The following is a 127,028-nucleotide window of genomic DNA, read 5'->3' on the forward strand; positions in this document are numbered from 1 at the left end:
TGAAATAAGGCTTTAAATTAAAATTTATACTAATACTACTAATAATTTGACCATTATATTTTAAAGTATACTCTAAATTGGTTAATCAAATGATGCAGAATGTTCAAATTCTGCTTATTCTGACAAAAAATAGACAATGTTAATGTGAAGCTGCTAGTTTTGAGCTCCAAGGCACCTGAACAGAACCCAAAAAATACTCAAAAAGAACCCAATAATCTGCTGTTTGAATAAGAGCTAAAAAAAAAAAAAAAAAAAAGTGCTGCAGCAAATGTCACAAGCGGACAGTCAAGGTGAACTTTGTATTATTTACTTCTACAAAATCCACTGTGTCCTCATTGCCTAAACAGTAGTTGGAACAATCAATGATTCACATCACTGATTGTTCCAACTATTTGGTAGCTCAGGTTCATCTTCAGGGAGACAAAACAATCATACACTGTTCAAAGAAAGTTTGCAGAAATAACACTGTTCTGTTCAACTGATTTAGGCAGGGTGAGTCTGGCATAACCAAGCCTGTAACTCAAGTCTGGGTCAGTCCACAGCGAGTCCTTGTGACTTTCTTCCTGCACTTTCTCCCTCTTTAAGATTTATTCTAACTTTGTTTGTTCCAACTAGATGGTAAAGTAGTGAAAGTGGAAAGTGGCTTTTTAGCTGAAGCTACCAGACCATGTGATCAGTGGACTGCTCTTCCTGCTGTGTTGTTGGCAGATAGGAGAGCGGGGGCTGAATCTGTCAGGGGGGCAGAAGCAGAGGATCAGCCTGGCCAGAGCTGTCTACTCCAATAAAGACATCTTTCTCCTTGATGATCCGCTGTCCGCTGTTGACGCCCATGTGGGGAAACACATCTTTGAAGAATGTATTAAGAAGGAGCTCCAGGGAAAATCCGTCATACTGGTTACACACCAGCTCCAGGTAGGTAGTAAAATTCATTGATAGTAATTATTTGAAAATCATTTTAGAATACATACATCCTATTGTGGTAAACCCCAAAGTAAAAGTATATCATACACCAGAAAGTTGTGACTGATTGTTATCATAGAGTCACTCTAGATGAGAGCATCTGCCGAATGCCATAAAAGTGTATGTACTGTACATGTGTCCTGTATTTAGACTGAGTTGTGTAGAGCTTCGGTTACAGTGCAGGCATGGTTTGGTTGACATAGCTGTCCTCGCTTGTGTCTGTCAGTATCTGGAGTTCTGTGATGACATTTTGGTTCTGGAGGATGGGGAGGTCCAGGAGGCAGGAAACCACCAGACCCTGATGACAGCCAACAGACGCTACGCTCAGCTCATCAGCAACTACCAGATAGAGCAGTCCAAAGTAAGATTGTCACCACGTAACTCTGATGTACTGAAGCCCTGTTTTACTATCTGTGAAACCTTTTCAGCAATTCTTTTTTTTTATTAACTCAAAAGCTATAAAGAAAATGGATGGCTGTAAAACACTCGTAATTTTTGTTTGATAAAAATGTGCAAGTACAGTCATTTTACAGGACTGTGCATTACATAATTTCAGTTATAATAAAGACAGTAACATACATAAACCATATGTATTTTTCATTGCTGGTACATAAGGTGCAACCTCATCTAAAATTCAGAGATGTCAAAGGTTTATAGGAGGCAGGAGCATATGTTCTACAACAGCACAAGTTAAGAGTTTATCATCTAGTAAGTTATATTCAGCAGTAACGCTGGGTTTTTGCTCACCGTTTATAGGCTCAGAGAGAGGAAGAGGAGACGTCACCGCCAGATGCTACCCAGCAGAGGGAGGTTGAGCTAAGAGATCACACAGACAGTGGCACAGTGAACCCAGGTAAGGAATAAACCCAGGGAAAAAAATGTTTTTTTGTATGTTGATCCGAAGATATCACATGGGATCATTTGTGATGCCTCAATTCATTTATTCCAAAGACACACAAGGACAAAGTGGAGCACATTCTGTAGTAGCTGCTGGAAATAGATCCCTAAAAGCAGAATAAGTCCGAGCACAGACACAGAGATATTGTGAGATAGGTGAAACATGTTGCTTTACACTTTGTTTCACAATTCTCTGAGGACCAAAGTGTCATCAGAAAAGTTTAAGCTTGTAAAAGAGCCAATGTATAACCAGGGGAGGTAAAAGACAGAGCCAGCAGTCTATAGGTTAACAAAGGGACAATGGGTGACAAAAGGAAGGGTAAAGAGGAACAATAGACAATAGCAGACAGGGCAACAAACCTACAATACTGACAGTCATTACACTGTTATAAATGTAGTTAATATGTAGGAGTCAGGAGTTAATATGTAAGGAGTGTTTAACTTCAGAAAAGTCTTTTTGTAATGGAATTTGATCCAGTGTTGTACTTGAATTTATTCAAAATGCAGAAATATATCCTAAATCTGCACAGTAGTAGAGCACAAGCTGTGTGAGCAGCAACATGACTGACACCTGTGCTTCCTTCCAGCATTTGACATGTCAGATGAAAAGGACGATGGAAACGCAGATAACCAAAAACGTGAGTCTACAAAAGTAATTAATTTGTGTTCCTAGTGTTGGTGTAGAGTCAGGCCCAGCTTGTAATAAGTCAAGTTTGTGCATGTTGGTTAGATTCATATGGTACCATCTGAATGTGGGAGCCTAAAAGACAAAGGGCACGCAAACCCAAACCATTACTGTAGAAAGTAGAAACACAGCAGCAGATTTTAAATCCAGACAGGTTCTTTATTTTATTCCTTGTGTCTGTATAAATGTGATAAAATTATGATACTTTGTTGAATCCTTAAAATCAATTTTCTTCCTCTTAAGCTGCTGTCGCGGCAGGCAACCAGCTGGTCAGACAAGAGTTCTCCTCAGAAGGCGTAATCTCCTGGAGAGTCTATCATCAGTACTGCCAGGCAGCTGGAGGTCACACACACACACACACACACACACACACACACACACACACACACACACACACACACACGTGTTAGCATGATTCTGCGCAGAAATACAAAATTTCCACATGTACAAGCGGGCCCATGATGTTTGGTATGACTGTGTTGCTGCAGGTTACATTGTCACCTTCCTCACAATGCTGAGCATCATGCTGATGATCGGATCATCAGCCTTCAGCAACTGGTGGCTCAGCTACTGGCTGGAGCATGGTGATGGGGTGAGAACATATCTCACTCTCTCTCACACACACTCATGTATGACCCATATATATTGTTATAGTTATACATTATTATATTGTTATATCATATTTGATTGGAAACTGAAATCTCAGAGACTGATCTTCCAAAACCTGAATAAATGAAGCCAAAATAATCTTCATGATTAAATGTCACTTGAAATAAAAAAAAAGATTTAAGAAATAATGCTAACTAATCAGACAACCAGATGTGTCTCCCTCCTTAATTTTGTCTCTTATTACTATGCACAGCCATAACACACTGACTTGAAACAACTCATCACACATGAACTGATCTAATGTATGATTCAATATGTCTAACTTCCACATTTCTGGGCCATATATTATTATGCAAAACTAATTTTGTGTTTATCAGTTATTTCTCTGGTCCCTGGTTTTCAATAACATCCTCAGTGTGCTCTGTTTTGTTCCAGTCACCCAATAAGACGACATCAGACCAGGGCGACGTCTCACAAAACCCGGACTTGCACTTCTACCAAATGATTTATGGACTGACGGTGATTGTCATGTTGGCATTTGCCATCATCAAATGCTTCTCCTTCACTCACGTCACCTTGAATGCCTCCTGCAAACTCCACAACACCATGTTTAAGAAGGTACTTTGGTGCGGCTGCAACACCATTGCATGTTTTTGGTGTTCATAGAGATGACTGAAAGTTTTTTTTTTGTTTTCCTTTCTCAGATTATAGCCAGTCCCATGAGTTTCTTTGACACAACACCAACAGGCCGCATCCTCAACCGCTTCGCCAAAGATCAAGACGAGGTCGACAGTGTGCTTCCCCTCAACATGGATCCTTTCTTGCAGTTTACTTTTGTGACCGCCTTCACCATTCTCATCATCGCCTCTGTCTTTCCCCTCTTGCTGGTAGCTGTGGTTTTTATGGGAGCTTTGTTCACCATCATTCTCTTGTGAGTTAATATCACTTAAGTCTGGACATGAAAAAAACAACAAAACAATCTCTGAAGGGTAACTCATGTAAATAAATCTAAATTTGACCAACCAGCTACACTACCAAATATACGTTTTACAAAAGATTGGAAACTGTGTTACACCAACTGGACCACCTGTATTACATATATATTACAACTAAGACCATAGCACAGGTATTGCATTCATATGTTTTGTTCAGTCAGAACATGATACGGAACATGATATGAGCTGGTGTTTAAAGATGTAAATTGACTTTGGAGAAAAAGAGAGATTTAAATTTTCATGGAAATTGCTGCATGTCTTAAAAGCAGGTGCATGAATGGAAAGTAAAGAGTAAAGTGTTGAAGGTACCGTACACTGAGTATCAGTTGTGATCTCTCTGCAGTATCTTCCAGAAGAGTGTTCGTCAGATGAAGAGGATGGAAAACATCAGTCGCTCTCCCTGCATCTCCCTCACCACCTCTACCCTGCAAGGCCTCAGCACCATCCATGCCTACAACATTAGAGACAGCCACATAAAACTGTAAGATACCAGAATCCCTAAACATAAAACACCTTTTATTGTTGCTTTTTGTTTGCTGACCTTTTACAGGAGCAGCAGGTGGTGTCTCAGTCAGTGACCTGACATTTGTCATGTTGTAGGTTCAAGTCTTTGAATGACGTCAACTCCAACCACTTTTTAATGTTTCACTCTGGGACTCGTTGGCTCGCCTTCTGGCTTGACTTCATGGCTTCAACCATGACCTTGTTGGTGTCTCTCTTTGTGGTGCTTAGCAGTAACGATATCATCAATCCGGCCTTTAAAGGCCTGGCCATGTCCTACACCATACAGGTACATTTAGACAACACATTAATACATGTCTGATTTAATTTTTTAAGGACACATTCCAAGCAAACTGCAACATGTGTGTATACAAATTCTGTTTGTATGTTTTCCAGTTAACAGGCATGCTTCAGTACGTAGTGAGGCAGGCAACGGAGGTGGAGGCAAGGTTCAGCTCGGTGGAGCGGCTGCAGGAATACATAAAGGTCAGACTCTAAACTTCCTTGCTGCAGAAAAATAATCACAGTTTACACACGAGTCACCTGGCTACTTCCACCAATCCATCCATCTATTCATTCTTGTATCTCCTTCTGGTCTGGGTCACAGTGATAAAACAGCAACTTCCTCCAGGTTTGCCTGGATGGAGGCTGCCAGAAAGGAGAAAAACTCATCCTTTGTAGCAATTTAAATGGACAAGTCAGATTATGTTAGTTATGACTGCTACCTGTGTTAGGTGTTTGCAATGTAGTATTACAATGACCGCTCTAAACACTCTTCGTCTTGTCTTTACATAACAATATGGGTTACTCATCGTATAATGTGCTAGTAAATTTAGCAAGTGAAGTAGCTTGACTTGATACTTACTGCATGAGACCATATGCTGTTAATACTTAGTATAGATTTTTCATTTAACCTTTATTTAAACCAGGAAGTCTTTTGAGGTACATTATCTCTTTTACAAGGGAGACCTGGTCAAATGACAATCACATATAACACAACAACACAGAACCTCAGAGACATGAGAAAGATAAAACTGGATTTTAAAACAGTTACACTCCTCATGAAACATTTTTTAATGTGATGCTTGAATGCCTGATATGAAGACAGTGTTTTCAGACAAAGTTAAATTTGTAAATGTTTCCCAGCCCAGGCTGCATACTTATCTTATCTTATACAGTTAGAGACAGGAGAAAGCATTTTACAAAGGTTAACCGGGATGTTTACCAAGAATGGTTTTAGTAATAAAAAGTTACATATAAACCATAGAAAAATCTCTGTATTTTAGTTAACAGTATCTTGCTTCATGTGACTGTTCATTAAACTACTCAAGAAGTGCATTCGCTGCACTGTTTGTGCTTTTTTACCAAAGAGGCCGAAGAGTTTCACCATGCAGTTCATCACTGATTGAGTCCCTTTCTCTCCCCTTTCTCAACATTTTTGTTATTTATTGTGTACAGGACTGTAAGTCTGAGGCACCCCGACACATAAAGGACGTTCAAGTCTCAGAGGACTGGCCAGAGAGCGGAGCCATCACCTTCCAGGACTATAAGATGAAGTACAGAGAGGACACACCCATTGTCCTGAATAGGCTCCATTTCTTCATCCAGGCTGGAGAGAAACTGGGCATCGTGGGAAGGACAGGCTCTGGTAAGGCCCTGAGTCTAGTAGTGGTTACCCATAACTTTGTGTGTTTTGTCAGATTGGGTGTAATTTAGTGTATATTCTTGTATCTTTGGTAATTCAGGAAATGTCAAATTAACATGCATGCAGAAAATCACTTAACATATGGTCTATATGGATCATAATGTGTCTTATACAATGCAGTTGTTGAAAACCCTGTGCAGCCAGCATCTTAAGGTTTAAATGAGAATTTCCTGGGATTAGGGTGTTATTTTGTTAAACCATGACTGTAGGGTGCTTGGTCTGTAAAGCATTTCTTTATTCTTTGTGTCTGTAGGGAAGTCGTCTTTAGGGGTGGCTCTGTTCAGGCTGGTTGAGCCGTCAGCAGGAACCATCCTGATAGATGGAGTGGACATCACGGCCATCGGTCTGCAGGATCTGCGCAGCAAGCTGTCCATCATCCCCCAGGACCCTGTGCTATTCATTGGCACAGTCAGGTAAGCCTATCCCTGACTCCACAGAGCTTTATGTTTACACACAGGGAAACCCTGTTCTGACTGTGGAGGGATAAGTACTAATTAACCAACTGTGTTTGCCAACAGATACAACCTAGACCCCTTTGATAACTACAGTGATGAGGAGATCTGGGCAGCGCTGGAAAAGACCTACATGAAGGACTCAGTATGTTGACAGTGTTGTCGATCACAGCACAAGCACTGTGTGGTCATTTACATCCATTCTAACTCTTACCAGCCAGCATACTGAGCTTTCCTTTCTATTGGTCTCCTAGTTCTTATAGACACACTTACCAATATTTTTAATGAGCTATGCACAACAATATATGGGGGAAAATTGTGTGATACATCTCCTGAATTGTATCAACAAGGTAAGAAATAAGAAAATGAAAACATATTCTGCTCCACAAATGTTTATTTTTTCACAATTTTCCCATCTTTGCTCACATTTCATAGACATGTGCAACTTGTAACATGGGGTAGATTACGTATATCTTTGCTTTAAAGGGTCACAAGCCATGAACTTTGGGAACCAGAGTTACACTATCATGCTGATGGTTTTATGATTCATGATTCTAGTGTAAAATAAACATAGAAAGAAGAAGTTGATAAAAAATGATCAGAGGTATTTGATATAAATCACATATTTACACTTATCAGCAGGCTGGAGACTTAAATACTTAAGTGACTCTCTCTCCTTTTAAGTAAATTGATCACTGTTAGTCTATGTTAGTTAGAAGTGGCATTAGCAGTAGTAAAAGTAGTGCAATGAGTATTGTTTTGTTTCCGCAGATCTCCAGACTGGAGGGGAAGCTACAGGCAGAGGTGTTTGAGAATGGAGAGAACTTCTCTGTAGGAGAGAGACAGCTGATGTGTATGGCTAGAGCACTACTCCGTAACTCAAAGGTCTGTCTACATGTATATATGGCTATGTCTATCTTTCTCTACTGAACACTTCAGTCACTGGATTGCTGCTGCCACATCTCAAAACCAGTCAAACTAAAAAACTGCTTGTGATTTCTATGTCCACATTTTCATCAATTGCTAATATAATATTATTGTTTATGTTATATTTTTCTTATTTAATATCTTCAGTACTCACAGTTTTGTTATGTTCTACATAATGAAACAATTCCTCCTCAAGGATCATGCCTCTAACCCAAAATTCCTCACCCCAGCTGTCCTCCTCACTAACCGTCCCTCCCTTTGTCCAACAGATCATTCTGTTGGATGAGGCAACAGCGTCCATCGATGCAGAGACAGACGCCCTGATCCAGAACACCATCAAAGAGGCCTTCCAGGACTGCACCATGCTCACCATCGCCCACCGCATCAACACTGTGATGTATGCAGATCGTATTCTGGTCATGGACAACGGAGAGGTAACACACAGACACAAATGCACACAGATAAACTTTGTGTGTAAACTTTGTCCTTAAACATAGACTTACAGTGCGTGTTGCGTCTCACAGGTGGCAGAATTAGACGATCCAGACGTGCTGGCTCAAAGACCAGACTCTCTATTCTCTTCACTCCTGACTGCTGCTAACACCGTGAGCACCGCTACAGAGTAATCATTGGAATGTAATGATGCTTCATTTACATAACCACACTGTAATCTGAACTGGTGTCATCGAACAGCAAAGATGGGATTTGATATAGCTGCAAAAAGAGTGTTGATACGACTTTGTTTTTCACTTTTCAAACTATGTGTAAATATTGATATATTTATCTCTCCTGTCTGCTGAAACCTAGACAATGTTCTTTTACAGATTTTTTACAGGAGCACACATGATCTGTGATGTATATTTAACATATTATTTATTGATTTTTCTATGTCTTTGTTTGCTGCCTGTTTGCAAACCACTACACATGCAGTTAAAATCTGCTGAGTTAGAAGTAATTTTTGAATTTCATCATATTAAAAAACTGCATATGACAGATATATTTAACACATGTCTCAATAACTGACTGCGGTCACACAGACAAGATGTTACTGCTGATCAACAGTGTTAATACATCTTTTATAATATTTAAGCTTCTGTTACTGAGTGCTGTATTTTAACTGTGCAATTGACTGTATCACTTTATTTTCTTTCCTTGTCATCTTCCGTGTGGTAGTTTGCATTGGAAAGTGTCTGCAAACAAATTCTTTTGCATTAACAGTTAATTTTCCAACCAGTTGACCTCCTACGCACCTCAGTGAAAACATTAGGAATCAAATCCAGCTAGTGCCTTATGAAAAAAAAGGACTTCTCCTGTGAAATCCTATTAAGGCATGACTTTCCATTCAGCTGTGGTTATTGTGTTTCAGTGGTGGGGTCCTGTCCCCAGTGTGCTCTCTCAATCCCTCTTTTATCTCCCGGCTCTCCATCCTCCACCTTCCAGTCATGGTAAAAACGACGGGGATACACAATATACATATTAAGATATATAATCTTTACACATAAAGATATAAAGAGATGACTCACTTTAAAAAAGCACGTTAAGAGCTAATCTCAGGGAGCACGTCATGCTCAAACTTCTCTCCCGTTGCATAGAAATCTAACTGAGGAAGAAGATAGAAAATAATCTGCTGCACTGCACTGTGTATTATTTAACTGTTAAGATAAAAAACTGATTGGAAACATACCTGATCAACACACAAGAATAATCTGAGGGGCACTGACAGGGCCTTGTTTACCACCAATTAACCAATAGAAATGAAGCGCGAACAAGCAGTTAATACCCTTCAGTGATGAGCTATCTCTGCTCATTTCATTAATCGGTGAATTATGCTTTATGGTGATGCTACCCCTTGAAATCAGTGTATACAAATTAATTACAGTTTCCTAAGCAGATGTCCCTATATTATTTGATTTTCACATGATTTTACATGGTAGGTGGAAACAATATTGTGCTTGGGAAAAGATCTACTGTATGTACTTATGGTAAGTAAGTAAAAGTGGATTAAAAAACTTTTGCAAACTGTTATTTCCTACAAAGCAAAGCACTGGTCAGTAGTAGATAACTGTTATATCATCACTGATGTGACAGCTAAGAGGAACCAGAACAGATACTGCTGAAACAGAAAAAACAGTTCCCCTCTGATCTAACAATCTCAGCACAAATTTAAGATACCTTGAGGTACAGTATCATAAGCATTTTAGCTCCAATAGTGTAAATTTAAATAGTAACATTATTACATAGAAAATACTTAAACAGAAGCATATATGTAAGCAGACCAGAAATAGCAGATTTATATCTTTCTTGTATATACAATATTTATACAATAGATGTGTTTCTATACTGTGTTAGAAGTGTTAATGTTACAGTCCTGAGGATCAAACCACCACCAGCAATGGTAATTTCAGCATTTCCAAGCCAACATGTTTATTCCTACTGTATAAATGATTCATTCTCAGACATCATTTGGGTCAAATAATCATTTACCAATGAAAAGCCCCTTGAAGGCCATCAGCTCGTCTGACGCACCAGAGGATGAAGAAACATCTTTGACTATAAATGTTCTCTCCTTACAGTTTATATCCAAGTTGAACCAAGCTGAATAGAAAGAATACAGTTAACTTCAGTACTAAACCACATAAAACTTTGACTTCTATTGTACTATGTGCTTAATTAAAAAGAACATTGCACTCTAGCCAATGAAATTAGCAATGCTAAGAGAAACTAACCTAAATAATGATTAAGTCAAATTTTGGCAACCTAAAAATCTGGTGATTCCTTTTGTCTGCTGTGCTTCAGCTGTCATCTGACTTAAGGACACATGATGGCACCAGAGGGTTTTCTTTGGTCTTCCTCTTGGCTGCCCAGTGACGGAATAACTGCTTATAATATGTTTGTTTAAAGGGTTTAGTCCCAGAACACAGTCACCATTTTTGTAGTCTGGCATGGGTGTATTACTTTTCTTTTTGAATGTGATAGATCCTCCCTGGACACAGATGAAAAGCTCTGCTCTCTAAGAAATGCTAGGAGGGTTTTTATTTCACACATGGAACTCCGAAAGTTGCCACTAAGAAAGTAACGCCTCCTTGTTGATTTTATAATCTGATGATGTACAGTATATGTGAGATTTGTATTTGTATTTTAGGACAATACGGTATGATTAACATTTTTTGAAAAGTCTGAGTTCTGCTCAATTTTTTGTTAGTTGTTTTGACTTGTATTCACTACTGTGAGGCTTATGAAATTCAAAATGACACCGAAAATACTAAAGCCATGGTATTCTCTAAGACAGCTTGTATTAATGAGTTGATGATCATCAAATAATCGTACCATGTCTGCTCTGATTTCAGAAAAAAAGTTTCCTGAATGAGAAAAGGGTTAAAAATAACCAAGCTGGAAAAAAATCTTTACTAGACCACTGTGTGCTATTAGTTAGAGACCTCAGAGTGGGATTGTTATGACACATTTTAAGGAAATATTAGAAGAACACATCCGTCTCCAATGGCAATAATCAACTGCAAAACCAAGTTTGGTGCAAAGGTTGTGGGTGAAATGTTCAAATCTTTGGTGGGGCTACGAGTGAAACTTTTTTTAAACTTTTCTGCAAAATGCCAAATTTGTCATAAAACACTGAAAAACATTGACATCTTTAAACAATAGTCTATAAAACAATACCAGTATTGAAACATTTGCTGAGGGTCCTGCCTAAGGAAAATGAAAGGTAAGGTTTATGGTTAATGGTTGTTATATTTGAAAAAACAAAAAAAACCAAAACAGAAATATTACATAATACTCACTGAAATAAGGGAGAAAATGGGAAAAAGGACACAGGCTCTGTTTTGTAGACCTTAAGCATAACTCGTGCTTATGGTTAAGTAAGGCTGTTCCTCGACAGACCCTGAAGTCTGACCTCCATGAGGAGGAACAGAGAGGAGGTCCTGTGTCTGTTTGGTATATTTAGGGCCTTTTTCAAATGTTGGTGAACCGATTTAATTTGAAACACTGTTATTAATTCAACAAGTGCTGATGTTACACATGTTGTAGCAGCATGTTGCCATGCATAATGTAAACAAAAATGATTTATCTCAACATGACATGCTTTTGGTACTTTTCCCTTCATTAGATAGCAAGTCATGTAGAGGCAGACAGGAAATATGAGGAGAGAGGAAGGTTAGAAAATGCAACAAAGGTCCTCAGCTGAGTTAAACCAGGGATGTTGAAGTCATGCGAGCACATTAACCGCTCAGCTATCAGGAAGCCACAATTATGTTTTAGTTTTTAAAACCAGTGAATTGATCCATGCTTAAACATGCTCTAGATTTCAACACAGTTTTCATACTAATAATAAATGTATTTATATGTACGTGTGATATGTATTTATTACAGGTGATAAAGTGAGTTTCTCAAAGGGACACTGTATGGCTTGCTCCAAGCACATCTTCTCAGCTGGTTAGGAAACTTGAACTTGTGGCCTTACAGTCACAAGCTTTCTACCCCTTCCTTCAGGCAGAGACTAAATAAAAATAATCAATGGATCAGTTATTATACTGGGCTTGTGTTAGGGATGAGGGCAACTCACATGTTGCGCTGCATTTGCCCAGCTGGTATCACCACTTTTAAAGATGGTGATCCCAGGTTTTATTTGATCATATCTCAGGTTTATTCTATTTTTATCATAATATTAATACAACACTAGTTACAGTATGTGAGACGTTTCAGACAAATTTAAAACATGCAGGTAAAGTCAGAATTACACACTGACTGATAAAAATGCAAACACAGTTACACACAATTTAATACAACTGAACACACACACATATCAGATCATGGTCACTTTTGGGGACATTACATAGACTTACATTAATTTCCTGGAGACTAACCCTAACCATAACCACTACTTGCCTAACCCTAACCTTAACCTAACCTTAACCTAACGTAACTCTAACCTTAATCATCGACCCAAAAATCATTTTTTTCCCACTTTGTCCCCAATTGGCCAAACCGTCCCCAATTAACTGGTCCTCAGTCTGAAATTTGTCCCCAAAAGTAGCCTATGACAGACCAGAGATACACACACACATAGAGGGCGGAGCTAAGCCTCTCGCTGCTCTGAGTTTGTCAGTTTCCTAAATATAGCGGGCGAGTATCTGTCTGTGTGTCTGCCTGCCTGAGACACTTTGACAAAAACTATCTTTATCTCCGGAGGCATCGGGAGGGCAGAGGGGTAAGTGGAGCAAACACATCTGTCTTTATACATGAGAAAGTCTATTTACTGTCTGTGCTGTGGAGGCTGACAGGCAGGGAGGAGGCAGCCGCTATATTGTCGCTAACATACTGTCAGTTGGACCGTTAGACAGACTGTAATACAGTACACGCTGTGTAAAGCTGTTTTTATGAATTTAGAGTCAAAAAGGCCCTGAACGTCTAGTTTCTGTTGAGAGTTTTGTGTTGTAGAAAGCGTCGTGTGTGTGTGTACAGTACATGTACATGTTGTGATGAGAGTCGTGATGGAGACCTTTATTAAACTTTGATTAACTCTGCATCGACTAGCCGCTACAAACTGTAGCTAGTTTCCACATTTCTACTTGAAACACTGTTGACATACAGTTTTAAAGGATTATTGATGTTTTAAAAACAAAGTGTAGAAGTCAGAGGTCACTTTTCAAAACATTTCCTTTTAACTGAAGTTATGTTCTATAGAAAACATATACAGTAGCAGTCAAGGTTTTGACTATAGAGGAACCAACATCAAACACCAGACCATCACCGTTCTTCACACTTTAAAACCACTGTTGAATTTCATGTTCTGTTATGTAAATGCAGTCAGTTGTTGTCACATTGTGATGTGACTACCAATGTCTAGGCCAGTGGTCCTCAAACTTTTTCACATCAAGGACCCCTAAACTGACACAGGGACCCCCATCTGATAAGAATTTTGCTTTTAGATGTTTTACTACATGTAGTGTGTGAAACCTATTACTAAAATAGTCATACATTCTGTCATTGTGGTACTTATGGATGAATTATAGTGAAAATAAATTATTCCTATTCCTGCTGGGGACCCCTGAAACGCCCTCAAGGACCCCTGGGGGTCCTCGGACCGCACTCTGAAAACCTACAAGAGCCCATGCCCTTTTTTCTCCATTTTTGTAATATTTCTGTAGTATTTTTTTTTTTTTTTCAAATATAACAACCACTAATCACAAACACCACCTTTTCCTTAGGCAGGCCCTCATCAGTCAACAGTGGTATTATTTTATAGATTATTGTTTAAAGATTTAAAATGTTTTTCAGTGTTTTATATAACAGATTTGTCATTTTGCAGAAATTGTAAGCTGTTTAAAAATTAATTTTGGCAAAGAACAGTTTCACAAAAGTTTCACAAAACAAAAATGGCATTATGAAGAGAAAGAACAACAAAGTTAAATGTTCAAAAACACTATGCTTTTTGCTGTTTGCCTTGTCAGTACTTGTGCTGACGTCCCAAAGGTTCATTCATGAAGCAGACAGCTCTTCTAGATGAGGGACACCAGCATTGGTGCAGGAACTTGACCTAAGAACGGGCAGGTGAAGTGGGCAGAGGTTCCTGAACAAGTTCTGCTTCAAGGCAAATATGGTTTTAACATTTCTGAATGTTGTAAAAAGAAGCATGAGGATGGTCTCATTTGCTCACCAATACCTGGCAGGGTCTGAGGAATTTCTCAAATATGTCAGTTAGTTTGGAAATGAATCGCTTTATTTATTCACCATCAACATTTCATGGCCTTTCTTCCTTGTATGTTCTCTCTGAGCTTCAAACACAATTCATTTACCAGGTGTCTCTGCCTGTCATAGTTGAACACAAATCCAGGTTTAAGAAAGTCCCATCAGAACGCCATGGGTGACATCACTGATGCAGGGTTAAAGTTGATTTTATAGTCTACACTGAGTCAGGCGTAGTGCATCAGGATTTTATTTTTACACTAATATTACAGCAACACTCTTTGAGAAATATGAGTAAATTGGAAAACCTTGACTGGAATTTCTATCATGTCATTTCATAGGCGTGTATGGGAGTCTACTCCGCATATCATTCAAGTGCATAAGTCTATCATTTGGAGACCACACCATTTTTAACATCTGATTGGCAGGTAATGTGGGCTGTAGAAGAGACAGAAAATATCTTGCTCTGTAGTTCAGGCCTCTTTGGTGCCCCGCTGCCTCATCCCTGCTCTTTGTTTTCATATTTCATTAGCAGGGCTAGCAGCATGTAGCATCACCTTCAATTATCCTCCCTGTCAGCGGACCGACAGTGCCTGTCTGCTGGCTTTAGTGATTACAGGCTTCAGGGGACAGGTAATCAGGTCATGGTTAAACTGTCACCCTGTCAGACTGCTGAGACCACAGGGAGCATATGGGATGAAAGAGCTCGCCCATCTCCAGTCAGTTATCTCTTACCAGGCTTAGATGTACTGGATACTGTCTAGTCTGGAGCAAATGTACTTACATTTGTTGCAGTATAATGTAGCGTGTTCACAATTCTTTTCCTTTACAGTTTAGTCCAGTAAGGACTGACTGTAAGGATAATGTGTTTCTGTAGTGAGCTAATAACACAGCCAGTGTTATTACATACTATATGGGGCCTTTGTTGTTGCCCATATACACCAACTCTAAAATGCTTAGGTTCAAATTATTCTCTTAATGGTACAGTGCAAGATATTTCAATTTCGCTGCCCGCCTGTCATTATGAACGTAATATTGTCATTGTAAACATGTTACAGTGGCATGCTGACATTAGCATTTAGCTTAAAACACTGCCGTTTATACGTACAGCCTCACAGCACTGCTGTAGACTCTTAAGTTGGATTTCTGGTCGACACAAGGGGTTATCAGGAGTCCCCTGTGGTGTGTTGGTCTTAATTTATAATTGAGTGTTGGATTTCACCTGTTGATATGACCACCCAGCAGGCCGTATCATGCTCTAATTGTGTTTACATTCTTTCGCTTGACTTTCCTACACATACTTACAGAGTCTTGATATATTAACAATGGATCACATCAGGGGTCAACTGACATGTTTTTTTCAGGGCCGATACCAATTATTAATAATTAAGGAGAACGACAACCAATATTAAAAACTGTTATACATTTGCAGTCAAAATGAAAATCTTGGTGTCAAAATTTAGAATGCACAATTTTAACGCACGATTATGCTTAATTTATTACAGCACAACAGCTTTGGAAAGCCTTTATTTGGTTTTTATTATTTAGATGTTATATATCAATAAGATGTGATAGCAGGGAACCTTTCATTCAAAACTAGGCTACTTCATTGCTAATAATTATTATAGCTGAATATGTACAATAGCAATAGAAGTGACTATTCAACTCTGACAGCTGTACACCATCTGTGCAGTCCGTGTATGGATTAACAGGCCTTAGATGCAGTTCCATTACGTCTAAAGTCTCTAACAACAATCTTGCACCTCTCTAACAGTTACGAAACTGAGTCAGAGACAACTTCAAGACACACTTCAGTAACATTACTAGTAGTCGTGGGTTGAGACTGAGAGTATGACTGACCCTGGGAAGTGACGTGCAAGAAATAATGTTATAACCTAACGTTTTTTTTGCTGTAGTCAGGTGGCTAAATTATGGCTCAACAAATGAACTTGTTGACGTTCACTGTCGAATTCAAGTTGATCTACGAGACTACTACTGCTCCAGTCTGCAGATGCTTCTCTGTGCCGTCTGTGGCACAGCAGCATGCACAGCCTTCAGTGCTGATTGGCTATTACTTGTTCAGATAGTGCTGTGGGCGGGACATTGCTCAAGACCACAGAGAGGCGGCTGCATCAGAGTTAAAGTAGCACATATCGGCAATCGGATAAAAAAAAATAATGATTCCGATAGTCATAAAAATTCTGAATATTGGATCTGATAATCGGCCAGGCCGATATTGGTCGATCCCTAGATCAAGTGACTACTTGTATGTAAAAAGACTTGCTCATAGTGATGAACCCACAGATAATTATCATGAATCTGCTATGTTCCCAAGCTCTATGGAGTGTTTTAGCATTTTTCAGCTCATTGTTTTGGTTTTCCGGCCCACAACTTTACTGATTTGGTTGACTCTCACTGCTCTCATCAGCGCTGTTATTTACACAAAATGTCAACTTTTCAAATACATCAATACACATGGAAAAACTCTAGCAACAACCTTAGCGACCAAGGCCACAGAGAGGATGGTCGTTTATGGGCATGCTCGACGAGGGCGAGGTAGAGAAAATGGTTGCAAAGCATTCAGAGCAGGTTGAAGCCTGGGCTTTTGAGTTGCAGGGAGCATTTTGTTAAGCATACATAAAGGTCAAGTTTTGAAACTTTGAACATGTTTAACATAAATATACGACATCATAGCAGTTTATAAATAACAGAAAATCACAAAAAGCATAATATGTCCCCTCTAAAAGAGATATAATTTGTCAGTGTTGTGTTTGCTTGTTTTTGCTGCTACCAAGTGGCCAAAAATGTTGTCATTGGCGATTTAATCGTGATGTATAATTGCTATTCAGAAGTTTTAGGATAACTTTATTAGCTATCTGGACATTTTAGTAATTCTGAATTAAGAGTAAAACCCAGAAAACATTGTCTTTTCGAATTCTTGACACACATAATCAAATTAGGATATTTGTTGAAGGTGCTGTAAAAGTTTTAAAGTTACAATACACAACATTCAGCCACTAGATGTCACACTATAGCACCAACGTCTCAGACCAAAACAAATGTGTGTTGTTTACTCAATAAAGTTGGGGGGGAAAAAAGAAAACCGACAACTCATGAAACTCAGATCAAACTATCAAACTAGGCAGTACTGATCAAATATGGATCAAGAGTGCATTGCCTATTTCTCGCCTCAAATGTTTTCAGAAACATATTTTAGTGAACTGTTTAGCTGTAATTTGAGAACGTTTGTGATGTGGCTACAATCTTGGAAATGGACATGGAGGACACAGAGGGATTCACATGCACTAACATGCATGCGTGGCCGGTGCGGCTACCAAAACAAAGAACAGAGAAGCTCGGATAACAACACACACAGAGCGAGTGTGACTTCATTCACTGCTCAGGTCACCATTACTCCACTATATCTTTAAATAGCAAATAGTTGTTAGCTAACATCCACTGAGGCTCAGTGTCATTTATTGGACCTTTAAGGTACATGTCAGCTTTTATTATGTATTTCATTGAATACATATGAACTGCTGCTCATTGCACAATCTCGTGCATGGGTACATGCACATAGTGTTCTGATTGCTGTAAATCAGATTAGATGTATGTTTTAATGGTTTACATTTAATGGAACAAGACATCCCTTGATAGTTAGGTCAGCCTATTAAGAGAAGAAACTTGGTCATATTTGTATCAGTTAAAATATACAGGAATATACTGTGTCAGATGGTTTCTGTTATAGTTATAATGCTGGCCTAATTAGATTACAGTAATATCAGACTATAGTTCTGTATGTAAAAACCATTAACAAGATTCTGAGCATGTGAGTACCAGAAGATATTTAAACATGCATTAACAGAAATCTGATTCGGTCTGCTAAAGAGAAACAGGTCACCCTCCAGAAACTGTTTAATGTACTCCTCAATAGTTGGCTGGATGTTTGATATTGTTTTATGAGAATGACAAACAAAAATTCACTTGTACCTCGTGTAATCTGGCTGGAAAATTTTCCGTAATCTTTGCCCATTTTATGAAATGCATTTTATTCTTCTTTCAAGAGAAATGTGATTACATGAGTATGAATTTGATGCATACCATTTGGTGGTGGTGAGTGTGTTAGGTTTATTTTTTGGCACTGGTGTTACTGATAGGGCTGAGAGGTTTACAGAATCACTCTCAAGACCTGACTTTAGCACATCATTTCAATAATAGAAGTGATTAACGTCAGTAAACCTCATTTTGGCTGGAGGGTGATAGAAGTTTAGATTAATGGCTTGGTTTGGCTTGTGAAATGTATAAAAAGTGAAAAGAGTAAAGAAGTTCAGACACCGCAGAATAAGAAAATGAAGAGTAGAAAAACAAACATCTGTGAATTGTCCTCTGCTCTTAAACCAGAACCCATCAAGGTCTCAGCAACATCTGTGTAGAAATGGTAACAGTTGACATTGATGATTTTAGCCATAGCATTTAAAAGTATTTGCTGTCAGATGAGCATACCAGACAAACACCAACATAATCAAAACACAATACTTGGCTCTATAGTTTATCACCTGGGTCATTTCTGTGAATATGCAGCTGAAGATTTTAGATTTTAGTGCCTGTACAAGAGAACAACCGCCAGCTCACATCGTGTTTGAATCAAACGGCAACTACCATGGCTTGAGGCTGAAGCCAATGCGGAAGTACTGCTAGATGCTGGCTCCAAAAAAAAATTCTGGCTCCAATTGAATCTCTCTTTGAATCCTTCTTTTTCATTTGTCTCCAAGGCTTGTAAACCAACATTTATCATCCGTGTTAGGAGATTACTGTGTCTCTCTCTTTTGGCTTGCCACAGATAGATACTTCTTTTTTACATCTGGTGCAGATGATTGTGTCATTGCAAATGTTAAGATACACACCAGCTACCAAACAAGCACATTATTCATTACTCACATTATGCTGTTTTTAATATTTATAACTAAACAAATGGTTGGAAATTTCTCAGTGCAATGGGTCTGGTTTGAACAGGTTTTATTTGCATTGTCACTAAGAGAGACAACAAGAACAAACAGTAAATGTGTTGCTGTGTTGGACATCATACCATGCTAAAACATAAGATATCAATTATATTTTACAGAAGTAAAATTAACCATTGAGACCATAATGTATTATGAAAAAATACAAGCTTTCTAAATACAATCTTATGCAGACAGTGAATATCATTTGAAACCAGTATGTACCTGCCATTAATGTAACTGCATCTTCAGGCACTTTCACACTGGCTTCAGCTTTCAGCCACAGTGGCGCTGCTTGATTCAGCAATTATTCTGGTGTTTGCTGCTCATGCTCACTATCCATTACCCACTGCTCATTACACACCATGCTCAGTTTAAGAAAAATTTTTACAGCTGCATATACTGCAGTGTTGTATCAGTTAGTGACAGAGAGTAGTAGAAAAAGGTGATTATTTCTTACAAGAAGTGAGAAAAGATGTGGCATTTTCGGACACATGGATATTGTGGAAATAAAACCTGTGACCAATTACATGACAGTCTTTAACCACTTGTGCACACTGTCAGTTAGTTTCCTTTGTGCGGTTGTGCGGAGTCCATGTGTTCCCCAGTGGTATTTCCTTCCCCTCCTAGTTTCCCTAATGATAGAATATTTGGAGCCTTGTGGTAAACAGAAATAGCAACACTTCTGAGGGACAGGCTTCTCTTTTTGCACCACACACGCTGAAGAAATAGAGGCCGTACTGTGTGTGTGTGTGTGTGTGTGTGTTTTTTATTGAGAGGCTATTTTGAGTCCTCCATGACTGACTGACTGACTGACTTCATTTTTTCTAGTCAATTACATGGCCTGCTTTAGCGGACCCAAGCTAATGCAGGCTGCTCCTGTGTGGACTAATGCATTTCTTATCCACTTTGATTAGCTGTGGCGATGCCTGGCTAAGCCAATGACACGCTGTATCACACACAGAAGAGAAGATGAGAGGTTTAGCTGACTCTTCATGCTGTGGAGGCCCGTTGTGTGCTTGTTACCTGTCTGTGCGGATGCTAACATCCAGATTGATGTGATTATGGAACAGCGAAGGCTCATTTTGGTCCTGTCTACTGCACTTAAATCTTCACATTAAAAGTTTTTACAACCCACATGGAATATCCCTCTCTCGTCTGTTCTGAGATTACATGGACATCATATTTGTTATGGAAAAATGATTGTTGTTTTTTAGCTGATTTGATGGCTTCATTCATTACAGATGGTCTTCACACAAACAGTGTCTATTCTCAACGGTAGAAGTGCTCTTATAAGGGGTGAATTACTGATCTAATGTGATCTCTACAATAACAGAACTTCATCATCACTTTCCACCTCTTTTCACTCCTCCTTTTCACTGGCCACTTTTCACCTGACGTGGAGAAATGAATAAATGTACTTGTTACTTTTTTCTTTCAGAATCTTAGAGCTAGAAGAGGAACTGCTGTCTGTAATATCATCTCATCTGGATCCATCTTTCAAATTAGAGGTTGAAGAGGAGTTCCCTCTCCTGTTACACAACACACAAAACGTTATCAGGTAATGCAGAAAACAACTTTATTAAATCATCAAATACTTTTTTTGATTTCTTGCCACAGCTGTTACACACTTCAACCCAACTAGCCAGTTTGTCATCCAATGCCAAAACAGTTTTATTAATGGGTCTTTGTTTCTGGCTATACTCGGGTCATATCATTTGTTTTTGGCTAATAATCACATCTATTTATTTGGGTTTTAATGAAATAAAACCATTGATTTTAATGTTATAAAACCACTATGCAACTGTGGTTCTGATTCAAATTACTTGCAGACAGTGTTCAGGGGTCAGGGGAAATATAAAATATGTGTTTATGTGTATATTAATATGGAAGTAATATTGAAATCATGTTTATTGTCTTGAGCAATACCTTCTGGTGATGACTTTGGTTCCTCTCCTCTCCTCTCCTCTCCTCTCCTCTCCTCTCCTCTCCTCTCCTCTCACTACGGTTTCGGGAAAAGCTTCTAATCTATTGGACTTGCGAACTCTTCCTGCAGGGTCGCCCCCAGTAATCAGGCCTGAGTTGCTCTTTCCAAACCAGCCAAACCTCTGGCTGCCTGCCACCTGACCGCCGGGCCACACACCCGCACCTTTGATGCTAAATATGCCGCAGAGGAGCTCAGAAATTACGCTCAATAAATACAGGAATCAAATAAAACAATTTCCAAATATTAGCCCTGCAATCTACTTTCCTGCAGTCACATAAAACTGCCTTTGTTGCTCACAGTAAATAGGTTTCCCTCTGCTCTGCCAACTTAAACAGTGTGTTGGGTCAATGGCAGCGTGGCTTGGCTTAATTAAAGTCAGTGTTGATTTGCAGAGACACGGTCCAGACCAGAGAGGGGTTTGGGTCTGCTCAGAGTCCGGACACTGTTCTTAATGGTGCCAAGACTATTAATGCTGGCCGTGCATGAAGACGCTCTCACTCCATGCTGAGTTGAGGACTATGTAATACCAGTACTGTAACCTCCACACACTATGTTTAATGGTATGTTTAACTTAAAGCACATTTGAGTTTGTGAGCTAATCCAATTATAAACTGCTATAAAAATCTCCAGGTCATTAATCTTACTTTAGGAGGGCTGCAAACTCCCAAACTTTTCAAGGCTTCCAAAGTCAGTGTGCAGGTCCCCACAGTTATTGTTAAAAGGATAATTCTGGTTCATTTTTATTATGGGTCTTATTTTTATAGTCAATATAAAGTATACAATATGTTTATTGTATAGTTTGGTGATTTCTAGAATTGCAGTTTATTTATGAAAAAAAGTCAGAGTTTACCACTGACAAGAGTGATAATCTATATCAGAATAAACTGTGACATTTACCTTAGTAAAAGTAAGATTCTCTAATGCACAGCATGTGTGTAGGAGAAAGAAGTAATGTAGAAGATGACACTTAACTCCCACACTGAGTTGAAAAGAGCAAAAAGCAATGTTTGACAAAGGTCTACGACCAAAACGTTGCTTCTGTTTTACCTCAGAAACAATGAATTAAACAATAACTCCTTTTACATATAGTATATGCATAAATACATGATTTTTTTGTTTTGGGTCACTTTTGCTGTTTGTCCTGATTTACTACAGTATGACCTGTTAAATATTCTACATTAGACCAGACTGTTGGCTGATTGTTTGGTTAAACCTCTGATTAACTGTCATTGTTGTTGCTCGTTTCAGCTCATTTATATGGAATTCAGACAGTTCATTTGTTGAAAATCTTACAATAATAATGAGTAAATGAATAAGGTTATTGTGTTGATAAATAATATATAATCCTATATACATATATGACAGATGAATAAAAGAGAAAATGTGATATTAACTCCAACAGAAGCACCCAGTGTGATCTCACACTCTTTACAGCATGAATTTGTGGCTTTCAGCAAATACACCCTAATCTCAGGTGACCCAGACACTGATTAGACAATCGAAACTGAAATCTTTCTAGTCAGTACTTTAGTTAAAGATAAATAAGTATAGACACCATGTATGAACTACCAGCTGCTAAAATGCTAACAAATTCAGAGGTTATACAAACATTCACCAAGGAAAGGAAGTTTATAATCCAGTTATACTGTGATTCAAAAAATTGTGCTCATATTTAAGTTTCATTAAAGTGGAAATCTATCTTTTGAATTTCAAACTTTTCACCCCTGTAGGCTTCAATAGTGGCTAAAAGTTGGTAGATTCCTTCTTCTCTGAGGACAGCAGCTGTGGTCAGTTTGAGCTCCTTTATGTTACAATGTATTCCAATGGTAACCATTTTTCACAGTAAAAAATCCAAACAAAATGTTGCTTAAATCATCAGACATGATCCTGTATGTTGTTTTGCATGTTGGCGTGTCTGCTTCTTACGCTTCCCTTGATCCTTGAAAATCATTGTCTCAAACACTACTCATGGATTTCCATGAAGATTTAAAAGTGGTCTATGTTAAAGTAGCACCAAGCTTCAAATACAAGTTTCCACCATTTGAAAGGTACATCTAAGCTTTATCATTCTAATTGTGTTATTCATCCTCATACCTCTACTTACAGAACACCTAAAATACAAATAAAAAAATCTTTAGTGGCACACTCCTTTCGTGGTATGCTTGTCTGAAATGCCTCTTACAAGAAGAAACTTTAGTTACTTCTGCATACACCACTGGTGTGACACTGATACAGGGGGATGCATGTGGAAGGACTTGTTTAATGGCTCCAACTGAACTCTACTTGTCCTGTACATATACCAACTTGAAAAAGAGTCCACTGTTTACCCAGTAATGTCGGAGAGAGAGACTGGTAGTGGAGTGTATGTGTGTGTGTGTGTGTGTGTGTGTAAGGGGGGTAGGAGATTGCCTAGAGGACCCTGAGGATAGAGGCCTCAGATCTACTTACCATCGCTTCACAACATTAAAAGGAAGATATTACTTTGCTGAAAGCACAGAATTTCAATGAGAGCAGGAACAAACACAAATGTTAAAGAATTCATTATAATATCATTTAGTAGATCAAAAGATTGGGCTCAGGCTACAGATACTTCTCAGTGATCGAGTTATGTGGTTCTGCAAACTTATCCGCATTGAGGGCAGAGCAGGAGAGAGAAGAGAAGATTGGTTGTGTAGATCTACAGTATATATGTGGTGTTTGTCACTGTACTGTATGATTGGAGAGCACTTTCTGATTTTATTGATATTAAGATGTACATCTATCACCTTTGTCTGCGGCATTGCTTTCAAGACACTTTTGTTCTGGAGAGAAATGGTCCCAATGTGGAGTGTAGGGCTCCCCTGGAGTCCAGTAGAGCTCCAGTCTCAAACTGTGGGGAGGGCCTCCCTGGGGTGCTAGGAGGCATTGCACGGGGGTGCACATGACCAGGGTGAAAAATGTGGAGTAGAACTTAAGTCAGATGAATCTTTTTTATGTCTGACCAATAAACAAACAAGAGTGCTTTCATGCTAACAACAGAGTTGTGAAGTGTTTAGTGTTTTTAGCCAATCTGTATTTGCCTGTTCAAAATTTTCTTTTAATGATATCCTCAATATTACTTAACAGAGAAACATAGGACTCTCCTGGATAATACAACAATCCTATAAGTTTGAATTGTTTTAATTTTGTTTCTGAGAATGTTTTTTTCATTTGTTTGGCAAGGCGGACACCTCTAAATACTCTACTGTTATGAAGAAGAAGTGAGTCATAGGTGTGAATCAGAGCTGTAACGAATTCAAAACACTTTGTTGTTGCAGTTGTGAACAACACACAATGCCACAGCTGTTCAGTTCGTATAAAATCCAAAAGTGAATCGATTTAAACTCAGATTCTTTTTTCAGTTTTCTCAACACCATAATCTGTAGCATCTTTTGTATCTTTAGCGGTCCACATAACAGAATTTTAAGCTCTGTGATAGGATGTTTCTTGCTGAAATGCACCTTGGGAGTCGTATGTATGAAAGACTGTTTGGGGGTCTTTGACATGAAATTGAGTGAGACCAGTTGTGGTTGGACATTTTTTCATTTTATTGGCCCAGCAGAGCTGCGGTCTCTCTTGCCTGTTAGTAATATACTGTACATGTTGCATGATTACATTTTGGAAATTAGACATTTAACCAAGACTGTGTCACTTCAGTCCCAGCTCACTTCACCTCAGTATCACAGCTGACATTGTAGCTTGGCAAGGAAACATTACCCTAGCAGACAGCAAAAAACTACACATTGTGTCAGTATTGAAGGTTCAGCTGAAGACCAATTAGCGTTTTTATGAAAAGAACAGAGTGTAGAAGGGGAACCATATTTTACTGGGCAGCTTGGGTTTCAATCTGTGTTGCAGGCATGACATCAGTGTCTCTGTGTTGAGACAGGAAAATCTTATCCCACTGCCACTGTCATAAAAGCAACACAATAATGAAATGACATCACAGTGGGCCAGTAATTAAATGAACAGACTGCTGTCTTGGAGTTTTTACTAGGCTGGGAGATTGTGAGTAACAGTGCAGCACACAGGAGAACAGGGTGTCAGTGAATGCAGATCCACAGATGTCACAAGGTGGTTATTTGAGTGTAAAATTCACACATTTATGATTGTGTTTTTTGTCAGAACACATGATTTACTTCTCTTGTCATCATGCCTTGACATAAACATATACACCACATATAGCCTTTTCTGTTCTGTCATCTCTCTCCGTTACTGGCTTGTACTAAACACAGTAACACAGTTTTCTGACTGACTTGGGGAGTTGGTTGGTATGGCAGATGACAGTTTAAGCCATCTAATCTGCCTGGCATTAAATGGCTGGGCTGCTGGTGGAGGGAGATGAGTTTAATTATTACATTTCAGGAAAAAACTCATTAGCTCAGTGACCTGCAGAGCAGCAGGGGCCAGCGTCGATATTCAGGCTGCATGATACCAGAGGCTAGCCTGTCTGACTCTGGATGATGAATTAATCACAGTTCGTGCCCGGCAGCAGACAACAGCAGTACTTGGTTTCCTTGTTCCTGTCTTGCTATGAAACCTATGTTCCTGTCTTAATAAGCTAAAGAGGAAAAGGGTGAAGTGGTATATTCACTGAAAGGTTTTGTCATTGGACAGATTCACAAGGAGACTCATTTGCAGCCGTTGTTGCTGGTAGTGACATGCGTATTAACTTCTGCTTATTCAAAGACTGTGCATTGTGCCAGAGCATCATTTGCATAAGGAAATGCTAATTTCATCGCTGGTTCTTTTAAGTAGCTTCAACTGCATTATGTTTTTACATAAATTGTCATTCGCTTCCCCTACATCAAAGAAAACTCATATTCAGAACTTGGCGTGTGGGGAGGGTCAGCGCATTGAGTGCTACTGTAAACAGGGAAGTGTTAAACACTACAGCCAGTAAACAAGCCTGATCTCACTCCGCCTCCCTCAGGGAGCAGGTCCACCACGTAGCCCGCCTGTTTATCATGTATAAGTTCCCCTAAGAACTTTTATAAAAACTCCATTTATAAGAACTTCAAAGAGTGTCCGTGCTTGCCGCGGGGTGAAGAAGAATCTTCTATCAGTCCGCCTCGTTTTGCCTTGAGCAAGAGAGCCTCTCTTTCCCTGCTGATGGATACGATGCAAATAAGCTGCTATAGGATGAAGGAAGTAGAGGAGAGTAAGGAGATGAGCAAAGCTGCAGGGAAGGTAAAGATCCGAAGAAGGAATGTAATCTGTGTCATCAGTCTTGAACACTTTTGCAAACAGCGTTGAAACAAAAACTCTTTCATCTTCCAGGAACTGACCATAAATCTCACCATGATTGTGTCCACACTGACAATCATGGTGACAATCATCAGCTCCATAATCTTCCGAACCAAAATGATGTTCACTCTTGCATGTAGTGGAGACAGTGGTTTCTTTATTCTACTGGTGGCAGAAGACTGGTGGTGCATGCTGGGTAGAATCAACTTGAAGCCGCATTGATCCACTGCTGGAGTGACTGGAGCAGAGGTCACAATGGGGTCAACACAATTAGAGATGAACCCATGGTCATTAATGAGGAGGAGGGATGAAAGGGTTGCCAATTACTCTGCGCTGCTTTGTACTGAAAACAACCTGGTGCTATTAAGACCCAGCATGATTAACCTTCAACAGCTCTGACTTTGTTTATTCTTTACATGAGAAGATACTTAAAGCGGCTGTTAATTAGTGCTTATGATGTTGTAACAGTCTTTTAGAATTTGCTGTTATTTAAGTTTTATTGTTGACCCCGTTTATTGGGCTCAACAGGCCAGTGTCAGAGGCGCCCTGTCGTATTTTCTTTCAGACTGGATTCTAAAACAGGCAGTGCATGGTATTTGTATGTGTGTGTGTGCACACGGATTTGGACGGTAACTAAAAGAATGTCAAGCCATTATCCGAAGAACAAGTGGAAGAATATTTTCCTGAGTGTTTGAAAGGTTAAAGGTAACACTTTAACAATTAGCGCAAGTTGAACAAACCTCACTATGTGTTAAAGTCTTGAAAAGCTTCAGTCAGTGTTTTTTATTGCTTCAAAAAAGTTTGAAACTGTTACAACTTTTTAACACACTGATTTTAACTAATTAGGTTATTCCAGCAGTTTCCTCTGTATCACGAAAATGCAGCATGCTTTGCCTTGATTTCTCTAGCAAGAGAAAAGAAGACAGAGGAGGAGAAAGGAGTAGCTCTACATTTTGTGAAATACGCTCATTCACTTTCTTGTAGAAAGTTAGATGAGAGGATCGGTACCACTCTGTCTGTATGCTAAATATGAAGCTGGAGCCAGCAGCCAGTTAGTTTAGCTTAGCTTAGCTAAGTACTAAGACTTGAAGAAAGGAGAAAGCTGAACGCAGGTAAGAAAATTCTACCCGCACCTCTAAATCTGACTCTGAAAACTGGAGTGAAATTTAGTGGATTTTATATCCCTAGACAGAGCCAGGTTAGCTGTTTCCCACTGCTTCTAGTCTTTATGTTAAGCTAAGCTAAGCATGGTTATGACTTCATATTTAATGGACAGATATGAGAGTGAAAAGAAGCAAATTATTTTCCAAAATGTTGAATAATTCCCTTAAATTCTGCAAATGTTTAAATTAAACATGTGAATCCTCAGGGATAGCAATGTTTCCCCTGCGTATATTCATTCAAGAGCAGTGCAGCACTGCTGCTAAATGATAAACGCCACAGCTGAAATTTCACATCGTACATAATAATCACAACAAACGCAAACCACTTCCTCTGCCTTGAGCAGCTGACTGGAGCTAGCGATGAGCTAATGGGAAATTGCTATCTGTGTAGGTGTTTGACTGAGGGTGGGGCTCATCTCCCCCCTCCCTCTACCAGTGGTAACAGGCAGTGAATCACATCAGCAGCAGAGGGAGGAGGAACGGATGACTGACTGATGCTGAATGATGTTTAAGTTCTTCAGTCCTAAACTTTATTCAGTATTTTGATGTCAGGAATATTATTTATTTTATTGACATTTTAGATTTGTTTCCAGTGAGATATTATTGAGTTTATATGGTAACTTTGCTGTCATTAACATTACTGTTGCTGCTCTAGAAACAATATTTAGTTATATTAAAAATATAAATCAATTTTAATCCTGTTCTGAAGTAGGATTACTTTAGGACATAGCGCTTACTTTATCAGTGAGCATATTTTTTTCGCGTTTCTTCTTGTCTGAGTGTACTGTGAAAAACTACAACCTGTGTTGTTTTTTTATAGCTAAATACTGTAATGATAATGGTCCAAAATGATGTGCACATACATAGTTTTTAGTCAAATAACATCAAATTTTCTTGGGTGAGAACCACCAAACCCCCCCCCCGACTTTGCTGAGGCATTTCATTCTTTGACGTTTATTACAACTATAGCTATCTTGGCCTCCAGAGGCCTTTTGGTGTCAAAAGCTCCTGTATATTAAAACACACATGACTCTATGAATACCAATAAACCTATCTGAAACAGTTCTAAGGTAGTTTGAAGTCATGTCACTTCTGGTGTGTGCAAATAGAGGTCCTGGCGTCATGGGCTGTGTGGGCGCACAACAGCACCGCTGCTGAAAAATATCCTGGGGGAAACACTAGATAGGGGGGCGGGTTTGTTGGCACACTGTGCTCCATATCTTCATGAGACATTATCTCATCATCTTACCACTTCATCTGTGTGTTGCCCCATCTTTCCTTCTTTTGCTCACAAACCAAAATAAAAACTACATAGCGCCAACATTGTATTTTTTATGGTTATGCTTTTTACTCCAGTTACTAAAAGGTAATTGTTGTCCATAACATATAGCAGAACCTCTAGGAATGATTTGTTCTGTGGGACAGAAGTGACGTCTGAATCTTTGACTTCTTGTGTATTGGTTACTTGTTGGTGACGTGTACAGTAAGAACTCAAGTTTATTCTGCTTTTTTGGTCACTATAAGTCAGACAGACTTATAGTGACCAAAGACATTACATTTTTTCTCTGCTGAGTGAGAAAAATGTTGATGCTGATGTGTGTGGGTGGTGGTGGTTGGGAGGGGGAATTCATCTTTCATCACCAGAGAGACAGGTCATGAAACAGGAAGTACTGTCATTGTTAGAGTGAACAGGAAGCTGACTTTCTGGAGAAGTTTTACTTTGTTAAACCATATCTAATACTGCTGTAATCATTCTGTGGTAATGAATATTTTCTTTGGTTTGACCACATGCTGATTTTATCTTTAAGTTAAATCCCCTGCATTTAATGCATTGGGGAAAAAATGTATTAAGAGGAACTGGGTCAGTATATCAATCAATTATATAGTCACAACTGTAGTTTAAAATTAAGGAATTATTTTAAAGGAATACGTTGACATTTTGGGAAAATTAGCGAGATGAAAATACCAATATACCACGCTCTCTATTTTCCCTAAAAATTAAGCTCCAGCTTATATTAAAGACTGGAAAAGGGGGAAAAAGATGAAAAGATGGATTCAGCTTCATATTTAACACACAAGTATGAGAGTGGTATTAGTCTTCTCAAGTAAGTCTTTACAAGAAAGTGAATAAACATATTTCACACAACTTGGGCTCTTCCTTTAAACCTACCACAAACATGTTCATGTTAGCGAATACTTAGTGTGCATAGATTTCACTTTCTCAAATTGTAAATATCTTTAAAGGACCAGTGTGTAGGATTTAGTGGCATCTAGCGGTGAGCTTGCAGATTGCAACCAACTGAATACCCCTTCCCCTCCCCTTCCAAGCATGTAGGAGAACCTACAGTGGCCACAAAACTTGCGAAAAACATGAAAGGCCCTCTCTAGAGCCAGTGTGTGGTTTGTCTGTTCAGGGCTGCTGTAGAAACATGGTGGTGCAACATGGCAGCCTACATGGAAGAGGACCTGCTCCCTATGTAGATATAAAGGGCTAATGCTAAGGTAACAAAAACACAACGGTACTTATTTTCATGGGATTATACACTAATTAAAACATACTTATGAATATTATATTACATTTCTGCCAATATTCCTGCCAATAGATCCCCCTAAATCTTACACACTGGTCCTGTAAGTGGAGGTAAAACATTGCAAAGCATTTATTGATTAAGTCATCAGAAATACTGTTTTTTAGCAAACAGCGAAAAAACCATGTTCTGCTCTCCATGCAGTTGTGTACAAAGTACAGTGTAGTTTATGTGCAGAAAAGTGTTAGATGGAAACTCCATTAGGCTCCATTTACCAAAACAACAATAAGTGACATTCTGCTATTGTATAGGCATAACAGATATAAAGTCCTGTACAATCCAACCTTGGAAAAGTGTGTTTCACACTCTCACAAAGCATGGTCACGCTTCCAAAGATCCACAGGAATTGGATTTCATGGGTGAGATAAAGAGGAGAGCGTTTGGCTGCGAGGTTCGCTCCGAGGGCTTAGCACTTCTTGTTAAGGATACATCCAGAGAGGGGGTGTATTTTGAAGTTAAAGTGAAGCATGAGAAGTCAGAGCAAGTATAGATTAGAAAACCACAGTTGTGTTTCATAGATGTTTGATACATTTCCAAGCTTTGGAAACAAAACAATTACAGAAAGTGTACTTGTGAAATGATATATTACCAGTAAATGGATCAAATTGATATTGTGTAAAAACCTGAATCCATTCTTTACAACTGTTATGATTTTATAAACTAAAAGACAAAACTTAATTATGCAAAAATATAAAGAGACTCAAGAAGATTGGATCTGTGATCATATGATTTAGTCAGAATGTTTTCATACTGTATTATACTAGGTGTGATTTTTTGATTTTGAATGTCTCATTTTGGAATGAGATGATAGTACACACGTGGTTCAGCACTGTAGATGTTTGTGTGAGCGCTGGCTGCTGCAGCCTGGGTTGAATTGATTTTCACATCAGGCAGTTAGAGTTTCTGCCATAGTAACATATTACATCTGCATTGATCAGGACAGCTTGTCTGGGAAGCACATGTACGAAAGATGTAGAACAGGCTCCGTTGTTGCTCCACAGACTGTTGCAGTCTGCAGCACGGATTAAGTGTTACAAAAATGTAAATAAACAGTTGGTAAATTTGTATTTTATTTTCATTGTCTATATTTTGCATATAAGCCTATATACTAGATACTGTCTATAGTATCACTCTGGACAACCAGTGATAACCAGAACAAACCATTACTGTGTTGGTTTCCCTTTTCAATTATATATTATTTTGGAAACCATTATTCAATCTAGTCACAAAGAGCCAAAACTGTATATTATTAAGTAAACATGTGCAATACTGTGAAACAATTCTTACTCCACAAAGTGAAAAACAAACAGCAGAATTACCATTTCAACATAAAGTGAGACACAGAAGGTAATATTTCTATTACAGTATTTCACTAGATATTGTAATGTGACACCAAACACTGAAGATGTCACACTCTTACAGTTTAACAGTATTATCCAACAGAAAGACTACTGTTAAAAACCTCAAGATCTAAAGATAAGATATCTTCGACACAGTATTAAAAACAAAATTATACGACTTAAACCAAATTCCCACATGTGTGTGTTAATGTGTGTGTGTAACCTCACATTTCTCTCAGCAGTCATAAGAGATGTTGTGGCACCAGAGGCCTTAATGTTAAAAAACATTGTAGCAGTCGTTGCTGTACCAGTTGTCCATACTGGCATAAGAAGGGGTAGTTTTGATTTAATTTCAGTTATTATATAAGTGTTTAAATCGATTGCTGCTGTAGCCAGAGAGATTTTTTTTATAAGTTTTAATGCATTATTATCAATCCATCAATGCAACGCCCGATTGGTTAAACCCAAATCATGTATGTTAGAGATGTGCTAAGAAAGTGCTTTCTGCTTTTTCAAGGGCTTTTCTAACTAAACCAGAGCACTTCTACAAGGATTCAGGTTTGATTGGATTTGAACTTACCATTTAAAATAAACTACTGCTCAAGACCACAGACAACAGAGAATAAGAGTCTTTCATCTATTTTTCTCATGGAAATAGCCACATGGGAGAGTGATGGAAAGGATTTTTTTCCGTCTCTTTTCAAAATATTTGTGTCTTCCCATCAAACCATCCAGATTGTAAAACAGATAAATCCTTGTGACCTTTAAATCCCAAAAATGCTAGGAGTCTTTGTCGGTTACAATGTGTATCCTGAGCTGACTTGGCAGGGCCAGCTGGGATCTGGGCTGGTTGTGAACTGGAAGGGTTAGACGAAAGCGTGCAAACTCCTGCAAACCAGTTGTCATTACATGTAACTTAGTTTTTAAATGTTCAAGGACAAAAAAAGGGGAAGTATGAAACATGAGGAGGCAGTGTATTCTCAATAGGAAGCTCTGAAACAATCACTCAAATAGAGGAAGGGATTTTGTATTTAATTTTATTTATTCATTTATTTGCTGTATTGGGCTTTTAGATGAAGAGCACGCAATTGTATAATCTTTTATCAACTATAGAGGTCGTTTAAATCAGGAAACATCAGCAATGAGTTTTCACTGGTGAGTGACAAATGTATTTGTCCGATCTCCCAGCCCTGTGAACTGGGTCTGCAGTAGGGGTTTGGTGGCTCAGCTCTGGGCTCCACATGCTGCAGTAATCCAGGGAGGGTTAGGATAAAGCCTGGCTTCGCCTCACTCTCTGCCTCCTCCCAGATCAGATGAGATTAGGAAAGAGCTAAGAAGCTCTGGGGGAAGGCAGGGCTCAGAAACACTGAGGCTGAGGAAAGGAGGGACACAGCAAAGCAGGTGGGCACTCCTGCAGGAGGAGAGAGCGGGAGACAAGAGACGAGTTCAGTGAAGACTGCAGGGCTGAATGTTCATGTTGGTGCACATGAAGGAGAGCTGTTGTGGAATAGAGTTTGGAGCCAGCTAGACAAGGTGCGTGGGGAAATAGGAGAGGGAGCAAGGATTTAACTGGAGTTAAGGCTCTTGTTCTTTGTCAGTTTGTGTGCTCTTGTGTCCTTCTTGATGTGTTTGATGTAGATCCAATGGTCAATTTCAAAACAAAGGAGTTCTGAGACTAAAAGTACTTTGGAAGAACCTGTCAAGAACAAAAAGGAAAAGCAGTTGTTTCCTTACCAGAATAGTGGAATTAGCAGTGACAAAGACTGCAGGGCAGGGGAATATCAAATGTACAAGGAAAAGACCAAATAAGAAAGACTCATTACAGGAATGACCCCTCAGGTGTAACCATGTTGACATAGAGGGCAATATTAAAGTCTTCAGCACAGTTATCTTTGGCACATAACCATTTGAAATAATTAGGAAAATAAGTGTGTATGTGTCTCCAACCAACAGCCCAAATCAAACTGTATAGACGTTTTCTTTTTATCAGTTGAGTTGCTGTCCATCCATAAGTGTAAAGATGTTGTGTCCGAATACTGACTTGTATTTCTTGATGTTACCTTGTATCTTGTAAACAACCTCACTTTGGCAAATATAGATGCAAGCTAACTCTGACCTTTTGTTAAGTGATTCTGTTTTGAATTCCATGGAAGTGCTTTGTGCAAGAGTTTGAATGTGTTTGTTCTATCCAACAGTGGTATGAAGATGACTCTCTTTCTTGTTCTCTTTCAGGAAGCCATGCCAAGCTGATGTTGGAGTAACAGAGCTGCCAGTGGGACTATGTGTTAAGGATTGTCGCTTGAACTCTCAACTACCTGGACCCCACTGATATTCTTCTTCAGCTGTTATTGGAAGTTGTTTTGGCAATGGGGAGGAAGAAAATACAGATCACTCGGATCGTCGATGAGAGGAATCGACAGGTCAGTGTCTGTTTAGCTGTATACTTAAAGCCACTTACAGTACAGTAACCTATACAGTCTATTAGCTTAATGTAGTCTTTCTATTGTTATGGGTGCTGTCAAAATTGGCAGAGAAAGGAGGCCCTGAGATACAGGGTCAGTCTCACACTTAAAGTTTGTTATGAGCCATATAAGGAGTACATGCCCTATAGAAGAAGCATGTGTTGTTTGTTCTCTGCACAACAATGTATGGGTAAAAGATTGCCTGTGGGAATACAGTGCTGTATATGGTCTGATTCCCTGTAATTACAATGTGAAATCTTTCACGCGTCCATTCAGAAACATACTGTATATTTCTGCTGTGGAAAACAATATTTATCTTCATATTTTCTGATGTTTTGTTAAGGTTTCATGATCATTCATGCGTTGATGTGTGGGATCCTAAGATCCCACTCTAACAACAAGGAATATACTGCATTTATCCCAAGATCCAAAGGACCAACAAGCAAAGTTTCAAGAGCTGTACAGAGTTCCTTATAGACCAAATATTAGATATATCTGCAAGCATCAATAGGTTTAAGAACACTTTGTGAAGGAGTCCCTCAAGGAACCTTCTGTGCATCCTCTATGTTGGCAATCTGAAAAACTCCCAAAGATTCCTCTATGTCGTTTTACTTTTGAGAGTGCAGTGGTCACAGCTGGTGGCGAGGGCAGTAATTTGGGGTTAGTTGGGTCCGGACGGCACCCTGTCATTAGCAGGGTGGGTCAGTGTTAGGGACACACAGTGGCCTTCTCTCCTCGCCGTCTCCTTGCGCAGCCACACTGCTGCCCACTGGAATCCCTCTCTGTCTGTCTCCTCTATATATATCACCCCCAACAGCACAACAAATACCAGCCTGTCTGGAAGGAAGACGCAGGCGCTGGAAATAGGGATGTGGCTGGAAAATAAATATCTGGGATGATGTTTATATTTGATGTTTGGTTGTCTTGGCTGAAGCATTTTTAGATAGACACTACCTCGGCTGTCGGGTGTGCACTATCACTGGAGCCAGCTGTATATTTAGGTTCATGTACTCTATTTTGAGAGGTTGGTTTGCGTTCTCACTTTGTTTGTCAAGTGCATCAAGTGTTTTAACTTCTGTTCCCCTTTTTCAAACGATCACACTGTTACACGCTGTGTAGAATATATAGTATTGACAATAGTGTAGATGTACCAGCGATGCCCCAGCTATTAGCAGACATATATTCTCAAAGGGGTACAAGTAGTTCTTTGTTATCTCTTTGCACAGAAACCTATTTGCAAGTCATACACAAGAAATAATGAATATAATGATACACATCATGTAAATGGCAAATGTAAAAAAAACCCTTTGCCAACTAACATGAACTGTGAAAACTGCAACCCACCACTTTCATCTCATCTTGATAATGAGATGCAGCATTTACTGCAAAACATGAACTTGGTTGGTAATCTGATGCAGCCTTTCCTCCCTTGCTGGAACGTGTGGTGTTACAGGAACATCTTCGCTCCGACATTTCTGAAAAAAAATAAATTCCACTGCAAGCAAGTGACATCATATCACCCCCACCAGTAAAATGTTAAAATGCTTTAAGTAAAATATAGTTTTATGATAAATAAGACACTAAATGACTTGTTAACGGATCTTATGTTTCCCTCTCTGGCTTTCTGTGCTATAAAATATAAAAAGCCACAGTGCTTTCATGCATATAATGGTTCTCTGGGTAAAAGCCTCCAAATAGGGAGAGGCTGTACGTCACCATGTTCTACACATTTAACCCAACATCTGAAATACTTTGGCTTATATAGCCTACATTTTACATTCTGTATATTGTCGCTCTCCAATGAAAACCATGTTTTTCAAACATGTCAACTCCCCAGGAATTTAATGTTTTTAATGTGATCTAGTAGTAGGGCTGAATGATTTTGAAAAAATATATAATTGCAATTATTTTGATTAATATGGCAAGTGCAATGATTTTCGATATTAGATGATAATTTTTACATCATTATTCTCATTTTCACTGAAAAACATACCACAAACATACCAAACAAAGATGTTTTCTTAAGTCTGTATAATATGATGTGTAGGCAAGGACATCTCTGCAGCAAGACAATATTTAATTTAAAATTAGATTTTGACACACATTTCTCCTTTAACAAATATTGTACGTCCTGTGATTTGAAAATTGCAATAGGTCATATTGCGACTTCAATAAAATTTCGATTAATTATTAAGCCCTGAGTAGAACTATAAAGAGATGTTTGGTTTGCATTAGCAGTAACTTACAACAGCTCTGATATGGCATTTGGAGAGTGAACAGTAAACAGTGAGCCTGATATCAGCAAGAAAAACAATAACACTGGATTGCATGCATGATCATTTCAGGTGAATCACTTGTGTGAATTGGCGTGTATTTGGGTAGGGACGGTAGGTGTTGCTGAATTTTCCCATTTACCAATATTTTCACTCTCAAACAATCTAGCTGCTTTAACTCCACATAATGTTAACAGTAAGATCTCTGCAGAGTTGCCAGGTTTGTGTGTTTTCTGCACATAAGTGCACTATTATGATAAAGAGTGAAAGAGCAGGATATGGGATATATTTGACCTAATTATCTGGCAACCCTCAATTTCAAGCTGTACGCATTGTTGACTAGCAGCAGCAGCAGTGGAGTCAGTAAGCTGGAGAATCTGAAGCGGTTAGTATTTATAATTTAAATGTTCCAAATGTCACAGAATTGAAATGACTTCACTGGAAAACTAACATCATTTGATATTATATTTAATTTCAGGCGTTAGGTGTTGTAGCTAATTTGCGATTGATGCTCAGACATGCTATTTAATTAAATAACTTTATTACTGTTGGTGAGAATTCCTTCCAAAAGCAAATTAAGACATCTGGTCCTTTTTAAAGAAGAACCAAAGTGTCAGTAACAGCTGAGCTTAGTTAATAAAATGTTCTGTAATCAATCCAAACATTTCATCTTTGAAATTAGTGGGAGAAATATTTACTTTTTAATGCCATCTCTCCCTTTTCCATGAGTGGATCAAGAGCAGAGTTATTATTGTGTATGTGTCATGAAGACAGAAAATCCTGTCAGCAGCAGCCTGAGCAGCACAGAGACACACAGACAGGTGATCTGCAGCCTCTCAGGTGAGCGCTGATGTAATAGTGAAAGATCTAGCCATAAGTTCAGGAGTTAAATGAAAAATACTACAAATAGAAGTTTTTGAGATGGTTTAAAGGTTTGAGCATCACTGTTGCTCTGTCATGAGACTCTTGAGTTGTGTCGCCCAAATCCACAAACTGAAAGAAGGACAGAATCTCAGGTGAGGTTTGAAAACCTCTCAGCAGCGAGTTACAGAGCAGCACATTAGCTACAAGCTTCTATACATTTATTTTATTGTAACATTTATTATGACAGTCTATGATCTGTTTTCATAGTTATAAGTAGTCTATCAATAAAATAAAATGTAAGAATCAGAGAAAAAATCATGATACAAGTCCAGTTTAAGGCAAGTCAGCAAATGCATATTCAGTAAAGTAAACATTTTGCAGAGTCAGGCTCTTTATGTGTGTATGTGTGTGTGCACATGCGCCTATAAAAGAGAAAAGAGTGATAGAGAGCAAGAACACATACATAATTATTTCGGCCGTCCAACAAAAAATGTCCAAAGTTAAAACTAAACCCACACCCTTAGTTGTGTGTAGGGAGGCATTTTGAATCCTACGCAGGAACGGTGGATACGGTCACCAACAATGACCGAGGTAGTAACTGATTATCAATTCATTGAATAGCTATCACAGAACAATCAATGCTTTTTTTTTTTTTTTAAATTCTTTAGAAAATTCAAGATCATTTTTGAGTTTTTTTAGTCTACAATGTAGAAGAATTGTCTGATCCTCCACCAAAGATAAATGCTTTTTATTGGACAACAATGATAAATCTGTCATCTGACTTCTACTGAGGCCAAAGTGATAGTGGGGAGGTGCCATGTAAAATAATGAGATGTACAGCACCAAGGTGTAGAGGATTTTTTTTTGTTATTTCATTTTTTTTCATTTTAGGAGCAATTAAGTGGAAGAACTGAAAAATATGGGAGAGTAGTGGTGTTTTTCTTCTAAAATACAGTCAGGGTTGCTTAAAACACCACTGTTCAGACTGATGAGGAGATTCCAGCTTTTCCCAACCCCTCTTCCAACTGGTGTTTATAGGGCAATTTAGACTTCCCTCAGTGAAATGCAAGATTTGGCAGGACACCAACTCAAACCTTTGGAAACACTGAGAATGGAAAAACATTTGTCAATCAACTGCGGACAGAATATATATCTACTCAAAATGCAAATTACTGTGCCCTGCTGGACTGTTTTTAGAAGCAGTTATCATCCCTATTACAATTACATTTCACGTTGGTAACAGTGAATAAGTCAGAAGAATAAGAAACTGCTAGGCAGCCAACAGTAGGACAGTGGTTGAGCTGCAGAGCTACAGTAACTGTGAATGTGTGGAAATGTAAAAACATGAAGCAGGACTACAAGAAATACACCTGATATTCCAGATTGCTGGAGATCTTTGTAGGCATACAACAATGTGAGAGTCAAAGGAAGCTTCTAGATACGTGATGAAAGAGTCAGGATCCCAGAAGCAATGGAAGGAAGATGTAGCCACATGAATACAGATGACTCACTGCGGGGAGTTAACTACACACCAAAAAAGGGATGAGAGAATATGATCAACATGTGATATGTGGGTTGTGTGTGAGTTTACTGTGAGCTGTAAATGGTCCACTCCAAAAAATTGATTTTAGGATTAATTTAGTTTTTTAGTATTATATCTGCAGGGCAGTTGCTAACAGTATATGTACTTTCAGGGAATATGATTACTATAAAGGCTGAACACCTTCATTGTAATCATTAAGGGAGTGAAAAACATAACTTACCTTACCGTTTTGCCCACACACATTTACTGAAAGATGGAGCAGGAGAAAAAGAGAGAGGATGGTCTTTTCTCATAGTTTGGGGTCTCTAGACACAGCGTTAACACATATTCATGTTGAAAATACATGAAAAAGTGCATTTTGCATAATATGTGTCTTTAAGGAAGTGGAAAACATTACTTTACTGTTTTCCCCACACACATTTCCCGTCCACTCAATCAGTGGAATTCCAGTTGAAGCAAATTTCCAGCGTATTGCCACACTCTTTTGGGAAGTTACCCCACAGGAACCTGCCTCAATGCCTCCTCTCCTCCCTTTTCCTTCCCTGTGTGACTGAAACACATTTTTAGTCATCATCTATTATCTCTCTAGGCTACTGACTTTGTGTATTTCAGTGATCTTGTGTCAGTGGCTCATACTGACATGTGCCGTGTCAGTAGTTCAGGGTACAATCAGCAGCTGTAATGATGAAAGAAGAAACTCCTCACCTCAGTTTACAGCAAATATTTTTTGTTGAATTGGGGAGGATTTTGTGTAAACCCCCTTGGCATCCAGCTCAGATTATGCTTTAAGTAATAAAAAATGAAGAGAAAAATTGGAATAATATGCTAATGAGCAACAGATTTTTCTATCACAATTTGGAATTAATTTAAAAATGCAATTAGGTGTTTAACTATAGAGCTTTCGCACTGCCAAAGGTATTTTGTAAAACCAGAACACTGGCAAATCTAAAGAAGAAAGAATGAGCCTCATCCATTTTGTTCTCCCTGCCGCTTGTTTGTCTGAACAGGGACTGAGTTGTGTGATAGTTCCCAGTTTTCTGTAGTCAAGCTCTCCTCATTGTTCTTCTCTCATCCATTGATATGAGTGGACCGGAGTGGATAGTTGAAGTAAACTAGACTGATCCTTGGTTTCTGTCTTTCCAGGTGACTTTCATGAAGAGGAAGTTTGGTCTGATGAAGAAGGCCTATGAGTTGAGTGTTCTGTGTGACTGTGAAATCGCCCTCATCATCTTCAACAGCTCCAACAAGCTGTTTCAGTATGCCAGCACCGACATGGACAAAGTCCTACTGAAATACACTGAGTACAATGAACCACACGAGAGCAGAACCAACTCTGACATTGTGGAGGTGAGTGGCAGTGTCAAATAGGTTTGATTTTGTCGCGTGGAGAAAAATACTAGTCTCTGTCATGCCATAATGTCAGCGCTACCATTGTCATTAGAGAGCTTTGACCTGACCAAATAAGGTCATCAGTACAGTCTTATGTAAGAGCCTGTTTGTGTAGAGAAAACATGAACTTCTTTCAGCTTCTTACTTTCGGTGGGTCGTCCATTGGAGCTTATTCTACAGTTGCACTTGGTGTAAATAGGGTTGTGAGTGCCAGCTAAATGCAAATATGCATTACATCCAACTGCCTGTTTTGCATCAATGGGAAAGATATATAGATAAAATAGAAAAGATATAATATTTGATAGTTTTTGTCATTTTTGTCATTTTGTCATTTGATCAAAGTTCAAAAGATTGCATTCACGCCTGGTGAATTACTAAGTGAGCCTCATTTTAATCCATGGACAGACTTAGCAGAAAAGAAAGAAAAAAACATTTAAAAAAATGTAAGGGAGAAGGGGGAAAAGTAGACAATGCATCAGAGGAAATAATCAGCCAGAAGGAACGGGAGTGAGAGAGATCTTGACAATGTAATCCATATTATGGAGGATTCACACTCATATTCTTCACTTTCTCATCATGGTTGAAAATCCTGCAGTATTTGTTTTGAAGGCTCTTAGGCTGTGAGCATCCATTTAGAGGATTGAGGAAGGAAATGACTGCAGTTCGTGTTTTAGACAGATTAATTCCTAGAAAGAGTAACAGCAGAGGATTCAGAAGAACTTCAGTTGCGGTTGCTGCCTGCAATACTGTCTTATTTTCTTTTTTGTTTACAATAGAATATATGAAATATTAAACACATATCAGATGTTCTGCTTCACCAGTGGAAACACAATAATATTAAACTTGATTTACAACACAAATGCAACTGAAAACCACCAGTACCTGTATCACTGTCAGTCAGGACCAGCTGTAATGTAGTCGAGGCTGGAGTGATTAACAGGGATGCGGCTGTTTTCCATTATGGCTTGAAATTAGCACATCCTGTAGGAAAGATGTGTTCACTGTTGACAGTGAAAATTAGAGGAGTGCACTTGCACAAGGATCAATATACAGTACGTGATACTGGTCATGTAGCAACTGAGGCAATTGGGTAATCGAATGCTGACTGACAGCAATAGCACAAGAACAATAGCATTTTTAAGAGACTGTCAGGACTTCAGTTTGATAAAACCTTACTGGCCCCTGAGGCAAGATTGAGGCCCATCACAAAATAAAATAAAAACAATAAAACAATTAACTAATTATAACTAAATATTAAAATTAGAACATCCAAAGCAGTGAAAAACAGAATATAAAGAAATCAAAATGGATTAGGCACAATACGAATATGGATTTCTTGGTGTTTTAAGAATTACTGAATTTGGCAAGGTGGTTAACTTACTGTACCCAAAATGTGACAAGGTTTGGTACAACAATCATGGTTCTCTAGTAAGTAGCTGTTTCCGGTATACATGCTTACACTTTGGTATAGTTAAAGTGGGTTGAGTTAATTTTAGCAATCGGCATTGTTGCAAAAAGAGAGAAAAAAATGAAAGTGTAAATGTGTAGCAGCTTTAATGATGATGGTTTGTTCATTTTAATATCTAAACATGCCAGATATGTTTGTTGAGTGGGTGGAAAGACATACACTTCAACATAACAGCGGAACATTTCTGCCTCGTCAGTGTCTTGTTTTGTTTACTCATGGTGAGATTTAGCACAGCTCATACAAAATGGACTTCACTAATATTCTCTTCATGAATTTGCAGGCAATAGCAAAAAACTTTGTAGCAGCTACTTGATCTTTCAACTTTAGATAATACAAATCATATATGAAACTGTTTATAAAGCATTAACACACACTGTACCAGTCATATTTGAGACAGATGTTTTTGGTGATAATTTTCTATTCAGAGAGACAAAAGGTGACCTAATTGTGGCACCTTGTGGTTTGCTAAACATCATAAGACAATATTTTGTGTTTTTGTTTGAGTCAGTTTCAGCTGTCCACCCGTTCTGTTGAGTCCTACAGCATCATCAGTGTGGTGAAGCCAGGGGTGTTGCATCATGGTCCCTGAGCAGCTCTGTCCTGTCTCCCATAGCACGTACTCATTGCTGCTGCCATTAAAAATGAATGGTCATCGTGACTCACGTTCTGGCTGTTTATGTAAGCCTCTAATGCGTGTTTGTCTTGCTGAGAGCTGAATTTACTGCTTCGAACCCACCCCACTGCACACACAGACAGCCAACAGTGCTGTAGCAACTGCAAACTATCGAGTATAAAGGAAGCTAAACTTCCCAAACTTACCCTGTGTTTATTTTCAAAATACCTCTTCCCCCTCCCTGTTACAGAGAGCAGCGTCAGTGTTCAAGTTTGTTTCAGGAGAGTTCTGGCATGTTTTCCAGCTGCTTTCTTTCTTCACTCAGTGTCATCTATCTTAAGAGTAAGAATTATAGTCTGACCTCCACAAGTAAACTTAACATTGTTTCTCAAGGGGGGAATTACACTGTTACAGGACCGACAAGAAAAAAAAAGTAAAACCTGAAGCCAATACAAGCATAGAGATAAAGAGGAACATTCATGCTAAACAGTAAAGTCTCTCTAAATACCACAACATCTTCTCAGATGTAGTGATAGTAGTGGTTGTTACAGTATATGCATCATCAGTATTGCCCATTATGATTCTAAATAGCATAATCATGTGTATTCTCCTGCCATAAACCACAAACAGACACCTGTGTCAGCTCTGCAAGCCATTAGCCAGGCTTGATTTGCCTGCTTTTAGGCCTTATTTGTTTTTTTTCCCGCAAATGTCATGCCGACAGACAAGCTGGTTAAAACAAAGCCTGGAGTAAAGCCTTCTCTTTTACATATCGGTCAGCCCATTTGCAACATTTAGACATAATATTTGACTATGTGTAAAGTAATACCCTGCTGGCTGCAACAGACTTCCCATGTCGGGAGAGAACGGCAGAAAGCTTCTTAGGAGTCATTGTCTTTGTTTGATGGAACATGATGTTTGCTGATGATTATCTCTTTGGCACAAACAGCTCACAAGTTTCTTCGTCACACGCAGGCTGTCTGAACATGAAGATTACTTCACCCAGTATACTCTGTGTCTTTTTGCTGTGTTTGGCAGTGGGCTGTTTAAGTAAGTCTAACTAAAATTAGAATTCTTCTTACTTTTCTGTGTAAGGAAATATAAACCACAATGATACTACAGCTATTGTGCAGTTTTTCACTTTCAGTCCCCTGGGTGGGTGTTTTCCCTGGCAGCAATTGACTGACATCTGAGAGCCGTCGATGCCAGTAGACATGCTGTCAACTGCCCTGTTGCACTACTGACTGGATAACGTCATGCTGTGTAGCTTTAGAACAATGATACTAGATTTATTTTCCCCTTTGTCAACAAGCCCACATAGTGTTAGCTGTTAATCATTAGGGTTTCAAAGGAATAGTCCAACATTTTGGGAAATACCCTTATGTGCTTTTTTGCGGAGAGTTAGATGAGAGGATGGCTGTTATCACTCTCATGTCTGTATGGTAGCAACCAAGAAATACATATATATATATATAACCCCCCACAAAAGGTGCCATTTTTACACTGTTTTATAAAGTGTAGCTTAGCTTGCCACCGTTAACACTCATTTCCACTAGACTTTACTTTTCCTTCATGTTTAACACCCGCTAATTCATCAGCAGCTACCACACATATAGAGTTTTGCTCGTCTTGCATTATAGATAGACGGAGGTCTTGCAACAAATATTCCTGTAACCTCAGCACTCAGTACTTTACCCTGAGATTCATATCACAGCACAGAGTGACGTACAGAGTCATGGAGTAAGCATTCAAATTGTAGATATGGGGCTGAGCAAATGCTAATAATGTTGGCCTCCGAGCTGTTTAACTATCGATATCATTTTCAGTCAGCAGTAGAAGTCTACACCCCCTGGAGAACACTAATGTACGGGGTGCTGTCATAAAATCAATTCAATTTAAAAAAGTTTTAAATTTCTTCTTTTTGGTAATTAATTATTGACCAAATATGAACACAAGTCAAAACACCAAAAATGATTTTTAAGCAATAACAGCGTTTTGAAAAACACTACAGATCCATCTCCATATGGACAAGATAACATTTTAATGTCAACCTGATTGAGGTGGAAGCCAGATAGGCTTTAAAAAAAAAAACTATGATAGCTGCATGAGTCTGCCAGCTAAAACAACTACAAAGTCCTGACTGGTCAGCTAATCTAACTGACAGATTACTTTTGTCATAATAATGAGACAGGTTTGTGTGCAGCCGAGTTGAGTTTCAACAACAACAGAGCAGCCGTCCAAGATATGCAGTGCAGTCATTTCAGCCTGCAGAGCCCAGAGATGAGTGAAAACTACAATACAGTGAAACCTGACACTGTGGCATACGGCACAACGGTTGATTTGGTTTAGTCATGTATGATCGGATGCCTCTTAAAAAAAATGAAACGATTTGTGGAAACTGTGTCTGAACTGGCCTTTGAAAGTGTGTGTGTGCTGAGCTCATCTCTGCCAGAGATGTGTCAAATCACATCTCAACCCCTCCCGTGCCCGCCCTATTCTTAGCCTATAGGGCCACCACCCAACTGGAAAAGACTCACTCCGGGGAAGGAGGTCGCCTTATTTTATCTTTGATTCAGCCCCAACAGCAACAAGACATCACCCTCACATGTTAAGATGCTTAACGTTGCAGCTCATGCCTCATGGTGGCAATGATCCAGATGCCTTTGGAGATCCACTAAAGCCGACTTTGACATTTGAGATGATAAGGAGGCACACACTCTCAGATCCTCTAACAGACATTTTAAGATAGTTGTCGGTGCCCAGACATGATGTAGTGGTTTAAACCAGCATCTGTGGAGCCACTTATAGCCCTGTGGGCCTTGGATCAAATCCCACTAGACCCTCCACTCTGTGTCCCGCTCTGCCCTCAAACTATCTCAGTATGACTATATCAGTAAGGGAGTGCGCTTTCTAACAAATCCCTTGGTCTGAAGAGCTGAAATAGAAGATAAATATTAAAGCTACCTGATGATGGTGTGAAACATTTAAAGAAACTGGAGCGATCGCACATGATTGGTAACAGCTGTCCTCCCTCCCTCCCCTGCGTTCATAAGGTCAAGCAGAGTTCACACCTGAATCAGAGAATGATTGTAGAGTAACAAACTCCTGACAGTGAGCAACGAAGCACTTTCCATCTGCCATAGTTTAGCTCATTTCTCCCCACATCATTAATAATGATTGCTGAGTCATTATATGCTGGAAATCTTGCTGGAACGCTGTATTTGGAGTTGTGTCAGCTTACTCTGATATTTACGATGCACTTGCAGGGCTTGCATATACGTGCGTTCACTATGATGTATTTTGCAGATTATGATTGCAATCAGACAGCAAGTTTGCGATCAGTCCCGCATCGTTTTTTCTGCCATAGATGTAGAAGTTGGAAGCAGAATGGACATTGGCATCGTCATTTAAACCTAATATGAGTCCAGGCTCTATGCCTGTGTTTATTTTCATATGACAGACATAAATTGTGCCACTTGAAAGCAGAGATGAATATTTAAACAGCTCAACAATGCTCCTTGTTTACACAGACACATAGTAGTGTTAGCAGACTTTTATGCGGTATCTCTGCAGCAGGTTATATATCACCATACTCCCCTGCAGTAAGCTCATTGTGATAAAACAGATACTTGATACTGCAATACTTGACTATAGCATAACTTGGTAAATTAGAACACCAAACTCTAGCGTTTCTACCCCCAAATGATATGAGTGATTTTTTTCCCGAATAATATTCTGCTAATAGAGCCGAAGTTTTTGCAGGAGTTCTGCAAGAATGTCGTAAACATGCGACTTACACAACTGTGTGATTCACTCTACTTCTCACTACATAGGAAATGTAGGAGTCTTTTTTTACTAGTTTGCTGGTGTGTGTCAGAATGTAATTTTCTCAGAGTTTGCCATATTTTCTATAATTTATAGAATTTTGAAAACACTGGTGGATAACTGCATGTCCCACCTGTTATTTTGACTAATAAAAAATAATTGTTGGCGCTGCTACATGGTTACTCACATAACGTACCATGATGTACCCATTCATAATTGGACAAATTGGCATAATTGTCCAAAAAACAAGCAGGCTGACAGGTTTAAGGAAACAGCGCGTGCATCCTTTGGAATTTCAAACTAGGTGGCATGACGTTTACTGGAGTGTTGAAATGAGCAGCCATTGAATTGAGTGAGAATTGAGCGTGTGACTTCTTAAGTGGTCACCAGTTGTTACAGTAAAGAGGACTTTTAGGCCTGTGGTGAAAATAGACTTGCGAGTGTGTGTTTAAAGCTTCTAATAAGTACAAGTGTCTGGGAATGCAGAGGACATGTGGTGGACAGACAGTCAGCTGGCTGCTGCGTCGGTCTGTCAGTCCGTCCTTTTCACGCTATGATGTGTAATGTAATGAGGAGCAGAGATGAGATGATGGATACCAGAGAAGTGATGTCATAGTCCAGGCTTGCATGATGTTGGTATGATTTGATTTTTTTACTACCAAGGTCCAGGTGTTGTAAATTAACATCCATCAATTTTCTAAACCATTTATCTCAACCTAATCTTTCTGAACCGTACGTACATATATTAAAAAGATAATATGATATATTAGACATTTTGAATTTGAATGTTTGAAGTGAACCATTATGTTTTATGACAAATTGGTTCTTATCCATGCTAGCAGCATGACTCTATGGAGCGAAAAGTTGATCGGCTGACGACTTTTATCCAGACTGAAATGTCTCAACAACAGGCATAACCACAAACGTTACCCTAATCTTAAAGTACTGTAAACCTAATCCTAAAACTAAGTGAGGCCAGGCCAAAAAATCTTGTATTAAACCTTTTATTACACATATACGTATATTTACTTATTAAAACTGCAGGTGATTAGTTGGATCTTTTTGTAATGTTAAACATACCTCATCTAGACTCAAGATATAGACTTGGCACACTGACATGGTTTCAGTTTGTCTATTTTTTGTCTCAATTCCTGGATGTCAAAATTCCAACACACTCTGTGAGTCAGTGGTAGTAAGATCTGTTGTGTTTAGCTTGAGGCTCACAGTCCCACGCTGAATGGTTACGTTCCGGCTTTCTTTCCTTCTTCAAAGCAGCATTTTCTTTACTAGGACTGCTTTTCTGCAGAGCTGCAGAGCTGTACTGCTGACAGTAACATGATCCTCTACAGACAGAGGAGTTTGTGCTAATGAATCTCATTTGACGGCTTATTCTCTGTGGTGCTTAGGGATACATTACCAACCAGCTCTCTGCCTTTTATTTCCCTGTCTATGCACCCTGCACCACAATAAACACCCAACCAAACCCAGCATTGTTTCAGGCTAGCTATAAAATATCTGCTTACTTCAATCCATTATGTTTAAAAGGCTGGTGTGAATATAGATGAGTTAGTGCAAGATGTGGGGCAGCATCTCTCTAGAAGAACACTGCTGTTAATGTGTGTACTTCTCAGACCAGCTTTTTGTCTGTCACGCTCTTCAAAAATTATTTAGGCAAACAAATTATCACTCAAGAATAGTAAGAATAGTAATTTGACTAAAACAGGTGTGAAATTATTCGGTCTCTTCACATGAAAAACATGATTTAATTTCTCAAAGTGCACAACAAATGTATATAGAACGATAAGGTAAGTGGTTCAATGTCTTGCTCAAGAACGTTTCTCCTTATCCAGTATCATACTGATTGTGTGGTTCTTTAGCTGAATCGATTAAGCAGGAAGAGCAGGGAGGGAACTTGTTAGCAAACACATCAAGCAGATCCGGAGCAACAGTCCGGTTTGTGTTCAGATGAATGTAAGTCCGATATTCACTCTCTCTTTTAACGTTTTTAATGTTGTAAAGTGAGTAAGACATTTAAGGCAGAGTGACATCCATACTGGTTTGAGAATCACAACAAAGAACTCGGGTGTCATTTACAGGCCTCCAGAAAACCTCAGTGTGAAGGAAGTATATATATGTTTTTAACCTCTTGAGAATCAGATGTGGTTTCTAGTCTTGTCAATGGTTGATAATCCTTCCTGCTCTTCAGCCACATATTAGATCGGGAGCAACCAGAGCCATGCACATCCTGTGTTCTGCAGTACCTCAGCCTTTGACATGGACAAATGTTATTATCTGGTACTAATGAATTATTATTAGTGCGTTTCAAATTCAAACTGTGAAGTCTCAGCTTGACTCTTTGTGAAGTCCTCGTTCTATTCTGTTTTTAGCTGCATATCTGTCTGCTTTACTTTGTAACAAAGCCGTGAAAAGTGAAAATACACTTGACTGATGTGTCAAAGCTGTACTAAATGTGCTCTACTGTATTGTAACTCATGTATTGTGATTTATAACATGCTTTACAGAAAACAAAACAAATTTTTGTTGGATCTGTGCTCTCTGTAGTCAGTTTAGCGCTCTCTCTGGGAAAATGTGGCTTTGTAATTAATGTCATCTACAGCCCACTACAAGACTATTTATGTTGTTTCAATTTCTACTTTTTACCAGTGCTTTTTAATCAATCTCTCTAAACTTAATGCCTCCTCCTTGTGGTTATTTCATCCACAGGCCCTGAACAAGAAGGAGCACAGAGGCTGCGACAGCCCAGACGCTGATTCCTCCTACGTCCTCACCCCCAATACCGAGGAGAAATACAAAAAGATTAATGAGGAGTTTGACCATATGATGAGGAGTCATAAAATTGTAAGTTGCATTGTAGTTAAATGTCTTCCCTTTTTTCATTTGCTCTCTCTTTTCATCTTTTATTTATCCATGAACGATGACTGAGCTTGATTGTCTTCAAAATGTCAGCTTCATTATGTTTTACACTAATACACTTACACACATCACACCACCACTGAGCAACTCAACTGACACAGAACAAAGCCTTGATTAATTATATATATATATGTACTGGCTCTGAATCTTTATTGGTTTTGATGGGATTTTTTCATCCATCTCTTTTTGTTCCTTCGGCACAAGTAGGAGCAAAAGTTCACATTCAAATCAGTCAGTCAGTCGGTTATCATAAATTTGACCTCTTTGGTTAGTAACTGCTCAAACAAACAGAAATAAAGCTGGAGACAAAATAAAAGATCAAAAACCAGAGCGTTGCTGATTCTGGTATTGATCCAAGCGCTCATATTGATGTGCTTTTGTCTTCCACTCCCTCTAGTCCACAGGCCTTCCACATCAGAACTTTATGCACGTAGCTCCTGGCAGCATGGCATACAGCCCCGGTGCAGGAGGAGGAGGAGGAGGAGGAGGAGGAGGTGCGACCTCCCAGGCTCTGGCTGCAGCCACAGCAGCTCTGGCTGACAGTGGGATCCTCTCCTCTCCTCACACACACCTCCACAGAAACATAAACTCTCCACAAAGATCTCCCAGCACTGGAAACACAGGTCTGTATGTGTTTGTGTGTGTGTCAATCAGACATGATTAATATTCCAGTGTCGGGACATGTAATAAGATATTTCTCTTGCTTTTTGTTAACTAAACAAAATTGTCAAACTGAGTGCTGAACAAATTGAACTTGCTCATAGGAAACACAATACTTTGTGTATCTAAAATCAAAGTTCTGCTTTTAAGATACCGTGTAAGATGTTTGACTTGATCAGACTTCAAATTATAGGAGAACCAAAAGATCTGTAGGACATTTGGGCTGTAATATTTATAGTCCAAAGATGGGGAGAAAAGTCAGACATGCTAAATATGCACTCTGGATACGAATAAAGTCTCTGACAAGCAAATGCAATTTTAAAATCACCAACCTCCTATTCTAATCAGACACTTCACTGTTTAGTGTCTGTTTTTTTGCTTTCTCTGTGAATATTCTTCCATGTACTGAATGATAGCAGATTATTTTTAGTCCATGTGGAGCGATAAAGCAGCAACCATGCATGACGATAGAGATGAGGAAATGATTACAGAACACAAACTTGCGAAAAAAGAAATGTGTGTGTGTATTTATCCTCAGGTGGCCTGCAGGGAGGTTCTGATCTTGCTCTGCAAAATGGATCTGGAACAGTTGGTATGTATCTCTCAGGAGTCATTACAAACACACACTGACACATGTACACACACTAGAAATGATGTCACATGATTTATGTCATGCACACTAATGCATCTGTCTGCCGCTTTTATCATAGTGTAGAAACACAGGAGGTCAACCCCAACACTCCTGGTCTAAAGACCAAAACTTTACTCCTGAGCCAAACGTACTTCTGTACGCAGTTTAACTTATTGTGGATCAACAATCCTCCAAAATAACATGATTATTAAGAGAGAGATTAATTAATTTAATCTATAATTTTTGACAGCTATATTAAATTGTTCATCTCTGGTTCAGATTAGATCCAGACCTGAACAATGATGGTTGATCTAGTGGCTAAAAACAGGCTAAAAAACTCTTTTTACCACCTCTCCTCATATGATCTTTCTATTGGCACAGTAAATGATCTGACCTTTGACCTCTTAGCTATTGATTCCTTCATATCTTGTCATCTAGAAATTTTGGTGTATTATTCATGAAAAAATATAGATAATGTAATAGACAGATGGTTGTGCAAGGTCAGCCTGGTGTGTTGTTGTGAACCCTGGTGCTGGATGCATTGCTAACAGGAGGATACACTACCAGCACATGGAGTTGGAGCTGCCTTCAATAATAGCAATCACATCAGCTCCTCTCCTCTCATTCCCTTTAAAAGTAGGGCTGGGTGGAGATTTAAGGCTTCTCTCGCCTGCCCAGGCTGATGTACACAGACAGGATGAAAGCTGACAGTCTCTTGAACATCCTGTCTGCCTACACACATCACGCTTCTTCACTACTAACTCCACATTGCTCCTAGGCTCTGGACTATACAAGCTCTGTACCCAGCATCGTCCCTGATGGGGATTTACCTGCCATAACCTCCCTCCTCTCTCTCTCTCTCTCTATATATATATATATATATCTCCTCTCTCTCTCTCTCTCTCCTCTCTCTCAGTCTGTGGCTGCAAGTCTACAGTTATGTTCAGTGTCCATATTGGAAACAACTAAGGCCTGTTACTGTTAGGAAACCTGCTTATAGACTGGCCTGGTCCTGGTTTCAAGCCTGACAGTTATGAGTGTATAAGTAAAAAAATGTTTCAAGGCATATTATTATACTATTGTTTCATAGTGTATTGTTTTATTAAAAGCTATGAGCTTTAAAGAAATTTGATGGTGAGATCATAAAGCAGAAAGAAATCATTCCAAAATATTTATAAGCCTATAAGTCAACTCCAGATGGAGGAAAAAATATGTGAACATTTATTACTAATAAATTTTAATAGCAGTTTTTATGTATAGAAAGTTTGTAAAAGTGATGCAGTTGAAGTGGTTAAGCTGATGTTAAAGGAAATTAAAAAATAGGTGGAATGACATAAAAAGATGAATGAAAATATTACTAAAAAGCCACTGCAGTGTATATGTCTCAAGCTGCATATGCAGTAGTGATTTGGCTGCTCAGTGACCCTCTGCCTCAAGTTGACAGATATACGTTCCTGTCCACTCATTATTTGGTCTTGTAAAGTGATCAGATATTGTGGTCTTTTTTAGATTTTTATAAGACGTTGTTAGTGTTTGTTTTGGACTAATTAAGTGCAGCTGCTCTCTTCACTTTCTGAGGTGCGCTCACCTCTGTCTGTCTGTCTCAACATAAACTTTATTATACCTGCTCTACTTTGCATCTGCTTATAGAGGCAGAGTATGTTTTGCATACATTTTGTCCACCCCCCTCCACTCAAATATATGTTTTTTCTTTTTGTTCCTATAGTTGAATGTTTGAGCTTCACTGTGCAGAATGATGTATGTGCAGAGTTTGACACTAGAAGACACATTCATCTACTGAAAGTGGAAAGTGTCTCTGACATCACTGAAAAAGCTGTTTTAAGGGCCGGACCTACTAGCATGATTTCTGACATCACAAATAGTTTGGAGGCCAATCCTTGTCCAATATTCAACTTACACAAATGTGATGTAATAACCTGAACTTTCTAGTGCACATACACTAAGATGGGCTAAACAGTGAAGTAGGAGACATCATGTGTCCAGCAGTTAAAATCCACTGATTCTGGACGCACCTCACAGTCATTTTTTTTTAATAGTTTCTATAAGTCAACTGCATTTTGTCTCATTCTCAGGTCATCAACCCTCGCACTAAACTGTACGTCTTGTAGCCTATCCTCCCTGTCATCTTCATGCGCTCCCTCCCAGAACAGCATGTCTCATATGAACACTCCCATTATGTAATGTCAAGAGCAAGAAAAGATGAATTATTCATTGTCATCTCTTGTATAATATATAGCTTCTATTCTCCAGTCAGAGCCTGGTAGTGGACAGGTTGGTTTAATGGATCTGATACATGGGACTGTTTTTAAAGCACTTTCCAAATCTTCAAATATTTCTAAACTTGTGCTAGGTCCACTGTGCTTTTCACTCAAAAGAAAAGACTGTGAGAGGCTCTGGAAGTATCCCCTGCTAAAGTTTCTGTCAAGATGGCGTCATGTGAAAAGCAAATTGCACATACAGAACTTCCTTGACCATGTAGATATGCTCATATCCACCATCAATCACTCAATCATTCTGTCATTCAGATCTCAAGTTGTGATTTTCTTACCATCATCACCTTGTGTTTCTTAATTTCTGTGTTTAGTGAACGGCTTTGTGGGCTCACCTGGTGGAAGCAGCCTGGGAAAGATCATACCACCCAAATCTCCTCCTCCTCCTCTCCCACCTCCTGGGAACAGCTTGGCCCCTACCAGCCGCAAAAATGACCTCCGAGTGGTCATCCCCCAGTCCAAAGGAATGATGCAAACACTGGTGAGTGTGTGGGGGTCTTATATTTAGGCGCTTACAGAAGTTATCTCAAAGGTCATTATAATGTATTATAATGCAACAAAAACATCTTTATCTGTAACCCTTTTCTTTTAGCTTGCTTTAGCTGATTTAGGATGTGTTGCTTTTCTCAGCTGCTCAAGGACAACTCTCTAAAAAAACTCCAGCCTTAAGTCTTTCAGCGCCTGAGTTGGAGGTTTATTAGGAGCCAGACGAGTACATGATATGTTCCAAGCCTGAGGGATGTTGGACAAGAACAGAGTAAATAGATGATGCAAATTACCACAGAGTTGGTCTGCAAGCTTTCAGAACAATTGGTTTGACACCATCTGGACCAGATGGTTGGTGGGTTTGCAAATGAAATCATTGTTCCTTTTAAACAAAGACAAGATCTGATCAATCTCGGCATGGAATTGTTTGCCTTAATTAGAGAATTTACAATTTGTCACCTCTAATTACTGTTAGAAGCGTGTCGAGTATTGCATAACCAGTAATCTTCTTCTTGATCATTTTCTCTTTCAGTGGAGTCTCTGAGTTTGTACAGACACAGAGTGGTGTCAATATCATTATCTAGCTGTTGGCAAGAAATAAGTGTGTTTCCCAAAATAAAAATGATTCCTTTAAACTTGCGTCTATCCTAAGGAAGTACAAGTGAAATTGTGTATTTCAGTGAAAGTTACAGAAATCTTGTCATTTAAAATTGGCTTTTGGAAACATCAGTCTGGACACACAAAAAGACATTTTCTCAAGCTAATATTTGAAACAGGCTGACAACTTATCCACTTTGTTAGAATGGAGCTTCCTGAGCCAGTTTCTCTTTCTTCAGATTCTACATTCAGCAGCTGTTCTGGGTTATTGAAGTTATTGATTTGCCCTTAACTCTCTTACTGTTGCCCTTCCCTCCCACACTATGCTCAAACATGATGTAACGATTAGCAAACAATGGAAGTGGAGACTTTCTTTTTTCATGGTGACCAGGAGGCTCCATTACTCTGCTGGCTGTGGGTTCCAGGGGATTTTTACAGTTCGCAGTGATCCATCACTGAGTTCTGATCTGTGTTATGAACATTAATGTGAAAGTTCAGCCTGTAGGGACACATTGTATAATTATTTTGAACTTTATTCATCCCTCCCCAAAAAACGTCACCCACATGTGAGCATAAGTTCTTTGTGAATATGAGAAGAAAATTTTGTGAGTTTCGTGAGAATTTACAGATAAGTTAGAAATGGATTAAAAATTGAAATGATGGGTTATTATTAAAGCTTTTTATCAAGACTTATTGAGGGATTGTCATTAGTATCAACTAAATGCTGCTTGACTACATTTCAGGTGGAGAAATTAAAATTAAACAAACAGTGTTCATCCCACACATGGCAGTCAACACTGCCTCAGCAGAAATGAGTCCAAATTTGATTATTTATTGGTTAATCATTATAATTTCTCATAATTTTGGACCAATGTTTCTTCTGATATGATCCCTGGTGATCGTTTGGTGACAAATAATGTATGATACTGTATCATATCTTATCTTGTCAGACTTCAGTCAGGATATCAACAGGTTTGGAAGTTTTTTTTGATAAAAATGAATAAATGATATCACACTGCAGACTGTACTAGTTTAGGGTTAAGCTGGTTGAGATCTGGGTGGTTGACGTCTGCAGGAGCAGTAAACAAAGTCCTTTTCAGTGGTCTGGAAGTGTTAAATTCCAGTTTTTATGAGGTGACATTTGGTATGAAGCTGTAACATTCAACAAAACAGAAACAATAGTGTGTGAATGTTTCCAGCATGTTTAAGCCAGCAGAAGAAGATCGGAGCTACTCGGATGACGACATGTATTTATTTCTGCTTTCTGTACACTGCAGTAACACATGTTGACTTGTGCTCAGACAGCAACTCCCTGGGTAGATCATTTTGAAACTGCCTCTCACTTCCTCTTTTATTGCATATGTGGGCATGCAAGTTTGTAGAGTATGCTCTGCATACTGTGTGTGTTTTGCACGAATGGGCAAGAATAATTCTTAAATTCACTAATTTTGAATTTTTTTTCATTGCATTTCTGCAAAGCAATGCCAAGAAAGAACTGAGCAGGTCTGCATTTTGTCACATGCATATCAATGTTTACCATCATTAGCATGTTAGCTTGGTATTTGTTACTCATAGTGATGGAGGTACTACAGATAATGCAATGCCCTGCGGTTAGTTTAGAGAAAAGGTTAGTTTTAGATATGTATCTGTTGGTTTACCCACCTACTCACCAACATTTATGCGTTTATGTTAGTGTGTCTGCATGTGTGTATGTGTGAGTGCAATCAGCAGTGAATGACCTCATTCAGGGTGATGTCATTGCTGACATTATCAGACTGGAATGCCAACATCCCCAAACTTTTAATTACTGTTAGAAATGTGTTAAGTTATTTAGCCGCCAGTTTTGATTACTAGTAGCTTTACCAAGCCCGGCAGTTTGTCAGTTTTGTGAGAATCTTTCTAGACCAACTTGGTTTGTGACTGGTTAAGAATTGTTCACCTGCTGGCATTTGGTGCTTTGTTAATTACTTTAATTGTTAAAACATTCAGTCAGGTGAATTTGCATTTAGGTTTTTGAAATGCACAACACCTAATCTCACAAAATAGAACAAAATTAAAACAAGTTGTTAGATGATAACAACTTTTGGACAGCTTTTGGATGATAAAAAGTATTTTCATTTCATTAAACAAAAAATGTTTCACAAACTTGACACTTAGAGCTCTTTGTCTTAGAAATGGATTTACAGGGTTTTGGAAATTAATGTTTAATTTAAGTCATTGGTATGTTAATGGATTTTTGAAGGGGGGGGGGGGGGGGGGGTGGTATTACAAAAGAGTCACGTTGTCCTGCCTGGTACACAGCCTAGCACTCTAGGAAATGTAGGACATTTATATATATTAATAATAATGCATAAGTACATGAAGCAGGCTGAGGAAAAGTAGACCCAACAAGTGAAATTTCAATTCACAGCATGCCAGAGTGCAGTAAATAAGCATATATGAAGTTGAGTTTTTTGGATCACAGAATCAGCTCTTACTTGCTGTAGAAAGACTCCATGACCAAGTGTAATATTTCTCAGTTTATACTGACATCATGTGGTTGAAAGAGGCATCGCAGCTCACATTCAGCTCCTTGAGATTTAAAGTACATTTCAACTGTACAAAGAGCATCCCACAGAGTGAAGACTGCTTTTACACTAAATGTAATGGATCATTTTAGTGACTATGATTATGTTTTTATTATCTACTTTCAGAGTAACCAGAGGCTGAGCAGCAGTCAGTCCAACCAGCCTCTGTCCACTCCAGTGGTCTCCATCACCACACCCAGTCTGCCTCATCAGAGTCTGGTCTACACCGGCATCGGCTCTGCTTACAACAATGGTACCTGAACATTATGACTGTTTGTATGGTTTTGCTGTCATCAGCTTAGTATATTCTGAAAAAGGTCTTGCCCCTAAGGATCCAATAAGGCCACTATATGGCTTTTTTATTGCTTAATTTAATGTTCTTATTATTATCATTTATGTGCTGTTAAATTTAGAATTACATAACAGCAATCAGAATAACACATATATAATACTCATCGCATAACTGAAATACCCCTACAGTAGTGTGAGTTCAGACATACTTAGGATTAAACCACACAGGGAAAGACAGCTAGTTTTACTGTTACACTGACTATATTAGTATTTTGTACTGATAATCAGTATCTTTGAATATGATGATTTTTATCCTAAATCATCGACAAAATTTCAACTTTTCAGTATCTCTGCCCAAACTATGATGGGACACTAAAACTCTCCAGTGAAAGTCAGGCTCATGGTGGTTTAGCAGCTCCTTAAGGACCTAACAGTTTGAGCCAGGTTTTACAAACTGATGCTAATGTTGGATGAGTGATGAACCCCTATCAGATTTAAGGTGGACGATATCTTTTAAATCAGAGGCCAGTGTTAACCTGATGTATCAATCTAATGCTTTTTGCTTCATGTCGCTTGTCATCTCTCTCCTCATCAGATTACTCCCTGAACAGTGCTGAGTTGTCAGGCTTCAGCTCCCCTGCAGGCCCTTCTTTAGGCTCCATGGCAGCATGGCAGCAACACCAGCTGGGCTCACTGGGGTAAGTTCCTGACATGGCTGACGAGTAAACGATTTTAACCCTTCACAGTTTGTTAAAGTTGATGCCAATTGCATACAAGCTGGCATGATTTAGTTGTAAGTCATATGTATAAGAGACAACAAAACCCCAAGGAAGTTTTTTAAAAGAATCTATTTTTTGAGATGTGACTCTGTGATGAAGACAAAATGACTTAAGTAATAAACCGGACATATTATAAGTCTAGTATGTTATTGACTATTGATGGAGACTTCACACTGACAGTGGACAAGGAAGTATTTAGATCCTTTAATTAAGTTGCAAGTAGCAAGAATATCACAACGTCCCACAACCACAACGTAACATACTCCATTGCAAGTCTTGCATTAGAAAATGTGTGTAAATCTCATGTGTAGAACCAAACCAACAATGAATTGATCCTACTAGCATTTATTGTGTGTGCAAAGCCTGATATATCTTATTCCTCTGTGCCGTAGACCTCTGTTGTCCAAAAAGCACATCGGTTTGTACTACATTGTAAATTTCTCTAAGAACTTTAGTACAAGGTTGTGATATGTAGCACAACATGGTAGGGAAGCTCACACAATACATGTAAGTAGGATCTGCACATGAGATTTGTTGACAACAAGAAAAATGTAGACAATCACCAGCCAAAGCCTTTAAGAAGTATTAGCAAAATGTACTTAAAAAATTAAAAGTGAAAATACTTATTATTGCTGATGCACCTAAAATGCATTATAATGTTGTCGTTGGTCAAGGTGGAGCTAATTTTAACTAATTTAAGTACCACTGCGTAGTTAAACCTATTAAAAGACATCATTTTTTAAAAGCTCATTGTCTGTTTTGTGTGTGAAATCTTCATTTAAGTTACTTGGAACTATAGTTGTAAGTGCTAAATGAGTAGTGGAGTAAAAAGTAGTAAAAGACAAGCTCAAAATTGTACTTAATGCAGGTAAATGTATTTACTTTCCACCATAGGAAAAGTTTCCGTATTAACCAACCAGAGAAAAGTTTCTGTCACCAGAGCAGTTACAGTAGTTTGATCACTAGATGGCGCCTTCACTCCACATTCACAGCCTTAAACAATCATCTCTTTCTCTTCATCTGTTTGACTCTGCAGGTCTGCGAGCTCTAATCTCTGCATCAACACCAACCACAACATCAACATCAAAGCCGAGCCAATCTCCCCACCCCGCGACCACCTCAGCCACTCAGGGTACATGACCCAGCCACATGCCTCGGCTCCTCATCATCACTCCTCCTCCTCTTCATCCGCCAGAGCAGAGATGGGGAGGTCTCCTGCAGACAGCGTCAGCTCCTCCTGCAGCTCCCATGAGGGCGGCAGCGACCGGGAGGAGCAGCAGCAGCGGCCGGACTTCCACTTGCTCCCTGTGAGTCGGTCAGAGGGCAGAGAGAGTCCGACGGTCAAACGAATGCGAATGGACAGCTGGGTGACATAGAGCCCTGCAGTCACATGACGACACACCACCAAGGCAAACACAGGATGGACACTGTTATGCAAATGAAATGTGGATTTTATTGATGTGTTCTGTTACTTTTCTTTAAATTATCTTTGTTTTTTGTTTTTTTTAGGCAGTCAGATATTTGAGAAGGGTTGAGCAACATTGGTCTGAATATTCTGTATCTGTCAGAATCATCTCAGAAAATCTTCAGTGGTACTTTATAAATATGAATCATTTTTAATAATGTGGGTCCAATTGCAGTGCAGTCTGTCATTTTCTTATTCAGTGGGATGCAGGACACAGAAGAATGAAAGAGCGTGAGATTAACGTCGTCTGTCAGTCTTGCGGCTTCATGATTTGGGTGTTAAAGCAGTGAAGTGCTTCTGGGTGTCACTTATTCATTGCTGATCTTCTCAGGGTTTGAAACACCTGAGTCCGACATGAAAGCAATACTCCCTCCACATCATCCCTGTTGCTCCTCTTTAAAAACACTTATTTATATCAGCCAAAGCAGTATGCTGTTTTTTATGTTGTGTGAGCGTGTTTTTATAATGTGCACAGAATAAGACAATATTTCATTAGGATACAGATTTAAAACTGAAAGCCATGGACACTTGTTCTGTACGTGCTACCGAAATATGTCTTTATGTTTTGTATATAGTATCTTTAATATATATCACTTTTGGTGTAACTACACATTGTTCATCTGTCTGTTGCATCTGCCTGAGTGAAATATGACACGTCCACCAGATTTTACAAAAGTATATTTTTGTGGATCGCCGCCATATTTGCAAGGCATTCTTTGTCATCAAGTGTCTGTTAGATAAATCTGTTTTGTGAAGTACATCATGCTGCACTCTCTTAAACAGAAAACCTTGAGACTAGAAAGAATTTTGATAGATGAGATCATATGCAGAGGGAAATTCACATATATCAACCACGGAGAAACACACACCCAACATCTTCAAAATACACTCACAGGAACAAGTGACCACCACACAGCAAAAGTTGTAATTGTGTGTGTGTGTGTGTACATGTAGTAACTTCCACTAGTGTGTATTTAAAGGTATAATGAAGGAATTAAACTTATAGAGGCAGACAGACTGGAATTAGAGCAGTAATTTATACTCTGATGAATATTTACAGGGTTATGGTTACATGGTGTTGTTATAAAAGGTTAATGTTACACATATAAAGTTGTAGAAGTCTTTAATGAACCACAGTTGAAGATGGATGATTGAAATATATCTATGCACACATGGTTGGTAGTTTTTGATCATCAGTGGGACAGTGAAGATGTATGCTGATTGGAGAGATAACATTTGCTGTGGTCCTGGAATATGAGAATTTACCAAACGGTTGTGTAGCTCAACAGCAAATGATTAAAGTAGAGAAAATGGAACATGTGGGTAAGTACAAGAAAGCATGTGGTGAGGAGTGCAAAGCAGCAAGAGTAACCACATGGGTTCGACTGACTGGTAACATAGATGGTAAGAACATCAGAAACAGAGAGAGCTGCAGAAAAGTTTTGTTAATACATACCTACGTAGTTTAGCTTTTAACAGAAGAAAGACAACCTATTGGGATCACAAACAATTACAGTATGAAAGGGGGTGTCATACAAGTGTTCCAAACACAGCACTGCATTTTTATGAGGGTGTTTTTGAAAGATGTCTGGTATCTGGATGTGCCAGATATAGAGGTGACCATAAATAGAAACTTTCATTACTGAGTAACAATCAACTGCAGAGGAAGTCATGGTTCTTAGTTCATGGGAATGCAAGAATGAGACGAGAAGTTCTCAAGAACAGAAAAACAGAATTCAGCTTCCTGTTGAGAAGCAGTCTGGCTGTTGAAATGACAGGAAAGGCCAACATTGATGCTATCAACAAGCATATGTACTGTACTGGATGATGGTGTTATGGTCATTAGACTACAGTAACTTGCTGCAAGAAGGCAGGAACTATGCAGTTCACTGTGAATGTACTTTGTAAGACAGTTGTGTGTATATAGCAGGCCTGGCTTCAACAATGTGATGGAGAAGTGGAACAAGTATTGAGTTACTATAACCCATCAAGAGGTGGAAATATATGAATGAAGTGGAGGAAGTTGAGGATTCACAATAGGCAGTTTGATGTCAGAGGTGTTAAGTGGTTGGTGGGGACTGACACTCGCTGCCACGTCAATGAAGTTCTGTGTGTGAAAAGATGACAGTTTGTGGAGGTTAATTAAGCCAAAAACAGTCACACCATTTTTTTTCTTCTTATTTTCTTATTTTTCAGCACCATCAATTAGCTACAGTAGATAATCCTACAGTATCATCTCATGTCAGTTATAAATTATGAAATTAGGTCAATAAAATAATCAGGATTATTTAGTTGATTTACTACATTTGTCTGATTTAGTCACGGTTTTTGATGGTAATATGGCCTTAATCAACCTGTAAGAAATGTCTGTATAATGTAGGGATAATAAATAAAATACATTAATCTCACATTACTTAACTCCACGGTAAGAGGGAGCACATGCACGTGGAGTGTAAGAGGAGTTCAGATGGAGAGAAAACCACACGGGCAAAGGCCTCACTTAGTGCTCTATGAGGTGGAGAATTGGAGTGATTAAATGGACTAAGGTTAATGGGAAGGATGAGAGCAAACAGCTGTTTGAGAAAAGGATTAAGTTTATGTGACTGCTCTGGAAATTAGTCTAGCAAAGGAGTTTAATTTCATTAATTCTTTTACACTCCTGGTAGACACATTAGAAGGACAAATTAATTTTTATGATTCAGCTTAACTTGGTCATTATTCATTTGAATAACCTCAAAATAGATTTGCATGATTACACCATTTCTTTAAAAATGATGCACTATTTTGTTGAGCCCTGTCTAATAGATTTGTATTGCTTGATGTGACTTCAGATAAAAGTGCAACACAAGTTTGCCTTTTCTAGAGCAACAAGTCACTTCTGTACAAAACTTTTTTGTCCTAAATGTGAAATACCCATATGGCGACCAGACAACCAGTTTTCCAACTAAACTGAAGTGAAATCAGATGAGAAAATCGTATTTTGATGTAGGCCACTTGGTATTGGTGAAACGAATGGAATGACTCAAAAAACAACATGTGGGTTTGATTTGTTGTGCCATTTGGCAAAGATGCCGTAGCTGCAGGCTCACATCATTGTGAAGTTAGCTGCAGTGAGACCGGAAGTTGAATAGCTTGATTTTCAAAATAAATCAGATAAGATAATACTTAAGATAATAAGTTGGGGTAGACTGGACAAACTTGTATGAAATATGTTGTGGGTATAAAAATGTTAGAACTACCTGTTGTGTGTAGACTTGGCAGAAATGGAATATAATTTTGAAAAGTATGTTTTAATTAGTGTATAATCACCTGAAAATAAGAATAATTGTGTTTTTGTTACCTTACAATGAGCCCTGTGTATCTACATAAGGAGCAGGTCCTCTTCCACAGAGGACGCCATGTTGCACCGCCATGTTTCTACTGTAGCCCAGAACAGACAAACCAAACACTGGCTCTAGAAAGGGCCTTTCACGTTTTTCACAAGTTTCACAGCCACCATAGGTTCCCTTACCCGCTTGGACGAGGAGGGGAGGAGTATTCAGTTGGCTGCAATCTGCGGCCTCGCCGCTAGATGCCACTAAATCCTACACACCGGTCCTTTCATATGTTTTTTTTAAACGAGAATAATGATGCAAAAATTATCATTCCCTCTAATATTGCAAATCACATATTTCCTGCTAATGAGTACGAGCAGTCCTACATGAAACAGGTGTTACAGCGTATTTGGTGACCCATCAGATTCTGTGACCTACGGTGTTGGAAGAATTACTCAGATTCTTTATTGAATTAAAAGTATCAATATCACAATGTAAAAATACTTCATTACAAGTAACAATCTTGCATTTAAAATACTACTTAAAGTACTAAAGTAAAAGTACTAATTTACTAACATAAAGTACTGAAGTGAAAGTACTTTTAGTTTAGTATTTTAAGTAAATTCAGCTGGGAATACATGTGTATTTTTTACTTGAGTAGGATTTTAAATGCAGGAATTTTGCTTGTAATGCAGTATTTTTACACTGTGGTATAGATAAGATCTGAGTACGTCTTCCAGCACTGAAGGTCACAGAATCTGAAAGGTCACCAAATATAGTGTAACACCGGTGGCAGGGCTTTCATTTTGAAAGTCATAACCCAGCGGTGGCTGTGTGATGTTGTTGTGTCGCTTGACGTCAGCCGCTCAGATGAAGAGGAGGAGGAGGAAGTCTGTCCGAGCTGTATCGTCTCCTGCTGCCCTCCTTTAACCGTAGCTGTCACTAGCCATGAGGTGAAGGAGAAACAGGGGTGGTTCGAGCTTCTTAGCAGCAGGAAAAAAGGTAAATGTTCAAACATTATTTTGTGTTGAGGTGAGAAGGAGAAAGTTAGAAAGTTACCTGTCGGGGTCTCTGAGGTGGGGCTGGTCAGGTGAGCCGCCTTCCTGCCCGGGTGGAAACATTTCCGCTGGCGGACAGGTGAGAATGTCGACTCCTACTTTGACTTGTTGATACCTCATTATATGTAAATAATATAATCCATTTATACTGCCCACATCTGTATGAGAGGAGGCTGAGACCAAACTCAAACATATGGCAGTTTAAAGGTTGTTTTACGCGCATTGTTGGCTATAACATGACTTAAAACCGTTTCTATGCGGTTAGGATATCGAGTAGATGAGTCAGTTCGGCGTTGAGATTCACCACACAACACTTTGAATAAATTTGCAGTCAGATCTTGGTCGCCAACAGATCCTTGCTGGACTTTAATTTGCAGCTGTCATCAATCAGACTGTTTGTGTTTGGATGTGTGCTGAATGCCGATTCAATCTCCCATCGACACACTTCCTGTTCTGATATATAATAGTACAGTAAAACTTTGAGTATAGGCAAGATAACATAATTTGCATTTTTTATAAAGGGAGATCGGTCTTTTCTTAGAAAGCAGCGCGTCACTTGTAGTAAGGAGCCTTTTCATGAACTGTAGTCTATCTGCTGCAGTCATACGTGAGGAAATGTTAAAAGAAGTTATATTGTCCCCAACTCTGGACTGAATGTTGAAACTTGGGGGTCTTGTAAGAGTTTCCCCAAAAGAAATGTCAGCACATGTTACAGACACACTGGACTGGTTCAGGTTGTTTATTTTGACACAGCATACAACAGCTTGTAACCATCAACATGTAAACATTCTGTATACACTGAAAGTGCAGATTTTACTTTGGTGCAAGACTTATTTTGTTCTTGATGGCGTGCTCTTTGCAGTGAGCTTGCCCCATATCAAAGAATGGGAACCGCAAACTGTGAAATAGTTTCAGGAAATAACTTCTTGTCTTGTTCTGACAAGAAAGGGCTTTGATGCAGTCACTCAGCTCAGCCCACTGACTGAGGAGAACATAGCAGGCATAAAAAGACAGAATGACTGCAAATCAGAGCTTAAAGTAGCTTTCTTTTAACACTCATTAATATGACAACATAGCACGTCTACAGTGGGTGTTACTGACCAGCATGTTTTCATATGATGTTTACAGTTTCTGCTATCAGAATGAACATTCATGCTTTTGTGATTCATCCATGTTGGGCAGAGGAAATCAGTGCTTGTTCATCATCCAAATCTCTAAAATTCAGGAGGATCCAGCCTGTGAAAGTGCTTTCATTTTTAACAACGGATTAACCCAGTATCATTTTAAAACACTGTCATCCGCTATTTGTATTTTTTCAGGCATTTTTTTCGGGCATTTTGGAAAGTCAGTGTCTTTGTTTTTTTATTTCCAAATGGTGATGACCTCATTTGGCAATGAAGGTAGAAATACAGTATGTGAAGTTGCTGGAGCATGTTTGCTGCAGCACCTGTCTAAACACCGACTCAGGCTTACACAGGATCTCAAGATTGATTTTAAAAAGAAAGTCATGATTTGTATAATTTATAGGAAAACAGATGAACGTTAACATCGTTCTGACTGTTGTGATGTAACTCAGTTACCTATGCAAAGACTCTCCTCTCTTGCAGAATTCATGAAAAGTAGAAGAACAAAATGAGAAGTGAAACTTTCCATGACTTAACATTTATAAGCCAGTGATAAAACAGGTATATATTACATAAAGGCGCAGTGAGTATATTCTAGTTATTTCTAGTAACAATCTTAAATGTAGACGTTTCCAGTGAATGTTTCAGCATCGTTTTATCCACATCTTCAGTTTGTAGCACTTTTATAATGTCTTCTCTCGTTTGCAGTCGCTGCTCTTCGGGCTCAAATGTCAGAAACAGAAATAATCTTTATTGACTTTTTACCCATTTTTTTTATCCATGTTGATGTGTGTCTTATAATCTGATCTATCTCAGTCAGATTCCTGTCAGATGGAGGAATAATATTTTTTTATACATCACAGGTGTCACTCTCTCTGTTTTCATTCAGTCCTTGATGGTGAGCGCTCCCTTCACCTCCTCCAAATCACTCAACATGCTTCCCATAATTATCTTTAATAAAAATCTCTCTTTAAGATCAACAATCTTTTCTTTTCAGGCCACTTACAGTATTCACCGCTAACCTTTCAGTCTCAATCACCGTGTTGTTTCATCCATCATTATTTTAAGGTTAATGTTTGTTTAACCTTTCAGCTTTGACCTCTGCACAACTTGCACAGAACACGGATGATTGAAGAGTTGACGTTTGTTTAACCTCACTGGAGGTCTTTTTACGTAAGAGAGTCAGATAAATGACTAAAATGTGATGCAAGTGAGGTTAGTGAGATGGATTCCTGGACAAGGATGAGCGGCCTCAGGGTCTCCTTGAACTGTTACAGCCTTCACTTCACTGAGCTGGCAGTGTGGTGGTACTCTAAGAGGGCTGGCTGTAAGATGTAAGAGAATTTGCTATTAAACTTAGTTCATGTGTGTGAATCAAGATTTGATGAAAGTCTGGTTCTCCTTGTTGGTTGGACCATACTGTAACCAGCTGTGCAGTCTGTTTGTTCACGTAGTGTCTTTTTAGACTGGGTGAAGTCTGGCAGGTCAAGTGAATGTAATGACCCACTCAGCTGTGGTTGTTTAGCTCAGTTACATGATTACATCAAGGCCCGGTGTAGGAGCAATGGACTGTAAATGAAATGAAATGTCTTTGAACCAAAACTAATAACACACAGTTTACACTTAACTTATTTTATAGACAAATCTAGTGTTCAGGGTGCTGCTCAGTGACATGGATCAGTGGCACATGTGATTATCGTGGGCATTTGGCTGCTCCCATGATGTTTCCTGTAGATCCTTTAGCCTGCTGTAATGCTTCGGAACTGGGACTAATTGGAGTTAATGATTGATGTGGAGGGTCTTTGTGTAAAGACTGCAGCCTACAATATGAAGAGGACAGCTAAGGTCTAGCTAGTCACAAAGCTTTGATCATCACATCAATCAGTAACCATAGTGTACTAAATGACTCTTATCTTATTTTAATATATAGTGCTGGTTGAACTGACCGCGCAGCACACTCACATCATTGTTCATTGTTAATATCAGTTGCTGTAAAAGGACTGTAAAGTTGTTTTACCCCCAACAATAAAATGCAGTGTTGAGGAAGGGATGCAGGCTGTTGCCTATAGGCAGTCATGTGGGTTAACTAGTTTGTCTGCTGTGACCAATACAGCAGTAACGGTCGACGTTCTAGTTTCCTGTTTTCAGACTGGATATACAGTACAGACAGCTGCTGTCCCTGGGATGCTCTCTATGGATGACATGGGCACTGTCTAATGAATGATCAGTCATGTGACCCTGTCAAGACTTTAGTTGCCATCGTTTAAAATTGCAATAAGACAATGTGTTTAATATTCTCTTTCAATAGAATATAATTAAAAGTGACATTTTTAAAATTAAAAAAAAGCTTTAACAACAACTCTGTGCTCCAGATCTGCTCCAGATCCAGGTGTGTTGGAGCTCTGACTTGGCAGATATGTGAAGATTCCCTCATCTCTGGCTATATTTCTTTTCTACCATTTATCATCTTAACAAATTAAATGTTATACAGCGGCTAGTTTACTCCTCCGGCAGACAGAGAGCAACATTAACATTAATTTGGAGTCATGTTCATGTCCACCTGATGAATGTAAGTCCAATATCTGCATTTTAACACTGTCCGTCTGCCGTTCGGTGGTAAACAGGGAGCAAACAGCTGATTTTTTAGGGCTTTTTCTCTGAAAACTCCTGCCTGCTGCTACTGAAAATGATGCTGTGCAAATCCATGACAGAGAATCAAAAGAATAAAGTCGAGGGCTGTAAAACCAAAGCAGTGAGCTGAAAGACGCAGAGGAGCCGCAGATTCAGGTGATAATTCTGTGTGGCGGAGCGATGCCTTTCATGTTACTCATACAGTTGGCACTTGATCCATTGTTAATGTTGAAATATTTATTAGAGCAGTTTTAAAGCCCATATATTTGTTGAATCTGACAATTTCTAACTCTGCTGCCCTCAGTGTTGGTGTCAGAAATGGCGCAGTAGCAAACAACAGTGCACTCTGTTACAACCTTCAGGGACTCAGAGATAAAGGAGCTCTAATCAAAACATAGACTAAACCAATTGTTGTGTCATTTCCTACAAGCAAACAAACAAAATTACATGTAATCAGATAAACTTCAAAGACTATAATCACGATGAAAATTCCTCACAAAGTGGCTTTAAAGTTTTAGATGAATATGATCTATTCCATATAATGTCAGTCATTCATCCGGGCCTGCAACTAACAACTATTTTCTTTACTGATGTGATGGACAGATTCATTATTTTCTAAATTAATTGTTTTGTCTATAAAACATCAGAAAACAGCAAGAAATGTCACCGTATCCTAAAGCAAAAGCTGATGTCTGACAGATTGTCCAAACCCCCAAAATATTACATTTACCATAATGAAAGTATAAATAAAAGCAGAGAACGATTAATCAGTTATCAAAATAGTTGATGATTCATTGTCTTTCCATCAACTAATCAATGCAGCTCCACATTCATCACTTCACACAGATGTGCAGGCAGTCTGATGACAGTCTGATCAGTGGTCGTCTCTGTTTTAACTCTGCCTGCTGTCTCTCTTTCTCTCTCCAACTATTCCAGCGATCCATCTAATCCTTATATTTGGGTCAGGCTAGAGAATGCTGAATCCAGGCTACAGATAACACAGTCATTAGTTTAGTCATTTTCTCCAGACTAGATATAGAGACGAGTTGTTGTAAACCTGGAAACACACACGGTGCTGCGTGTGATGAGTATGTCATCTAAAAATCACCACGTGTCCGTTTTGGAAAGAAATGTCATGTTGTCAGTGAAAACATGGATTACCTGTCGTCATTGTTTATGTTGTACTTTGCTGTCCGTATCAGCGATTAGGTGTCACTTTTCAATTTCACTCTTTAACATCTGGTATTGTCATTGTGCTTTTGTGAACCCTGATTCTTGTCTTGTTTTTTGTGCTGTCACCCTCCCCCTCCCTGCCAGTCTTCCTCTACTTCCCCTTACCAGCTGATAACATGTCAGGTCATCGGTCGCAGTTAATGACATCACAAAGTATGAAGCCAGTAAGAGGCTTATGGGGCTGTTGCTTTTCAAAATCAGGTTTTGTCAGAAGCATCAGCAGCAGCCGGAGGGAGGTGCTGTTTGTGTTGCAGAGACGGTTCACAGAGATGACAGCTTAAAGCGTTACCATCTGACTGATGTCTCCTCCCGCCGTTTGCTCATTTCGTTTGAAATACAGATCTTGTTTTACAGAGAGAGGGTGACACTGCAGTGAACGAATGATAGGTGACTCAGCTAAAAACACACTTTGAGAAAAGCTTCCAGAACAAGACATTAACAATAGCAGAACACGTGCAGAGTGTAATGCAAAGTAGCTCAGTGGTACATCATAAAATACTTCCTCTGTCACGCTGAGTCACAGAAGTGTGGATTCAAATGTATGTTTGTTATCAGCATTAATCATTTCAGTTTGTGCTTTTATCTATTACCAGAATTACTTTTATCTACCACATTCATGAACAAAATATAAAATTCTTGGCTGAACGTAATGTCTGGTGGGAAATCTACTCATTTGGTCGACCGAGGCAGCAGACAGATTTAACATAAACAATTAAACCAAGATGCTGTTTATAACTGTTGTAATTTAGCCCTGAAGCTTGTATTGTTCATGTCCTGTCTGAGCGATGCATAATGAAGAGGAACAGTCTTGTTTTTCCTCCAAATGTTTATCATTTTGCAATCAGTGTCGGCAATGCAACATTTGTGTCGAAACACAGGTTTCACTGAACAAATAAAGTCAGCATCAAGCACAGTAGAAAGCATGAATGTGAAAACCTTTTTTAATAAAGTATATATGAGCAGCAGCGTTCTAATATGATACATGCATTGTATCATTCAGAACCGCCTTCAGTTTGTGAATAATTACAGTTCATCTTATAATTGTTTCTGCACCTACAGTACAGTACAATATACATGCTAAGCTTGTTGTTTTAGGCATCCAGGGCGTTATGAATCATTTTGGTTGATGATGTCATTTCATTTTGATTGATTGTGGGCGAAGCAATTGTAGTAGTTTGTCTGGGTATTAGTCTGCACCACAGTTGCTGTATGTGGGAACATGGCACAATACATGATATTCATTAGCTGCTCTCATATTGATGGAAAAGTGTTTGATGAGGTTACTTACCGAAGCTTTTAGAGTCACATGTGAAAGATGCAACTGTTCTTCATGCATTTGTTCTGAAGATATTATGGATATCTGGATTAGATGGTGTTTGTGTTGCTTGTTAAGTATTGTACCTGTTGTATAATGATGCTCCATCAGGACTGGATAAAAGCATGAAGTGCTTGTTGCTTGTTTCAAATGAGTGAATTTATTTTGTCCTACATCTGATTAAAAAAAGACATCATAATTATGTGACTTGAAAAACAGAAAAAAACATTGTTAATGTTATCAGTAACACTTGTGCTTTCCCTACTTGGAAAAGCCAAAATGTCTGCAGTGAAAAAGGCCTTATTTGCTTTATTTCTTATTAAAAAGGCAGTTACAACAGTGTTTTTTATAATGCATGAACAAAAGGTTGAAAGAAGTTCCTTGCAAAAATCTGTTTTGGTAAGGATGACACAGAAGAATGATTTATGATTGTCTCGGGCAACATGAGTTAATTATTACCCTCCAGAAAGTTTGCTACAGGTTTCCTCTCTTCTTCTTTCCCTTTTAATAATGTCAGATCTACTGTATCGTAAATGTGTAGTGATCACTGACATCACTGTAGATGTCACATTTTTCAAGCTTAAGCATCTGTACAATGATAACAGACATCAGAGTAAAACTCACAACTGAATAATATTCAGTAAATGTGATTTCAGTCACACATTGAACAATCATCAAGTCACTTTTAAGTTTTATCGAGACAAAAAATGGATGAAACGTTTAGTCATAATTCAAGATACGTGGGTTTGACTGACTCCTCTTCATGTCTGTCTTTTACTGTAGCTATCAGTGATGTCCAGATTTTAAACACACACTGAACCTTCCTCCCATCATGGACTCCAAGAAGCCGAGCATGCTGCAGCATCTCCGCCAGAAGATGCTGCCAAAACTCCGGCGGGACAAGACAAGCGCAAGCAAGGCGGTCGTCCATCTGGAACACACCATGGACCAGCGATGCTCCTCCGTTCCCGACATCAGGGACATGAGGCAGGAGTACTTGCGAGTCCCCTCCAGCTCACAGCTCCAGCACTACAACACTCTCAGCTACAGCAACCCCTCCACACCACTTCTCAAGTCTGCTAGAGGACCGAGAGGAGGAGGGAGTGGCCTGAACATGGGAGTAGCAGGTGGAGGAGCTGGGAGGAGTGAACAGAGACTAAACGTGCCTGCAGACTGCACAGACTGGGCTTCCTCCCAGGAGTCTTTCATCAGCCTCTGTCAGGAGGAGGACAGTTCCCCGGAGTCAAACTACAGTCCAGCCAGGGGCATGGAGCCTGAGGAGCTGGACCTGCCGGAGATGATGACCGTCTACAGCCCAGCCCTTCCCTCTTTGGAGGTTTCCCAGGACAGCTTACAGGTACAGAAGCTGCATAGTATCAGTGTTTTAAAAAAATACAGATCAGTCCTCAGATAAACAAAGCTCTTTAGACAATATAGTAAAGGTTGCATGATTCAGAGAGATATTAGATATCTTATTTCAGATTGATGTTTTCACTTTATATTTTATGCTTTAGAAGAAACTTTAACAGTGAGTGTGACGGTAGAATGAGCTTGTACAGTAGTGATGTTGTTCTCCTGTAACACACAGGAAACGAGATAATGGACTTACAATGAAGTGGGTGGTTTATTGTCCATTGGCGGGTGTCACATGTGTTTGCACAGGACGTACAAAGTTTAAGTGTTCTTTACACTTGGAGGAACTGGATGAAGCTGAAATCGGAGTTCCTTCCAAAATCAATAGTCTCCAGTATCACTGGGTAAACTCTGGCTGTGTGTGTTTTTACGTTGCCGTCATGAGCTTGAATGGCTCATATCTTTGCAACATTGTGACACTTTCAGCAGTGACAAGGATGTGGATTTGAGTGTGCCAAACTGGCCTGGTCACATTTAGCACATGCTACACTTTTCTCTTGATTGAATTGATCTTTTACGCTTAAGTTTAAGAGTGAAGATCAATCACAAATCATTAGAAACTTTTAAAGTCCCATCAGGCAACTTTAAGGGCCAACAGGTGGAAAATCAGGAACTATGAGCAGGTCAGGTGCAGCAACTTTGCTTTATCTCAGGGTTTGTGAGTTGACAGGGTTCATGCATGATCGAGAGACAAAATGGTTTTGTCATTTTCAAGGTGTTGTAAGTTTGCTCCAGAAGTTTTGACATGCATGGAGAGATTTCATTCTCTCAAACACATAAAAATATTACTTCACACCAGAAATGAATGCAAAAACAAGTACAGACAAAACAAATGCACATACTGTAGATGTATCTTACCTTAAGAATATATTTTAATTGTGCATATACAGCACAAAAACTGTTTTGTTGTTTGTTTTTGTGCTTTACAGGAAATGTACACATTTCTCTTGTCTGTAGATGTTGCTTTGCCTGCTTATGGACACTACAGGGTGGAAAGGCTTATTATGAGTGTACTTAGTGAGCAAAAGAATGATTAATTTACTGTCTGTCTTAATGTGGTGCCTCAAATCACAGTGAACCTGCTCGTCCTTTAACATCTGACCTGGAGGAAATTAACTTCATTCATAAATTGTTTCAATCAAAAAAAAGAAAAAGCTACATCATCCTCTATGTCCTGAGCTGCTGCTGGTTGTTATTTCTCCCAAATAGTTTACAAACCACACCCGGTGTCAGTATACACAAAGCAGACCTGTCATGTTTTTATAGCAGTAATTATCAGTAGTACTTTATAAACATGGAGCAGTTTTTCTAGATTAGTGAATACTGCAGTTAACAGACATGATATCTCTCTAAATTGAACAAGCCTTTATTCCAAAAATGTTGACTCACTGGGCATCTAGAAACCATTTTTATACCCTCGTTGATCTTTATACTCTGGGTTTAGTGGAGTGTTTGTTTTGCTTTTTAACAGTGGTACACGTGTGTGTTTTTGTAGGATTGTGAATTATGTCTTAATCCGTGTTACAATGGAGACTTGTTCAGTATTGATTCCTGAAAATTAGCTTTAAGATTCTTTTGCAAGCAGTATTACTAATTGCTCTTCATATTCATTAGAAGGACAAAAAAAACCCCACAGTTTGACAAACAGGAGCTCCTCGTCCACTCTTTTTCACTTTGGAGTTTTTTAGGGCTATAACTAACAATTATTTTACTTATTAATTAATCTGTGGATTATTTCCTAATTAATCAATTAGTTGTTTGGGCTATAAAATGTCTATGACCGTTCCTTAAGGCCAAGATGCAACCTAAAATGTCTCGACGAACAGTTCACAACCCAAAGATATGCAGTTTACTGTCATAGAAGACTAAAGAAACCAGAATATATGCATGTTTGAGAAGCTGGAACAAGAGAATTTGGGCTTTTTTTTCTCTATAAATGACTCAAAACAATTAATTGATAATCAAAACAGCGATTAGCTTTCTGTTGATCAACTACTCGATTAATCGACCAATCGTTGCAGCTCTAATTTTTTTTTTTGTTTATTGTAAACTGGACAGCATTATATGGTTCAACATCATTGATCTGGTTGCGTTTGCCTAAAGTTCAGAGCAGTGCTTGTCTCAGAAGTTTGGACATACTAGTCCAGTAAAAGCAAATCCCACAGCTTCTATTTAAGGGAAGAGAGGGGTCTCATGAAAAAGCATTAAACAGCCAGAAGACATTAGGTGCACTGTAGATGTAGATTTGGTAACTTCCTTGCAATTTCATAAGAAAGCTGCTCTAACCCTGCTCTTTTCACCATGTTGTGAACTTCTGCTAAGAATACTGTTATTTTATGACATAACACATATTTGTGCAGTCTCTATGAGGAAAAAACACATTTCCAATCATTTCTCCTGTAGCTTTATGAATGAATAATTTCTGTATTATTATAATCATCATCATTATTATTATTATTATTATTAAGATACAATTAAATCTTATTGTACAGTCACACAGTTTTCCATGTTAAAATGAGCTGTATCAGACTAATCACCAAGCAAAACTGGACACAAGCACTGCCAAAGTCATCCGTAGTTTACAGGTAGTAGCTTCAGGTGTTTTTGAGGAGTGAATATGTCATTATAAAAAGATAATGTGATATCAGATTTCTTCATGATGTAATTGTTTACATACAGAACAAAACCTAGAGACGCTGGTGAATTCATAGCCTGACAGTCGTGTTTGCTACCCGTGCTATTATTTTGAAGCTCACATTTCAGTAAATGCCTTGTACAGTGGATAATACTGTGAACAAAGGAAAACAATTGTCTATACAAGTATTCACCCAGTCGCTGTCAGAGTTTTGTCTTCAGATGAAAGCTGCTGGTGTTGAGCTGGCATCCACTTTCACTGTTCCCTTACTATGATAAAAATAGGTGATAAACCCTCAGAGTGAAAGTAGGGCTGCCAACTCTCACGTGTTAACTGTGAGACTTACGCAATTGACATTTTCACACACTTGTATGCCACATATCCATTTTTTTCACGCCTGCGCACAGTTATTATATCAGTCTGTCGCCAGACAAGCACCAGATTTATTTTGCACATGCTAGATAAGAAAAAAATGTTTCAAGAACTAATAAACATATCCGGGATATTCCAACTGTTGAGATAAACAGAACAAAGTAATTTGGTGTTGGTGCGCTGTCATCAAAACAACCACCACGTCCTGCATTGATGACGTATTTTCCTGTTACGTCCTTGTCAGGGACGCATCAGGGCACATTGGCGTTTACACTACAAAAGATATGTGGTCGAATGCAGACCACCTCGGCAAATGGTTTGAGTGATCGGATCACAATGCGTCTTGATGGTCATTTACACTCATATTTAGCACTGTCCACTTGTGATCCGATCACTCAAGAGGCATTTTAAAACCAAGCGTGAACAGGTCTTCAGTCAGCGGCTCTTCTGTCAGCAGCACAGCGTGACAGATGCTGACATGACAATCACATTGGTTTTCCACCGATGAAAATTGCTGAACCAAATATGTCGCTGTACCGCAACAAGCAAATAGTAAATGTTTGATGACTTTGACACCACACCCTTGATGGTGTTACTGTGATGACACAGCATCTGGTAAACTCTATCATGTTATGTCAGGACTTAAAGTCTTTTGAAACCTTTTTTCAAAATCAAGACGTGTAACCTTAAAGATCACTGGCTCACTCCTGTTGTAGGGTCGGTAACTATTCCAGCACAGCTACACTGTATACAAAGCACCATGTATTGTACACTGTGTGAGAATCAGGGACTTAATAACAGCTCCGTGGTATATTTTTGCCCCGGAGCAGGTTAACCCAGTCGTCATCTCTTGAACTCTGTGTCCTTGACATTTTGTTGCAAACAGGAATTTCTCCATTCTTATCTTCATTCCTGAAACACTACCTTTATGCGTTTTTTTTTTTGTTTTGTTTTTTTTGCTAAACAACATATGCACATATGCATGTCCCAAAAGATGTTTTTCTATAATTAATGTATAATATGTTGGATATGTTGGATATTAACAAAAAGGAATAATGCTGAACCTTTTCTTTAGTTTATAGCAAAATAATCCTAATGGTCCTTCATGCTTTAAATTCCACAGAGAGGTAAAGCCTCAGAGTTGTTTTTACCCTGAACTGAACAACGGAAAGTGAGCTGGAAAGGCAATTTCCCCCTTTTTCATTACTATGTTCTCTGGTTTAGTTTGTTCAGTCCCCAGGATACAGGAATTTTTAATAAATGCGCAGAGGATTTGTCGTGGTGATAGAAATGCCAGAGAGATCAGTTCCTGAACCGAGCTGGTCAGCAGACTGAAACTTTCCCTTTTCATCATCTGGGACTTAACACTTCTTCACAATCCTCGTCATATATGAAATCACAAGATAGATTTTTGAAGTGTATTTATCTTTGTCTCTGCAGTATGATAGTCATGATTTCAACGGTCATGTGTTAAAAGACATGGACTATCAAAATGTAAGTGCTGCTGTTCAATCTGGTGAGGGTGATGTCATTTTAATACTATTAAGTTAGGTGTCTGCCAAGGATTTATCTTAAAATAATAACATCAAAGGTGAGTTTAGTTGGGTTTATCCTGAACTACATCTCTGTGGTTAATGGGACTCTGCAATCGATTGTTTCTGTCAAGTGTTTTTGTTACATGTTGCATTGTGCTTTGACTGACACGCGCTCATGTCAAAGTTTAATTCCAGATTATTGTGCCGTGTTCAGGACATAATGGGGCAGTAGGCGGTGTGTGTTTTTCAGTGTTCAACGTGTGTCATCCTGGCTTTTGTGGCCGGTCAGGGTCGGGATGCTGAGCTGAGTGATTCCAGGCGAGCAGGGTTTATTCACTGAAAGATGGTTGGTTTACTGGAGAGGCTTAATAGTGATTAAATAATCCACTGCATGGACAGGAAGCATAGATAGTGAACAGCAGCGGACTTTGCTTTTTTATATTTATTAAAATTTAAAACATGGGTAAAATAATACAACTAAAATGTAAATAAATTAGGTAAGTAAGTGAAAAACATGTGACTTTGACATGAAAGTAGAACAAAACAAAAAGCTTCAGATCATAACAGCCAACATGTGTGGGATAGGCTTGTGATAATGCAGAAACAACAATTAATCATTTCTTCTTCTTCTTCTTCTTCTTCTTCTTCTTCTTCTTCTTCTTCTTCTTCTTCTTCTTCTTCTTCTTCTTCTTCTTCTTCTTCTTCTTCTTCTTCTTCTTCTTCTTCTTCTTCTTCTTCTTCTTCTTCTTCTTCTTCTTCTTATTATTATTATTATTATTATTGTTTTTAAAGAATATTGAACAAGCACAAAAACAAAACTGTGCCTTACTGTATGTGCTTAAACCTCTAATTACAGCATTTTGTGAATTTGCTAACTAATAGCAGAACAACACAATGAGACGAAGGGAAAACTAACATGACAATGTAGCAAAAAATGATACACTATATTCAGTATTAAATTAAGTGTGTGAAAAATTCTAATGACATCAAAAATTGAACATATGAGTCGAGAATATATATGTGTATATATATATATGTGTGTGTGTGTGTGTGTGTGTGTGTGTGTGTGTGTGTGTGTGTGTGTGTGTGTATATATATATATGTGTGTATATATATATATATATATATATATATATATATATATATATATATATATATATATATATATATATATATATATATATATATATATATATATACGAAGGAAATATGGGACTTGATCTGAAACCCTAATACTTTATTTGTACCAAAGGAAATGTCCCCAAAGCGTTGAGTATCCAAGACTGCCAAGTACTGAAAGTTGATATCAAATGTCTGGTCAGATTCATAATCTTGTACATATTCTTTGATCAAGACTAATTGGGCAAAGTTCTTGTGCAGCTGTTTGTGTTCAGACAACATTTAACATCTGAGAAGTTTGACTTCCTTTGTTAAAATTCTAAAAATGGGTTTTGTAGAACAACAGACATATTCAGGTTGTACATGATATTTATATCTATTTATACATGATATGTGTTCATATTCAGACATAGCTGTTGACCTGCACAAAAAGTCTAGGTTACATCAGATATACTACTGCTGCTACTAGTGATACAATAAACAATAATAATGTTTTTGTGTGTGTGTGTGTGTGTGTGTGTGTGTGTGTGTGTGTCCAGTCTGACATGGGCAACGAGACTCTGAGTGTGTCGGAGAACTTCAGGGATCCTCTCAGGTCCTACCTGCTCACCATCAACCTGAAGGAAGGACGCAACCTGGTCATCAGAGACCGCTGTGGTAAGAACATCATCTTAACACTGCCTACTTCTACAACTGCTGCACCAGTGTTAACAGTATCACTATAGTGATAATATCACTATTAATAACACTTCCACTATACTATATTAGCTTTATCACCTATGTGTATGGTGATGATGTGACACATGTTATTTCACGTGTGCTCAATGGAATGTACACAGCAGATCTGATGGTGTATGCGTGTACTGTAGTATTGCTTGCAGAAGGTTGCAGCAGTACAATGAGCCAGCTTAATGTAGGTGGATGTTAAGATGGTAAATACCTGGTAATGTCCGATATTATATAAACAACACTAAATCAACAGGATGCACAGCAACCTTGAGCAACCTCAATGGTCAGAACAGGGAAACTGAGCAAATGTTTGCACGTTAGAAAAAAAACATTTCGGTATTTACATCTGACAGTAAGACACAATGTCATTTGTAGGCATTTTTTCTCAACAGGTACAGTATGTACTGTGTGCAGTCTTTTTTTTTTGACATTGTCATTTCTGTCACTTCTGACACATGCTTTCACAATTTGTCACAAATGACGTCGAGCACCACGCACTTGTTTTACATTTCTGTCTCAGTGAGTAAGTGCTACTACTGTTATTCATTTATTCTACCTGTTGGGTTCTCATGTTGCAACTTGTCCTTGAATGTGTTGTATTCTTTTTCCATTTCATTTTCTTTTGACTTACATGTCTTTATATTACTGCTGAAAAAAACACGTATCATTGAGGTTTTGTTGTGTCTTATCGTGGCACATCTCGGTTTGGTTTCTGAAACTAGTAACTAAACATTTACAGTCATATGTGCTCAGAGAAGAGTGTTCTGATATGAACCTAAAGAAGACATCACCCCTGCCAGTGTATGTTTTTCTGCTTGTGTGTTTAGCCATGACTTCTTAATGACGGCCAGGAATGTTCAGTATGTTTGATTACACAGTATTATTGACTCCAGAGACACCAAAGACAGCTGAATGAAGCTCCTGTAACAGCCGGGACAGGATTCCTCACAGCATATTGGAACCTGTCTGAGCCACACCCAGTAATTATTACACCAGGCCATTCACTCAGAGCATGTCCTTGTTCTTGGGGTTATTCTCTCATGTTGCTGTGAATTTACACAACCACGCTCTGTGTAAAGATAGTATAGAAAAGGAAGGGGGAGGATCAAGTGACAGGAGGATTTGGTTTCACCGCATTATTGTTAAGACCATATGGTTTTTTAAAAGCAGCGCAGGTTTTTATTTTCTATTTTTTTGTTTGATCAGATTATGTACACTGCATGCGGACAGGCACTTGCACAGATAGACCACAGGTGGTACTCAAGCACAGGCCCTTTTGGCCTCTGACTAGATAAGTGCCCTTTCTGCACGACTTTGTCTTTCTTTCTTTTTCTAATTTTATGGCATCAATTCTCAGTTAAAAGCATGTTGTAATACCCAAGACCTGCATTTGAGTTCTAATTCTGCGAGACTGCACAAGCCCTTGCCCCTCCCTCTTTGACTTCCCCTGTCACAACCACCACAGTTAACGCACGAAAAGCGAGCGCCATGCAGAGCAGCGTGATCCACGTCTCCCTGACCTGCCTTCACTGGTGACAGCCATGTGACGATAATGTTTGTCCTCGGCCCCAGCACTGTTTGTCACTGTTGTGAAATTAAACCACCATTAAAACATTTCAATACAGCAGACAGCCTAACACAGGCAATAACCCAACATTAACAAGTAAGCTAGTCTAGCGTAAAATAGCATCGTCAATGAAAACGAGTGAACTCCGGTAGGCTAGTTAATTCCTTTTATCAAGCAACTGAAACAAATGAATATGCATTAGGTGGTCTATATGTCAATATTTATGCAGTCATACTTGGATATCTCTCCTCTCCTGTCCTCCTCTCTCATTATCTCCCCTCCTCTCCTCTCATCTCCTCTCATCTCCTCTCCTCTCCCCTCCTCTCCCCTCCTCCTCTCCTCCTGTGTCAGCAGCTCTTCTGTTAGCAGCAGTATTCATGGCCCCGGAGAAATTAGCTGCAGGCTCTATTAATGCCAGTAGAGCTCCTCACTCACACAACTCCCCCCTCCTTCCCCTTCACACTCTGCCAGCCATCTTTAAGGTGCTATGACTTCTTCCTCCTCTTCCTCCTCTTTCCATCGTGTCTCTGTCTGCCCTTTCCTCTCTGGTCCACATGACACAGACTGATTGTTTTAATTTTTATTCTCTGAGGGGTTTCCACTCTGAGAAAGAGTCCGAATATATTGTTGAACATGACTCAGAGGTCAACCTGATGAACTTTTACTTCCTGAGTGTAAAAGTGTAGATTGAGATCTAGTTCAGGTTGATTTTATTCTTAAAAAAAATTAAGGATTTGGTCTGATGAGACGCAGCTTGACAGTTTGATTCCCTATTGATTGTAAAATTGATTGTAAAAAAGTTGCTCCGGTTGGTTCCTTGGTTCACTGTGTGTGTTCATACAGCAGCAGCATCATTGCTGCGCTGCCTGCTGATCAATGAGATAACCCAACAGAAGTGTAATTTGAATTCATGTAATTAGCTATCAGTGCCCTTTTTTTTCGTTTGAGCACCTGCCCCCAAAATGTCAGTGCACGGTCCTGCATGTGGAACATATGCTGACAGTTGCTGATGGACAATGCTGGTTTGTTTCATAGCAGGTTTATAATGTAAACCTCATATTGTAACAGCAAAACACACAGAACCAGACAACATGCAGGAGAGTATGAGCTGATGGTCCACACTGTGTTTGATAGCGTGCTGCCCTCAGCTGGTTAATTGACAGAACTGCTAAAAGTCACAGATGATACTTAATTCACCATGGAGTGAAAACAATTTGTCAGAACAGCAACAAATGTGAGATATGTAGATCTAAAAATAATGATAAAAAGAATTCTCACGCAATCACCAGTCATAAAACACAAGTAAATACACATAAACACACACATTGAAAATATCATTTCACAGTGGAAGCCGAAATCTGATTGGCTATTGATTCAGGAAGTTGTGGCCCATCGGTTGGGGAGGGGAAAAACCCACATCCTCCATACAGACACGAAAGATGACACTATGCATGCTGGTCCCTCCTCTTCTTGGAAACCACAGCAATGTTGTAAATGTCCTTAGAAGTTAAGAAACAAGTGTAAATGGCTACATGAAAACCTAGTTTTGATGGTAGAAGCATGTTATTTTATCAGTTCTCTGAAATCAAGTATAAACAGTCAGTGGTGACAACAAGTTGACCCTGCTTTTGAATGTGTCAGATGGAGTGAGCAGAGGAGCAGTAGAGTCCTTAACGTCTTTCAGACTGTTAACCTTAATCATGCTGACTGGCAGACCCTAGAAGTATACTTGTACTCCAATTTTTCATGACTTTGTCTATCATCAGTTTGTTCCTTGTGACTTTGTGACAATTCTGTCTTTGCAGTGTTAATAGATGGAACTATTTATTGAGTTCATGTTTTCCAGGGGTCCTTATTTAAAGTATCACACACTAACAGGGGTGTAGGGCACTCTGTCATTTTGAAGGCTTTGTAGAAATAAAAGCTGTAATTTGTATTAAAGAGAAGTATATATTTTCATTTTATACACTATGCAAATTACATGTAACCTTCCTAAAATAATAATAATAATCTTTTTTTCAGATGACATTAATTACATAACTAATAATGTTTTGAGAAGAAATGTTAACATTTTGCTATGATTCTCCAGGGATCCCAGTCAGTAGTCCTTGTATGTTAAATATGTTGGTAGGATGAGGGTTGATTCATAATAATAATAATTAGTGGCCTGTGAAGTCGGGAGCAAAACCTTTCCAAAAAATGTTTAGCAGCAGAAAATATCTCCATCAACAAGCATGTGTCCTTATGAAGTGTCATTTAACAAGACGCTGAACCAACCAGTCTGATCAGTGTAAGGAACATAAATGAGAAGTAAGATTAAATAATCCTGCTTTTTTTTTGTTATGTTCATTCTCAGGTACCAGCGACCCTTACGTGAAATTCAAATTGGACGGTAAAACGTTCTACAAAAGCAAAGTGATTTATAAAAACCTCAACCCCACATGGAATGAGTCCTTCTCTATACCTGTGAAGGATCTGAACCAGAGACTGTACATCAAGGTAATCACTCTGTCACTCCTCATGAGATAAATACTTTATTCTGTTCTATAGAAGTTCAATATTTTACACCGTTTATGGTGTGTGAGTGGGTCGACATTGCTGATGCCCTGCAGGAAAGGTGTGAAATGTGTTATATTAAGATGTTGTCAGTCAGAGCTTCTCTGTAATGCTCTGTATGTTTCTCTGGCTTGTAACACTTTTTTGCAATGCAGAGTGCTCAGGGGGGATTACCATGATTGCACCTCTGGTGCAGCCCCAGAGCCCTGCAGAAGGGCAGTGTAATTTGCACTCACAAATAAGAACAAACCAACAGGAAGCTCTGTATCCACATACCAGGATTAGATTTGTGATATTTCAGCTGTATGGGATAAGTCAACAACACTTCACCTCAAGTCAGCTGTAGCTGAAACCTTGGAGCATGTTAGTGCGTGTTTTCTGACTTGCAATATTTCATTAGTTGATTATATTTACAGTTAAATTTGTGTTGTAGTGGTATTATCAATATATAAGCTTGATCACCTTTTGCACACCACAACACAGATGTGATCACACCATGTGTGAGGTTCCACAGATGATAGTACATTATCACAATAATTGTCTTGTATCCTGACATGACCCAGGTGTACGACCGTGATTTGACAACCGATGACTTCATGGGCTCTGCCAGTGTTATCCTGAGTGATCTGGAGACTGACAGGTGAGTACCTCAGTGAGAGGATGTCAGTATACTCTGAGTGAGTGCTGCACGTGTTGATACTGATACTGAGAGTTTGAAAAATTGTATACATCAGCCATTATATACACATATAAACACATAATGTAAAGAAATTTGATGATGATAATGATGATTAGGATCCCTTTTTTGTTTGTGTGTGTGTGTGTGTGTGTGTGTGTGTGTGTGTGTGTGTGTGCTTTAAAGAACAGTGGGCAAAATGTGTTGCAGTTGAAAACTAAACTTGTCAGTGCTCTCTGGTGGACAAACTATGTAGTGGAGACATTGTTTCTAAATTACCTCAAACATATCTTTGGCATCTCTTGCTACTTTGCAGCAGACTTGCTGATACCATTATATCTACAATAAACTTCATATCAGCTAATATATCAGCTCAGCCCATTTATGGGTTTATCTCTAGTGTAGCCGTGCACTTGCAGTATGAATGGTGAAAATTAGCTCTGGAGGAAAGTGTTGTCATTAATTATGAAGAGTGTGGTGGCAGTTTCACTTGGGTCCTACTTTTACTGTAGAATTTAATTTTAGTGTGCACTAAACTATCAATGCTGTTTAATATTGATGATGATTTTCTATGCAGTCAGCATATACAGTATAGTGTGTTGTTTTAGTGAGTGGTGGACTATTAGGAGCTGTAGTATTCACTGTTCAAAACATCTCTTTATATTTAGAAACTTAACTTTTCTTTACAGCCTAATTATAATAAGCTAATGAAAAAAATAAACATGCTATAGTGCAAAATACAAAGACACTTGTTCTCTCCACCCCAAAATCTGGCACAACCTTCTACCAACTCATTTGATAATCTGCCTACACATACACTGAATGCCATAAACTGAGTTACATTACTTAATGTGGAAGAAATTTCGAACACTTTCTATTGCGAGCTAAAACAACATAATCACTGACTATGGACTTAAAAATTATTGTTAGGTTGAAACTACGCCTTAAAGGTTTATAGGATTGCATTAGACTATGGAAGTGTACCCAAAAAACTTGTCACTCAGTGTGTATTTTTAAAAATAATGTGCTTGCTTCCATGACCCACATTAACCACATAATCCACATCTGCACCAGTGTAACTGCTCAGTGTCCATCAATAGAAGACTGCTGGTTAGTTTCCTCTCTTGCGGTGACGTTATGCTGCTGAGTGAACCCACATAATGTTGTGTTTGGTCTGTATAAAACCCTGCAGCATACACCAGGCACTCCATGGCTCATGACTGCCCATATCTTATCCAGATCTGTTTAACTTTAATTGAAGCTGGAACTCTTCTCTTTTTTATTTTCAGGGTCAACGAGCTGTCCTTGCCTTTAGACGACCCGAACAGCCTGGAGGATGACATGGGCGTCGTTCTGGTGGACATGAGTCTGTCACTCAGAGATAGAGACAGCAAAAAAAGCCCAGTATGGCAAGCTCCTATCTGTATTTGCTGCATGACTTTTAGCAGGAGGGATTATTTGTTGTGCATTGTGTTAGTCATACTTGTATATCTGTTCCTATCTACAGTCTACTAACCACAGTGTCATTTTTGTTTTGCACCTAACATGCATGCTCCGGCTGGCAGCGGTGGCCCCAAAAAAGAAAACGAAGTATTAGGGTAAGGCATGGAGGGAACACACTGGACAGACGTTAATAAGTGACCTACAGATACCTGCCAATTATAAACTTCAGTACATGAAGTCTAAAAACTAAAGCGAGAGGTAGAGAGTGAAACGTAGAGCTTCCATTTAGGTCTGGTCTCTAAAATAATGTGTCAGTGCAACATCCATCATGCTGTTCGGCCTCTCTGATACAGTCAAGAGTTGTCAAATTGGAACCACAAGCTCATTGACCAACATATCACTTTCTGTTGGTGTCTCCTTTATTTTGGCAGCTACATGTACTTGAAGCTGGATCTGAATGTTTTTGTCTTTTTGCACAAGTGCAGCAAATCACCACATTACACTGTCAGACATTTTTTAGAGTAAAGACAACAGTGTGTCTTTTATAGAGTGTTAAATCTGACAAATGAATGTGTTGTTTTTATTAAATCAAATATTAAACAACACAGGTGCTCACTTTATTAGGTATACCTGCCTAGTACTGACTGAGCAGGACCACTTGTTGCCTCCGAAGCTAAAATCTCCGAGGTGTGGATTCCACAAAGTGCTGACAACATTCCTCTGAGTTTTTGTTTGCTGCAACTCAGCGGATTAGTACATTTAGAAACGGCCCTCAGCACTCCACTGCTAAACTCAGCTTTCTGTGTACTCGTATAACAATTCTCCTCCAACTTCTCACTGATGGCCATCGTATCCTATAGAGCTATATGCATCTGTGCTCATTCAGAAGATTAGTCTGCATGCTTTGCGGTATATGTCAAGTGTTTGGAGGGACTGGTTGTTTGCATTACTGAAAAGGTGTTCCTAATAAAGTGGCCACTAACTGCATGTTCCCCCTCTACTTAAGATACTGACTGTCCTCTGCCTGATTCATTCAGTCCAGTCTATTAATTGATGCCTATGCATGAGGCGGAACAGAGTTACACAGTACAGCAGTGTCAGCTCGATGTACGTTAATTGAATCTGGGTTAAATTTATCTTCCTACAGCGCCGTGTCTTAATGTAAGATCAGCTAATTATCTTAGAATATGGTTGCCTATTATGTATGGAAGAGCGATATGTCGCACTGCACTGTAGCTACTGCAAGCTTTACCTAATCTCTCTGTTAAATGAAACGTTAATTTCATTCTCTTTTCACCGGAAAAAAGGACATAATCTCATTTAGCTGTCTGTCTGATGTCCAAAACACTGATTTGCAGAATGTATTCATCTGATTTTAAATTTTATATGGTGTAGGTGTTTTAAAGTAGAATCCCACTTCTGGTTGCTGCGCTGGTTTATGTTTTGGTTACTTTCTCAGCTGTCTCTCTCTTTACTGATAATATTGGTCAAAATATAAAAGAATCAGATTAAAGTAATAGATTTCCTGATATCAGTTGTCTCTCCACTCCTCTCCTCATCCTCTCCTGCAGTCGGTTGGTTCTTCTCAGAGCTTTCGTCTGTCGCAGACATTGAAGAAGAGTCAGTTGTGGAGCTCTGTTGTGTCAGTGACTCTGGTGGAAGGTCAGGAGGTGCCGCTGGACACTCAAGGGGGTCAGCTCTTTGTTCGCTTCAGACTGGGAGAGCAGAGATACAAAAGCAAGGTACTGGATGGAGGACTGATGCTTTTCATCTCCTCCACTCCCCTCCTCCTCTTGAATTGTCCCTGTTTTTTACAAAAACACTCTCTTGTAACCACCTCTTTCTTCTCCTGACACTCCTCTTCCACCTTTTCTTCTCCAATTCTTAACACTCTTCCTCACTACTTAACCTCTTTGTCCCTAAACCCCTATTTTCCTTCCCTGTTCTTTTCTTGTCATTCCTCCTCTCCTTTCTCCCTGCCCCCTCCCTCCCCTCTAAACTCTACTTTTATTTGTTTAACTTTTTTAGAAGATTCTTGCTTGTAATTTTTAGTAACTGGGGAATCAATGCAATTTTTTTTTCATATGATCCAAGTCATTCTGGATATGTCAGAATCTCACTTAGATGCCTAAAACATGTACAAAAAATGAAATTAGTCAGTCAGTAGCTGGTTTAACTAAAAGTGGATGTTAACCTTCACCAGTCCTCTCCTTACAGATGCTGTACCGTAATTATTAATTATTATATGTTAATTATTTAAAAAACAAATGACCACAAACGGTACATTTTAGCTTCTGTGCATGTTAAAATGATCTTCTGTCTTTGGGATTATTTGGTCCAAATAAATTTATAGTAGTTTTATAAAATTATATTTGCAGCACATGACCAAACGTCCATATTCAAGAGAGTTTTGCAATACAAAAGTATGATGATCTGTTCAAAAGTGCTAATATTAGAACCTCAGTGCCATTATAATCTTGTATAATTCTGTGACCACAGATCATGTAAAGTCCTAGAAAAAGAAAGTAAAAGAGAGCCGAGCAAGGAGGTAAACTGGATGTTTATGTGAGGTGATGCTGAACTGGCTCTGTGGTTACTGTCACCGATCATTATCTTGGTATTCTGCAGCATCATCCATTACACATCACAGCTGCATGCTAATGAGCAGCTTTTCTTTTCTTACTTTCAGGTTCAAAGTGACAGCACTTAATATGGCCTCATGTGCTGATGAGAATCTCTGATAGAAGTTGCTCAGCAACACAGTGTTCACACAAATCTGTTGGAAAATCACACCCAGAAACAAATGTTTAAAAAAAAACTGGATACCCTGAAACTAGAAAATAATTTGGATAGCTACAATTTTTTAAGAAAAGTGCATATATTTTGACAGTTTACTGACATAAAATTGACTTTTAAAGCACATTGAAAAGGTTAATAATCACCATAAATACATAACAGGTGCATTTGGGTAGCAACATTTTCTGACATCATCTGGATTTAAATAGCTGCTGTCAGTGTTCAACATGACGGCATATGAAATTATTTACTGGTGTTTCATGTTCTGACCTCCCGTCCGATTCAGAATCACTGCAAAGTGGCCAACCCTCAGTGGAGAGAGAGGTTCACCCTTAGTCGGTTCTTGGACAGTCCGGACATCCTAGAGGCGGAGCTCTTGTCCAAGGAAGGAAGAAGGAACGAGGAGTGTCTGGGAATGTGAGTCTCCATTCTCATAAGTTCAGTTTAAACAAGATGACAATCCATTTAATGAAAACATTCACTGCTGGACCTGCAGTATCTGAAAACTATGGGGAGTGTTTAGATCAAAATGTGACCTATTCAAAATATATCCTCATGAGCAACTAGTCATGGGTTATAGATATAAAATAAAGCATGACTCTGCAAATGTATTGCCTATTGCTCATCTAAATTATTCAGAAACTGATTTTGTTGGATAGTTAAGAGGAGATTAGATGTTTGCAGAGCAGCTGCCATTTTTCTCCACATGATAAAACAAAGGCCAATGTCAGCCCAGTAAGAGGTGTGTTTGGCCAGTCAGGTGACAGAAGGTTTCTTGTTAGTGGCTAACAGTCGCTTGTTTTCTGTGCAGCCTACTTTGCATGGTATTGGTCCCAAACAAATGCCTTCCATACAGCAATGACCAATGTAAAAATTTTGGGCTGGCATTGTGACGATCAGTGTTTACATGTATGACATTTATCTTGTGAATGTGGTTGTGTGCACATGTGTACACTTGCTGTTATGCCTGCATGTGTGCATCGTGGTGTATGACTACAACTGTACCTGCATGCATGTGCCAGCATGAACATACAGTATGTAAATTCCTGTGTATGTGTGCGTTTGTGTGTACAGGTGTGAAGTGGACCTGTCCAGGGTCCCTGTCAATCAGAGGGAGCTGTACACACTCACCCTGGACCAGGGGAGAGGACGCCTGGTCTTCCTGGTTACAATCACCGCATGCAGTGGTGTCTCCATCTCTGACCTCTGCGCCGCACCGCTTGACGAATCGCATGAACGACAGAACCAGCTGGACAACTACGTCAGTATCTACATTTTTGTGTATCTTGTTTCTGTACTTTATCACGTATATGTTCCAATAGATGCTGTCAGTATACCTGAAAATGATATAACTGTACTTATATCATCCCCAAGATACCAAAAACAAATCCTGATCCTTTGATTTATTTTTCTCCTCCGTCCACTGCATTCACAAAAAGCAACAACAAATAGCCTTTAGCCTCGACTGTAGACCAGTCAAGCCCTACCTGATGCTTTTACAAGCAGCATATCTCCATGAAGTGCTCCTAGTCATCAGTAATCTATCAATAAAATCTTATCAGTCTTATCAGTAAAATATTTAACTCAATTTTGGAGTCAGTCCAAATTTTGTTGATGCCACCAAAATCTCATTACAAGAATTAAGACACAGCTAAAGAGTGAACACCCAATCTGACCTTAGTGATAGCCGTAAGATGATAAAACATGCCTTCATTACATTTGCAATCAGGGGTTCAGATTTTGAGTCAGTTTTAACTTTATTTAAGTCAAAACTCCTCCCAGGACTCTTGCAGCTCTTTGTGTGTTCTGTGTTGAAGGGCCAAGAGATGGCAGTGTCTCTCTGATAATGTGCTGAGAGCCAGTAACAAGGATTTATGCTGTTTCAGTGGAGCTTCAGACAGATTATATTTTTTGATATCTGATTTTAACATCAGCAAGGCAAACATGTAGTAAGCTCAGAATACTATGGTCTATAAGTGATACATAAAGAAACGACTGGGTATCGTGGCCATAACAATGAAAACAGATACAGTGATCATGAACGAGATTTCCCTGGAAAAAAATATGCACAATGAAAATAAACAAGCACAAAAATTGATGTCATATTCCATGATATTAAACCTGTTATGCAGCCACTGGTTTTGGTTCATGACAGAGCAGTTTAAACAGAAACCTGCAGTGACTTGAATGTGCTGTCACGGTGAACATTTAGTCAGATTTACTGTCAAAGTTACATTATAATTATGTGGCAATACACTTGTGAGCAGGTTTAAAAGCGTGTCGTCGTGATGCATTTAAGTGCTTGTGGAAAACGCTGACATGTAAGACTGCTGAACAGCAACCTTTTTAATGCAACGGATGACCGAATTCATCAGATCTCTTTCATGCTCTTAGACCTACAGCAGGTATCTGGTCTAAGAACAACAAGACTAGGTCAAAACCTAGTATATGGCTGAACTGTGTATGAAATTTTTGAATTAATATGTTTGGATCTGTTTGTTTAAATGTAACATAAGATGGTAACTTCTTCAAGAATTGAATTTTATAAATGTAAAATTTGGCTAAAGTAATGAGCAAATTAATAACATTGTTTATAGCTGGAGAAATTAGGAATGTTGAATATTAATAACAAATCAGATTTCCTTATCAAAATATATTTTAAAATCCAAATGAAAATCAGCCTAAAACATTGTCACATGTACACACTGAATAAACACGTTCTAATGTTTCCACCATATAATTACAAAAAGAACGTTTGTCTTCTATATTAAGAACATGCGTAATAAGCATAATGCCATAACCTCTATAAAAGCTTCATATGAATATAGAAGCCCTTCACAGTTAAATAGCTATTTTACAAGCAAAATGTTGGTGTCAAACCAATTTTCAAAAAATAAGGATTTGTTTCTGTCTGTTAATGTTATTCCATAAAAAAACATTTGTGAGGAGAATATTTGTGCTTGTATAGAAAGGACTAACACATAAGAGCTTGCCTATAAAAGTTGGAGAGTTTGATAAGATGTTTACCAACAGCATAAGGACACATTAATAAAAGACCACCTACTCTTTTAAACAGAAAGTTTGGGATAATATTCCACATGCTATTTGGATCTTTTAGAAGCCTTTTGATCCAGTTAATTGTAATAATATGGTTGAATGATGTAAAGTCCAAAACATTAAGACCTCCCTCTGTTAAAGGCATAGACATAACCTCCTTTTTTACCTTGTGTGGCTTATTTTTCCAAAAGTTAAAAAGACAAACAAAAGGTTAAATGTTTGGTGACATCAAGGGAGGAAAAGACATGAAAGGCTCTTATTTTTGTATAACGGGCTGCTCAAGCAGCCCATATAGTGAACCACCCGTTGACAACAACGCCTCATGTCTCCGAAAATGTTGGCGTTATTTGGATAAACTGACCACATATTGGGGCTCTAATGGTTACCTAAACTTAATAAAGTTACATATTAACAGTCCTACAGTGAAATTTACAACTGCTTTTGGCCTGGCTCCACCATTACCACCATTTGGTGCGAAATGCATTCTGGGATACTTGGCTGTCCCAAGCTTCAGCTGACTTTGGACGAGCGATGGTGAAACTTCCTCACTCAAATAGACCTACTTGGACAATTGCGGTCAGAGGGCTGCCTCCGCTGTGGCGGTCCAGCCAAAAATGTGATTTTGTAAGAAAGAAAATATTACAAGAGAGGAGACAGTTTGCAGTAGTTCTTTCTTCACTAGTCAGAGGTTTTGATTTTTGTAAAAGCACTGCGTTTCGACAGCTGTCCCTCATATTTCAGAAGTCTCAATTTACCATCAACACTTAACCACCTTTACAACATTTACCTGAACTTCATGGAACTTATTTTGTTGTCAGTGTCAAATGTCAAAGTGTTCAGTCTTTCTGGCATTAAAATGGGAAAAACATCTGCACACAGATTAGCCAAGGTCTGTTATATCTCCTGTTGATTTATTATTAATTTTCTAATGTGCAAATGCATTTGCGTTATCTGACTTTGCAGACATTTACAATACTGTATAGACAGTATGAACACATTGTCTTTATGCTGTGAATTTGAAACTTAATTTCTATGAAATTTAATGAAAGGCTTGGCCTAGGAAAGGTAATTAGTTTTTGGTGCAGATATTTGGATCTGAATATAGATTTTCTCAAAGATTTCTTACCCAGTGATAAAGAATGTTTTAACATTTTTTCCTTTTTCTCATTACTGCACTTAAATGAAAAGAAAGTCTGGCACACGTGTCCCATGATTGTCTTTGAATTTGTGTATTTTGATGCATGTCCAGATCCAGATTAAATATTTGTTCGCTATAATTAAATTAACAACAGATGTTGAGGATTACGCAGTGTTTTCTAATTTAAAATGCCTCCAAACCCTCATGTTTCCTGTCTACTTACTGTTATTACAGAGTTTGAAAAGGTCCCTGAAAAACCTCCATGATGTTGGTTTCCTTCAAGTCAAAGTGATCAAGGCCACGGATCTGATGGCTGCTGATTTAAATGGTACCTCACGCATTTTAATTGAATCTTTCTTTATTCTGTTGTTATAGTAAAAAAGGATCATGGGAACCCAGTGTGAAAGTGTTTTGTGTTGTGTTCTGTAGGCAAGAGCGATCCTTTCTGTGTGCTGGAACTGGGGAACAACAGGCTACAGACCCACACAGTCTATAAGAGCCTCAACCCAGAGTGGAATCAAGTCTTCACATTGTCAGTTTGAGTCAGACTTCTTTCTTTAGATGATAACAAAATCTCGTTCCAATCCTATTTTGTTGTTAACACTACATGATGTATATAGTTTCAGAAAAAATGAAACAATTGGGGCGTAATACTGTTCATGTACAGTGTGTGCTGGTTGGTGAAGGAGTATCTAACTTCCTCGTGTGTCTCCGCAGCCCTGTCAAAGACATTCATGATGTTCTGGCGGTGACTATCTTTGATGATGATGGAGACAAGGCGCCAGACTTCCTGGGCAAAGTTGCCATTTCCCTGCTCTCAGTACGTACTACCTCACTAAGAGTTCATCATGCAGACAATAGACTAATCTATTTACACTCAGTGTCTAAATTAAAGTGAAGAGGGAAATAACACTCCAGCAGGTTGAAGACTTGCTAAGATGTAATCCAGCGTGACTGATGGTCAGGTTCATGGTTGGGTTCAGCACCTGACACCCTTTCTGTCCCTGTCCGGCAGATCCGCAGGGGACAACAGATTGTCTTCCCGCTGAAAAAAGAGGACTTAGGTGGCTTGTCGAAGGGGAGCATCACTCTGGAGCTGGAGGTTATTTTTAACCCTGTAAGTACAAGTCCGCCTGCAGTGAGGACGTGAGAGCAAGATTGACGAAAAATGGGCCTGATTCTGTCTCATTTACTTTTTTTTCAGGTCAGAGCGAGTATAAGAACATTTCAACCCAGAGAGAGAAGATTCCAGGAGGATAATCCCAAATTCTCCAAAAAGGTTTGACACAGCTCTGATAAATTTACTGTCTAATCCCAAATTGGGGAATCATCATTTTGCATTCAAAGAAATGAAAAATAAACATTGATCTTGCAAAACACATTAGATTTTAATTTTAGTTGTTTAGTTGACCTGCTTATCTGGATCAGCTGTAATGATTAGTCAATAAATCAATCAGTTGATTGATAAAATTGAATCATTTTAGTCCTTTTCAAGCAAAAATCACTTAAACGGTCAGTTGTGAGGATTTGCTATTCTCTATTTTATGTGATAGTAAGCAGAATATCTTTGGGTTTCAGACTTTTGGTTTGATAAAACAAGAGATCATGTTGGGTTTCAGAAAATTGTGATTGTGAAGAATTTGGATTTTTCACTATTTTTGGACATTTTTTATAGAGGATTAATTGAGAAAACTATTGTCAGATGAATGATAATGAAAATATGCCACAAACTCCATAACATTAAACGTTACAAAGAACCAACAGTAAGGAGGTCATGGGTCAGAGGTCACTGCACTCTGACAATACTCCTGTGACGCTTAAATAATTGAAATTTGAAAGAAAAATATGAGGGAGGCAGGAGGAGAGTTAGACGACAAGTAATACAAATGTTACCTCATTTATGACCAATTAGCTCTTTATGAACTAAAAATAAGATTTTACTTTGACTCTGCAGCCCTCTGCTTTGCAGAGTAAAATCAAAGACTTTCATGTGCCTGAATGAATTGAATTGAGCTTTAATTGCCCCCAACTGTGACTGAGTTCTTGTCCACTGTTCTGCTACATTAGTTTGATATACAGTGTGCAAGACAGGGTGCGAGACAGGGTGCCTGACTGTCTGCGCTTCCCACAAAGACTCATTGTTGTCAGACAATATGTTGCTCACTAACGCCAAAATTGGCTTACACACTGAGGACTCGGATCGTGGCGTGCAGCTTTTCCCTCAGTTTTAATGTTGAAAGTCTTGGTTGACAAAATCAGGTCAGATTACTGACATTTTTTGCCACCTGACCACAGTGGCTCATGCATGCCAAAACATACCAGCTACTCTCACTATGTCACTAGTCGACTGGATTTTCAGAAAAGGATGGAAGTCCAACTCATGCATGATTACCTGCTGGCTGCTAATTTTTTAAATTTAGATTTATTTCCCCATTTTATATTAGAGCTTCCAACAAAATTAAACTTACTTACATACATACATACATAATGAAAACTCAATTAAGCACTTTTATACATACTCTACAAACATATTTATCTGTTTTGCATGTTTACAATCTGTCTCTCTCAGGTTCTGGCCAGGAACGTGCTGCGTGTTCAGACGCTGTACAGGGCCATCATGTCGACTCTGCAGTACATCAAAAGCTGCTTCCAGTGGGAGAGCGTTCAGAGGAGCCTGCTAGCCTTCCTGGTGAAGTGGTTTAACTGCTTATCAACACACTATCTGCATTTCCCTCTGTTTTCCCTCCAAGCTGCGGAAGACAACCGCAGTCTGGCCAACCCCTGCTTGAACTCTCCCTGCGAGAATCTTAATCAATGCAGTGTTTCGCTCAGCAGAAACGCAGGCTTGGCCCCGGCTCCGTGTTGGAGTGGACGGTTTCAGTGTTGCGTGTCTCGTGGATGCAGAGTTAAGCCTCAGCTGGAGAGAGTAGAGTCCCAGTGGAGTCGAAATAGAGTCTATTTTTGTTCTACTTCCCTGACAACTCATTAACCCTCCGTCCAATCTGTGCCCAGTTTGATTTAGACCCCATTATGCAGACAGAAGTCCAATTAAAAAGCTCTTCAGAGATAAGGCTGATTCTCCATCCTGCCATTGTTGAATACAAGTGTTAAGCAAGTGTGTAGACAGAAACGAAGGAGTAGCCTTTCAGCCCTTGTCTTTAAACTGCAAAGTGAAGTGGGTGCTGATCTCTTTGACATTATTCTCTCACAGATCTAGCTCGATCGAAATAGCATACAGCAACTTGTGCATTAACTATGCAGACAATCAAGGTCAGAGAAAGTTCCTTTTGTTTTTGCGGCTGATGTCCTGTAGATGGCACTAAAGTTTTGCCGAGCATCTGAGAGATTTCCTTGGAGACTGGTAAAGAGATACTGTACACCGGCCAATAGTACAGTTTGTTCAATCTGCTGTGAAAAATGCGAGCTGCAGCACAGAGCTGTTATCTGAACAGATGCCACTTTGTGTTTTAGCTTTGAGTCGTGCATCGACTCTTTTAAGTTAGGATTACTTGGATCTCTAGAAACTGTGTCACCCAGAAAGGACTCAGGGGTCAGTGCACTTTGAATAGAAACTCCTTGCTATTGAAATATTGAAAACACTTTTTAAATGTACAGGTACTCACAATGGACTGATACTTTTTTTTGGCAAAAGGGTCGTAGTAATGTATATTTAAAGAATAGCTCCTCTTAGTTAATCAGCCAACTGGAGAACAAACTGGCTCAGCTTTGCTCTTTGATTCATATTAATGCAAAATATTTGACTGGATCTTTATATGTGGTGTTAATTATACAGGATAATATTGTTGTTTTGCCTGACAGCTCAGACACACACCCGAGTGCAAATCATACAAGCATGAACAAACGCGCAACGTTATCCACACACACACGTCCTCCCACGCGTCCTGATGCAGTGTTTGAAGGACAGTACCATCTGTACTCATGTTTTCACACTAATGCTCCCTGCCTTTTTAAGCCTCAATGAGAGGAAATAAATGTCTGCTGAATACCACCACATATAAGGAATGAATCATATCTTCACTCCACGTGACGGGATACAGTGATGAGCTACCTCCAACATCTGCCGATTGGCAGACACCTTTGTGCAGAGTGCCTTAGTCAATACAGTGCGTTTTAGATCTATTTCATAGACAATGAGTCACAGCAGTGTATCTTATTCTTACATGCTGCTGCCCTGCTTCATTATCTTGTGAAAGGTGGAGGGATTTGTTTGCCAACAAATAATCTCAAATAATTAGAAAAAGAATTCTCAACTCATCAGAAGCTGAAAGTCCTGCATTTTCTTATGAGAATATTATCTTTTCATTAAGCACACTACTCACACTGGCCAGTATTTTTTAGTAGACGGCATTAAAACAATGAATGGTTTAAATGATGTCAGTGATTTTTGTGCCTCTGGATTACCGGCGTGCCGTGTAAACCCTTCCTTGAGCATTAGTGTGGAAATCCTGCTGCATTCTGAAAATGCAGTAGCTCTCCCAACATTAGGTAGCCTTTCAATTTCAAAAAAAAAAAAAAAAAAAAAAAAAAAATCTCTGATCTGGATTGTATTTCCAGAGCCCCTTTTGCTGTTGAAGACTGTGTAATGCCTTTCAAGCTGAAATGGGCCGCAATTATTACAATCTTTATGGGCTGTGTATACATTTCCACCTAAGCGTGACTTGGCTTTCCCCCTATTCCGGCTCTCCCAGTCACAAAGTCCTCACTAATAAAACATAACCCTTTCAGTGAGGAACTGGTTTCATCTCCTCTCCCAGGCCCCGTTTTGGCTTGTGATAACACAGACAAGAGCGTGCTTGGCTTTTTGCACATTAAAGCTGATGTGATGGCGGTAGTGGTGGTGGGTGGGGGGTATCTGCCATCTTTTATGTCAGTTGGTGCCTCAGAGGAGAGTGATGTCTTTACCAGATGTTCACTTCTATTTTTATTAGAATATAAAAACCTGTAAACCCTTCCCCACGCCTTTTGGCCCGCTGCCATTTTGGCCGGCCCTGCCTTTCTGACAGGATTATTTTATAGCTCTATTTAGCCGTGCAATTGAGACATCACAAGCCATATTTCTTTATCCTCTTATCCTTTTTACCTGAGCCATGCACAGGTGGGATGTGCATCACAAGTGCCATTATGGATGTTAATGGCATATTCACACTCGACACACAGCTCCCCGTGGCTGAAGTGAATCGCGTGGCCGGCTTTAATGTACACAAGATGAGAGAGGGAAAGCAATTAGACTTACAGTACGTGGTTGTCAATGTATATGCAGTGGATGGAGGGAGAGTCAGTCCGCTTGAGCAGAGTGGTCGCTCTGCACAGCGTATGCAGAATACCTGTACATAAGACACAAGGCTTTGATAGTGGCAGGGTAGCCTTCATCAGCTTGACCAGTGCTTATATAATCAATAGCCAATCGGATCAACCTTTAGCTAGTGGGGATTCAGGAACTATTGAAAATGTCTTTGGATGTGACTTAATGAAGAGCAGTTTGTTTTATCTGCACACCCCCCTTGTGTCTGACCCCACTGATCATGTGATCTCTGTGGCCCTCTGCCTGCAGGTGTTTGTTGTGACAGTGTGGTACTGGGAGATTTACATGCTGCCCCTCTTCCTGGTCCTGCTCATCTCGTGGAATTACCTCCAGATCCGCTCCGGTCGGGTCAGTCAGGACATGGTGAGTCCAGAGCAGCTTCACCTTCTTCTCCTTCTGCCAAATGACCTGCTGGCTCCTGTTCACACTCCTTCTTTTCTTTATTTTGTAGCAAAACCACCACATTTTGTTCAATTTGACAATTAATAGCTGGTTTGTTTCCATAGCAACTAGCTGCACCGAGCTACGTGATAATAAAATAACACATAATACGTAAGCATAGACAAGTCACTGAATAGACTAATGCAACATATCATTATAGCCTAAGCTAATTTGCAGTGCTTGTCTCTTACTAACACTGCTTTCTTTTTTTTTTTCCAATCCGCCCACAGTTATTGTCCTGAATCCTGCCTCTTCTTCACTGTAATTGGGCTGTTGCCCTCTTGTGTGCTTTTTTCTTTTTTCTTCTACTCTCAGTTAAACTAAAAAAACAAAACAAAAACGCCATTAAGGGTGTTGTATCTTGTTCGTACCCAGTGTGGAGTAGCAGCTGTATTTACAGAATACAGTAAAGGTAGTCCACATGGCTGAAACACACAGTCTGAAATGTAGGTTATAGCAAATTATATACACAGAGGAGTGTTAATACAATAACGTACTATGTTGTGAATTTGATGTGAAATGAATGAAATATACGCTGATCTACAACCATGTTAATAAATATATATACGCATATAATACATAGGCATTACTACAGTATATTACAGCAATCCATTTAAAATGACAGACAAATAAAGATGTATTTTATCACATCATATGACATTGATATAATTAACGTGTGTGACAGATAATAGGAGAGTAAACTTTAAGCTAAAGTGTGAATATTTATAGAATTAAAGTGTCTATAATCAGTATTTTTATATCAACAATGGATCACATGACTACTTGTATATGAAGATGGTCTTTCATTGTGACTAAACCACAGAGAATTATCACCCAACTCTGCGGCTCCTGTCAGCTCTATGGAGGTTTTTAGCATCTTTTAGCTCATTGTTTTGATTTTACAGCTAGCAACTTTACTGTTTTGGCACTCGCACCACTTTCATCAGTGTTTTCGGCTGCAGCAGGCAGCTGCTTACAGCAAAAAAGCTCTAATAAACACACTGTAAACAACATGACCAGCACCAAACAGCAGAAAGACAAAGTTAGCAGCTAGTTGGTGGAACATAGCGTAGCATTTAGCATCATTAAAGAAGAGTGAACTTGCATTCGGCATTTGATCAGAAACACGACTCCAAATGAATTCTGATGTTGCTTCATGTCTTCTGGATAAATAGGCAAAGTTGTTCACTAACAAGTTCAACTTTATAAAGTATTAATATTACTAGTGTTGTTTTTACAGTTTGTTTCAACTCCCCCCAAATGGCCAAAAAATCAGTTTTAATTTTAAGGATTAATTTCAGAATTACAATTCATTTTGTGTTATTACATACATGCAGCCACAATAGGACACAGCAGAACAGATTTATAACAGATTTATAACATAAATCTCATATTTGCCTTGTAATTCTTTTTTTCAGGACAATATGGATTTGGGGGATGAGGAAGAGGATGATGAGAAGGTATTTATCTGTGTTGGCTGTTTATCTATCTATTCAGTATCTGTATTTCTATATGCACATGAATAATAAATGTTTATTTTTACATGTTGACAAAGGTATCTGTGTGGTTCTACATTGTTAATTCAATACTAAGTCTTCTGATGTATTTTGATTCCTGCCAACCACTTGTTGTAGTTTTTGTAAACTTGTGGTTACCAAAAGACATTTCGGCTTAATGAAGACCTCACCAACCCGTTTCCACATGTCACAACACATTCAAATGCTAATAAAGGGGCGGGGGAAAAAGGTTCTGCTGCATTTGGGAAAGTCCCTGAGCTTAACACACCATATAATACCTTCAATATGGAACTAATGACAGCACTTAGACATGCTTTTTGAAAGTTCTTGTTCAAAGTGTTACAATGCTTTTAGGCAATGTAATATTTCTTCAGACTGACAGCAGTATTATTGTAGACGTTTTGAATGGCCTGCATCGGTCTGATGTATAGCGGCTCTCATACTGGTTCCTAGTGGGAACACGACCCCAGAAAAGCTGAAGCAGTTTAGTGCAGTAAGTGGGTTTGATGGGTACTTGACTGATGTGAAACTAAATTGTCTTGCATGTGTTTTTTGAGACTGATAGTTACTGTGCATCTGGAATATCACAGGTCCAAGCCCCTCTGCAGCCCTTTTCCCAGGCCCTTCCCCAAAGTCTGGATGGCATTGAGCCAGCAATCACTCAGTGTTTCCGAGCAGAAGCAAACATATATCACTGAGATCACACAGTGACAAAGACCATGGATTTGGCCAGTAAACAGTCTCCCAATAACCACCGTTGCCATCCCACTATCCCCACAGACCCCATCCCCTCTCTTTAGTCCTATAACCCTCCTTCATTCTCCCTGTGTTTGATGTGGACATGAGGCCGTGTCTCTGTCTGAAGTCTGGCTCTCACTGCAGAGATCTTCAGAGTATCTGCTTTCTTCTGTTTACTTTAAAGAGCCGTCCTTCCCTCCTGGGATCTGGACTAGCCTGAGAACGCTACCTTTTCTCTTTCATAATGTGAAGTCCAGTCCCATTCTGAAGAGCCTTCACTTCAAAAAAGATATTTTCAAACTTGCTCTCAAAGTATCTGCCTTTACATTCACATTTTGCAGACACTTATCCAGAGCAACAGTGAATGAGGCTGTTTCAGTCTTGTGGTTTCTTGCTCAGAAGAAACTTGGAAAAGCATTGTTGTGAACGGTCACAGAAATCAAACCTGTGGCCTTGAGCATGTCTCAGTCTGACCAGAAAAAAAAAAAGAAAAAATCTCAGTTATTTTATATTTGTCCTAATAAATTACCTCCATGCTTTTGAAATATTTGAATGTTTTTATTCTTCTTTAACCAAACCAAACTAAATTCAATTAATTTATTAAATTCAAATTGCACCAAACTACTTTTTTACTTAACAACTCACTTGTTGTTATTCTGTGTAATGAATAATATTAAAACAATTTTTGTTCACAAGACTTTACTTTTCAAACAGTTTTTTCTTAAACCATAAATTATTTTGAGATTTACACTCTATTTTATAAGAAAGATCTGATCAAACCAGTCAATTCACAATACTTATAGCACAGTAAAATATGACCTGAAAGGCACAAGCAAAGCAATATCATATAATCTAAAACAATTGCCTCACTTAGATGTAATAGACAGTGTAACAAACATACAAATCAAAGTGTTTGTACTTGTTTTAGACCTATTTTTAATAATGTACTTTACTCAATATTATTTGGTACTAATAGTACTTAAATCTGTTATTTTAATGAGCTGCATGTCTGTCAAACTCTCACAACAATAATATTCAACCAGGACAAAGCTTTCATTAGAACATTGAAGACAGTCCAATAATACAGTTAATACAGAATTAATTCTGAACTTTCTGTTGTGGACTGTATGAATACCTTTTGTCTGGCAACAATTGATTTTGTATGTGTTGTTTTCTGTAGGAGTCAGAAAGGAGAGGGCTGATAGAGAAATTCCACATGGTCCAAGAAACCATCATCACCCTTCAAAACCTGCTGGACGAGATCGCCAGCTTTGGGGAGAGGGTTAAAAAGTAAGAAGTAAAGATGATTTCTCAATTACAGCTCACACTGTTGAATGTTAACCTCAAATGTTTATGATTACAGTATGAAATTGGCAGGAATCATGTACTTGTCTTGAAATGCACTATGTACGGAATCTTTTAACATATAATTTTAATTGTCCTGTTCTGAAATTATTAAGCATAAGAGAAAAAAAGTCTACAATAAAGGGCCTTGTTTAGATTTTATTATGATTGGTAAAAGATGTATATTTTATTATAATAATTAATTGAAGATTATTGAAGCTGGAAATCATTAAGTATGGAACTAAAATTCTTGTGCATGTACTGATATGCGTTATTTCAATTTATCAGCACTTTCAACTGGTCTGTGCCGTTCCTGTCTGGCTTGGCTTTCCTGGTCTTTGTCATTGCAACAATCCTCACATACTACATACCAGCACGCTACATAATTTTAATATGGGGTAAGTTTATCAGTACAGTATTTATGTGTCTGCCTCCATTTTAGCTAAGTACCCCCCCCCCCCCCTTATTGCATCTTTCTATTTTCCATTTACAAGGAGATTTACAAGGTCACAGGAATATTTTCTCCTAATATTTTGTGGTTGCTGTAACTTTTCTCCTTTAATCTCTTTACTATTAGCGGTTTATAATGTTATTCATGTATTAATTGAAGTGTATTCTATTGTTAAATGTCTTACTGGAGAAGAATATTGACTGAAAGACGAGAGTTTAAAATGTTGTGACTCTCCCCAGACTAAAAAGTGAAAGTAAAACATGGAGAAGTCATGCAGCGCTCGAAGCAATAATTCTTGGACAGCATGAGTCTCTTCTGCAGGTATTTGTTTGTGTGGAAACAAAGAGCGCAGCCACAGGAGACTAGTGTTAATGATATGTTGGTGTGAATTTCTGTTTTAGGCATCAATAAATTCACCAAGAAATTACGGAACCCGTACAGCATTGACAACAATGAAGTGCTTGATTTCCTGACGAGGGTGCCTTCAGATGTGCAGAAGGTAAGCCCCGCTGGATCAGCCGGCCAGGAAGCCCAAAATCCCAGAGCCGGCTAGCTTTGCATTTTACTAAAACAACTCCCAGGCATTCTTCACTCTTGTCTGTATAATTAGCTTCATCTGTATAATTATGTAGCCCCGTATAATTTCTGTTGTGTTTTGGTCATGATACATCCCCGGTGGAGGTCTGTTGCTTCGCTCGGCTGTTCCCAGGCTGAGACAGGAGACACTGCTGTTGTTGTCTCCGTTATGAACTCACCAACCTCAACAACAGCAAAATATTAGTCACCACACAGCATCTACTCCAACTTACATCAACCAAAAAGAAGCAGAACAATTGATTAAATCTTGCTGGTTTTGTAGAAAAATTGATAAATGTTAAAAAGAATCACTCTAATGTGAAAAATCATCACAATTTACCCACAAAAGTTTCCGTTAGGGTTGCAGGATTTTGTGTTGATGGTTGAAAATATTATTCAGTGACATCCAAAATGGCTACCTCATGCCCATAAACCAGGCACCATTTTATGTCTTTTAAGTATTAACTATTCAAAAGAAATCTATAGACCTCTTTCTTTTTTCCCTTTTTCTCCTCCTCCATCTGCTCTCTGAGCTGACCTCTCTTCTTCCTTTATTTCCACTCTCCTCGCTGTCTTCTCTCTTTTTACCCCTTTCCCCTCTCCTCCTCACCCTCTCTGTCTCTGTCCTTCTCTCTCTAAGCTGTTTAACCCCATTTGTCTCCCTCCCTCTCCTTCTTCGATGCCCTTGGGCCTCTGTCTTTAGTGACAGTGTCTCTCCTTCCAGTTTCTCTGCTGACTATTCTTTTTTTTCTGTCTATACAACAACTATAGCCATCCTGCCCAGCAGTCATAGTACTTCATCCTACACTGCCTCAGTAATAATATGGAAATAAACACATATTTGGTGCTTGGTGAATAAAGTGACTCTGGTTCCTGTTGTCTGCAGGTTCAGTACAGTGAGATGAGAGGCAGCAAGAAGAAGAAGATCTCGTAGACCAGAGAAGGAGGATGGTACATAAATGGGACCGAATGCTGCTGTTTGTGCGCTTTCTACCCGAGAACCCCAGATGATGTGGACACTGCTGGAGGACTGCACAGTCTCACTTTATGTCAGTTGTGGGGTGTGCGGTAGGTGTGAATCTTAATTCACTGTGGTGATACACAGCTCGGCCCCGCTCATATCCACCAGCACCTAAAGACTTTCCAACCAAAGAGGTCCATAATGAGGACTATGCAGATGAAACTTTACCACATTTTGTAACATGTTTTAATAATGTGTCTGTCTGTGCATTTCTGGACCAATTTGTAATAATATTTCTAAAGATTGTAAGTGTTTTGTTGTATGTACAGTTTATTCTTTTAGATTTTAAATCAAAAGCTGCTTATTTTATACCCCTGACCCTAAGATGTTTCCCCCTCAAAGTGTTTTACAATTGAAACCAGCAGTTTATATTTTGCTAAATGTACATGTTTGGAACATAACATTTGTGTGCATACTTTAATATAATCAACGGTGGTAGATATGAAGACTTCTATCCTAAAATTGATTATCCTCCATCGGAATAAAACAAGAAAACAATTTGCTGGGATAAAAGTAAATCTCATTATGGGTTACTTATAAAATTAGTAGTCATCATGAGATGTTTTCTTAAAACAATAATTTTAATGTCTTTTGTGGTTTTAATGACTTTCAGGTAATAATTGCTTTTCCAAAATGCACTTAAAGTGTGTTTTGAAATTGAGTGTTTCACATAAACAGCAACATATCCAAAGTTGGTAGCAAATATTATGCAACATATTCAAATTTTTCTTAAAATTCCATTTGAAAATGGATCAAGAGCTATGTGCATATAATATTGACTGACTCTTTTTACTTTAGCATGAAAATATGGACTTACTTTTATATGTAAAGATCAGTGCCTGCATTTAGTTCTAGACTTTCATTCATCCCACATAGAAGATGCATTGTCCTTTATGTTGTGTTTTACCTTTTGCTTGTGAGTGGATCTGTTCACACTCAACTTTATTTATTAATGAGAATCACTGATGAAGACTCTCTGTCTGTCACTTCTAACGGCATTAAATGCACACAATCTCACAGTGTAGCATCTTTTATCTGCCTGTGTGTCTCAGCTCTGTGCTGCGTCTCTTTGAATTCCCCTGCACGGCGCACTCATCCTCTCCGTGCTCCCGTGCTGCAGGATTGTGGGCGTCTAACAGCCCCTCTCTTCATTAGGCTTTCATGAAGTGAGGCGAGGCTGTATGAGACCTCACCAGCACCCGGGCTCTCCGCTGTGTTGATGGCCCTTGGGCGTCGCCACGAGCAGGAGAACCTCAGCGACCTCCTCTCAGCTGCTGTGACGAGACGCCTGCAGCCAGCATCCTATCAAGCACAGCAGCCACACAAACCTCCGGTACCGGGCTGCACACCGCTCAGGAGCAGGAGGATTTTAAAACCAGCCACAAGCAACACCAGCCGCACCAATTTAGGGATTGGAGAATTGGAATAGTTAAGATGTTGGCGTTCAGAGTAATACCCTGGGATTTATGGCTTTTGAGTCAGAGCGCGTGGGCTCACAGTCAGCAGACTCTTAAATGAGAAATGAGTGAAATTAGAGGAAAGCTGCTCTCATGAAATACAATAAGAATCCCCTAATTTTGTGTTAAATGCTATATATGAAAAATTAAATGATTGACCTAATTAGATATGTAAGATGTCTGCGTTCTGAACATACTGTAACCCTACAGTTGATTTCTATTAACTCTATTAACATTGGATGTTTGAGAATTACATGAAATAACACCTCCTTTAGAGAATAAACTGAAAATCCTTGAACTGCTTTATGCGATGCACACATAATATCCTACACCATCTAAAACCATTTGATGATTTGTCCAATTGTCTGGAGGACAGAGGGTGTGGAGAATGTGGCAGACGATGACCTGTGTACCTCTTCATCTAGTTATAATGTTGACTTAGGTATTCAATATTAATAACCCGCTGTCAAGGACACTGGAAGGACATCTCAATTTGACACTTATAGGCTCAGCATGAATATGTATAGGGAGCGAGACGCTTCAGAATTACCAAGTAAAATCACGGTTCACACGCGGGGACTAATGTGATGTGGCACATGCATTCTGATGAGCCACAAATACAGCGGCTGATCGGTCTCAAAAGACTTGTTAGAACTCGAAATCGGACCTGAGAACAGCAAGCTGTGCCTCTGTGTGTGTGTGTGTGTGTGTGTGTGTGTGTGTGTGTGTGTATGTAGAGAGAGAGAGGCACTGCATATGGAGCTCTGTAGAGGGTGTGGATGTCCATTATTATCTATGAACAGTCTTTATTAACTCATTAATAACTACATTGTGTGTGTGGAAATGGGATGGTGGGGTCTAATAGGCAACATAATGTTTAACTGGTTCCCAACATAAAACATTAGATGCTGCAGATTCCACACTGACTGCGAGCTTGACAGACTGGTTTCTGAGACGGCTCAATTTGTCTCCATTTCTGTGAGACTCTTCTTCCTGTGTATTATTTATGTTTGATGTTCATTTTCCTGGAAAATTATGTGTACAAAATATAGCACAAGAGCACAAATAAAGTTAATGATGACACCGGTGGCTGATTGGTTCCCATTAAAACACTTTATTGTGATTATGTCATGATTTTCCAAAGCAGTGTGGTCAGATATTAATTTGCTTTCAGAACATTAGTCGCATCCATTCACTCTTCCCATCATGTATTTCATGTTTTCCAAACATCAATCATCATTAGAGATGCATAATTATCATGGAATTGCTCTCAGAAGAAGAATCATTGTCAGTTCCCGTTAAACTGCTTATGTGTTTTAATAATCCAAAATGATCAATTATTTCAAAGAAAATAAAACAATAAGTTCAAGATACTATCAGGGTTTTGGGAGAAATGCTTATTTGCTTTCTTGTTGAGAGATAGATTGATACCACTATAATGTCTGTATGCTAAATATAAGGCTGCAGCCAGCAGCTGGTTAGCTTAGTGCAAACTCTGGAAACAGGGAGAAACAGCAAGCCTGGCTCTGTCTTAAGGTTAAAAATCTGCCTTTAAGCAGCCCTAAGATCACTAATTAACGTGTTATATCACATTTAAAGTGTAAAAATAAAAAGTCTTGTCACTGTGAAGTGTATAGGCCAGCCAATGAGTGGAGACTCCAGGAAGTCACTGCTCCCTGCCAAGAAATAGTAACTCCCATAAAAACACTTGAGATATATTGTGTTAATTAGTGATCATTAGAGGTGTTTGTAGGTGTTTGGACAGAGCCAGGCTGGCTGTTTCCCTATTTCTAGTCTTTATAGAGAGTGCTATCAATCTTCTAGTTTAACTCTTGGCAAGTAAGCAAACAAGCGTATTTCCCAAAATGTCTGACTATTCCTTTAAAAAGACCAGTCTATAGAGGTCTCATTACAGTCTTACAGCACCAACTTATCTACAATCAACCATTTTGCCGTAATAAGTGTCAAAATGTTTGATTTCTCACAATTCTTTTATCCTCATTCAACAACATTCATTAGTCTTATGTAGTCTCAGTAATGAGCTTGATTTTGACCATGTGGACACCCCACCACTCCCCACAGTGCTAACAATCCTTCAGGGAGTCTGGGCCCAGGTAAATCACAGAACCCGTGTGTACAGGCTTTGCTGCTGCCCAGAGGCTGTGGGGTGACCATGTTGTCCCTGAGCAGGCCAACATCAAAGCCCTTGATCCAGAAGAGCCCGAGGCAACGAACAGCCGACAGCTCTAATTGACAGAGGAGATGCAAAATGATTTCGTGAGAAAGACAGGCACACTGATATTAAGTTAGCCTTTTGTTTGTTTTACTATATTTTTTGTTTCAGACTCCTCGATCAGTAAATCCTGACTACTGAGGTTTTTTGTCAACTATCTTTCACTTAGAATCACTCAAGGTGAGGTGTAAATGTGTAAAACACTCAGGGAGACACACAGTACATATTGACTGAATATCTGTATAGGACAGCAGAGCTCATACTTCCATACATGAAAATGGAACAGTCACTGTAATATTTTCATGTTTGTTGCCATATTTAAATCTTTTGTAGTGTTTATATTTGTCTATAGCTTTTGCTCTTTGCAACTGACAAGCTCCATTGATCCTCAAGATGTGTGTGATGATATTATTTAATTATACCAAACCACTTGAAAATGTACGCATGTCCTGAGTTGTGAAAATAAACATACACAAAAGCTAAATTCCTGATCATGGCATCAAGATTTAAAGGATAAGAATGGCATAAAATTACATCTTTGTTACTCTCATCAAATCCCATGAAAAGACCAAAACCAACGATGCATTAATCTCAATACTTGCAGACTGTGGCACTCAGCCCAAAGCCCTTTTGCTCCTTCTGAAGGTGTAAATCTTTAAGAATGGGTCACACATACAAAGTTTTATTTTCTTAAAAGACTCAGTTGCTTCCTAAAACAGCTAAGAACTGTAGTTTGTTGCAAAGGTCACTCAAGCCGGAGTAAATAGTGTGTTTGTTGGAAACTATTTTCAGCTTTGGATTAGTCCACATTTAGTGCACTAGTGGTTATTCCCAGCAGAAGAACGGTGTGTGTGGGATCAAGTCAAAATAAACTACTATGTGTGTGTTCATGATAATGAAGGTACATGTCAACCAGTGCAGTAATGTGACTCACTGGTGTGTTAGTTAGATAGTTTTGGACAACAGTGGAGGTCTATGGCACAGAGGAATAAGATATATTAGGCTATGGATGCACAGACAATACTTGTTTGATCAATTCTGTGTTGGTTTTGGTCTTTTTGTGGAATTTGTTTACATCAAGAAAATACAGAATATCACCAAACTTAAACCTGCAGTGCACAACTTTTATATATAAATGAACATCTGTTACATTCAAGCTATTGCCAAACAAGTTCACACAATGCTGTTTAAGCCTCTCACTGCCAGGTAAATCTCTCTGTATTTCACAGTATACAGAGTTTTTAAATCTGGTGTCGGTGGCGACATTCCCACTCTGGCTGGATGAATGCATAGTGTACATGCTGTATGGGCAGAGTCTGCACACCAAGACTACTGGTGGCCAAATGGCTAACTTTGGGTTAGCCCTCTGCTAACTTGGATGGGGATAAAATAATTTAATCATACGGCTCTTCTAGACTTTCCAAATCTTATCAGACTGAATGGATCTAATTCTGATAGTGTGACAAGTCATTTCGTACGGGTTGTGTGACGCTCAAAACAATATCTCCACCGTTTTACAGCTGCAACAGTAACAACAGAGTAGGCTACGGCAGAGCCTATGATGTAAGCACGTGTCAACAGTGTTTTTGTAATTACTCTCACTGCCAGAAGGGGGAGACAAAAGTTCCACACTGCAAATTTGAGGTTTAAGTGAAATAAGTAACGTAATTTCTATAAGCAAAAATAGATCAAATAGCAACGGAGACAAAATATATTTTACTTTACTTTTATTATAGTTCCCAGTCAAATTACACATAACAGGTTTCACAGAGTCATTGATTTAATCCTAGATTCTACAATATAACTGAAACTTGCATTTGGCACTGAGCTCATTTGGTTTACTAAATAATATCTTTGGCTGTCAAAGGTTCAGCAGTGTTGTTAGCAGCTGTAGAGCCTGTTGATCCTCTTGATGTCCCATTGGGACATGCCCTTCCTCTGGCCGATCTGGACGTTGGCGTTGGGGATGGGAGTGATGGAGTCCCTGCCGTACTGGATGGAGAAGGCTGTTCTTCCATAGTGCATGATGGAGGAGTAGTCGTAAGGAGTGTTCAGGTTGTTGGTGTTCTGCTTGTAGAAGTTGTAGGCCATCCGCGGGTCGATGTTCTCCCAATTGATCCTGACGTAGCTGTCACGGTCGCTCCTGGTCTGCTCGTGCTGGAAGCCCAGAGCGTGGTTGATCTCGTGCTGGATGATGCCATGGTAGAGGCAGCCCTGCCTGTTGAGAGAGAGCTCCTGCCTGCCTCCTGTTCTTCCCAGAGCCGAGAAACATCCTGCTTTGTTCTCAATGCTGATGTAGTCATACTGGTTCTGACGAGGGACGAAGCGGAGGCAGGTTCTGCTGTGGAAGGCCTTCATGGCGTTCTGGATCTTCTGCCTTTCCCAGCTGGTGAACTGACTGCTTACGGTGAAGGGGATTATCACCTTGCCGTTGGAGCTTTTCCTCCACAAGCAGCTCTGGGACCAGCACGTCATGGCGTTTCTGGTTCTGGGAGCCAGCAGGTCTCCTTCCAGCAGGATCTCATCGGTGGCGTTGTTGGACATCAGAATTCTGGTGCTGATGTCAACAGTGTCGTCATCCTCTTCTTCACTTCCTTCCTCTTGGAGAGGATGTGCCTGAGAGAGGCCGAGCAGCAGCAGCAGCAGCAGGCTGACAGAGGGAGTCATCTTCAGCGTGGGTCTGGTGTCAGTGGAACTTCTGTGGTGAGCTGCTCTGGAGAGACTCCTTGAAGCTTGATGTCTGACTCAGTTCAGTCCAGGGTCTTTATACTCTCCTCTACAGGTGTGTCTGCAGGAGGATTATGGGTTGGGGTCCACACTGTTAGGCCTAAATAAACCTCTGAAGTCTAACTCCACAGACAAACCTACTTTTTAAACATGGGATCTAATCCCTTCAAGTTTTTTTTCCCCCATATTGTCCTTTTTGTGAGTGAGCTACACTGAGCCCTGCTGGTTTTATTTTGTCCTTGTATTACAAGTGTCTTTTACACAACCTTTACCAAAGTATATATGTTAAAAATTAAATTTATGTGACCCACATACTGTTTCTTCACTTTCTGATGACCTGTGTAATTGAAATCCCCTGTGCACTTTTTATGACAAGCTGTTAAAGTTGTAGCAAAAGCTGCATGTCCCTCTGTGGGGATGATAGACGGCCTATTGAAACTCTTGCATATGTAGAGGATGGTAATAGGTTCCTATGGGACATGTTGCTGTGGCCGTGCCCAAGACAGCTCCCTAGTCAAAAAAAAAAAAAAAAAAAAGAATATTAAATTTCATGAAACAGACCAACCCATTGTACAAAACCATCATGGATGCCCCTCCATCAGGGACACTCACCAGTATATTTGGTTACTGATTCATGCTTGCTAATTTATTATGTGTTTTGATTGAATTCATTTTCTGTTAGTTTGATGCATCTGAGTTAAAACTTTAGCACCTTTATCTTCTCTAATTTTCTACTTTCCTTTAGGTTTTTTTTATTCAGAAATGAATGACAAAAGTGGTTTTCATTTCAATTCAGATTTCTGCCCTTATTCGACAACATATAGCTGTTTATCGATATTTAACTATGTACTGAGGATGGAATACATGTTCTTATCTTGTGAAAATATGGACTCTAATTTGTTCAATTTAATTATCACACATAAACCTACTACACCTCCCTTGAATCCTGGCCTCATATAAAGTGTAAAGATGAATTGTGAAAAGAATGTGTGTTTTCTCTCAAACGCCGCCCCCCCTCCTCTCAATCTCATCAGCCACCGTGATTAAGGTTTGGCATTGGGGATTGTGCTGTCTCTTTGGAGAGATATTTCAGCTGCATTTCTGACACTCTGAAAGGAGAGGAAGATAAAGGAGGCGTCGGGGAAAAAACTCCTTCCCGTTGTGTGAGTCCTAGAGAGGGCCTTGAACCCTGCCATTCACGCCTTTCTCTCCATCAGCTGAGTCTAATTGCCAGAGAGGACAGGAGACCCCAGGCCCGATCGTTCCTTATCCTCTTTAGCGCTTTCAGGCGAGTGAAAGGCGAGCTTCTGCTTTTGATCTTTTCTCTGATTCGCTTTTTCTTCTCTGTCATCCCTACCATCCTCTCCTCAGGAGTGACACCAGCTCCTTTCACTGCCTGCCCCCGTCTCCATCTGCCCAAAATAATGACCAAGGCCCAGGCATTATTAAACAGAGGTGGAGAAGGGAGGTCAGCACTGGGAGAGGGAGAGGGAGGTTTGGATGGGGACTCCAAACTTGTCTAAGGAGGGGTGCCCCTATTCCAAATCTACTCCGTAGCCTCTCTGTGTTCCCCTAGATTCACCCCTTACAGTTTTCATGGCCTTAGCCTGGAGAAAGCCCATTCTTTAACAGACCACGGACGTGAAGGCTCGTCCATTCCCAGAGGCGCTTCTACAATAAGACTCCAGGCTGGTTGAGACAATGGGGCCTGTGTGATCTCTCAGCCAGACTCAGGATGAGACGATGCCTTGCTTGCCAGTCCCATGGGAGGGTAGACCCAGTGGTCATTGTTGACAGCTAATGGACAGCATCTTTCCACTGGCAGGCCCCCCTGCAGACTGTGTCATTTTAGGTTGCTTAATAACAACACTCAGGCTGGACCGACGGAGGAATTCTATCAAGAACAGCAGTTTGTTTGCAGATGAAAATCATTCCCCTCACAAATCTCAAAAGCTAACACTGGGGGGTGATTGGATGAATGCAGCCAGCGAGCAAAGACAGCATTCAGCAAGGGGAAATTCAATATAACTTATAAAAAGAGAAACCGGTCATATATGTGAAAAGACCAGAATTAGAATCACTTCATTCAGCAGGAATAACGAAATTACAGGCATTTGTTGTTTTTTTTTTTTAACTCGAGCAGAGACATTCAGATAACCAATAATAGTGCAGAACACGTTGACACACAAGGTGCGGGACGATGCAAGATATCTAGAAGAAAAGACTACATATATCACTCTCCAATGACACTTTCAGTACATGCAGCATTTGTAAATGCAGAGCTTGTCTTTGCCCTGAGTCAGATTAGTCTTAGAGATGTAGGAACAGCGGGTCTCTAGTTTCCCCGAAAGGATGAAGTACATGCTGTCTGTTCACTTTTTACAATTATATACATATTTTATGTTCTTATCATGTTGCTTTTTCATTTTATTTGCACAAGTACTTTCACAGGACAAGTCCACTTTTAAATATATTGAAGGCACTGTGAGAGATACGGACACATGCATACTGGTTGGAAAGTGTTGGTGTCCTTGGTTGGCTGGTTTCAGACAGTTCATCATTAATACTGAGAGGCTGCAAGCCGAAAAGGACACAGAACAAGGCTGAAGGGCAAATGTGTGGCATCATTTCCATTATATGTCGCCAAAATCCAAATAAAACAGAAAAGAAAGCCATACTCCACTCAAAGCAACTTCAACAGACAAACATGTTTCTTTAGATTTACTGTATTAAGTATTAATTATAATGTTGTAACAGTTGTTAACAGCCATTAATGTCTGTGGTTACTCAGCAGTGATCAGAACACATGAATTTTACAACAATTTTACATACTTCTATTATTTTCAGAAATACATATAAAACTTCAAAAGGTTACTGTCAAAATGCTTCTTCTCTTCCTGAAGCATTGAACACACAATTCACAATGTAATGCCTACAGACCTTAAAAACAGCTGAATATTTATATTAGAATCAATTTTTCTGACAGATGAAAGTGGATTGAAAACTCTCTGAAAGACTGAAATGGAAATTTCTTTTCTAAATATTTTTCTGGAATCATTGATCATACCTTAATACATCAATCACATCATATATCAAAGTTGTTTAACTTTAAGTGTATTTTTGAAATCAGAGACAAGTCAGAAATATGTGTATATTTTTCAGTACCAGACTCAGCAGAAATGGATTTTTACAGGCACGTTCTTGTTGAACTGTCATTCTTTTCTATTTTACTGCACTACTGACAGTAAAAAATGGATGAATGAATTAGTGATAATGAGCATGAGTTGACATGATTTAAACCCATCAGAGCTACATAGCAGATAATACCTTAGTCAGCTAACGCACTGTGATGCTCTGGAAATACCTCCTGGAAATGTCTCTGAGTTGAGAAAAAGAGACTATAAGAGCAGTCTTATCTAAATTACTGTCAGGTGCTGCAGCAGTAAAGTGTTTATTTCATGTCCTGTCGGCTGGACAGAAAAAACTGAGTTGTATTTTTCTTCCTCTATTTTCTGTGTTTTTATTTTCTCAGTTCATTTTTGTCATGTGTGAGGGGCTCAGGCCAGAGTGTCATGGATCTTAGAGTGCGGGAGGAGCAGGGGAGATGGAGGGAGGGAGGAAAAGGGCAGAGTGTTAGGTCAGGCTGATAGAGATGTCAGCAGTGCTTCAGTAATCTTGTGACGCCCAAGAGAGCGGCAGCAAAAAAAAAAAAGAAAAAAAAAAAAAGCAAAGAGCAGGACGACTGAAAGACCAGCGGCTTGGTGACAGCAGAAGCAGAGACCACCCCAACAACAGCAGCAGGGGATGCTGGGAGGGGAGGGAGGCTGGGATGGGATGGGGGAGGAGGGTGCTGTATGGGGTGTGTGAGGAGTGAAGCCGGGGGGGAACGCTGATCTTCAGTTACACATTATAGCTGATAGTTAACCCTCCTCCTCTCAGCAGTGTGTTAGAAAGAGAGTGAGAGAGTGGTGAGCCAGTTATCAACGCAGTGGAGGATTTAAGCCTTGTCTACCTCATTTAACATCTCCAACATGCTGGAGGTATTTATTGTGGTGCCAAATGTACCTAAAAGTACCTAATGAAAAACAATAACACACACTCATTCCACTGGAGGCCTTAAAAATAAGGGAAAGGATGCATTTCAGAAAAAAATAATCCAAAAGACTTTAGACAATAATGCACCTTTCTTTTCTGTGTGACTTCTGATTTGCTTTATGTACATTATTATATATGGAATTTGATTATATTTCGCAATGTGAATAGTAATTATAAAGCATTCCTCTACACACCTCTACACATACTGATACACACTGTATACACAGCCTTTGTGTCTGTCATAAAGATTTAACCTGGTAACAGAAACGGTGCCATGTTATGTATTTGGCCGTAAAAGTTGAGTTTTCGGAGTCGGGTGTACTGTTTAATGGGTGACCCACTAATGAAATGTGATTCAGTTGGTAGATGGATATCTGCAGTGAAATATCTCTTCCCGCCCGCAGCCCAGACGTCGCCTTCTGCTCGCCCCTGCTGTAAAGTGTGATTTGCGGTGTTTGGCCTTTTGTCTGGGACAATTATGTTCACCATTAACAAGCTTTCCTCTGTTATTGTTCATATCAATTAGAAGTGGACGGTAATTTGAGCTGATGGTGGAGACGGTGCTGAGAGATGTAGTGGTGATGTTGTGGGGGTATGGGTGGAAATTAATGCCACAAAGAAGGAGAACTGGTTCTTTCTTTTTCTTTTTCCTTTTTTTTTTTTTTTTTTTTGTCCAGCGTTTTTGTGGCAGCATGTGGATTGCAGCAACATTCCTCTGTATTTTCTCTCTCTCCAAGGCCAAGTTCAGACATAGAGTGTCAAAAAAAATAGCCTCCTTATTAATTTCAGTGACATCACTGCATTGGCACAATCATTAACAGTTTACAGTTTTGTCCAGAAAAGAAGTTCAGCCTGGCTCACCTTTAGCCACAAAGCAGTGCAGCATCATCTGCAGGGCCAGATTAAACTCCTAGTATAGCCCGGGACAAAAAAATGAGCAGTGGGCCACGATCAACCCCCTGTTATGTTCTGTATGTGGTTTCTATGCTGGAATACTACTGTTCCCCATCTTCATTGTGTGTTTATTTTGAAATATGCACAATGTACAATTAAATATCAACTGGAAAAATACCCCTCTATAGGACAGGACCTCAAGATAAAAATTCAGGCACCACTTAAAAGCCCTTCCCATTTCTGTTCGTATTGTGCTTTTGTTGTGTATATTACCAAACAAATTTGCAATCAAATCACCACAAACCAACTGCCACACAGTGAAGCTGGGGCTTTTGGAGTCCCTTCATGTCAGGGAAGTGGCCCTCTTTGCCTGGTTGATAATCCAGACTTGGTTTTATGGCAACCAGTTGCACTGACCAATCAAATGTGTTCAAGACATATTTCTGCTAGATAACTTTGTACCATGAGGTCATTTTACTGCCTAGTGATCGTAGAGGAGGAGGATGAAATCATTGTCAACAAGATGACTTTCCAGAGTTGCAGAATCCTGCTAGTGCTATAGACCACAGTGCAATGTTTTGATCACTAATAACCCTTCAAACTCATAGATATATTACTCAAACTGGGCTTATTCATGGATGATGGCATTAATAACACCTCATACATGGGCAACATTCCAGTGCTGAAACCTGCTTCTGCCTCCTCCTCTGCCTACTCTGTCCTCTTTGTCTGAGCTGCAGAGAGGGCTGCAGGATGCCCATCAGTGGCATGGCTCAGATAATGACTTATTGATAGCAGAGGATGCTGGGTGCCCCGTGTATATTAGCGTGACGCCAGCTGGTCGCAGTACCGCTGCCTCACCACCCACAGCATTGCTAATGCTATTACCTGTAGATGGCCTGTACAGAGAGGTCGCTCTGCTGTCATTTGTATCCCAATTTATACATCTTAATCGTGTCACGAAATGGTTTGGTTGGTTTAGTCAAGCAACAATGCAGCCTGTAATTGTTTTTATTTTTTCAGAGACATGAATTATTTAAATTCTGAAAAAAAGCAAAGTGCATCTCATCTTTTTTGCCACCAAAATGTAAAATATCCTGAATAAAAGAAAGATCACTTGCACGATTTTCAGCTTGAAGCTTTGGTCAGTGTGATAGATTTATTTTTTAGATATAGAATTGAATTATCAGACATGAAGCGTACAAAGCAAATATCAGCTTAATGGGAACATTGGTGAATCTACAAAATATATATTTATATTTTATAATTACTTATATGTATATTTATATGTATATAGATATGGCTTACAAATAAATTCTTCCCAATCTTTTCTCTCACAATGATAAAAACAACAAAAGCAAACATGGACACATTGGAAATAAGCAGGAGACTTCCCAGATGTTACCCTGTTGACGTCCTTGTACACTGGGATGAAAAACATTTCTAACTCAGCCAAAGACATAATTCTGGCATATCAAAGGAGCTTGGGAGGGGGAGGGAGGTTGCTAGATTCCCAGCATGTCCACATATGACAGTCCTTCACTCAGGGTTGGCCGACGCAGCGACATTGTGCGCCTGTCATAGCTGCCCTTCAACAGCAGATGAAGCTGTCAGCAGGACGATGACTTTATTCTGACAGCTGCTCCACCCTCTCTCTTCAGAGCGTTGCAAATAAATATGTTGGGTTTCAAAGCTGCCAAGGCAGACGTTGGACAGTGGGTCACAGGGCCAAACACAGAGCAAAAGCATTCCCTTCCCCTCGTAACCTGTTCTCAATGAGCCTGGTCACCTCACCAGGGCACCCATTCACTGTGAGCCATCCAAAGGGCCCCAGGGCCCCAGATCTCACACACTGCCCGCCGGGGGAGTTCTGTGAGCCTCTCTCACCCTCTGACAGCCATCACTCTCTCCCTCTATCTCTCTCCCTCTTTTCTCAGTGTGTCTGTGTGCTTGCCACATTGGAGAGCCAAAAATATCCTCAGCACAGAGAAACAGCGAGTACACCAAACAGTTCAAACCATTTTTGACAGAATGCGGTAAAATGACTTCTCCCTACTGACTCAGTGTGAAAAGGAATATTTATTTATAAAGTTTTTGTTGATGATGAATTCAAAATTTCATCATTAGATGAAAACATGCAGGTAACAGTAAAGCACTGGGTTGTGTTTTGCTGTTTGAATCGGGATGACAGACCATCTGCAGTGTGATCTCTTCTGGATCTTCCTTTTCCTCTCACCTCCTCTCTTTTTCATTTGTGCAGAGCACAAAATCCGTCATCTTCTCTTACTGAACTTCATTCCAAAAGTATTTTATTTTTTAATAAGGGGTTTCACATACATACAGGTATTAAAATAAATTAATTTAAGTAAGGATTGCAACATTTTCATTCATCTTAAAGCAAGAATAATGTTTGCTAATCTGTAGCTGTTATTTACAGTAATGGAGATTAATTATGTCGATTTTATTTTGCTCTTCTACAGAGTTCATATGTTGCATCAGATTAAGATTTATGTTTATTTATCCCCCCAAAATACTGTGCTGGTGTTTAAATGATTGAAAACATTGTAGTTTGTCTAATTCTTTCTTTCTTTCTTTCTTTCTTTCTTTCTTTCTTTCTTTCTTTCTTTCTTTCTTTCTTTCTTTCTTTCTTTCTTTCTTCTTTTTTTAATCACATCAGTGTACACTTAACAAGATTTTTATACCAAATATAAGCTACAATTTGTGACAACATAATACACATTCCATGATTGAAGGAGCAGGGGGAAGAAAAAATCTTATAATCTTATAACTACATTTTAAATACTCCAATACTCAAAGAGCTTTTATCCTCTACAGTCCTGTATGTGTGGCCTGCTGGTCTGGTGGTCCTGTGTATCCTGTGCAGTGTATCAGTGAGTTAGTATGTTAGTAAAAGGAGAAACACGGCAGTGCTGAAGGGTCGAAGATTGATGGTGGAAAATAAAAGTGGGAAAATACTAAGAATGTTGGAGTATTTGTCAGAGGTTAACAATATACATCAGGCTTTTACTTTTTTTTTGTTGTTGCTTAAATCAGTGTGCTCAACCCAACCCACGTTCCACTGTTTAATTTCAAAGTACGCGATTTTCAACCCAAACATCTCATAATCTGTTATTTAAGCATGCTGTTTCCTCTGGGGGAGAACAAGGTCTGTCAGGCTGTGATGCACAGGACAAAAACTTCTATATCTAGCTCAGAGCAGTACATCTAAAGACATCTGAAGACATCTGAAGACATCTGAAGACATCTGAAGACATCTGAAGATCTGAGATTCTGTTTGCCTGAAACTTTTTTTTGCAACCCCAAAATATATTAAAGTATTTCACAGATGATGTCGGGTATCATAATATAAAGAGAAGTGGACAGAATATGATTGCTAATGCCTATAATCAGTAAGCTAATATTTAGCATTACAACACTGTCAAAATGTACTGTAAAAATAAGCTGTAAACAGTGTGACTCATATCTCACATCATGTCCTGTATCATAGGTCTTGAAGCCAAAACCAGACTGAAAAGGGTTAACTGCGTAAGTAATATTACTGTATGTTTTACTTTCATTTTTGGTGTCTTACAAATGTTAAATAGAACAAATAATTGTGTCTGTGAGATAAAAACAAATCCTAGAACCTACTAATTTAAACACAGCACATTTCACTTACTCTGTTATTATATAAGAGATTACAGCCTCTCATTACATAACACATCTAAATAAGGAGAGTCTGTCTGCATGCAGCCAAATGCAAAACTGATTGGATTAAGATTCATTTCCTCTTTTTGTGACACCATGAACTTAAAAGTTGGATTTTTTTCAATCAGACTTTATTTGTTTAGCACTTTTCATACAAATACAATGTAACACAAAGTGCTTTACACATTTTTTTTAGACAATATTATGAATATATTGTATTTACACTGTTGAAGGGACTTCTGACACAGTGTTTTTATGTATTATTTCTTACAGATAGAAATCCAGATTAACCAATCAGAAATGATTGAAAAACATATTTACATATTTGTAGACAGACAGATAATAATCCTGACCTTTGAGGCTTCAGATAAAAAAGGGAACTTTTTCATATATGATTTATGTTTGTTTATGTATTGTTTATTTTCTATACACTTGTTGGTGCTGTTGTTAAAGTTACCTTGACTGCAGTCTATATAAATCCTACAAAGCTGTTGTAATGTATTTAAACTAATTTAATGTAATTGCAAATTAGCTCAGAGGACTAGTTCCTCAGTTTGAACTCAGAGACATTTTGAAAATGCAAAGTTTGGAGGCGATTTATCTCCCCCCGCTGAAGCGACCGTTACACTTCCCCCCAAGGTTACTCCAAACAAGAGTTTTATGAAAAAACCCAAATGTCTCATCAGCGTAAATACACTTAAATAATGTGGCTGGAGCACAGAGGAGAGTCCCAACTCCACTAAAGTTGTAGATTTCTCCATTTACCCAAATAGATTTGTTTATAGGTGCATAATATTATATTACAGAGAAACAGTTGTAACAGAAAACTACTATGTTTTTGAGGAATGCTTCATTTGGGATTTGACAGTAAGCAGAAGGTAACTTAACTGCAAACTTTTTTGTCGGTTTTGTGTGACTTTATCTTCTCCAGTATAAGGAGAGATTTCAGATACAATGAAATAATGATAAAACAGGAATTTTGACTGAACCAAATGAAGGTTTCATGCCCACTATGATGCATTATAACCTTTGTGAAAGATTCAGGCTCCATGAGAATAAACAGTTAGTTTTACCCATCAGCTGATGTAATTGTGTTGTGTTACTTTAAAAAAAATTAAGCAGTTCCTCTTTGTAACGTTTACATTTTACATTGTACTATATTGCCTATTGCTTTAAGATGAACAAGTTCCAGCTTGCTGCTGGCGCCCCCATGCACTCAGAGCCCCTTCCCCCTCCCCACATGTCTCAACATCATAACCATACAGTCCTCAAAAATGAAGGGGGAAACCCCTTTTGAATTCAAATGAGTTAAATATGAGGAATTTCAACAATTCACTTATCCAATTTCCTAGATCAGCAAGATTACAAACAACCAGTAGTCAAGAGATCAAGAGGTCAAAGGTCACAGCACACAGACAATATTCCTGTGACCCATGAGTGATCGTGGATGATTAAGAAGTGCTCAAAAGGAATTCAAAGTCTTTCTGTTATTGTTTGGAACAATGCTACACCATAGGCAACAGCAAACACAGGAGACAAATGTACACTAGAATTACGTTAATTATGTTATCTGTGTATTGACACCTCTGTGGGCGATGTTACTTTCTATTATTGCCCACAAAATATCCTCACACATCACTGCCCACAGTCACTGAGATGTTAGGTTTAGTGTCATGCTTGATGTTCTTCTCAGATGTCTAAATCAAACTTTTTTTAATGTAACATCAAAGGAAAAAACAACCTCTGTCTGTCTTCACTGGCCCCCAAAATTTTGTTTTTATTGAGTTTTTAAAATAATATGATACTGATATGATACATTCAAGCTGCAAGAAAATACAATGGATAGATAAACTAAGATAGAATTATACTCATTAGAGTATTTATGTTTAGTTTAATTTTTAAGTATTTGAGAACTTTATAGAGACGACTCAGCTTACTGACACAACACTTTATTATTGCAGTCTGATATTACAGTCAGTACATTCAGGAAGCTTAAATATGAAACTGTTTTAGAGAAGTTCATTTTATGGTCATTTTGGATGCTGCATGTAGTTTGTGCTATAGGTGCAGTGGCACCTTAATGCACAGACTTACTGGGGCTTAAGCATCGGGCTCCGGGCCTCCAGGGGCCTCCAGGGGCCTCCAGGGGCCTCCAGGGGCCTCAAGAGACATGAGCTTAAAAAAACCCCACAGTAAACATGATGTAGGAAAGGAAACTACCTGAGATGTGGGGCGGACGTGATGAGGAGTAAATCCTCTCGCTGTGCTTCAACACTCCTTATAAAAACATGATTGACGTCATTACGTTGTGTTTGAATGTGGCGGCGTGGTGCAGCAGCAAAAGTTTTTATGAAGCTCAATGGCTAGCTGTGTTTGCTTGTCAAAGTAAAAACATCAGAAAAGACAATAAAATATCACATGGACTTGGAGGAGGACTTTGTGGCAGAAGTGATTTGATTTCAGGAGTTTGTGTGGTTCAGATGAACACTGTGGCAGTTGAACTGACCGTGTTAACTGGTGACTCTCAGCTGAATGCATTTTGGTTGCTCGTGGTGACATCAGCTGCCGAATTCCTTATTAATTTAACTTTAATTACAAGTTTAATAAATATTCATCACATTATTTTTGTCTTACTAAGTTCATAAATGTAATTGTGTTACCAGCAAGAAGCATTCGCCTTTCTTAAAGTTAGTTTGAGTGTGTTTCATGAAGGATTTGACATTACTGCCAGTAGAAAATGTGGTCCAACCATTGACCTGCTTTGATACTTTAGAATCAAATGTTGTGGGAGCTGTTCAAAGACTACATGGCCAGTGTAAAAACGTTTAGGCGGCTATCCACTATGAGTATCAGTCAGTCAAATGGCCTATATTTAATACACAATATGTCAAACTGTGTTATTGTGTTATCACTGTCTTCTATATGTTGCATTAAGGTAACATCACTTGATTTTTTTTCTGAAATTAATCTCTTTAAATGTTTGCTTGTTTGAGAAGAAACGCTGCATCTCATTGCAGTATCCCACACTGATGGTCACAGGTTAAACAGACGAGACTCCAAAACATCCATAGCCCTGGTGGCCTAAAGTAATGTTAAGGCGCCCCTGTACAGGTGTTTCTAAAATTTACTCCACCCTCATTGTGTTTTTTTCAATGTACAGTATAACTTAAGGGGCATTTAGCTTAATGTTAATGTTAATGTTAATGCTGTTCTTAAAGGGGAATTCCACCAATTTTACACATCAAAGTCTAATTACAGGTAAACTGCTGTATATGTGGAAAAAGTTGTATAAAGCTTTTTGTGGCTCCAGAAGGAACTTCGCAAAGTTTGATAAATCACTTGAGACAACATCAGTTGAGGCTGAAGACTCCAAGTTTGAAGATGACAATGTTTTTGGGTTAGAACAAAGTGAACTTATCAGGCCTCTGTAGCCTGCTCCTCATCTCTGCTTGAGGCTAGCAGCTCGAGGCTACATCTCTGATCAAATTCTAAGCGGTCAAGTTGTGATGTGGGTAATGTAGGCGCCAGGTTTTGATGAGGAAGAAAAATGTGCAAAATAGAAAAGATGACACCTCTGGTTCCACTGCATCAATTTTTATTCTTTTTGTCCATCAACTGTCCATCATGAGTCCAACAATGTTATAGGACCATTGCAGTGAAGTTGGTAGTATTTTGTCAAAATGGCAGCTCACAACACACTTCTCTGATTGTATATGTGGATATAGTAAATCCAATCAATTCATAAGATATTGGTGTGACACTTCCAAGTGACTGTCAAACACTGTCACAATGTATTTAAATGTTTGAGATTTAACCAGCATCTTAGTGTTGCAGATGAGACAGGAAAATTATTTGCCCAAACGTGTTTTAATTTGGTTTTAGTAAGACCTTTGTATGACCATCAAAGATAAGGCTGTAAGGTTCATTATAAAGAATTTATCACTTAGTATTCATAATCACTGGGTCTATATATGGACATGTGTATCTTCCCAATATCTACACACAGACTTATCAAATATAAATGCATGCAGATGTGCACGCACCAACATACCCATAGTAATCTATACATGTACATTCATATACTACATATACACTGTACGGCAGCTTTAGTCAGAGGAAAAAAATACTGATATACCAGATTCTTCTTTTCAATGTAAAAGTTGTTCCATAGAAGTTACTTACATGCAACAACACTGATTGTTTTATATGTAACACTCTGACAATCACACTGTAGCTTGAATGTCCTGGTCGACTTTTGATAAGAGCCTCAGTGCAGCGGCCTACATTTGTCTCATCTGACTTTGTCATAATGTCTGATTTAAGTGTTGGCATACGTTCTTCTTCCCAGTATGATTTTTCCTTTTGCCTCAGTTGCCTTTTCAGTGGAAAAAAAAACTTTCCAAAAAGGAAGATTTGCATCTTAATGGATCTTAGCAACAGCAGAGGCCCTCTCAGCACTGTGCTTTTCAGAGTCATCACACTGATGCAACAGTTCATATTAAAAACGAACAAGAAAATATTATTTTCTCATGGACCCAAAAATCTATTGTGCCCTCTTTCAGATTTTAATACCCATTCCAGAAAGCTTGTTTGGATCGTGTTGTAAAAGCAGATCACTGATAGCAATGTATTAGTGGGGGATTAACATGACTTTCGCCCTGCTTTCTGTGCACAAAAAAGCTTTAATCTGGGCTCTGGGAGGCCATGCTGTCGGTCCAGGCCAATGAGGTGCCTCGGAGTCTCGAGCATATCCCCGCCCATGGGTGTCTCCTGTGGTGGTGCTGTGGCCGGGGCCTGGCAGCAGACGTAGTGACAGACGCTCCCCTGGGATTCCACCTGTCAGCCACAAACGCACTAATCGACAGGCCTCGTATAAACTGAACTCTCTGTCATCTCTCTGACAAATCTTCATCTTCTCACTCGTCTGACAGATTCCCTCTGCCCACCCCCCACCCTTTTCTTATCCCATCCCCACAGCACATCAAACTCCGCCCATCCATACTCAGCCTGCATAAAACACACCAACACCAACCCTTAATGCCTGCTGCACCCAAACCACATCTTATCTCTCGTGTAGAAAAAAAAAAAAAAGGAAAACTGGTTAGTTTTTGCTTTAAGGAATAATCCGAAATCTTCTGTGGAGCTTCTTGCTGCTTTTAAACAACCCCCCCCCCCCCCCCCCCCCCCCACCACCCCCTCCACCTCCCCGTCTTTCAGCTTTAATGTGACAGAGGTGGGCTTTAATGTTCAGTAGTAATTGTGTAGGAGAGGGAGAGACTGTTTGGGAGGAGGAAGAGGAGGAGGAAGGGTCATGGTCAGGTTTCTCATGGAGGTTATTCTGCATCTGTCTCTTAGCAACGACAGACAGCTCTTTGTACAGTCCTTGAGTTGATTGGTGCGTTTTTTTCTCTTTTCCTCTCCTTGGTAGCTGAAATGTTTTGCGAGGGGGCTCCTCAGCAGACAGGCTTCCTCCCATATTCACTGCTTTTAAGATTTTGTTTCTATGAGCGTCAGATGGGCTCCCTGAGGCGTGGCACTCCGTCGTAGCTTTGCCTCCCTGAGTGTATATTTGCATCATTCAAGTGAGGGAAAAAAAAATGACAGAAAAAAAAAATGTGTTTGAAAGCCAAATTAAAAACCAAATGAAACTAAAATCCTGTCAGTGAGCATTTGAGATCACTGCTCCTTTTACAGTAAGATGATTGATCTGTGATTAATATTTTATCACACTGACCTTTTCTGTCATGAAATTTTGTTGAATGGCTTTAAGTGAAGTGACTGTGTGAGTTTGGGGCTTGATGCTACAGCTCATCATCCCTGAACAACTCAACACTCTCATATCCCCCTTCTCTTTAGCCAGTGTCAGGGAAAGGGGCAGGCCGAGGTCAAAGGTCACTGGAAGGAGCCAGGGGAACCTCTTGATTCACACCGTCAGCTTGAAGACATCAGAGCAGGGAGTCAGAGTGGCTTGATGTCAGTCTGAAACATTGATTAGAAGGGCAATTTGGGGACAATAAAGAGAAATAAAGGAGTAAGGAAAGACCTTGTTCTCCTATGATAGATAGCTAGATAGAGTCGATATAAGATGGATAGACGGATCTCAGAATTATGGTATGAGTGTCACCTAATTCAAACATATCATAGATGAAGTCTGAACAACTCAGTGTATTTCTAATATGTAATTAAATGACAAAAAAATGTATGTAGTGGTTGTCAAGTACAGTTATTGATGATCTATAAAAGATTAAAGAGGATTTTTTCCCATTTGATCTGATGAGGTTTCCATGTTAATTGTGTCCCAGAGAAATAATGTGATGAAAATGTGGAATTGGTTCTCAGATGTTTTGGCCTGCAGGTCCGTTTAATGCCAGCTTCCAAACAGATGGAGCTTCATTTCATCATTTCAGCAATGAAAGCGCTTTTAATTTTCCCGACAGTATCTCACAATATCAACGCGTTCAAATTCATGAAGTCGCTCAGGGACACCAGAGCAACTGTATAGTGTACTTTTATCGAGTTATGCAATATTTAATGTAGTTGTTAGCCGGTGTTTAGACTCTTACTATCATTTTTTGTAGTAAAAAAAAAAAACACACACACAAAAAAACCCGAATATGACTGATGAGTTTTTTGAGAAAAGAGGATTCTGGTTGTTTGCGCTTCAGTCTAAGGTAAGTCTGATTAAAGGAGGCTGGGATTAAAGGCACTGAGTTAAGCCACTGTACAGTATGTATCATTATATGCAACTATTTCCTGGCACAAAGTTCAGTCCTTCACATTTCTCACAAGAAAAACGCAAAATAATGAATCAATAATAAATGAATGTTAAGAGATTCAATAGGAAAAACCAAGAAATACTGCAGTATATGACACATACGTCTGTATAATGAACGTCAAAGCATTTATTCAAGATAAAATAAGCTACCGCACTTTATTATGAACTTCTTCAGGGCCAATCACTCAAACACACTCTGCGTCACTGCAGGTTTATTTAATGTAATTATTTATTGACTTTTTCTTTTCCCGCTATGAAACTAAAGCTCAGAATTGCGTTTTTTTTTGTTTAGTTAACAGAAATATATTAACTGAATATCTTTTTTTTTTTTTTTTTAAATGCAACTGTAATGTTTTTCGTTGTGGTTAAAAATCTATTTTTTATTCAGATTTGTTTTTCCACAGTAGATATTTGACACAAACACGTTATAAAATATAGATCTATTTAATCTATAAAAAATAAAGACATCAACAACAAGTACATGAAAAAAGGAATGTAAGGAAATAAAAAAAATCCGGTTTTCTGGATGATAAACTGATGATTGCAGTGTCGGCAAAGTCTTGTTGAAGCTGTTTATTTCATAGATCAGAGCTGGATTTCCAGCAATATTTTCCACTCAGTGTAAAACGACTTTGAATACATTCGTTTATAGAAGTTTCGTTTCAAGAAGGATAAATTTGAAGTGTAACACATTTTATCCACAACTCTTAACAGTTTGTCTGTGATAATATCATCACCTATTTATCATTTCTATTTCTTTTATCTTTCTCATTCATTTTTTTTAACAGACGTGAATCCCGCAATAAGTCTTTCACCTCAATCAAACCTGTGACACATAATTAAAAACTTACTGGAACACAAATGTTAAAAAATAACCGACCAGGCGGATTTTCATCAACTATCGACTGATTTTTAAAGAAAACTAAAACTACAGCAGCAAACGATATTTAAGACGTTTCCAGACTGTAAAACTCTATTATCATTATATAAGAGGCAATGTATGATAGCTTTGTGTAAAAAAAAAAAAAAAAAAAAAGAAAAAAAAAGAAAAGAAAAAACTTAAATACGTCTTTATAGTTTTACTGAGGACGAGATTCAAGCAGTTTTCAGGAGGAAATCTGAGCCGCTTTTTGTGGAGCTGTTTCACTTTTCTCGGACAATCTTTTCGGCTGATGTAAGCCTGAATGTTTGATTCAGGTCAAATGTTTTCCAAAGATTCAAAAAAAATGATACAGGCTTCTCAGTGGTGTTGAAGTCAGATTGTGTGAAGGGTCGGCACCATTATTCTACAGTCATAATTATTGCTTTAAAGCTTTGAAGTGACTTCAGAGGCTGCAGTCAGTATTTATTTCACATCACGAATAAACTGAAGCAGGACGTCCAGTAACCAAACAGCATTTCATCTATTAACGTTCACTTGTAATTATTATATTGATTGGATGGTTTTATTTCCTTCTGCAGAAGATAAAACTTCAAAAATATGAAATAAAAAACAACAAAAAAAACAAATAAAAAAAACACATTTAACACACGAGGCTTCCACTTAGTTATCTGGCTACAAATAGTCTGCAGTTAACACGGACAGCTGGAAAAATAATAAAAGAAAGAAAGAAAAGAAAGAAAAGAAAAGAAAATGGCAAAGCGAATGCATGCGGCGATTACATTACAGTATTTTTCCCTTCACAATATCTACACTTGACGTCACATCATTTGTTGTTCAGTACTGAAAGTTTATTTTTCTTAAAACCACTTTAGTAAAATAACGTCACGTTTTTTTTTTCTTTTTTCAAAAATGATTTTAAAAATATATTTAAAAGATACACCTATTATATTCAATAAATCAGCGTGAAATGTTGCATGCATTGTAAACAAGGTGAATTATATCATCAACAATACACACGCACAAACACACGCGCGCGCGCACATGCACACACACACACACACACACACACACACACACACACACACACACACACACACACACACACACACACACACACACACACAGCCTCTCGTAGGCTTGGACTCTGGTTAACCTCCACTGCACATGATGAATATTAATATTTTAAAGAAGGAAAACATCATAAGAGTGATCTGATTGGCTACACATTTTCAGTCCCGGAAGCTGATTGGCTAAATCCAAACCGTGCTGCGTAATGACTGATCCAGCCGCAGTTCCTCACAAACAGCGGAGACGCCTCGCTGTCTCATTTCTGTCCTGGATCAGTCTTAGAAAGAGACAGATGAAAATTCATTTGAGCAACAGAGCTGCTGGTATTCCTCCTGCTAAGATCTCAGCCTGAACTCAACTAACTCTGCTCCACCAGAGGAGCCGCGCTCCTTGGCATTTTCTTCTCTTGGACCTGTACGTGTGTGGGAAAATGCTCCATTGTTTTATGTTGGCCCTTTGGCCCAGAACACCCAGGGGCCGTCGAGCGCCCAGCTTCACCCTCCTCAGGGTAAACTGTAGTGACAGAGCACTCAGGGGCCCCTCATTAGCTCTCTCTCCACTAAGAAGCAAAGAAGCTGCTTTAATCCTCTCTGTCCTGCTCAGTCTGGCAACACAGACATGATTATAATTCCATTTTCATTCTGCTCTCTTAACTTGTGCACAGTTTAACTACCTTTATGAATCGATAGAACCCTTAATAACAAAAAAAACATGTTTGTTAAGCTGTGTTAAGTGATAAGATGTAAAAACTGATGTAGTTTTTATGTGAAAATATCTAATTATTGGGGAAGAAATAAGCAGAAATTAATAGTGTTATTTTGTCTAACTAGAGGTGATACTGAGGTTTCCCATACTGCAATTTATTGGTCTCTTTTTGTGTTTTGATTGAGTGATATTCACTCCTTTTATAGAAACAGTGGTTAACTAGCAAAGAATAATTAAAGGATTTGGTCTAATAATTGTTAACAGAGTTAGATCCACACACATCCACACACTCCGACACAGCATTCAAAACCTGCACCTACCGGACGGTTACATTCAATATGTCACGCATGCAGGGTCAATATTTTGTGTACTGTTTGTTGTGTTTACTTCTTGTTTTCCTTGTTTTATGTTTCAGTTGGTTGACTGTGTGATCAAGATCAGTGCTGGAGG

At 39.0% G+C, this 127,028-nt stretch overlaps 4 protein-coding genes and 1 long non-coding RNA gene across 11 annotated transcripts in view; 3 read left to right on the plus strand and 2 right to left on the minus strand.

Moving 5' to 3' along the window:
- abcc12 (ATP-binding cassette, sub-family C (CFTR/MRP), member 12) overlaps positions 1–8,735 on the plus strand; it is a 23,069-nt gene extending 14,334 nt beyond the window's left edge. For both annotated transcript variants that reach the window (XM_044367082.1, XM_044367163.1), the window contains 17 exons: positions 709–912; positions 1,187–1,321; positions 1,717–1,813; positions 2,445–2,495; positions 2,786–2,884; positions 3,031–3,134; positions 3,587–3,769; positions 3,856–4,082; positions 4,490–4,627; positions 4,747–4,936; positions 5,044–5,133; positions 6,106–6,295; positions 6,606–6,765; positions 6,871–6,949; positions 7,576–7,689; positions 8,001–8,165; positions 8,256–8,735. In XM_044367082.1, the coding sequence (XP_044223017.1) occupies positions 709–912; positions 1,187–1,321; positions 1,717–1,813; positions 2,445–2,495; positions 2,786–2,884; positions 3,031–3,134; positions 3,587–3,769; positions 3,856–4,082; positions 4,490–4,627; positions 4,747–4,936; positions 5,044–5,133; positions 6,106–6,295; positions 6,606–6,765; positions 6,871–6,949; positions 7,576–7,689; positions 8,001–8,165; positions 8,256–8,357 (2,328 nt within the window). In that variant the 3' untranslated portion in view covers positions 8,358–8,735. The remainder of the gene's footprint in view (positions 1–708; positions 913–1,186; positions 1,322–1,716; positions 1,814–2,444; positions 2,496–2,785; positions 2,885–3,030; positions 3,135–3,586; positions 3,770–3,855; positions 4,083–4,489; positions 4,628–4,746; positions 4,937–5,043; positions 5,134–6,105; positions 6,296–6,605; positions 6,766–6,870; positions 6,950–7,575; positions 7,690–8,000; positions 8,166–8,255) is intronic.
- A 4,111-nt stretch (positions 8,736–12,846) lies between these two features.
- LOC122993419 (myocyte-specific enhancer factor 2A-like) lies at positions 12,847–59,924 on the plus strand. 2 transcript variants are annotated; one of them, XM_044367600.1, is made up of 11 exons: positions 12,847–12,952; positions 20,872–20,991; positions 34,006–34,193; positions 40,059–40,262; positions 48,935–49,069; positions 49,542–49,767; positions 50,343–50,396; positions 53,041–53,207; positions 56,503–56,629; positions 57,263–57,365; positions 58,483–59,924. In XM_044367600.1, the coding sequence occupies exons 3-11, from the start codon at positions 34,140–34,142 to the stop codon at positions 58,820–58,822; spliced, it is 1,410 nt and encodes a 469-aa protein (XP_044223535.1). In that variant the 5' UTR covers positions 12,847–12,952; positions 20,872–20,991; positions 34,006–34,139; the 3' UTR covers positions 58,823–59,924. The 2 variants fall into 2 exon arrangements, with proteins under 2 accessions (XP_044223535.1, XP_044223615.1); XM_044367680.1 differs by lacking the exons at positions 12,847–12,952; positions 20,872–20,991 and adding an exon at positions 33,163–33,306.
- Positions 58,665–63,349, minus strand: LOC122993589. 2 transcript variants are annotated; one of them, XR_006406419.1, is made up of 5 exons: positions 63,285–63,349; positions 61,321–61,419; positions 60,995–61,018; positions 60,368–60,402; positions 58,665–58,751 (listed from the first exon to the last, which is right to left on the minus strand). It is a non-coding gene; the product is annotated as an uncharacterized LOC122993589 (long non-coding RNA). The 2 variants fall into 2 exon arrangements; XR_006406421.1 differs by lacking the exon at positions 63,285–63,349 and adding an exon at positions 62,252–62,354.
- Positions 63,023–103,067, plus strand: LOC122993251 (multiple C2 and transmembrane domain-containing protein 2-like). 4 transcript variants are annotated; one of them, XR_006406385.1, is made up of 22 exons: positions 63,023–63,227; positions 70,370–70,943; positions 77,200–77,317; positions 81,313–81,455; positions 82,076–82,152; positions 83,478–83,592; positions 83,754–83,786; positions 85,203–85,373; positions 86,714–86,844; positions 87,502–87,688; positions 90,857–90,950; positions 91,052–91,154; positions 91,340–91,442; positions 91,638–91,739; positions 91,827–91,901; positions 93,192–93,311; positions 96,195–96,308; positions 97,805–97,846; positions 99,822–99,931; positions 100,274–100,383; positions 100,676–100,757; positions 100,838–100,928. XR_006406385.1 is itself a non-coding variant. In XM_044367285.1 (22 exons), the coding sequence occupies exons 2-22, from the start codon at positions 70,419–70,421 to the stop codon at positions 101,944–101,946; spliced, it is 2,619 nt and encodes an 872-aa protein (XP_044223220.1). In that variant the 5' UTR covers positions 63,039–63,227; positions 70,370–70,418; the 3' UTR covers positions 101,947–103,067. The 4 variants fall into 4 exon arrangements, 3 of the variants coding, with proteins under 3 accessions (XP_044223397.1, XP_044223220.1, XP_044223306.1); XM_044367285.1 differs by lacking the exon at positions 100,676–100,757 and adding an exon at positions 101,899–103,067 and having other exon boundaries at positions 63,039–63,227; positions 100,838–100,935; XM_044367371.1 differs by lacking the exons at positions 63,023–63,227; positions 100,676–100,757 and adding exons at positions 63,291–63,362; positions 101,899–103,067 and having other exon boundaries at positions 100,838–100,935.
- Positions 103,068–107,497: 4,430 nt separating this feature from the next.
- LOC122993526 (high choriolytic enzyme 1-like) lies at positions 107,498–108,542 on the minus strand. The gene has a single exon (XM_044367804.1). The coding sequence runs from the start codon at positions 108,388–108,390 to the stop codon at positions 107,605–107,607; it is 786 nt and encodes a 261-aa protein (XP_044223739.1). The 5' UTR covers positions 108,391–108,542; the 3' UTR covers positions 107,498–107,604.
- Positions 108,543–127,028: the final 18,486 nt, after the last annotated feature.

Source organism: Thunnus albacares, chromosome 1, assembly GCF_914725855.1.
Source record: "Thunnus albacares chromosome 1, fThuAlb1.1, whole genome shotgun sequence".
NCBI lineage: Eukaryota > Metazoa > Chordata > Actinopteri > Scombriformes > Scombridae > Thunnus > Thunnus albacares.

Excerpts from the sequence above, each read along its gene's own strand:
- LOC122993526 (XM_044367804.1), bottom strand. The coding sequence starts at position 108,390 with ATGACTCCCTCTGTCAGCCTGCTGCTGCTGCTGCTGCTCGGCCTCTCT.
- LOC122993419 (XM_044367600.1), top strand. The coding sequence starts at position 34,140 with ATGGGGAGGAAGAAAATACAGATCACTCGGATCGTCGATGAGAGGAAT. Across the intron at positions 50,397-53,040 it reads AAATGGATCTGGAACAGTTG|TGAACGGCTTTGTGGGCTCA; the intron begins GTATGTATCTCT and ends TTCTGTGTTTAG. Across the intron at positions 56,630-57,262 it reads CGGCTCTGCTTACAACAATG|ATTACTCCCTGAACAGTGCT; the intron begins GTACCTGAACAT and ends TCTCCTCATCAG.
- LOC122993251 (XM_044367285.1), top strand. The coding sequence starts at position 70,419 with ATGGACTCCAAGAAGCCGAGCATGCTGCAGCATCTCCGCCAGAAGATG. Across the intron at positions 83,787-85,202 it reads AAAGAAAACGAAGTATTAGG|TCGGTTGGTTCTTCTCAGAG; the intron begins GTAAGGCATGGA and ends CCTCTCCTGCAG. Across the intron at positions 91,902-93,191 it reads ATCCCAAATTCTCCAAAAAG|GTTCTGGCCAGGAACGTGCT; the intron begins GTTTGACACAGC and ends TGTCTCTCTCAG.